This window comes from Abrus precatorius, unplaced genomic scaffold (assembly GCF_003935025.1).
Source record: "Abrus precatorius isolate BTA unplaced genomic scaffold, Abrus_2018 Scaffold1, whole genome shotgun sequence".
NCBI lineage: Eukaryota > Viridiplantae > Streptophyta > Magnoliopsida > Fabales > Fabaceae > Abrus > Abrus precatorius.
The window spans coordinates 1892589-2036767 of NW_020874291.1; the positions used below are offsets into that span (position 1 = coordinate 1892589).

At 31.6% G+C, this 144179-nt stretch overlaps 7 protein-coding genes, 3 non-coding genes and 1 pseudogene across 11 annotated transcripts; 5 read left to right on the forward strand and 6 right to left on the reverse strand.

Moving 5' to 3' along the window:
• The first annotated feature begins 19613 nt into the window (after positions 1-19613).
• On the forward strand, positions 19614-21937 carry LOC113857831 (annotated as a pseudogene).
• A 15940-nt stretch (positions 21938-37877) lies between these two features.
• LOC113857841 (nudix hydrolase 2-like) lies at positions 37878-41461 on the reverse strand. Its single transcript, XM_027490077.1, has 9 exons — positions 41332-41461; positions 40990-41201; positions 40512-40577; positions 40289-40426; positions 38915-38992; positions 38786-38836; positions 38671-38705; positions 38479-38587; positions 37878-38203 (listed from the first exon to the last, which is right to left on the reverse strand). The coding sequence occupies exons 1-9, from the start codon at positions 41459-41461 to the stop codon at positions 38000-38002; spliced, it is 1023 nt and encodes a 340-aa protein (XP_027345878.1). The 3' UTR covers positions 37878-37999.
• A 3692-nt stretch (positions 41462-45153) lies between these two features.
• LOC113858227 (mitochondrial import inner membrane translocase subunit Tim13) lies at positions 45154-46576 on the forward strand. Its single transcript, XM_027490756.1, has 2 exons — positions 45154-45316; positions 46193-46576. Exons 1-2 carry the CDS (start codon positions 45203-45205, stop codon positions 46340-46342), a joined length of 264 nt encoding a protein of 87 aa, XP_027346557.1. The 5' UTR covers positions 45154-45202; the 3' UTR covers positions 46343-46576.
• A 1312-nt stretch (positions 46577-47888) lies between these two features.
• LOC113857137 (50S ribosomal protein L11, chloroplastic) lies at positions 47889-50678 on the reverse strand. The gene is made up of 4 exons (XM_027488897.1): positions 50353-50678; positions 50096-50268; positions 49956-50019; positions 47889-48521 (listed from the first exon to the last, which is right to left on the reverse strand). The coding sequence occupies exons 1-4, from the start codon at positions 50579-50581 to the stop codon at positions 48310-48312; spliced, it is 678 nt and encodes a 225-aa protein (XP_027344698.1). The 5' UTR covers positions 50582-50678; the 3' UTR covers positions 47889-48309.
• An 8308-nt stretch (positions 50679-58986) lies between these two features.
• On the reverse strand, positions 58987-62334 carry LOC113857848 (endoglucanase 1-like). Its single transcript, XM_027490089.1, has 7 exons — positions 62104-62334; positions 61796-62005; positions 60693-60893; positions 60505-60597; positions 60262-60423; positions 60069-60180; positions 58987-59483 (listed from the first exon to the last, which is right to left on the reverse strand). The coding sequence occupies exons 1-7, from the start codon at positions 62332-62334 to the stop codon at positions 58987-58989; spliced, it is 1506 nt and encodes a 501-aa protein (XP_027345890.1).
• A 5444-nt stretch (positions 62335-67778) lies between these two features.
• Positions 67779-70707, reverse strand: LOC113854589 (protein GPR107). Its single transcript, XM_027485686.1, has one exon. The coding sequence runs from the start codon at positions 70576-70578 to the stop codon at positions 69259-69261; it is 1320 nt and encodes a 439-aa protein (XP_027341487.1). The 5' UTR covers positions 70579-70707; the 3' UTR covers positions 67779-69258.
• Positions 70708-76482: 5775 nt separating this feature from the next.
• Positions 76483-101232, reverse strand: LOC113856380 (beta-carotene isomerase D27, chloroplastic). 2 transcript variants are annotated; one of them, XM_027488180.1, is made up of 8 exons: positions 100820-101232; positions 100515-100607; positions 100021-100082; positions 99699-99805; positions 99436-99531; positions 99304-99364; positions 82887-82895; positions 76483-76493 (listed from the first exon to the last, which is right to left on the reverse strand). In XM_027488180.1, exons 1-6 carry the CDS (start codon positions 101207-101209, stop codon positions 99315-99317), a joined length of 798 nt encoding a protein of 265 aa, XP_027343981.1. In that variant the 5' UTR covers positions 101210-101232; the 3' UTR covers positions 76483-76493; positions 82887-82895; positions 99304-99314. The 2 variants fall into 2 exon arrangements, with proteins under 2 accessions (XP_027343981.1, XP_027343987.1); XM_027488186.1 differs by lacking the exons at positions 76483-76493; positions 82887-82895 and adding an exon at positions 90859-90874 and having other exon boundaries at positions 99297-99364.
• Positions 101233-112864: 11632 nt separating this feature from the next.
• LOC113861771 lies at positions 112865-112971 on the reverse strand. Its single transcript, XR_003504334.1, has one exon. It is a non-coding gene; the product is annotated as a small nucleolar RNA R71 (small nucleolar RNA).
• Positions 112972-113702: 731 nt separating this feature from the next.
• LOC113857855 lies at positions 113703-115366 on the forward strand. Its single transcript, XM_027490102.1, has 3 exons — positions 113703-113903; positions 114097-114705; positions 115199-115366. The coding sequence occupies exons 1-3, from the start codon at positions 113703-113705 to the stop codon at positions 115364-115366; spliced, it is 978 nt and encodes a 325-aa protein (XP_027345903.1).
• Positions 115367-116123: 757 nt separating this feature from the next.
• LOC113861813 lies at positions 116124-116227 on the forward strand. Its single transcript, XR_003504346.1, has one exon. It is a non-coding gene; the product is annotated as a small nucleolar RNA R71 (small nucleolar RNA).
• An 8529-nt stretch (positions 116228-124756) lies between these two features.
• LOC113861625 lies at positions 124757-124863 on the forward strand. Its single transcript, XR_003504276.1, has one exon. It is a non-coding gene; the product is annotated as a small nucleolar RNA R71 (small nucleolar RNA).
• The last annotated feature ends 19316 nt before the right edge of the window (positions 124864-144179 follow it).

The window sequence follows — 144179 nt, forward strand, 5'->3', positions numbered from 1 at the left end:
ACTATTTCAAAGACACCATATACCACCAAATAGTTAACAACATCCATCTTTTCACACCATCAAAATTAATTTTTTGTATAACACTATCAACCTTTTTCAAATTGATTATAGGCTCAAAGATAGCAATAAAATCAAAGTTATAAATGGTTATTAAATCATTAACTAATCTAGAGAAAGACCTACACCCTGCTCCCATACAATTTTAGAAAAAATAGTTTATTAAAAACATAAAAAGTAGGTTAAGGAGCATTTGAAGATGTTGAGAACTAACCAGGTCAAGAACTTGATCTTACCTTGATCTTGAACACCATTAATGACATCCTAAACAACTACATCAATATCTATAGGAGGACCAATGTCTAGTGTTCTAGCAATAAGGTAATTAACTTCAGAGGCTTGGGATTGCCAAGAGTTGGCAAGGTTCATTCCTAATAACTCTTAGATGGACTTACTATTAGTGGCTTATTATTTAACTCTTTTTGTGTAACACCCTAAATTTTTACTACTTCAAAATTAGTTATTAGTAATATTAATCTGATAAATTATAAATAAATAATACATAAAAATTTAGGAACTGAAATACACTAAGCAAAAGTTACCTGAAACATAACTGACTAAGAAAAAATCAAGTGATGTAAGTAGAGATTAATCACTAAAAAATTATTATTAATGATTTTAGACCATATAAATTAGAATTTCAAGAATAATATTAGGTTAGGAAGAACCAAAAATAGAAAATACTACATATTACAAAATTTGGCCAAAATGACCAAAATACATCTAGAAGGACCTAGAATGATGACCTATTTTGGACAAGCAAATAAAGGAAATAAAATCTAAAATTTTTATGGTAGTTAACCTATAAAGATACCATATTGGACATGCCAAATGAGAATCTGAAGAGCAAGCAAAAATAGTTCACAAAAATCTTGCCATGGAAACCAAAATTCACGTGAAATGAGGGCTAAATTTGTTAGAAACTTTGGCAACAAGTTGTGCAATTAATTGGAAGCCATGTGCACCTAATCATACTTAAGAAATAAGATTAGTACAAGATAATTATAGCCTTATCTCAGCTGAACAAAAGTATGCAATAAGCACCAATCATGTCATGGCAAGTCAAGATTGTAATTATTAGAACCTTGGCTAGTAATTAGGATTAGTTTCAATCCAATTGGGAGCATTGTGACCGTGACATTCCTCATCAAAAGGGAATTAGAATAATTTCATAAAGTAACTAATAAGATGGAGAAGCAACTAGGAGAATTGAAATGCAATTAGATAAGAAATTAAATGACAAAAGCCATTATAGAGGCATTTTTGGTCTTAACACAGTGGCACATTTGTAGCCTTAAGAAGGAAGCTTCAAATGGACCCAAATTGAAACTTAAACACTTAGCATAAAGGGAAAGAGTGGGTTGTCAGGTGCATGAGAGGAATGAGCCAAAAAAAAAAATTTAAATCTCATGCAAAAGAGAGAGGGGTTTTCACATAAAAGTGGAGGTTTCATGCAAGAGTGAGAATTTTCCAAACTTAACAAGATTTAGCAACCTTCATACACCCTAAAACCATGTCAAAATACACCACTTGAACCGCTATAAGTTGGACCACCCATCAACCTACCTTAAAGATCCTAAACAAAGTAAAAAAAATACCTAGCAAAACACAAGTTATCCCACAGAACCTTGCAAAGCAATAAACATTCTTGTTGGAAATCTTGAGCACATGGAAATAGTAGACTAAAGAGAGTGAAGATAAATTTCAAAGGAAGGAGAAAGATCAAGTGAAAGAGAGAAAGAAGATTTCACAAAGATCTAGTAAGGATCAACCCAAAAAAAAAGTAAGTGGGTATTCATAAATTAAGAGGATACTTTGCTAAAAAAAGTTGAGTCAAAGGAGAACTCTTAATCCTTTTGTGTGATAAAAATTGTGTGGATTTATTATATCTATGAAAATAAATTTGATTGAAATAAGAAAACTCAATAGAATCACTAAAACAACAAAAATAGGAAAATTTGCAGAAAAACTATAATGAACGTTAAAAGGATGTTTTGATGAGATTGTGTTGATGAATTTAATTAATATGTATTATATTATGTAATTACAGTGTATGCATGTGGATCTATACTTTGAAATTGATTAAATAATTTTAAAAAAATTTCTTGCAAACTTGGATATTTTCTATCTTAAAATAAGTGTTATTTCTGTAAATGTTACTTTAAAGGCACAATCTAAAATTTCAATCTTTGATTTGTGATTGTATGATTTGATTTCAATATTATCTAAGTGAAATCTATGGTTGTCTTTGGGTTAGGATTATTTTGAATTTAAAAGATATTTTAATGTATTTTTGAAGTTTTGGGAAAGAAACTTTATAAAAACATGAACCAAAAATGAAAACTGGTTATATAAAGGACCTTTGAAACCTTAGATATATTTAAAACTCCTGGATCATGTGAAAAATATAATGAAATAAGATCTAAGAACAAATTTGAAAAATTAAACTTTTGAAATGATAAAATACCATGAATTTAACTTAAAATGTACCTTAAAAGTTCAAGACAATTGACTACATGAGTGGTAGGACCAAAAGAATATTTTAGCCTTATAGAGAAATGAACCAGACCTTTTAAATCCATCAGAAATATGCTGGACAACCTAAAATTTACCAAGTTTGGTAAAAGGAACTTTTTGCAAATTAAAATTTAAGGACTAAAATGCAATCTTTGACAAAAATATAGGGACTTCTTTGAAAAAATTTACGTAGGTATTTTATTTACATATAGGAATGAATTATGAGAAAAATTTTCACTGATTTTACTCACATTAGTTTTGATATAAATTAATTATGATTTTTCAAATCTACTATTGTATGAAAAATTATCTTTTGAGAACAACAGGAGTAAAATAATTTTTATTTTAGAATCCATAAGTGGCATTAGTTTAATTATATTTTTGTACGACAATAATAAATACTTAAAGGAAAATATTCTCACTAGTTTTATGATTTTAGATTTGAAATAAAATAGGATTTTTCTACTAAACTGATACAGGAAAGTGAAGCTCTATGACCAATAGAGAGAAATTGTGCTTCATTTTGAAATCTGAGTGCTAAATTTTCAATTGTATTTTCTTTTGAAATAGATATTTAAAGGAAGAAAATTCTACTGATTTAATAACTTTTGTTATTGTATTGAATGAGTTGTGATTTTTCTAATAACTTCTGTTGAAATATGATAACCTATGACATACAACTAGAAATTAGAACTCAAAATAATATATGGTGTGTATTGTGAAAGGCTAACATTGGAGTTCCACCATGAACACAAATGAAAGCATTAATGACCAATAACAATCAGGTGTATGAACTACATGTGTAATAATAACATTCCATGTAAGCTGCCTCATGTCATGGTTGTGTTCATAATTGGTAAAACATAACAAATTCAATAGTTTAAAAATAGATATATTTAGACCAGGCATATCATTCATAGGGTGAACTTTGTCGGGGTTTCTAGATGCCTCAAAAGTGTTGTCATGGAGGTGCATAGTTTGGTGGGTGCCATATAGCTTAATTTGTGCAATACATTGTGATCATCGTCAATATCAACATTGTAATCATCATCTTGACCGTTATCATCCTCAGTATTATTGTCCCCATCACTTGGATACTGATTGTCTATTAGCACAAGTCCCAACACAAAGACAACAAGTTGCACCTTTTTTATTAGGGACATTAAGCAGATATTTGATCACCGAAGTTGCTATTGTTGTGCTTGGGATATTATCTAGCAATTCAACCAGTGCTTGATCATGATGGACACCTTGCAAAAACTTGTATGCGAATGTCAAGTACCACTACAGGGTACTCATGTGTAGACAAGTGTCTTGCGCTATAATAACCTTAATATGTTGATCAATGCATTACTCTTATAACTCATCATATAGTTGAAAGTGATAAGACCACCGTTGTGGTTGACATTGCACCCCACATCCATCACTTATCAATGTTAATTGGATAAGGTGGAATATGCTGGGCTCTGCCAAATATAGGTAGAACATGGTCTGCAATGTGTCATTCAATAATTACAAAACATATGAAAGGTAGGTGTGATCTATCTAACTATTGAGTGATTATATAGCCATCACCTAAACTATATTCATCAATACCACTTTATTAATATACTTTAAAGTCATTAAATTTATAGCTCTACCACGTAATCAAACATTTCTTACCCTTTTAACACCGATTGTGTCAAGTTGTATTCTAGTTGCCACCAATTGACTATTGTGTGAATCATTTGTACATTTGAAACTCTACCATCTATAATCAATTGTCAACAATTACAAAATTTACAATTAAAAATAACATAATAATACACCACATATATAAAATATTAATTATTTACAAAGATTTACTTTGCTGTTAGTGGAAACCTTAATAGAAATTCACCAAATGGTTGCAAACTACACACTCTATATCAACCCTATGACTGAAACAGGCATGACATAATGAGCAATATAGGAACACTAAAATTGCATATCCCTAACTAAGAGTACTACATTGGTGCAAATCACTCAAATGTAAGAGCCATTTAAGATAAACTCTAGCACTAAACTTGTCTGTAAACAAAAATCTGCCAATTACTTGCATATAATATGTTTGAGTATGACATAATATTGTCTCCAAAATAGCATTTTTTGGGTAGTTCTTAGAAATTTGCACTTAACTATGAAAGGTTCACACAATTTCCTTTCATTTTGTTTTATATCAAGACAACTCCAAACATATCATCACACACTGTCAAGATATCCTAGTTATAAAATCTCGTTCAATCATCTGTGAATTTATAAATAGCTTAGTCATCTACTCACAATCCTAATTGCAATGCAACATCTTTAAGTGTGATTGTACACTTTTGATAAGTGCCAATTGGTAGTAGTTTTTAGTATATAATTTGGTACTTATTTGAGTTCTTTCTAATTAGTTTATGCATAAATTTCCTTTTAATTCAATGTATTTACATCTCATACCAATTGAAGTTTAGTCACTTAAATTTAGTAATTATCTACCTTAAATATATGACTATATGAAGGTATTTGATCCTTTATTATTGTGCTAAATATTAAGGGGCAAGGCTTGGTGGAATAAAGATTGAAAAGAAGAGAAGTAAAGTCCTCAAAGCTAGCAAATCTCGCCTAAGCAAGGTTTGGGTTGCCTGAGCGAGGACATCAAGCTATAGGGCCTACATTCTGTCGCATTCTCGCTTGAGAGAGAAGCTTGCCTGAGCGAGAAGAGATCTCACCTGGGCGAGATCAGCTAGGATTGGAAGGCGTCTTTGTGTGGTTCTCGCTTGAGCGAGAAATCTCTCGCTCAAACGAAAATTCATTAAATACCCTAAATTAAAAGAGTCCAGGCACAAGAAGGAGAGGTATCCATGGATTTAATTAAGGAGTTGTTTGTACTGAAAAACAAGAGGGGAAGCATGGGAGAGTGACTACACTATTAGATAGCTAATGTCTATCCTCTTTCCATGTATTTTTTTGTTGTTTGGTATACTATGAGTGGCGAGAACTTCATAGGAGATTGGATGTAATCTTCACTTTCTGAGTATTTTAGTTCAGTAATATAATTGTTTATTTTTCATGTGTTGGGTGTGTTTATCTTGATATTAATGTTGTTTCTACCTCATAGGAAATAATTCATGATTTGAAAACTTGGGGTGAGTTGGGAAACCACCTTAAGACTTGGTTGGGATATACTTACACGATAGATTAAGATTCTAGGAATAGATGTCAATCTATTGTATGCTTGATAACTCTTGATATTAGTGCTGAGTTATTTGTTGTTTAGGTAAAGAATTATCATTCAATAAATATATCTTAGAATTTCGGATGAGAGAAATCCAACGAGTGAATAGAATGGCAGTGCATACCGTAGTATTTGTTCAAACTATATCATGACTAAAATACAAAGTTAGTGATAGATAAAATCCAATCCCTGCTTTTCATTATCATAGTAAATTTATATTTTATCATCTTGCTAAATTTTCATGAATCCAAGTAATCAAAATCAAATGAATTGTAGTTGTAAATTTGTGAATATTTATGATTATTACTTTTAATTGGAATAACTAAAATTACTACTTATGTATCACCACTCTATGTGGATACAATGATTTTTTATACTATATCGAAATTTAGTATACTTGTCAAATTCCTTAACAACTTCCTATATGCAAAACAAAATGTGTTTTTTTGTGCTCTAAAGCTCAATAAGGACACTAATAATTGCTCAACCATAGTCATACCACAAGTTGTGATAGATGTCAAAAATCAACAATTTTAAGGTAAGGTTGCAATCATAGAGTAGGTGGATTAATTGATGTCAATTTATGCGTGATACAAAGAATTTGGTGAGATTGTATTACATTATATAACTTATGTTAAACTACTAAAATAATTTTAAGTTTTGTGATAAAATTAAGACTTAGTTGTGTTTTTAGTCACCCTTTAAAATAAGTCTTTAAAATTTTTTTTATTAAAATTCAATACTTAACTTATTTAAAATTTCAGGATTTAATCCTTATTGTACTAGATAATAAAGATTTAACATGTCCCTGTTATGCTAGTATTATCTTTTAAAAAAATTATTATTTAAAATTTATATTTACAAAAATTTCTTTAAAATTTTATTATTTAAAAATTTATATTTACAAACAAACCCTCACCTTTCAGTCCCAATTTCTGAGCCAGAAAACCCTAATGTTGAAGGCACCTCGCTTGGTAACATCCTCCTCCACACACGGGGGCACTCACAACAGAACCTTCCACTACGACGAGGCCCTAGCGTGCTTCTTGCTAGTCTTTATGAACACTTCTCCAATGCTCATATAGTAAGAACGAGGGATCCGAATCTTCTAGAATCTCTCGATGCAATGGTCGACGTAGGAGGCATGTACGTCCCGCTACGACACCGTTTCGATCATCACCAAATGGACTTCCACCAACTCTTCGGTTTCGACTTCCACACTAAGCTTAGTAGTGCTGAGCTTGTCTACAAATGCTTGATAGTACTACTAACAAATGCTTATACTTCATTCTTCATGACATCAAGCAAAAATGCTAGTTCAGCAAAAATCAATTTTATACACTTTCAAGAACACTGCTGCATTGTAGCAAAGGAACACATTAAAAACAAAATTCAATTGCTGTAGGAACTCAGAATGGGAAAGAATCCCTTTTCCCCCGATGAAGAGACCATTAGAGCTATCAGGAAAGCTTTCCGTGGAGGGCCTAGGAAACAGTGGAAATTATGTAGTATAAAAATGACATATTTCAAGTTTTTTAGAAAACAAGACATTTATGAAAGTTTGTATTTATTTTATTTTATTTGTTTTAAAATCCTAATATTACCGTTACAACACGTAATAATATATTGATAATTTTTAGACTTTTTTATTTAAAGTAATAAAAAAATATCTTTAAAAATATCATCTTTTAAAAAAAAGTTAAAATGTCTTAACGATACCTAATACATAAATTATACTAATATGAAGCAAATTATATACTACTAGCACAATCATATTTACATTTATAACGAGCATAGTTGTATTAATTATTAAACTTAATATAAATTTATAATTAAGTTAACATAATTATGCTTAATTTAGTAGAGACGTGGTCAAGTTTGTTTTTTCTTTTATTATTTTTATGTTAAACTTTGAATGAACAAACTTTTTGTACAAAATGCCAATTTATGTAAATTATATGTTTATTTGATATTATTTTGTTTTTAAGATTTATTCATCAAATATGTAACGAGAATTTGATTTAAACGATTCTTTTTCAAAATTTCAATATTTTGTCCATTTTTTAATTTTGTTTTGTAAGTATATCACTTGATTGTATAATCATATGATATTTAAGGCAATGAATTCAATTAAAATTTAATTAATATATTTTTTCATTATTTAAAAATTAACTAGTGTTAGAAAGTTTTTAGAATTTTTTTTATTAATATGAATGTTAACCACTTTTAGATGATTTAAATTCTGGATTGCAAAATAATTTAAATAAATTTCAAAAAATTATATAAAATAAAAATATTATTTGCATAAATTATAATTATATTTAAAATATTGTAACTTTTAAAAGTTGATACGAAATTTAAGTATATTCATAATGTTCATCATAATTATAATGGTACTAAACTTAAATACATTCATATTATAAGTCATATTACTTTTAAACTACTTATCTTTTATTTTTAGATAATTGTATCTTGTTTTAACTTAAACAAATTTTATTATAAGTGGTATCACTGTTATAAATTTATATTATATTTTTTAATGTGTATATAGTAGAATTTAAGCAATCACATCAATATAAGTTTAAAAGTTTGTATATTTAATTTAAATTTTTTATTTAACTTATATTTTATAATTTATTATTTTATTGATAGTTAAATATAAATTAAATAAAAAGTTTAAATTGAGTATAAAAATATAAGTTAAATAAAAAATTTAAATTAAGTATAAAAATATTTAAATTTATACTAGTATAAAAAAATTATATTTCTTTATATTTATATATTGAAATTAAAAAAAAAGTATTTGAAATATTTTATTTTTATTTAATTTATATAAAAAAGGGCTACTTTTCTGCGTATGGCCATTTTTGTTTCAATTTCGGCGCCTCCTGATTGACCTCGATGAGAACAATTAAAAAAACAAAAGAGGAGCATAAAGCTATACAGTATAAAATGATTTCAGGATTTTCAATTCATTGACGCGTTCACGCATGCAAAAATTTTGATTTCTATAGAAAAGTTGTTAAAGCTGTTCCCATTTGCGGAGTTTCACAGACAAATACCATGACCCATGCGCTATCTATATATTTAAAGAAAAATTTTATATATTTTTAATAATATATTTATTATTTTATCAAATAAATAAATATATATTCATTAACTTAAAATATATAAATTTTTTAAATTTTTTAATTTAATGATTAAAAAGATGTAAACATGATTTAGACTTATTATTTAACATGCTATTTCATTTCACCGATTGCATGAATTAATTGATATAAGTTATTTTATCTTAATTAATATTTTCAAATTTGATTCTTCAAAATATAGCTATATTAAAAGTTTTGATAGACAATTTTATCATTTGCAACAGTTCTATTAGATTGTAACATGGTTATTTTCTAAAAAATACTTATAATTAAAATGAAAAATATATATATATATATATGCATATATACTAATTAAAACTTATTTTAGAGAGAAGAAAAAATATTTATACTAATGTCTTTTTGTCTATATAAAAATAATAATTATGATTAATAAAATATCTACACTAATTAAATAGTTATAAGTTTAAATAGAGATTCACTGATAAAGATAAAAGGTCTTACTAACTAGTATTTTAGAACACTACTTAAAAAACTTAAAAAATAATTTTTTTATTAAAAATATATTAAAATAGATTCAAAATTAGAGAATAAATGCATTATTAATTTTTTTAATAAATTTTGAAAATTATATTTTACTTTTCCACGTCCTGAAAGTATTCTTTTTTCTATATTTTTTTTCTAAAATTTTTCTGTCTCTACAATATTGATATTTAATGTCTACTCAAAATTTTAGGCTTGTTTATAGTTTGTTTATTTTTTTTGTATTTTCAATGAAATTTGAAAAAATATAAGAAAAATATATATTTGATTGGATTTTTGAAAATATTTTTCTTAAAAATATTATTAAAATTTAGCCTAAATTTAAAATTGAAAAAAACTTGTTTTTCACCTTTTCTTTAAAAATAGAAATACTTAAAAACTAGAAGAATGAAATATAATGATATCATTATAAATATTATCTAATTTTAATTAGACTAAGTTATATTTACAATCTCACATTTTGCTCTATTCTGTATATTTCTTTTTTTTCCTTTCTCATATAAGTATTTCTTGTGTGAGTAATTTTCTCTTTCTTTGCATGAGTTTTTCAAGGATCATACAATTTTGATGTTATTCTCTCCTTTGAACCAACACAATGACAAAGTTTCTTACTTTCACTATTCTTGCAAGGCTTGATATGTGGTTTTTTTGTCTTTATTCTTTTTTTAATTTTCTTATAATTTTTGTCATTAGAATTTTTATGGGCATTATTATTTTTAATATCTTTGCATATTAATTTTGTCAATTTTTATATAGTCTTCATGTCATTCTCTCCCTTAAATTAACACAATGATAAAGTTTCTTATTTTCACCAATTTTGCAAAGCTTGATGTGTGTTTTTTTTTTCTTTTATTCTTTGTCTTGTTTTTTCAATTTTCTTATAGTTTTTGTGATTAAAATTTTGATGGGCATTATTATTTTTAATATCTCTGCATATGAATTTTTCAATTTTTGTATAGTTTTGATGTCATTCTCTTTCTTAAACCAATGTTCAATTTTTGTATAATATGGATATCATTCTTCTCTCTGTATAAGTCATGTAAAAATAGTAATTATGTTAAATGATTTATATATAAAATGCATTTTAACAAAAATTGAAGGAAACAAAGAAAAATACTTTTAGTATTGGCAAAACTTTGTTTGAACAAAAACTAGAACATCTATTTATAGGTTATTTATTTATTTAGTACATTTGTTTCAAAATTAATTAATGATAATTATCATTTTTATATGCTTACTTGATATAAAATTTTTAGTTTAAGATGAGCAGAAAAAGTGAGAAGGGAGAGATCATGGAATGAACAACTCAAAATACAAAGTTTTCATTTACTTAAGTTATGAATGAGTAAAAAAAAAGCAATTACATAGATCTACATTTAAAATAAAAATTTAGAAAGATATAAATAATAAGTTGTTCAACAAAATTGGAATAAATTATGGTATAGACAAATTGAAGGGAGAGTCCAATTGTTTAAGTCTCAACATAGTAATTTTTCAACTTTACTTTTTTACGTATGTGAGAAAATAAACAGAGATAAAATTGACATTAGTAAGAATATATATTATAAAATTTTTATTATGAAAATTATTTATGAATAAGACATTAATAGTTAATTTTAAACTTTGACATGTAGTTCTTAAAAGAAACATTTTCAATGTTTTCTATTTTTAAAAATAAAAAATAAAAAATCAAACCAAACGCATTTTTAAAAATTTAAAAATTTAAACATAAAAACTATTTTCAAAAATAAAAATAGAAAATGAAAAGGAGAAATGTTTCCTGAAACATGCCATACCTCTCTAACTCAAGTGCTAAGCTTGTTGAGTTTTGCGTCGCTGTGGTCCACAGCAGCTGAAATGTGGTTCTGTTTACGTTTTCAATTTAAATCTTCAGCATTCCATTCTAAATTAACGTTGAGAACCGTAGAAAATGAATAAAACAAAATTGAATTTGCTGTGAACGGTTGAACATATTTTGTTGAAACAAAAGCTTTAAGCATGTTGTAAGCTTTCAAAACTTATTCCAATTTTTAAAATTCAAATCTTATTCACGATGGTCTTCGAAAATTAAAGACAAGATTAAGAAATAAAAGCACAAAAAGAAAGTTGAAAATGAAAATGTTTGCACTTCAGTAATGAATAAATTCATTACTGTTTTACCCTGAATATAAAACACACTAAATATAGCATTGGAGTTAGAGAGGAAGTGCCATGTGGTGAGCTCAGATATCTGCACATGGCTTCTCTTATTTCTAGCCTTTAAGCAATAATTAAATGCTGGGAAGCGAGGGTCTTGGATGGTTTTCTCAAGAGAATCAGTGACAGAGTGAGCCACTAAATCGTTGCCAGAATAAAGAAATTCACTCTCTTGTGTTTTTTATTCAATGCAGGACTTGGGAACTGTGAATCTCCCTATACGGAAGCCACTTGGTAGTAGTACCACTAGTACTAGGCTAGTAGCTCTTGCAAAAGAAACAAAAGCTAGTGTTCTAACTTCCTCTTCTTGCAAATCAATTCAATTTTTATTAAATTGATCTTTAAGATTAATTTTATGTATATAAAAATTACATATTTTATGTTAAACATTGATTTTTTTTGAAAAAATTATAATATTTTTATATTTCTAATATAGTAAACATTTTATAAAATTTTACCATCTATAAATATTTAAAATTTATTTCATTATTCATTATTTTATTTGCACTCTGTCTTGATTTCTGGTTGGTTTTTTCACATGGATGTAAAATGTCAACAGCATATTAACCTGCGAAGAGTAAAGAATAGACTTGCTCTTGAAAACCCTTTTAAGCCTCCATCAACCTCTACCTCTTCAATCTAAAGCAGATTTTCACTAATTCCCTCTGTGAATTTCTTAAGGTTCAATCTGAAGAGAAAGAAAGAAAAGAAGAAACTGCATCTCAAAGAGTTTTCTCCTTCATATACCCTGAACTGTCAGTGTTTTTAGCACATGCTGTCAAATGTTCCTTCCTATCTAATCCATTAGTAAAGAGTCCCTTTTATTATTTTACTAATTATTGTTTTGATCTGCTTTTTTCCTTTGATAACACTTTTGTGAGGGTCATAATAGCTAATAGGCTTTTTGAAATTGATGGGGTGGAAAGGCAAAGTAGTAGCATATGAAATGCTTTCATGTTTTTGCACATTCAGGAGTATTACACCCTCATGGATGGCTTCTCTTGCACTCCTGCTGCTTTTTTCCAGTTACCAACTGTTTGGATTTGGGTTTTCCTCTCTCCTCTTAACATCTCTAGCAGTGCTTTTGTCCACTGTTGTTCTCTACATGTGGAACCAACACAAGGCAGTGGCAGTGGATAAATTGAGAGAAGAAAATGCTTTGAGTGGTTCTGAGTCTGGGGAGAAGTGCTCACATGTTGCACCATCTTCAATGCACAAGACAGAAGAAGCAAAGAAAAGGCAAGAAGAACAAGTTAGTAGTGATGATGATAAGGTATCATCAGAGAGTGAATGCCAAGAAATGTTGTCTACTTCTGAGGATGACTTTGGAGTAGATCACACACCTGAGTGCTCAGATGGGTCAATTTCTGATGAGGACAGCCTCATAGAAATTGCACTTCCAAGTGGACACTTTGTGGGTCAGCAGCATAAGAAGAGAGAGCTACCAGCTGAGGCCCTTTTCAACCAACCAAGTTTGATGGAGTTACTGGCAGAGTTCAATGAAATGAATGAGGAAGAAAATCTAATAGAGATAGACATAGCCATGGGCTCAATCAAGTACTCAAGGTTTGATATAGAACCACAACAAACTGTGTTGAAAGTTTAGTGTTTGTTAGACCAGTTTTTCATCCACCTGATTGGATTTGGAATGTAATTACTTTGTGTTGTTAATGTTGTGTTACAAAGCTTTGTGCAGTGTGAAGCTTCTGTTCTCCTCACAAACTTTGGATACCCATTAAAGTGATTGTATTATGATGACCCTTCTTTTTGACTTCTTAATGCTCATAAAAGTAATATAAATTAAAGTTGAAGAAAGCTGGACCCAGTTGATGGAAATTCCACTTGCTAGCCACCGATTGCATTTTTCTTTTTAGGTCTCATTCTTCTTATTTTAGTTTTCATCTTTGGATTCTGCATTTTAAGGGCCAACTATCAACCTCTGTCAAAAGACAACTCGGAGTTGAGATTAAATTGAATATTAGTTTAATCATTTTCTTTGCTATTTTCTCTGTTTTTCTTTGTCACTTGTATGAATTATATTGCTGAGGATAGTTGATAAGACTCAATATATGTTAGTACTAAGATTAGTTCATTTTTTAATTTGCTTAATGGTTTAATGTTGCATGAATGATGACCTTCTCGGATGATCCCTCTTGTGTGTGATGGATCGAAGTTAATAAGGATGGTTCAATTCCTACGTCCTTCTAATAATAAAATATGATTGAATTTAGATAAACTTCTTATTTATAAAAATTAAAAGTTAAATAATAAAATGAATTAATTTTTTATAAATTAAAATTAACTGAATTTTTTAAAAATTTAAGAAAATATTTTTTTTAACTTATGAAAAATTATTATTTTTATACTATTTTCTTATAAATTCTTTTTAAAAGTTTATTTAAATTAAAGCTATATGTACTGCTTGATGGGATTACACAGAATGCATTTTGCACATGGAAGTTTGTTATATTTTTTTTAATCAGTTCTGTTAATCTTAAGTATTAGATTGAATTTAACCATCTTTAAATATTTAAATTTTATTAAAAATATAACATTTATTATTCTTTTATATTTTTAAGATATTAAATATTTTTTTAATAAATTTATTATGCATAAGTGTTTAAACGCATCGGTAATTTTCATTTTTTATATATCCTTCTAATATTTTTTTATTTTTTTGCAAAATAAATGTTGAATAAAAAATTATGTATTTATTATCTTAAAAATATAAAATCTATTTAATATTTTTATTTATAATTTAAAACATTTATAAGCATAAAGAATAAGAAAATTTGAAATGATTTTTTTATGCTTTTGCTTGTAATGTGGGAAGCTGCTTAATTACGATCACCCTGACGTCTGCCACTTTTCATGCTCTGAAAATTGCGTGGAGTGAAGGCTTTGGTGAAGTCAGAGTCAGGTGTGTCTGTTTCCTCTCTGAACTCTGTTGTACTTCCACACATTCAGCTTATTCCTCGGGGCGTGGAATCGAATTTCTTCATTTAATGAAATTGACTAAGTAAATATTTTTTTTATTTTTAAAATTTTAAACATAAATTATTTTAGACTTCATTGTCATAAAAAAATTATTTGTTTGATTTTTGACTTTGTAAAATTTAATTTATTTTAATTTATAAAATAAAATAATAATGCAAAAATAAGAATTAAAATAAAATTTCAAAAATTAATATTAATACAACTTATGTTTATAATTTTAAGAATTCAATATAAATTTACTTAATTATTAAGAAGTGAAGTAATGCCATGTTTGAAGGGAAGCTAGCTATTATGTTGTAGCCAATATGGGCCGCAAGCTTAGTTTTAGTTTTCATGAATTCTTTCATGTTACTTCATCTGGTAGTTATAAAACTTTGTGGTCTTTAAAAATAAAGTAGAAGTTCAGTATTGATTTAAGTCCATTTTTATATTTAAATACATCAGATTAGTTAAAGTACAAACTTTATTTCTTAATAGATTTAATAAAGACGGGTGGTTGAATATATTTTGTTAACTATAATTTTTCTTTTATTAAATTATATTAGCTGATTTTCTTTTGGCCTTAGGCTTTTTTGTTATTTTAAAAATACATGCGTGTAAAAATAAATTTAAATTTTCTTTACTTTGTGTGAGAATTTGATGTTTAATTTTTTTTTCTTTAAGAAATTTTAGATTTATTTAAGTAAATTTTGAAATAATCGCTTAAGTGAATAAATTTATCACTAAATTGAGATATAAATAGCTTAAGTAAGAATATGTTAGTATAAAAAACTCAAGGATTGAATTTTGTTTAAAGAATTGCACCTCACTTAAGTGAATGATTTTTTAGTGAGTATTAATAACTTTAAGAGAAAATGAGATAAAGAGCAAACATTGGGACATAGATTATTGCTTAAGTAGATACATATTTGCTTAAATGAAAGAGTAACAGCTTAAATGAATACCAATTACCTTAAGGCTATGTTTGAGAGTTAGGTTTAGGAGGGGAAGGGAAGGGAGGGGAGGGAGGGACTTAATCTTGTTTGGAAGTTGCTTAATTAGGAGGGGAAGGTTTTGAGGGTTTTTCTAAACCCTTCAAAACCCTCTAAAAGCTTATTTTTTGAGTTCTCCCATTTTAGAAGTTTTCTCTCTTCCACTCTTTCATATTATTTTACAAATAAGATTTTTTTTTTAACTTTTTTTTAAAATATTAGTTTTTCAAGTGATAATTTTTTTAAAAAAATTAAAATTAAAAATATTAATTTTAAAATTATTTATATAATTAAATCTCATATCACCCCTCCTTCTCAATATTAAACATTTAAATAAGGGAGGGGTTTAACCTCCTTCTCCCTCCCTTCCCTTCCCCTCCTTCTCCCTTCAAACTTTTCCCTTTCCTTCCCCTCTAAACTTCCAAACAAAGCCTAAGTAAAAATTAGTGAGAAAACTTTGTCAGTTGTTAGACTTAGTAAGTTGCTTAAGCTAATCATAATTCACTTAAATAAATTCTTTCTTCCTTAATCAAGGTTGAAATAAGTTAAGCAAACTATCGACAAAGATAAGTTTGAGCAAAGTATTTAACTTAAGTGAATCACACCTAAGTTAAACTAATTATGCAAAAAAAAAAAAAAACTATAAATTATGTAGAAAATGAGAATTGAAATGCAAGCTAAAAATATTATTTAAGTGAAACAGTTGCTAAGTCAAGACATTGTTAAAAAAATATTTTTAATATATTAAAAAAATATATAGAGTGAACTAAGGAAATAATTTAAACAAAAGAAATTAAATCATTGAGTTTATCTTGAGATCTTTAAAATAAATTACATTATTAAATAAAATAAAGCAAGAACTAATTTAAACAAAAGAAGTCTCCAAGTCCCTCCATTAAGTATATCTTCCATAATTTCCTCCTCCATTAGCTCTCTTCCGTCATCACCGTCATTATCTTGATCTAGTTGATTTTTTGGTATTTATTCTCTCTACCTTTCTTCATTTTAGTCCCCCAACTCACCATTATGCTCATCTTGCTTCATCTTCATTTTGGTTGTCCACATTTGGGAATGTAGTGTTGTCCTAATGCCATGAGACGTGTTGCAAATTCTTTTGATGTAGGCCATCTAAAAGTGGAAGACTCTCCTTGATGCTAGTGTAATGTGAAATCCATCATTATTCAACCATACTAGATGGATGTGGATGAACAAATCACAAATGTCTTTTGAACTTATACAAAAAATGGTGTTAGATTATGCATGTGTTTGGTAAATTGGTTTGGATATTACATATTGCACCAATTGAGCAAATAGGCCTCTTGCATTATTTGAGTTTTAACCATTATAGAGATGCTATCATATTTTGTGCAACCTTGTTGTATAATGAAATGACAAAATCTTTTTAAAGGTTGTCTGAGATATTTTTAGAAGCACACAATTAGAAAAAAAAAACCTTAAACTATATTTACTGACCAAGATCAAGCAATGACTAATGCACTTGTTAAAGTTATGCTTGATGAATCATATTATATTGACACTTTAATATCCTTAGCACTACCTCTTGATACTATTTCTATGATTACTTCACTATGATAGACTAGTATAATGGTTGAGCCTATTGGACCTTGATTAGTAATTCTATCTAATTATTGTATTTTAGTACTTTTGACCTCAGTTCACTATTGTGGTTATAACTTTTGATGTTGGTGGATTTTTCGGTGACTCTTATTGTATTGAACTTAAAGAGCTTTGATTTGACATCTCATCACTGGATTTGGAGTTCTAAGTTAAAAGTTACAAGCATTTAAAGTTAGCCCCTGATGTTGTTACAAGAATTAAGTCTCCATTAGTAATTTATTATTAGGATTTAGGGTTTATTAGGTTTTGTGACCCATTTTACTTTCTGAACCTATTAACTTAGGAAGTTTAAAATTAGCCTCTATATAAAAAAAAGGAATTAGAGGAATACAAACTTTTTTCTTAACTTTTTTCCTTTTTACATTTTTATGATTTTCGATCTGGAGTCAATTTGAGTTTTTTTTTTATTTCTTCTCTTTCTTCTTGTAAATTTATTTTAACTTTTTAATGATAATTTTCCTTAAACATGCATTTGTGTTTACAATTACAACGGAGGAATAGTTTCATAGATTGATCTATGAATTTGTTCCTGCAAGGCGATGAGGTAATATTTTTTATTTTAATCCAATTTGAAACCTTATTTCTTAGCTTATCAATTCTTTCACAAATACTTTCAATTACATCTTGGATTGCATCAGTACAATTCTAGATAATTCAAACTGTTGAATTTATTACTTATGTGATCTCGAAAAGTTTGTTCACGTAGTTTAAACTTTTGAGATCGAATTGAGAACCACATCAAATCAATCAGAGATGTGTGTTCCATGATCATTCATGGAATTCAGATTAAAGACAAGTGTTCATGAATTTAAATTTACAAATTGGATTGAGATTGATTTCAGAACTAAATTTGTTTTGCAAAGTAGAAATCGTATATTGATGACTTTTGATTTATTAAATTTCTTTGCATTTTAATTTCTTAATTGCATTATTACTTGCATTCAAAATTCCTTTCCCCCAACTTGACCTAGATTTGTCTCCTAGTTTACTGCATTTAAATCGCTTTCTATTTGACTGAGTAATATAGAGTTTTAAAATAAGTTTCCAAAATTATTGTTTCACAGATATTTCCTAATTACGAAGAATTTCTTTCTTTCAATGTTTGAACTTAGGAGATGCGAAATCAATTAAAGGAATTAAAAATTAAAATAAAAATCACTGAATCTCAAGACAAAAACAAACACAACACACGTCTTAGTTGAACTTATAGGAGAAGAACCTAAGGCATATGAGTTTATTCATTCAATTATTTATAGTATTTTTTTGTTTAATTCTAAGTTCTATTTCCTTTTGATTACTAATCATTCATATAATTACTATCAATATCCAATGCTCATGTAATATTAACATTTTTTTTTCTAAACTAACATCTACAATTATTATATAAGATATTAATTAAAGAAAGCATACAACACTTATGAACTTGTTAATTTAACAACGATTGAAGAAAAAGATTGGTTTGGTCCACCTAATCCTTTATCTCATTTTATCCTATAGATCCATTAACTAATTGAGGTACTATTGCTTAACAACATAATTAATTATGGGTATACAATTATACATAATAGGATAAACACTAATCAAAGATAGAAATCAAACATAGATTCAAACTTTAAAATTCCATAAATTTGTGAACATGAATTCTCATAGCTCTAGCTATAAATTTAGTTACTCGTGTTAAAGAAAAGAATTAAAGCAATAAATAACAAAGACATAATCAAAAGAAGTACCAAACTAGAGATAAGATGAGTTTCCATCTTCAAGTATAGTTGCTCGAAGTTCCAAGTCCCGCCAATAGTGGCGCATCTATATAGAGCTCAGGGGGAACAAATGCATCCCCTCAATTTTGATAATTACTTTTAATAATATGATTTTTTTTAATATTCTGCACCTCCTAATCTTATATTTTTGCACCCCTAATCAGATGGAATATGCTAAAGGTTCAAATCAATCAAAATAATAATTTTTTATTCTTACTTTTTTACTTTTCTTCCGCAACATGTTTGTAAAATTACCTTCCTTCTTCAACAAGTTTGCTAGCTTTTCGTAAACCTCCTGGCCTAGCTTACAAACAAGTGAAAATTTCCACACAAAATTGTCAAGACTTCTTCTTTGCATTGAATCAAACATTCTTCTTTACTTTGAACATCTGAAATAGAGGTTGCAGATTACGGCTCTTCAATCTTCATATTTTCTACTTCAAATTAAAGCCAAGGCAAGGTAAGTTAGATTGTTCTTCCTCTCCTCCGTCACTATTAAATAAAACCTTGCTTCTATATATTTTTTTAAATGCTTGCTCAATAGAATCTTTTCATTTAAACTCTGTTAAGCCCATATTTCAAATAGGTCATGGAAATTTTTTTTAAGAGAAAATTACCTTCAAATGAGCAACAATCTTCATCAAACCCTAAAGAATCAAGTTCTCAACCCCAACAAATTGAGCTCAATTTAGAAGACTTGCCATCGGATCCAGGAAAGTGCATAAAAATTTCAACCTATCATCCTAATGATCATGATAAGATTCGAAAAGCGTATTTGCAAAGAGGACCTTGCCAACCTACTAAACATAACTTTCCCCAAAGAAAATTTGGGTGTTCTTTAAGAAGATTTTCTCTGTCTTGGTTTAATGAATTTGGTAATTGGATGGAGTACAGTATTGAAAAAGATGCAAAATCAGGCCTGATTTTGGAAAGCAATCTAGTGGGGACACATTTGTCAAGGGGGTTTATAAGTTGGAACAAGAAAGAAGCACTCTCATCTCATATTGGAGGTCCTAATAGTGCTCATAACATTGCTTGGAAGAAGTGTCAGGATTTGATGAATCAAAATCAACATATGGAAGTTGCAATTTCTAAGCAATCTGAACAAGTTCGTGACTTATATCGAAGGCGTTTGACTGCAACAATTGATTGCATTCGGTTTCTATTAAAACAAGGATTAGCATTTCATGGTCATGATGAATCAATCAATTCTATTAATCAAGGTAATTTTCTTGAACTTCTCAAGTTTCTTGCGGATCACAATGAATCAATAAATCATGTTATCTTGGGAAATGCACCTAAAAATCATCAATTCATTGCTCCATTAATCCAAAATGATATAGTTAATGCTGCTGCATTGGAAACAACAAATGCTATTATTAATGATATTCGAGAAGAATTATTTGTTGTTATTGTTGATGAAGCTCGTGGTATATCAAATAAAGAACAAATGACTGTTGCTTTGCGGTATGTTAATAAAAGTGGAAGTATTGTTAAGTTCTTTATTGGCATGGTGCATGTTAAGGATACTACTGCCTTATCGTTGAAAATGGCAATTGATGAATTATTTTGCAAATATGGGCTTAGTGTGTCAAGAATTCGTGGACAAGGGTATGATGGTGCTAGAAACATGCAAGGTGAATTTTCTGGTCTTAAAAGTTTTGTCTTGAAGGAGAATCCATCTGCATTTTATGTACATTGTTTTGCTCATCAATTACAACTTACACTAGTTGTCATTGTAAAAAATCACATTCAAGTTGCTTCTCTTTTTAATTAAGTGTCCAATTTATTCAATGTTGTTAGGGAATCTTGCAAATGACATGACATGCTTCATGAAAAACAAATAGCCAAAGTTAGAGAGGCATTGAGAAAAGGAGAAATTCCCAATGGGCAAGGTTTGAATCAAGAAACTAGTGTCAAACGAGCTACTAATATTTGATGGGTTCACATTATGGAACTTTGATAAATTTGATTTTGATGTATTCTTCCATCATTGATGTTCTTGAAATTATAAAAGAAGATGGATCAAATGTAGATCAAAGAGCCGAAGCCAATGGTCTTTTATATTTGATAGAAGATTTTGATTTTGTATTCACATTACATATGCTGAAAAATGTCTTGGGTATTTCAAATGAACTATCACAAGCATTACAAAGAAAAGATCAAGACATAATTAATGCTATGAATTTGGTTAATATCACAAAGGAATGATTACAGATTATAAGGGATAGTGGATTTGATTCCTTATTGAAGGAAGTAATTTCATTTTGTAATGTGCATACCATTCATATTCCTAATACGAAAGATGCTTTTTTGTCCAAGGGAAGATCAAGACGCAAAGCTTAAGTTGTCACAACAGAGCATCACTATCGAGTTGAATTATTCTATACTATTGTAGACATGCAACTTTAAGAACTTAATGATCGTTTCACAGAGGTAAATACTCAATTGCTCCTTTGTATGGCGTGTTTAAATCTAGTTAATGGCTTCTCTGCTTTTGATAAAAGAAGACTAACTGACTTTGCCAAGTTTTATCCACGTGAATTTTCTTCAAGTGATTTAGTGATGCTTGATAATCAACTTGTGACTTTTATTATTGATATGTGTGGTAGTGTCTATTTTGCATCCTTGAAAGGAATTACCAATCTTTCAGAGAAGTTGGTTGAAACTGGAAGACATATTGTTTATCTTCTTTTGAAGTTAGCAATGATTCTACCGGTAGCCACAAGAACGGTAGAAAGGGCCTTTTCTGCTATGAAAATTATAAAAAACCGGTTGCGCAATCGAATGGGAGATGCTTGGATGAATGATTGTCTAATAACTTATATTGAGAGAGATGTATTCAATAGCATTGATAATGAGCTAATCATTCAACGATTCCAAAATATGAAATCACGCAGAGGACAATTGTAAGGTATGTAATTTTTCTTTTATTATCTATTATCAATATCAGAATTTTAATATTGATACAATTATCTTTATATGATGATGATATTATTAGTCTTTTAATTTTTTAAAATAAAAAATTTGCACCCCTTAACCTTAGGGTCCTAGATCCGTCACTGCCCGCCAAGATTATGCCAAATGATCGAGAGTAGGATAGAGAGATGAGAGGTGTATTACAGAGCAAGGAGAAGGTGTAGAACAGGATACTTAAGGTCCCTTTTTAATAGGGTTTAAAAACTTTAAAAGCTTTTCATTAATTGAGCTTGTCGTAAATGAGCAGAATTGTGCAAGGCTATAAGCACGGCCATGCATGGGCTCGAAGCACTCTCGTACTTGCTTCTAAGGTATGGGTGTGGTGACTACTGCTAAGCTCTATTTTGCAACCAATTTGGGCCCAAAACGTGCTTTAAACCCAATTATGACCTTATGTTAAACTGTACAATTAATATATAAATTAGTGCAAAACTCAAATAAAATATAGGTCAAATATAAATATATGGGTTATAAAAGTGAGATAAAATACGGACTTATCAACTCCCCATACTTAAGATTTGCTTTCTCTCAAGCAAAGTGTTGGCTAAAAGAATAATAAAATAACTTGAAACACATCACCATAACAAGGAACACGAGATAAATGAGATAAAAAGACCATAGAGTAATATCATTGAGAATAAATAATCAAAAAATTTCCCAATTAGAATCTTATATTACCAAACTCTTCACTCAAACATCAAACTAGGATAGAGACAAAGAGAGATATCAGTCAGTTCTTCCAAAGACAAATGTACTACCATAAGCTTGATCATAAACCGATTCTCCACTAATTAAATTGAATGCAAGTAAAATCATGAGGTCTTTTTAAGGTTGTGATGTGGCCAAAAGGTTATAATAATTGAGGTGAGATAAATGAAAGGAAGTAGTACAGGAAGGGTTAATAAATCATAAAAATTACAAATATCTCCTAAGTTTATAAATAAAGCTTTTGGAGTATTTTTTATATTTCACACTTAATCAATATCTTTACTCCTCTCTCCTTTCATTCATATGTAACCATTTTTCTTTTCTTTTTGCTATTTTTCATTTTCTTTTGCGTATTTTCATTCTTTTTGCACATGAGAGATATAGAGGAGAATTGATCATATAACTCAACAACTCAATTGCTCCATTTATAAACTCAAGGTTATCAAAATATTTTATAATTTTAATGCAAGGGACTAAGAAAAATTAATAAAGCTCAAAGTGGGCAACTAGTTATTTCTTTGTCTCAAACATGCTGAAGGCTAAGAAAAAATAATCCTAATATGCATCAATCATATTAAAATATGCAATCGAAAAGATTAGTTTTAAGTCGGTTACAAGTCAAGTTCTAGAGCATAAATCCTAAGGAGATAATTTCACAAAACAATGAGGAAAGGGTACAATTAATTAAATTAGGATAAAACTTCCCTTTAACATAGAGTAGAAAAGTACATAACATAGCTAATTATTAGTTTTCAAATGAAAATCTAGTACCAATAATAATCACTCAACATGTATTTTTATCTAGGAAAAATTGGGTTTTTTGAAGGAAGAAGTTTCAAATTATCGTGAAAAATGGCACTTGCTTAAGAACATGCAATAACAATCATATAATTGAGAACCACTCCCCCATACTTAAAAATATTGAGGAATGTTTTTGGAAAAATTAAATGCATACAAATAAGGCAATTAAAATAAAGAGGAAAGAAATTCCCTGATAAGTTTGACTGTAACAGCCTCTGGTGAGGAAGTGTGGCCATGGTAAAACCTTAAGCACGCTCATGCTTATAATGTAGAGCTCATCTCCTCAACTACGACTTCATACACAACCATGCATACTTATAGCATAGGCTTGCTTATGAATCAGAGCTTAAAGTGTGTGCATAGGAATGATCTACTTAGCTTCCTCGAGCTTCTCGTATGCTTATTCTGCATCCTAAATAAATAAATAAATAAGCAAGAACAAAATTAAAATAAACAAAAGAAAATAAAATAAAATAAAATAAAAATGAAAGACACAGGTTGCTTTCTAGAAGGGCTTGTTTAACGTCACAAGCCTGACTATCCAGTTTGATCATAATGGAAAGAAGGCATGAGTTCGAGGTGTAGTTGTCTTCCCAATAACTTCTCCTTCATAACTCCTGTTACCTCAAAAAAGTTAATTATAGTAGAAGAATTAAAAGAAAGATGAAAAATTAAGCTTTAAATTAGGGAGTTTGTTAGTGGATGGTTTGAGCTTTTATCTTTTCTTCTTCTTAGATTGCTTCATCCTTGGCCTTCTTCTTGGAGTTTCATGCTTCGCATAATTTTGAGAAAGAGAAGCAACATCCATAGTGCTCACAAAGTTGCAGGATTCTTGGCTAAAGGGGTACTTTAGAGAACTGAAAACTTGAAAAGCAATTTCCTTGTCCTCTAGCCTCAAGGTGAACTTCCCTTCTTGGATGTCTATGAGGGCTCTTGTAGTGGCTAAGAAGGGTTTGTCTACGATGATGGGAACATCGTCATCCTCCTCCATGTCATGCACCACAAAGTCTGAAAAAAATAGGAACTTTCTAACCATCACAAGCACATTTTCCACTAATGAAGAAAGTGGAAGAATTTAACTTAAAGAGTGAAGAATCAATTGATATATTCAAAAAGTTATCACTCTAGACGCATAAAGTGCCAACTCTGGAGAGTTTTAAGCAAGAATGGAGTGCAAGCGTACACTTTAAGTGTTCAAAGTGAACACTTCAGAGGTGAAAATTTAAGAAGATCTTGCACATTAACACTTTGAATGTTCGAAGTGAACACTCTAGTAGCAAAAATACATAGAAGGTTGTGCGAGAAAACTTCAAGTATTCAAAGTGAACACGCGCAGGCCTAATTTCCCAAAGGAGGTTGCACATGAACACTTCAAGCGTTCAAAGTTAACACGTGCATGCCTAATTTCTAGAGAAGGCTGTGTGTTAACACTTCAAACAGAGAAAGTTAACACGCGCAGGTTCAATTCATCAGAGAAGCTTGAGCGTTAACACTTCAAACGCTCAAAGTGTTAACACGTATAACCAAACTTTGCAGAACCACTTTCAAGTGTTCACCTTAAGCGTTTAAAGTGCTCACCTTTGTAACACGTTGATTTAAATTTTCAAATAAATAAATTTCATAAAATCGGAAATAATAAAAATTTTCATTCAAACAGTTTCCAATACATAGTTTAATAAAGTAATTCAAAATAAGGATGAATTACAATTTATATCAAATTATTGCTTCAGGACTAGTTCAATTACATCAGAGTTTTAAAGCAAATAACTTTCTAAGCCCTATAGTAATTCCATCCATCAGTTCACTGAGCCCGGTACTAATCATCTTGGTCACCTGAAAAATAAATATAAGGGTGAGTACTCTATACTATCACACACACATAAACAATTATAGAGTCTCACCTTGCCCATTCCACACATTTTCTAACATATTTTAAATCATACATCAACAAGTACAAGGTATTAATTTCATCATTTAATTCTCAATTACAAATAAGTGCGCTCATGCACCATCAAATATTCATCATACAACACCCATGTGCTCTCACTGTAGCACTGTGATCATAAATTCCTAATGCCCTCAACCTCAAGGACTTACTTAGTTCACACCATGGATGGTCATTGGATAGCCCCTGCCTCACAGATACAGCGTGTGCGATCACAAGCCCCTTGGCAAAAGTGTTACTTAGAGGCTGAGTCAGGAAGAGAGTGTGTGCCCTGTGGTGCACTCATGCTCACTGTTGATGTCACTACTACCCTCTCTTCTCCAAGATATTTCTACCGCCCCATCTTCTACAACCCTAGTGTTTCGTTGAATCATTCATAGTTTTCTAACATATTCAAATACACCCACATTCGTATTCAATATGCCATCCCACACTTGTCCAACCATTTCATATTATTCAACATCAATCAATAGCATGTTCACACATATCAACCACATTGTAACCAAACATTTCACTACGCATCATAATCAATATCAATCACATTGCATTCCACACAAAGTTTCTATCGTAATTCAATCATAATCAATCCATTCCATCATACACATCATCCAATCACTACCATATTATATTTCACACGAAATTTCCACTAAGGTACACACTTTCCTACATTCTATCTCAACAACATTTCATTATCTAGCTCTAACCATGAATTTCAAACCCAAAGAGATAGGGTAGAGTCTCCTTTTACCTCGAAATGAAGACCCATAACACAAATGTACGATGAAAGTGCTCTTCATACAAACTTTCATCCTAAATATAGGAAAAACCTATGAGAAACCAAGAAATCCAAGAAAGGGATGAAAAATCAAAACGCTAATCCATAGAACTTACCTCTAAGCATTCCAAACACAATTTCAATCTTCAATCTACCTTCCAAACAGCTTTGGAGGTAATTTAATCGGTGACATAGAATTTTGAGTTAAGAGAATCGAAGAAAGGATGAAGAAAAAGAGTGAGAAATGAATTTCTCAAACCTTAACTCCCTCAAATACCCCTTAGGTTGTGACACTCTCATTACAACACCTCGCTGCAGCGACACCCCCTCTCGTTATAGCAAAAATCTCAGAGAAAACTGCATTCTAGTTTCTGCAGAATCTCACTACAGCGAGACTGTAACCCAAAAATACACCCCTCTCCGTTGCCTCCTTGCTATAGCGAGAACACAACAGAATCACGCCGTTCTTCTAGGACCTCTCGCTACAGTAAGAACGCCACAGACTCATGCTCTACGCCTAGGGCCTTCTCGCTACAGCGAGAATGCCTCTACAACACACACTTAGCCTATTCTCTAATCAACAAAACCAATCACAGATCAAATATCCTCATCCAATCCACATATATTCCCACACATGTATTCGCATCATCACACAGTCAAACGTATATATATCCATATCATCATATATCTCAAACAACAAATATAGATAATTCACATACACTTACATTAATAAATCAAATTATTATTGTTACAAAAATTTGGAGCGTTACAACTTTCTCATCCTTTAGGGAATTTTGTCCTTGAAATTTAACCAAATTACACAAATAAATTCGGATACAACTCTCTCATTCTACTCTCTGTTTCCCATGTGACATCTCCCTCATCACTTGAGCTTCATATCACCTTCACCAATGAGATTTCCTTGCCCCTCAACTGCTTAACACGGTGGTCTGCAATCCTCACCGAGTACACATCATAGGACAATTCCTCCCTCACTTGAATTGGGTCAAGGTCGATTACGTGAGAATGATTCAGCACATACTTTCTAAGTTGTGACACATGAAACACCGAATATAGATTTGAGAGATTCGAAGGTAGTGCTATCCGGTACACTGCAGGACCAATTCTACTCAACACTTCGAATGGCCTAATAAACTTAGGAGATAGCTTCTGAGATTTCAAAGCTCTCCCAACTTTGGTCACATGTGAGACCTTAAAAAACACATGGTCATCCACCTAGAACTCTAAAGGCTTTCTCCTCTTATCATAGTAGCTCTTTTGCTTATCCTGTGCAGCCTTCATCTTCTCTCTGATCATCTTAATTTTGCTCGTTCTATTTCTAGATCATGTCTGATGCACACAAAGTCACCTCTTCAGTCTTATACCAACACAGAGGAGTCCTACACTTCCTTCTATATAGAGCCTCAAACAGTGCCATTCCAATGCTGGCATGATAACTGTTGTTGTATGTGAACTCCACCATCATCAGGCATTCTTTCCAAGTTCCCTGCTGTTCAATCACACAAGCCCTCAACAAGTCTTTCAGGGACTGAATAATTCTCTCAGTCTGACCGTTAGTTTGTAAATGATACACTGAACTAAACCTCAACTTAGTACCTAACGCCTCTGTAGGCTCTCCCAAAACCTTGAGGTAACCTTGAATTTTTGTTAGATACTACACTAGTCGGCGCTCCATGCAACCTAACTATCTCCCTCACATACAAGTCTGCGAGTCTCTCCAACTTATACTTCATGTTTGATAAGTCTGTAATTAGACTCTCTTTTACAGTCCATATATTCATATTTAACCTTTACTTTATTTGAGTTTTATACTAATTTATATATTAATTGTGCAGTTTGATATAAAGAAGTCATAAATGAATTTTGGGCCCAAATTGATGGAAGATTAGAGCTTCGCAGCAATCAACATGCTCAGACCCATTCAATAAGCACGGGGGTGCTTCGAGCCCATGCACGGTTATGCTTAAGGCCTTGCACAGTCGTGCTCATCTGCGAAAAGCCCAATTATGAAGAGTCTTTAGGGTTTTTAAACCCTATTAAAAGGGAAACCTCAGGCATCGTAGTGAAGACTATTTTTTTACCTTGGCTTTTGCTCTGGGATACATCTAATCTCATCTCTCTTGTACAAGATCTTTGGCACACTCTTGGCAGGACTTGGAGCTTCGAGCGATCGTACTTGAAGATCGGGAACACATATCACATTCTAGTTTGTTATTTCTTTTAATTATGGCTTTGTTTATGATTGTTTTAGTTATTTTCTTTAGCATGAGTAACTAAGTCCATAGCTAGGGCTATGAGAACTATTGTTCATGAATTTATGAAGTTTTGACGTTTGAATCTAAATTTGATTTTCATTTCGTGATTATATTTTATCCTATTGCACTTCTCTCTTAATCCTAATTAATTATATCGTCAGGCGACCGTACCTCGATTAATTAATAGATCTATAGGGTAAAATGAGACAAAGGATTAGGTGGACTAAACCTATCTTTTTCTTCTAATCGTTATTAAATTAACAAGTTCATAGGTTCCGTAAGCTTTCTCAAAATTGATGTCTTGCATGACTATTGGGGATGTTAATTTAGAGAAACGAATATTAATATTGCATGACCATTGTGTATTAATAGTATTCGTATGAATGATTGGTAATCACAAGGAAGTCAGATTTAGAGTTAAACAGAAAAATAACATAAATGATTGAATGAGAAAACCCATATGCCATAGGTTCCTCTCTGATAAGTTTGACCAAGACGTGCATTGTATTTATTGCTCTTAGTTTTATAATTGATTTCATAAATTTTTGTTTTAATTAATTTCATATCTTTGAAGTTTAAACAATTGAATTAGGAAATTCTTAGTAATTGAAAATCAATCCTTGTGAGACGATATTTCAGGAACTTAATTTAAAAATCCTTTATTACTTCTCGATGAGTACACTTGCCCTCTGAACAATGTTGATTAGGAGAAAATGTGTAGGCTTGGTTAACAGGTCCACGATCATCCAAATGGCATCATGGTTGTTCCTGGTCCTTGGCAAACCAGAAACAAAATCTATGGAAATGTTGTCTCACTTCCACTCAGGGATCTCTAACAGTTGCAACAACTCAGGTGGACATTGATGCTCCACATTTGCCTTCTAGTAGGTCAAACATCTCGACATATATTCAGCCACATCCTTCTTCATTCCATTCCACCAGAAGTTCTTGCAGAGATTTTTATACATCTTAGTTGCACTGGGGTGAAAACTCATCCTGCTTTTATGCACCTCCTCAAGTATCATTTGCTTCAACTCATCCACTTATGGAATGCACACACAGTTCTAAAACTTTATCACTCCGTTCTCATCACAATGAAACTCTAAGTTCTTCCCCTCACTCCTCTGCCTCATCATATCCTGCAGGAAAATATCTTCCTGCTGAGCTTCTCGGACGTATACGAAGAAATTGTTATCGATCGTTGTCATCCTAAGATACAGGCTCCCTGGCCTTACCTCCATAGCCAAGTTCATGTCCTGAAACTCCTCAATCAGCTTCATCTCTTTCACCATCATTGTTGCCACGTGCAATGATTTCTGACTCAAAGCATCGGCCACCACATTTGCCTTGCTAGGATGGTAAGACAATGTAAAGTCGTAGTCCTTGAGGAATTCCATCCATCTCCTCTGCCGCATATATTTAGATTAGTCTTGTAGCAATTACTTGATTCAAATTGTAATATATCCTTATTTTAAAATACTTTATTGAACTATATATTGGGAACTATTTGAATGAAATTTTATTATTCCTACTTGTTGCAAAAATTAATTTATTGTGGAAATTTAATTAAGGTATTACAATTTTTAAGGTGTTACAATTTTGATATCAGAGTAGGCCTCTTTCCTAGTACAGTGTGGTTCGAGGACGAACCAAGCGAAAGCTGGTAGGCATGCGACACTTAGGAGCTAGGCAAGGGCGGGGAGTGATTGCCAATGCAATGTGGCATGGATAAGGAGCGACTACCTAGTAGGCTTCTAACGGTAAAGGGAACATGAATGAATCGAACTTACACTGAAATGAGATGGATCCAGATGCTGTGTAGGTATGGGACTATACAATTGAGGACAGCTTAAAGAATTGATTAGGACTACCTATACCAACAAAATGCATTGACTTTTCAGTGGCCTATCACTTAAGAACTCCAAAGTTAAGCATGCTTAACTTGGGGAAATTATGAGATGGATGACCTTCTGAGAAGTTCTCGAAAAGTGTGAATGAAAGTGTGTGAGTGAGGATAAAGTATACTGAAAAGTCTTGTGTTAGTTTTTGGGGACAGTCGTTAGTCCCGAATAAGTTGCCGGACTGTTACATACTACATCAAAATTCACATAGTCATGCAACGCACAAAATGTCAAAATGAAGGTTTGCAGTTGAATGTAAAACAAGACCAAAATTCCTTAATTCTTAGTGCAAATGAACATTTATGTGCAGTTGTACTTGAGTGATATAGGGTCTAGATTTTGTGACACAAGCATGCAACCAACCATTCATATTCTACGTGGCTACAACATAAAATTGACATGGTACATATGAGGCAATTGAACCATGACTTCAACCTATTAAAAACTACATTAGAACATTTATAACATACAATACAATAGGTAACAAAAAGAAAATCCTTCCAATTGTCTTAGTGGTAGATTTAGTGCACGTGAGAGGTGCTCAAGTGTAAGCAAAAATGAAGGCTTACTTAGTGCATACCTAGTCCTCTAATATCTGTAACAATAGTGTATAGTTTTCCTATGCTATGTAAGGAATGCTGGAATCATTACATGTCAAAGGCTGAAGGAACACATCACATAACCAACAAACTCATTTCCTTCTCCATTCTCTCACAACTCTTGGTTTCTCCCAACAATTCTGCAAAATAGCACCTCAAACTCTACCTTTCCTATGCCCCTAAAATTTTTTTTCTCTATATGTCTCACTAAAATAAATCAACCATAAAAAATTCCTCCCCAAAGCTCGTGCTTGTTGCTTTTGAGCACCAAATATCGAGGCCAAGGACCACTAAGGTCCTATGTGAATTCTTATTTCCTTCAACCAAACTTGAACTTTTGTAGTGTGAGGAAACTAAAAGATCATCACACAAAACTCTGTACATGCAAACATCAAGGATCAAGCTCTAATAACCTTGAACATTAGCCACACCAATTACATTAAGGAAACTTTAAAAAAGTTTGTTAAATATCTAAAAAGGCATGGACTTTCACTACATGCATGCACTTGGTGCTACATGATCCAACTCTCCTAAAGTTTTTATGTTGACCCAACATGCATTCAATCTTATAAAGTATTCAAATATCTAGTCATTATTTTTCTAAACAAGATTTGGGCCAAGGGTTGGTAAGAAAAATAGGTTGTACCATGTTGTATTAGATTTTAAAATATTTTAAGAACAAAAAAAAGAATGCATTTTTAAACCCTTTCCACCCAACTTTATAAAGATGCACGTGCATTTCTAAAATCCTGGTAATAAGACCTTTCCATCAAGCTATCATATGCATAATTTGGAGCTCGTTTAACTATTTAATTGCACAAACAAAGTAAACCACTTGAATCTATCATGTATTATATGACAACAATTACAATTCAGCAAAACCTTTGTTTTATACTACACACATGAATGAAAAATTAATTTGAACATATTTCCACAACTCTAAGGATGTTAGCTTTCAAACCTTTTTTATGGAATTTGATTTGGACATCAATTTCTCCATTTTTGGCCCAAAACTAAAAAATTACTCAAGTTTAAATTATACAAAACTTATTTATGAAAAATTGGTCAAGACACCAATTTTCGCTTAAATTATGGATAAATATGTACATGCAATGACTTTTCTAACCTCACCTATGTATTCTAGGTAATCCTAATTTTCCAACAAGTTATCTTAACCCCATTTTGGGTTTTGTTTGCTAAGTTAAAAAGTTGGGACAAGTGAAAACTTCATTTCTAAAATCAGCATAGATTGTTTGCATAAATGTGCATGCTGGGACCAATCTGCATTCCCAAGGTTAAGAAGCACCAAGGTTCCACGTGAATTCTTATTTTCCTTCAACCAAACTTGAACTCTTGCATTGTGAGGAAGTTAAAGGACCATTACACAAAACTATGTGCGTGCAATCATCAAGGATTAATCTCTGAAAAAGTCATGGACTTTCACTACATGTATGCACTAAGTGTTCATGATCCGACATCCTTAAGGCTTTTATCTTGATCTAACATTTATTCAATCTTACATAGCATTCAAATAGCTTCTCATATCCTTTTTTTGAAATAAGATTTAGACCAAGGATTATTGAGAAAAATAAGTTATACCACGTTATATTAGATTTTGAATTTTTTTTTAGAATAGCAAAAAGAATGCATTTTTAAACCTCTTTCCACCCAACTTTATGAGCATGCATAAATATTTTTGAAATCTCAGTAATGAGATCTTTCTATCAAGCTATCATATGCACAATTTGGAGCTTGCTTGACCATTCAATTGCATACACGAAGTAAGCCACTTGAATCTATCATGTATTCAGTGATGAGTTATAACTCTGCAAAATTGCTATTTTGCACCACACATGTGCATGAAAAATTATTTTGAACATATTTTCATTAGGATGTTAGCTTTCAAACTCTTTTTTATGAAATTGGATTTAGACATCAATTTCTCCACTTTTGGCCCAAAACTAAAAGAATTGCTCAAGTTAAAATTCTACAGAACCTGTTCTAAAAAATTGGTCATGACATTAACTTTCTCTTAAATTCTAGACAAATATGCACATAGAGTGACTTTTCTTACCTCACCGATGTATTCTACATAATCTTAGCAAGAGTAAGAGAGAAAAAAGATTTCAGAAAGATCAACCCAAAAACCAAGTAAAGTATTATTCATAAATCAAAAGGGATACTTTGCTAAAATGATTTTTGAGTCAAAGGGAACCCTTAAACCTTTTTGTATGATAATAATTATGTGGATTTGGTAGATCCATGAAAATGGTTTTGATTGAAGTAAAAAAAATTCAAGAAAATCACTAAAACAACAAAATTTAAAGAAAAATAAAAATGAACCTTAAAAGAGATGTTTTTATGAGGATGTGTTGATAACTTTACTTGTTTTGTATTTTTTTCATGTGGATCTATACTTTAGAATTGGTTAAATGAGTTTTTGGAGATTTTCTGCGAACTTGGATGTTTTTTATCTTAAAATAAATGTTATTTTTTGTAAAAGTTTTTTTTAAACATATATACTAAATTTTTTTTATCTTTGATTTGTATTGTCTGACTTGATTTCAATGTATCTAAATAAGATATATGATTTTCTCTTTGGTTAGAATTACTTTGAATTTATAAGGTATTTTTGAAGTTTTTAATAAGAAACTTTAAAAGAAAATAAATTAAAAATGAAAAATGACTATGAAAAGGACCTTTGAAACTTTGGACATGAATAGAATCTTGCATCATATGAAAATTTGAAAGATTGAATTTTGAAATGATGAGGTGCCATGATCTTTTTGGACCCAAAATATGTCATAGAAGTGTAAGATACTTGACCACATTAGTGATAGGACTAAAAGAATGATTTAGACCTTGTGGAGATATGAACTAATATTATAAACTCATTAGAAACATGCTAGACAACCTAAAATTTGTCAAAAAGGATCCTTTTAAAAATAAGGTAAAGTTTGAAGACTAAATTGTAATATTTAAACAAAATAGAGATTTCTTTGCAAAAAAAAAATTATAGATATTTTATTTACATAGAGAAGAACTGAATTATGAGAAATTTTTCACTAGTTTTACTCAATTTGGATTTGAAATGAATTATTTATGATTTTCCAATATTTTGTTGTATGAAAATAATTTTCTAGAAATAACATGAGCAAAATTATCTTCATTTTAGAATCCATAAGTGTCGTTATTTTATTTATATTTTTGTATAAAAATGAACATTTTAAGAAAAATATTCCTATTGATTTAATGATTTTTGGACTTGAAATAAAATAGTTATGGTTTTTCCACTAGACTAATACATGAAAATAAACCTCTGTGACCAACAAAGAGGAATTGTGCTTTGTTTTGAAATCTGTGAGTGATAAATTTTGTGATATTTTATTATGAAATTAGATGTTTAAAAGGAAAGAATTCCACTAATTTTGAGGATTTTTGGTGTTGTATTGCATGACATGATTTTTCCAATATTCTATTGCTCAAATGTGATAATTTGTGACATATAGATATAAACTAGAACTTGAAATGATATATGTAAGTGTATGAATTATGAAAGTATTTTTACATGAAAATAGACATATTGAGAAGAATAACCTGACTAGTTTCATGAATTTTGAAGTTGAAATAATTTTGTTGTAAATTTTCTAATATGTTAGGTTTTGAAAAAGATAATATGTGTACAGTAGAGATAAAATGAGTTTTGTTTAGCTCTTTGGAAGTGTGTGAATTTTTTTTTTGTATTTTTATATGAAATTAGACATTTAAAGAAATAAAACCTCCACGATTTCATACTTTTAGACTTGTAATGATTTAGTTATGAATTTTACAAGTTGGTGAATAAAATCTGAAAAATTATGATTTTGACCATGTCTATGAGATTGATTGTTCTCTTAATGTAAAGATGTGATATTGTATATGTTGGACAAAATAATAGTCATAATGTTGTTTGTGTTTATGATTGTGAATATGAAAGAGGTTGAAAATGCCATGATACATGTGAAGAGCAAATAGTGTTGGTGTGACCACAGGATTTAGGAGAGTGCCCAAGAACTACAAGGGGCCAAACATGACTAACTTGTGTTGTAGTCAATGAGAGTTTTGCTAATCTATCCTGATAAGCACTAGAGCACACCATGATTGGTTTGACTGTAAGCTGCTAGTAATGACTATAAAATGAAAAATACACACTTATGTTCTGTCTCTGGAAAAGGGAGAAGATGTATCTATTACACTAACCAAATTGTAGACATAGAACTTTTAATCTCAACCCAAATTTGATAATGTTGGATAATTAATTAACTAATTAATTACTTCATAGGAAATTCATAAACAAAAAACATTGAAATGATTGATTGGTTTGTTGATGATTGTTTGGATGAGTTTTATTCATTTAAGTATAAGTATTGCCTTGTAATATTGTTTATGAATGTTTGTACTTATTCCTTTTTTTATGTTGTGTCCACTATATGTATATGGATGCAGAATGAGTGGAGATGCACCTATTACCCCTACACAAATCTTGACCTTTAGTATAGGAGTAGAAGAACAGAGTTCTAATTACTTTAATTAGACCTTTATTATTTTGACTATAATTGTTGTGAATAACCTCTATGTTAACTCAGTGGTCATAAAGGGTCAAGTAAGAGTTGAGAGGACCTTGGATTGGGCAATACATCATAACAACAATAGCATCTTTCATTCTAGAAAAATGTTTGAACCATATCAACCTCCACATGTGCAGCAACAATATGCACAATTTGTTGATGTGCTTTCCAGTTCTGAGCAAACTAATTTAAATAAATTGATAAGAAAAATAAATTTTAATAATTTGAACTTTCAACAAAGAATTGAAGCCAACATTAAGACATTGCAGAAATAGGATAGGCAATTAGCTAGCTTCTTAAATCAAATGTAGTCTCAAGGCTTTGATAAGTTACCTGCACAAATTGTTGACAATTTAAAAAATGTAAGTGCAATTACTTTAAAACTAAAGAAGATTGTCCAAGTATCAGAAAGTAGAAACCACATATGAAAATGATGATAATAATGTTGTTGTAAAGCAACATGAGCAGTTTGCAAATTCTACTATGCCTCTTCCAAATTCTGCAATTTCTTCTCCTAGTAGTGTAAAAATTCTTGGTGGTCGGTATAATCTTCTTTCATTCCCTTAAAAACAAAGAGTCATGCAGAGCAAGAAAATGGAAGAGGCAAACAAAGGGATCTTGACTACATTTTGGAAAGGAGTGAACATAACTTAGCTTGCTGAAAGTCATAAGCATATTTCAAGATATGTTAAAAAGGTAATGAGAGGATTAGTATGGACAAAAATAATACTATGATAAAATAATACTTTTCTTTATCTAAATTAATCTATATATAAAGTAGAAGATAATTTAAGTTTTTAATTACATTTAAGCTCAAGGTAAAAATAAGGCTAATCTAACAAGTTTGAACAATTAATTTCTTTATAATTAATCTTTGAATATTTGACCAAATCTTAATCCAATCAGATGACAAAATACGATTGATTGAAATTTGTTTTAAATGTTTAAACAATAAAAAATCTATAATGATTTTATGGATGTTAACCAAATCTAGGCTCGATTTGATTCTACTAGTTCAAAGTTTCAAGCTTATAACCGGTAGTTGTGAAGGTAGCTAAAAGGAAGTAGCTGTGTGTAGTTATGTAATTGAATTAGTGTTATTGATTTGCTAAAATTAATTTACAACTATTTGAAATGTGTTAAATAATAAAAGATATAATATTATATTAATATAATATTAAAATTAAATATCACTAATTTTATTTATTAATTAATTAAATATTTTTATTATTAATCAATTAATTAGATAATTAAAAATGATAAAGAGAATAGAAAAGAGATGAGAGGAAAAGGGAGGAGGTGACGGGTGTCACTAATACCAAGAGAGAGTGAGGGAGTTGTTTTTGCCAAGGTTGCAATTATTGAGTGATCAGTGTACATAGTTTAAAAAGTGAAGCATAAAAATATATTATTAATATATTTAGGTCAAATCTTGTGTTGAGTACCCAACACAAGTTAATTTATGTCTAACATTTTTTCTTAGCGTATGAAATGGGCAAAATATGGTTCCAAGTTTCTATTTTCAACCCATAATAATTCTTAAATCCGATTCTACTCCTAAAAGCCACAAACAAATTAAATATTAATTCATGCTTAAATTTTATTTATTTTAAAAAGTAATATCAAATATGTGCTTAAAACTGAGAATATTACAAGTATTACCATAACATTAGAATGAGTTTCAGCCAAAACATAAAACTAATTATCACAATATATTTAAATTCTGAATCATAATTTTAAAAAAAAAATTAAATCTTTGCTTAAAAAAGTGAAGATGTGCTTAATTATCATATTTAACATTTTAGTATTTCGTTAAATAAGAAAATTTTTAAATAAAAAATATTACACTAAGTAAAATCACAATGTAACTCAAAATTTTTAAAATAACGAATATATGAGTTTATTTTTTTATAAACTCTTAAATAAGTAAAATCACAATGCAACTCAAAACTTTTAAAATAATAAGTATATGAGTTTATTTTTATAAACTCCTAACTTGTTGGTATCAATTTTATATGTACATAAAACTAATCCATTCTTGACTTTTTCACTCAGTAAATCTTTTCTAAAGCACTGAAACTGCAGAGCATTGAATCTGAATATATTAAACATGCAGGCTATTACACAGCAATTTATTACAAAATGAAATTTGACAACTAAAGTTGACACCTGACTTTTGACTTATTGAAAACGCACTTAATGAAATGAACAAATTGTAAATTGACAACATTCATCCAACCCTCACGCGGTTTTGGAGGGGAAATAATATGAATTTTCAGGTCCCTGTGGAAGTAATTAAAGTATATATTGTTTATGTACAATGCTAATTAAGGACAATTAATTAAAGATTAAATTAAATGGTGGAGGCTAAGAAGTGAAGCTTGTCAAAGTTTGGAAGCTAACATGTGTCCAGCCTCCTTGTTGTTGAAGTAAAGGTAGGATTTCTTGCATGAGGAAGTGGTAGTGAGTAGGGTGGAAAAGCCATCGTAGTTGCCATGAAACTTTGATAAGCTTATTTTGGTGAGAAAGTGAAATAGCTTATTTTCTCGAACAAATGGTTGGGCTACGTAATCCTCAACTGGCATCCACTGAAATGAAATTAAAATAACATTAGGACTGAAGTAGCAATTTTTCTGGTGCTTCTGTTAGCAATTTAAAAACAATCTTAGAATAATGTGTTTTCTTGCCTAATTGTGATTATAATATGTATTTAATTATGTTACTACTTAATTGATATAAAATATTTTGATCTGATTTGTAACATGACATGTTTTGTCACTCAGATTCAAACTAAATCAAAGAGATTAAAAACATGTTTTTGTCTTAAGATTATCTTAACCTTATTTCTGAAACTTATATGTACCTGAGCTGCCTCAATTTCTGAAACCTGCCTCTGAATTTTAGAGGAACGAGGTTGCAACATGCATACAAAGAACAACTCAGATTTCTGGAAGAAAGATTTATGTCTTTCCCTGATACCAGAAAGAAAGATCATGAGATTTAGTGAACATAGCATATAAATTATAGTAAAATACTACATGAAATTATGTCTTACTTGAATGCTAACACCTCCACAAACTGTGTGTCTATCTGAAAGAAGAAAAAAAAAGCACTTTTAAAAGGGTTTGAAAAAATCATCAATGGTTAAACTATATGCAGTTTTTGCTTACCCCTGTTTCTTCTTTCACTTCTCTTACTGCTGCAGTACAAATATCCTCACCCTGAAAATGGAATTCAAATTAATAAAAAGAAATTAATAAAAATTAACTAACAATCAATGACCAATTTAACATATATACTTCATTAACAGCTCCAGTGGGCAACTTCCATACTCCTGTGCCACTGAATCTTCCGTTACTTTCCTGAACCACAAGCACCTGTCAAATGCAATACAAACAAAATTTTCACTATTAATATATTAAGGAATATTTATATAATACTACTGCTGTAAATGTTGGGGCTCTTTATTGTATATGGAAAAAATAAAAAAAAAAAGTTATCAAACTATAGTATTTTAAGAATTTTTTTTATTATTTTTAAAAAAATTCCATTTGAATTTTTACAATTTTTTTTAAAAATTCATTGACAAATTTTGAAATTTCATAATTTTTGTTGTTCTATCGATACATATACTAAAAAATCGCGTAGCTTTTTTAGAAACACAACATTTTGATATATATAATTTTTAAATTTCATATATAAGAAATAAACCAAATGTTTGACCATTCAATGTTTATTTTAATAACGTTGAAGGATAATTTCAATATACTTTTTTATAGACAGATAGATAAAGACAAAAAGTGAGTAGAAAATATTGAATATGATATATAATATTCATTTTCAAAATGCAAGACTATCTTATACATTTCCTATAGGTGGACATGACTCACCGTAGAAAATGCAAGACTTCAACACAGACAAGAGTAGAATGACCCAAAAAAAATCAAGGCAGAGATTGACTCAAGGTTGGTGAGCAAACAAAACAATTTGAACAATTAGAAGACAATTACAATATACAAGTCATCTTGGAAATGTGGCTCAGTCTACCCAAAAAGGTTAGAAAGTTGTTAAATAAATATTTTTTACTATTACTTATCATGTTCTGGTGAAAGCTGTTAGAGAAAATTATATATTGTATACACTTAACCAAACATTTTCATACGATTTTTTACCTTAAGAGAGCATGACCAATCACTTTGTTGCTTTCACCATACTTAAGTGACTCAGTAATAGTAATGTTTAGTACTTCCTGGTAGTCTTTTATTGAAAATGATCTTTAAATGTTAAAACAAGACAATAAAAATATTTTTTAAAAATTTTAAAATCCATTTTTAAAATAGTTTATATACAAATATTAAAAATAAATATATTATATGCAATATCATATATGAAATGAATTTTTAAAAATAACTGTAAATTTTCCAAAAAGCTGTACCATAATATTATTGGCATGTAGTCCAAAAGCTTATCTTGTTAAAGTTTCAGCACCTACAAAAGTAAAGTCAACCTTATGGAATTGTTTTCCCATTCTATTTTCTCGGAAGCAGAGCTTAAACTTCATAACCAGTTCCTCGGTGCTTGGGTTTATGAGGGCTAAAGAGATGGTTAAAAGGAAAAATCTTGAAAGTTTGAACCACTCAAACAATGGAAAACGTATAAAAAGAATGGATTACCTCTTTATTGTTGTTCATGACGAAAGCACCAATAGCAACGCGATGCGAAGCATTTGCAGGAAGGGTATCAGGAGTATTGGGAATCCAATGGACGAGCATCAAGTAATCTGGTTCAGCATGGTGGAATTTGAATCCAGCCTGCGAAATCATGATCACAAAATGGCTTCTAAGACTAACTTTTAAGCTATGTAGCAGAAAATTAAACCATGTTTTTTCTAGTTACCTTAACCGCAGGGTCCACAAGATTTGAATGCTCTCTGGCCAGCTTGATCCACACTCCCTTCTTTCCCTAAAATGCCATGCATATTTTTCACAATTGCAGTGGTGAGTCCAATTATTGAACATTAATTAGAGTTATCAACAATATTATTAAACCAATGTTAAAGCATCTTTAGTGGTGGAACTCAAATAGGTTCTTAAATTTACTTGAGTTTTTGAATTATTTTCTGGGGGTTTTATTAAAAATATTATAGCATTATTTTTGGGAATAGTGCAGTTTTTCTTAGTTACTGACCAAGTAGTGTGGAGCATTCTTGCCGGTAATTACCGAAGATTATTGTAAGAAACTAATTTTAGATTTAAGAACCATTCTCAAGATCAACAAGTAAAGGTGCTCTTAATAATTAAGAAAATATTTTAATGGACTATCAAAAGAAAAAGAAGCAAAGACCCATATTATTATATTACTTTGAAATTTCTACCTGCTGTCTCCATTGTGATATTGAAGCATCTAACAAAGAAGCAAAGACCAAGGAATCCATAGGCCCATCCATGGTTACAATAACTCCTCCATGTTGGTCTTCAACTGCTCCGAGTATTTCGTTGTCTTTACCTCGCACTTCCTCTTCCTTCACCAAAGAAGCTAAGGACGCTGACATGTATTGTCTCGGCAAAATAAGGCTCTTCTTCAGGCCTAAGAGGGTGTCAAACAATTTAATCCTTAGTTATTAACTAATATCAAAATATAAATTAACTAATGGTTGATAACTTAACGACTAATCATCAACAACCATGTTGAAGAATGGCTAAGAAATAAGAATTACCTTGAGCTTGAGGAAAGATAGAGCCAAGAAGAGCTCTAGCTTGAAGGTTGGGCAAAGCAGAAGATGTGAGGAGCAGTTTTGAAGTTGCCAAAAGGGAAGAAGAACAAAGCTTGCAGGCTCTAAAACTCATCATGAAAATATAAAATATGATCAACACAAGAGAGAAAAGAAAAACGCAATGATTATTGGTTTCTCTCTGAACCTTAAGAACTATATATATATATATATTAAGAGGCTGGGGTTATCATATGGTACGTACCCAAGGGAGAATTTCCGTGCAATCTGAGGCTGGGACTTTGAATGAGTCCATGCATGTTTTCATTCGTTGAGGAACAAACACTTAGAATATGAACCAAGAAACCAACAAGAAAAAGCTAAGCTAAAAGACAAAGCATGGATGAGCAAAAGGGTAGCCCAAGTTACCTTTTCAGACATTCAAACTAAACGTAGTATTTGCGTCCCTTTTTTCTTTGAAGCTACAGATGAAACGCGCTCCAGAATTCATCCGCCGAGGTCTAAGGACAACTACCTCCCTTTTTATATTATAAAAGTTGCTTCTTTTGCTTTAAATAATACTTAGCATTACGTTAATTATTAATAAATAAAAATTTCATTACAAAATATAATAAAAATGTATTAATAATATAAAAAGTTTAAATTTAAATATTTATACTATTTAATACTTATTTTTTGTAAAAAAATAAGATTAACTAATTTAACTATTAGTTTGATAATTATAATTAAGTGTATCAACCTTATAATGTTTTATAAAAAATAAAATTATTAAATATTTTGTAATATTACTTTATTTTAATGATTAATATATAATTTTAAAATATAAGTAAATATTAAATTTTAAATAATATATTATAAAATTTAATTTACATGATTAGAGAAATAATATAAAATATTTCAATTTAACATTTAATCTTATATATATATATATATATATATATAAATTTTTTTTATTTGTATAAGTCTAAAAATTTTTATATTTAATTTAAATTTTTAATTTACTAACAATTAAATGTAAATTTAATAAAAGACTCATGTAAGAGTTTTTAAACTTACATATAAATTTTTTTTTCTTATATATATGTATATAATATTTATTTATTATTATCATTAGCAAGGTAGGCAGAGACGCTAGTCAATATTTACTATATTTAAAAGTGCGTAGCTCAAATTTTTATTCCCACGGAGTTGTTGAACTTGTCAACTACATATACAAACAATAAAACATCTTCTCGATCGTGGACAGAAAGAGCAAAAAATCTCTCATCGTATTTCTTATTTGTGCAGTCGCATTAGTTTGCATAATCTAAACTTATAATGCGTTATTGATCAGAATTTTAAAATAATAACTTTGCAAAGATATACAAATAAATAATAAAATTTAATAAATTTGTTAAAAGTTGAAGAACAAAATTGTGTGCTTATTTAACAAAGATTTCGTGCAGAAAATGTTTCATTCAAGTGTGATAAATAAATAAAAGATATATAATTTAGTATTTGAATAAAGAGATGTAAATTTTGAGAATGATTTTTTTTTTAAATTGGTAGATGCAAGTAATATATAAAGTAGAAGAGAATGAAGTCTTTTCCCGATTTTTATTTATAAAGATTTATCTCGTGATCTTTTATTAATAATTAAAGAATAAAGGATAAGAAAAAAAATATTTCAAATTCATTATAAGTTTCTCAAAATTTCAAGATATCAATTTAAATTTAAAAAAGTGAATGAAGATTAGTATTTCTAGCCCTTCTTAACCGTGATAATTATGAATTCTAAAATCATTATAAAAAATTATTAATGCATGAAATATTTGTGTTAACATAAGATTAAGCGATGAATTTGTAATTCTCAATGAATGTTTATGTCCCCAAATTAGATGCATCAACACTAATTTTTAAGAATGAGCATCACGTAGGGACATGAGGGTAAAGATATAGTTTCCGGTGCAAAGATTGATTTTGCGAGTGTGATGTTGAATTAACTGTACTTAGAGAGTTCACGTACTTATCTACGCATTGCATGTTGAGTTGACAACAAATTAATGCCATTATGTTTGCGCGTTACTATCAGGCATTACATAATGATGGCGAATTGATCGTTAGATAATGCACTAGTTAAGTGCCACTAAACTCAATTAAATTTAATTTCTACCCTCAAAATTTTACTTTTTTTGAGATTTTAAATTTTTTATTTTTCTCTTTGAGAATCACTTTATTCTTTTAAACTACGCAGTATTGATATACAATGAAATGTGTTAAGTGAAATGATTATTATGAATGGTAAAAATAACGTTGTACATAATGTATTATATATTTTTTATTTTATTGTAATACTTAATGTTATTAGTGTTAGACATTTTGATCATAGAGTTTTTTAAAATTTTTGTCTACCTATTTTTTTTCCTTTTTTTTTAACGTTATCAGTTAGATTACTAATATTGTTCACTTTTGTTTTCTTCTTCATTTGACCAATTTAACACTAATAAACTTTTTAATATTGTAAAAAATTTTATCTTTTAGAATTTATTTATCATTTTCATTTTTTTTTAATCTTAACTCTCTCCTTATCAAAACACTCTCTTTTTCTGTTCTTTATTATTATGTCTCTAACCTTTACACCTCGTTGTCACTGTTGGAAGATTTTAATTTGTTACGGTTGCCTCGAATAAAGTGAAAAGAGAAAATCTTAGAAAAAAAGACTAGCAAGCCATAGAAAACAAAACAAGATTGTGGTCATAAAAGAGTTTCTTGACATTAGGCTTGGTTAGAGGGAAATAAAGGACAATCGTGATTTTTAAATTTTTAATAATGTAATTTCTAACAATGGTAGTGTTAAGAAATAATGGAAGAGAAGAAGGATTAATAGATTAAAAGTTTTATAAATTTTAAGATGAATTAATTTCACAAGTGATACGATGGGTTTTGATGATGATGATTTTTAATAATGATAGTTTCCAATATTAGTAGAAAAAGTGTGCAAGGACTAATTATAAAAGATAGAGATTCTTTCATACTAAAATTTTATGTATAGGCTAAAATTTTAATTAGTCATTGCACACCTTTTTTTAAGAATCAATCTTTACTCATTGAAAAAATAAGTATTTCACTAAGTTTGATAAGTTGTTTTATTTTCACACCAATACTAATACGCATGACTATGTTCTCAATGATCTAGAATGTCACTATGTTATTCTTAATCGATGTAAAGAAATTAATTTGGTGATACAATTTTAAAAACTAACATGATAAAAAAAATTAATCTACAAAATAATTTGTACTGCAATTTATTTTTAAAAACTATAAATTATTTTTAAAAAGTAAATCAATCATGCTGTAAGTATTTATTTTATATTAATGCAAAAGCTGTACTACATAGAAAATATTAAACACACAAATTTTACCGAAGAGATGCAGTTTCAAACACGCATTAAGTTGAATATTTTCTCCATAAAAGATCTATTAATTTCATTTCAAACTTTGACAATTATAAACTATTTCAATATAATTTTTGTAAATTAATAAATTTAATTCTTGAATTTTTGGTATGTTATTCGTTTGGTCTCTAATGTATGAAACGAATTTAATCGATGATTATAAAATTTAGAAGCTAAATTTATAATAATTGTCAAATAACCGAATAATTTTTTGGTAAAAATCAGAACCCTAATTTTGAGACGTAAAACTAAACCTGGGATGGGGAATGGGCTGGACCGTTGTCACTAGTCCAGGCCCAACATAATTAAGGTTTTAGGATAGCCGCAAGCAAAAAAAGGCATTGCATTGCATTGCTAGGGTTTTAGGATACACGGAGTACGATTCTAAATTACAGAGAAGAGGAGTTTAGAGTGGCGAAACAATGGATTCTTTCTCAAATTCCTCGAGTGGGTCATCGAACCATTTATCTGCGCAGGATCTCAAAAACCAATTGAAGAGTCAACTTGCCTTGGAGTATGCTCAACAATTTCTTGAGGTATATGCTTTCCCTCTTTAACTATTGCTGATTAGGATGCAATGCACTTGTTTTGTATTAGTTGAGTCCATACACTTCTTCTCAAAGAAAGTGGTGTGAGTGTAAATGTTTAAGCCATGGAAGGCAGAGTCTCTGTGTCAGCTCTATTTTATTTTCATTTTTTCTGTTCTAGTATCTGTTTCTGTTTGCTCCCTGAGGGGATTTATTCCTAAAGTTCTATCCTATTTTTCTTGAATTAATATTAGTTTCTATTAGCAAGTAGGTAATAGTACCACTTTAAACCAAATCAAATTATAGGTTTGCTCAGGTCAGTTTGGTTCATGTTAACACTTCAGTTCAGATAAATTCTTCAACCTTAATAAAGAAGACACTGACTAGGTATTCTGTAACGAGCAAATGGTCATAATGTCCCCAGGAGATGGGACATACTTATAATATGAGGGACTAGAATAATATATTGCTCCCTTTTTTTCCCTTTGGCTAATCAAATTATAATAGTTTACTTGTTGCTACTGTTAATGTATATTGTAAAAATTTACTTACGATAGGTTTATGTGAGATTGATGATTATTAATATACAATGATAGAATTAAACTTGGTCATTGATGTGTTTCTTGTTCATGAATCATTATTGATTATAAGCACTGGACGACTGATGCTATCAAATTTTGAGAAGTCTAAGATGAAATTGATTTTACTATCCGCTTAATGTTTTACTCCAGCCACTTGTATATTCTTGATCTTCTGGGGTGGCTCAACACTCTCTGGAGAATAAGAAAATATTGAGAAAGTGGGTGGATAATTGAGTCCTGATTTTGTTGATGTGGCTTTATCTGCTTCAATTCCACTTACCTTCAAATCGCCATTCTCTTGCAGACAGTGAGAGGAAAGTGTTTTGAAAGGTGTGTCACAAAACCAGGTTCAAGGCTCAGTGGGAGTGAAAGCAGTTGCATTTCTAGGTGCGTAGATCGATATATGGAAGCCACAGGCATAATTAGCAAAGCGTTATTTAGTGGTCAACAATGAAATGGACAACCACCTCGGTAAATCTTGTAGTTGCTCATCATTTTGAGAAACAATTTATAAACGTTGGAGATTATGGGTTTTCCGTGTATCTTTTTATCTTTCTTGTTTTTAGAGGACGATTACGCATTTTATTTTGTTATACAATTAGTTTATCCCTCGTGAGATTCTCACGGTTATTTTCAGCTCTGTCCTCTAATTTTTATTGTCAGAATTTATGTTCCAATAAGCCCTGAGGCGGGCGGGTTTAGGCCGTTTAATTGATATCCGTCTTTTAACTTCAATTTATAAATTAGTATGATTAAAGGTTAGTCATTTTAATTTCTATTGATAATTTAGGGATTAAAATGATATAGTTTTTTTTTTTTAATTTTATGGACAAAATTAACTTGTAATTGTATGAACTTGTCTGATTTTATTACTCAATTTATATTTTAATCTTGAGTTTTATTTTAATTCATTCGCAAAAGATAGGGAGCAAGCAGAAGGAAGCTTAAAGCGAGCGAGAGAAACTTAATAACTTGACAACTTGTTACATATTTACACATGTAACGGATTGCTTTCCATTGCTCTGTTTAGTTATAAAAAACAATACTAACTTCGAGTCAAAGTAAACATCTTTTTATTTTGATACATTAATTTGTGTTTAGTTATGGATCTGGTTCCTCTGTATTATTGATGATGATAATTAGTAGCGTAATGAGTTTAGTTATTGATGAATTGTTGGGTTTGATTCGTTAAATACTTGATTAAACATATTTATTTTCTTAAACAGGTTTAAATTTGACTTTACAGGCTACATAGCTTATGTTGTGCGCATCTAATTGCCTTTGGTGTTACTCCATAATCTATAACCGTCGGAGTTTTAAAACATTAATTGTGAAGAGCCAATAAAATATGTTCCGAAAGATTTAACTCAAGTTTGATCGAAGGGTTAATTATAAACTTGGTACTTCGAGTTTTGTAATTATTTTGTTATATCTCTTAATTTTTAATTGTACAATTTTGATTTTCATATTTAACATTTGTTTGGTTTTTATTTTCTAATCACACGATTCAAGCCCCTCGAATTTATAATTGACTGGATTTTGGTTTCTCAACTATTTTACGGTTTAAGCCTTCCTATTTTTTAAGCTTTGCATTTATTAACTTGTCATTTAAGTTTTAGCTAAGTGATAAGCCGATTATAAGTTATATTGATGTTTCCATGTTCATTGTGTTATTAATTATGTTGTTATATCTATGTAATTATGGTGTGTTTATATGTTCATATTCCAAAGAAAAATCTCATTGAGTTATTCATTTAAGAGACTGAAAGCAATACTGAAAAATGGAGAGCATATGAGGGTGAAAATTAGAAAGCAACATATCAACTCAACATAAGTGCACATTACGAAGGGAAAATATTTTCAGCAAGCTTAGCCAAATAAACAAAGACACATTAGCATAATTAATATTCAGCTCATAACTCTATTAAAATTTAGATAATAAGTTAATAGATGCAAAATTAAAAAAAAATTAAGGATCAAAATCGTGTAATTAAAAGTCAAGAAAACCAAAAAATTGAACATTAATCAAACTAGGAAGACCGAAATCTTACAAATGGAAGTTAAAAAGACCAAAATCAAACAAGTGTCTAACTAGAAGACCGTAACTGCGTGGCTAGAAATTGAGAAATCAAAATTGAACAGATGACAAACTACAAAAATAAAATCGTAATTAATGGTTGATTGAATTTACCCAATTTAACAACACTATTGTAACAATTCTCACCAATCAAGCGTCAACTTTATGATGCTATCCTAAACTGAAGGCCATGTATTTAAATATCATTCAAATAATACCAAATAATTAGAAACTGTTTCCCTTGTTTTAGAAGACAAAACAAATGTATTAAATAAGTCAGGCGTGATTTTGTACTGGCAAAACGTAGACCGCAGGGGACCGTCTTACGCGGCCAAAATGGAACTTCAAGATACAGTTTGCTTCTGTTTGGGTTCGAGAACAGGAGGATCAACCTCAATCCCCATATTTGCCGCAGTGCCCGCTATAATTCTCATAGCTGATTCCATACTCGAGCAATTCAAGTCTTGTAGCTTTTCCGCAGCAATTGCACGCAATTGGTCAATTGTGATCTTCCCTACTTTATTTGCCTTGGGGTCTTTTGAACCCTTTTCCACACCTAAATAGCATATCAACATAATTAGACGGTTCCAAACCTGGGAACACTGAATGCATTAGTGTAGAGTACTAAACACCTGATAGTCTATCAAATCAACAACCTTATATCTGTTGTGTTTTTTTACTTTAGACCATTTATGAGTGTGACGAAGCTAGACTATCCATTCAAAAACTGAATTTCAGTTAACAAAGTAAATCACATCTTATGCTAGGAATGCTATTACAATCGCGGACATCAATATCTAAACTTAAAACAACCATGAGCATGCTGTAAATAAAATTTCACACAATGGAAAACTTAGTTCCATACGGATAGATTTTAACTGCAATGCAGAGTTCTCCATTCATTAAAAGCACCTTGTGGCCAAGGCAAGTCAACACATCACAAGAGATTAGTCCATAAAACTCAAAGGGTGTAACAGTAAATAAAACCCTCACATAGAAGTACTCGTTAGTTTCTAGAGTAGGATAATGCATTGCACAATATTATTGGATTAATGTAAGACATTATAAAATTTATATCAGATCTCAACTGCTGAGATTATTAATCCTAGAATGTACATGTATTTTCCCCATAGTAGTTAATAGCGGAGTGGCTCCCTATATAAAATTTATATCAGATCTCAACGGTGCGAATTGCGGCCAAAATCACAGAAAATGTCAAATTTGCTCTTGATTTCTTAACATTAGAAGGCTTTTAAGGAGAGCAATTTTGGGATTTTGCTCCCCCTTTACATTGTTAATTTTCTGCATGCCATTGTATCATTCAAACTCAGTACTCTTGAATACTAAGTGCTCCCATTTTCCATATGTGTAGCATAATCTATAGGTGTATTTTAAATTTTCAGAATGGCAGTCATCATGTTATCAGCTATAGCAATTTTTGGGATTGGCCGCTCCACGCCGCTACCTGGGATTGACTATTATGATTTTCACTTGCTAAGATCCAGCTTAAAATCATTGAGAATTGAAATGCAAAGTAAATGGAAGCTAAAAACAATTCATGCTTTCGACCCTTTTATTTTACACAGTTTCAAAGATTAGTACGGACGTGTTGTCTATCAATTTCTCAAATCAGGTAATATATTCCAATCAATGGCATTAGAGCAAGAAACTGAATGGGTCAGTGAATCATTAATTTCCTAATGTGCTGGATCACTTAATCTCAAGCAGGTCATAAGTAAGTATTCTAAATGGGATCACTCACCGTGTAGCCAACTTAGATTATACATGGGACAGAATTCAAGATTCAATGATCCTTACTCAAGTTGAGCAATGATAAAGGGTTCAATCAAGAAATGAAGATAATTCCTCCCTCTCTGTCTTGGAAGGAGGCACCCCATAAACAAATAATTGGCATTGGCAATAACAAATTAAACCACTGACGAAACATAACATCAAACGGATTGTGGGCAACGAATGCTAGAGAACATACCAGCGGCTTTAAGAAGAAGAACAGAAGCAGGTGGAGTCTTCAGTACGAAAGTAAAGCTTTTATCCTACGGAAGGAAATAACATGTAAAACGACATTGAGGATGGGGAAAATAAGAAGAGAATAGAGAGCAAAGAACGCACGTCGTAGACAGTGATTTCCACGGGAATGACATAACCGGGCTTATCGGCGGTTCTGGCATTGTAATCCTTACAAAAAGCCATAATATTGACACCCTTAGAACCAAGAGCAGGCCCAACGGGAGGAGCAGGTGTAGCCTTCCCAGCTTCAAGAGCCAGCTTTATAACCCCAACCACTGCACCACCAAACAGAAAACAGAAAGAGTTACAATTTAGGTGAGAGTGAATAACGAGAGCGTAAACTCAATACAAACCCTTACCTTTCTTGGCCTTCCCACCGGGTTTAGGGGGAGCCATGGCAATGACACTGAAGCGCCTTCGAATTGGGACAGAAGGAGAAAGGGTCGGAAGAGGAAGAGGGTTTCTGTTTCTCTGGAACGGATGAGAAATGCTGTTCGGGTTTAAGGAGAATTTGACGGGTGTGGAAAATATAGAAGAAGAAGAAGAAGAAGAACACAACGACGGAGCAGTGAAGAGAGTTGACGCCATTGAACCTTTCGCACACCAAAGGTCGACTGTTGAGTTCAAGTTCCCAACACTGTAGTACTCTGTTCGGATAAAGTGTCTCCCAAGTGCTACAAAATCTATGATCAATATCTACTTCTTCTACAGCACTACTTATTTTTTCTCTATTTTATTTTATTTTATTTATTTATTTAAACAACGCCGCGTGCTCAGATCCTTTTAAATTCGGTGATTTTTCACCCTACTCATTTCGAACATTTATGTAACTATTTTGGTAATTAGTACTTAGATTTACTTGTGGTTGAAAGTTATTTTTGTATTATATGCTATATATATTTTGAAATAAATTTTCAGAATTGTATTTTTTATAATTTTACAAAAATGTGATTACACTCATTTTCATCTTATATTAATCAAATTAATTAATAATTTTAGTTAAGTATAATTTAAATATGGGTGTCATAACTTTACATCGTAACTATTGAGTAATAACTTCAATTTGTCTCCTTTTTTCTATACTTTTCAAGATATTGAGATGTTTACACATTGAATTGAATCAATTTTTAAATAAAAAGTTATATGATCTGATCATAAAAACATTTTATGGTTCGGTACAAAAAAAAAATTTAAATTCAATCGAAAGAGATTTTGAATGAATTGAAATTTTATATATTTTTTTAATTATATTTGAAATTTTGTTAGAAGGCAATAAATAAATTATTTTATTTTCTCTTCTACACTAGTTTTAATTAAAACTTATTCTTTATATGAAACATAAAATTTATAAAAGAAAAATCAGTAAAATTAGTTATTTGTGTCGGAGAGGGGAATAAAAAATCAGTAAAATAAGTGTATAATTTATTTCTTTACAAATTTCTAACTAATTTATGTCTTATTTTACGTAGAACTTAGTTCACACTTAATTCTAATAATTTAATCTTTTAACTTTATTTTTAGCTTTAAATATGTCTTGCAATTTTTTTTTTAATTTATGATTCTATTTATTCTTCTAACTTGTATTTTTATTTCTTCATTACAACACTTTTTAACTCTAGATAGAACTCTCTATAAAAGCTGAATTTTTTTCGATGTTGAAATTAATTAAAAGGTTCCTCTAAACACTATATTACGACTAATATATCAAAAAGTTGTGTTATTTTATTGGTTAAAATCATGAGAAGCTAAGGCATGGATACTAGTAATCAACTTTATTAAATCTTAAATTTGTTCTATGTTTTCTGTTAATGATTATTAAATTGGCTGAGAGGTTTTTTAGACATTGAGCTGCAACCAACGAATCAAATTTTTGCATGATTTTACTGACTAAAATGAAATATTAAATTTTCAAAAAAATTCTACTTCAATAGGAGAATCTCAACATTTTAACAATAATTGTCCAATTTATTTAGGTGTTTTATTCACTGTTACAATACTACCTTTGACCCATAAGTATTTTTTTAAGCCAAATAGTAATAATAAAAAAAGATGAATCAAGGCAATCAAGTTAAAAAATGCAATATCTAGTAAACTTTAACGGTGTTGTAATCAAAAGAACCAACTTGAGATGAAAATAAAATTTACAAATTGAATTTAAAAACATTAAGGTAAAAATTTAAAATAAAAAATGATGTTAGAGGTCCAAATCACTAATTTTGTCTTAAAAATATGATACACAAGAACAACTTTAAATTAATCTAAAGCAAATAGACTTGTAAACACATTAAAATAATGAAATGTATCCCTAAAAAATAACAATATGATATAACTTTAAAAGAAAATCATAAAAAAGTAATTAAATATTTCACAAATAAAATATTTTGTATTCATATAAGTTCAAATCGATTTAATCAATTTCTAAAATTAGATTGATCTAATATAATAAAAAAATAATTTCCACATATTTTGGTGTTTTCATTTTTTCAGTTAGTTCAGCCTTTTGTTTTTTAATTCAATTTTTATGATTTAGATTGATCAATCTACGAAACCTTTATCGTAGAGAAGGAAACTAGAAAAATTGGTTAAAAGAAATAATTTTAATAAAATTGACGGCAGGAATTGTTTATGAGATAAAAATTTTATGTTGTTTTTTTTTTCTATATATTTTTTTTACAGAATAAATATATTTTTAATTTTTATAAAATTAATTATTTATAATTTTAGTCTCTAATGCTAAATGACGACCTTGCCAGTCAGCTTACTCGTGTCTAGGGGTCCCACTGATCTGACCTTTCTTTGTTAGTATTAATTTTTAAAAAGTGGTACCTTTAGAGATTTTGAAGGTACGGTATATAAAAAATTTTAATTAATAATATTTAGACATGTATTTAAACAAAAAAATATTAAATAATAAATTATTATATTTATTATATTTAAATAAATTAAAAAGGAGTTAGTTAAATCCTTAAATAAAAAATATAATTAAAATTAAACAAATTAAAATTTAAAAATAAAATAATATTATTATATTAATATATTATGTTATAATTTTTTATTTATAAAAAATAATAAAAAATAAAAAATTTAATATAAAAAATATATATATATATATATATCTATTACAAATATATGTAAATAATATATATATATATATATATATATATATATATAATAGATCATATAATAAATAATATAGATAATATAATTTTAAATAAATTATATATAATAATATATATTTTTTATAATTTGTCATTTTGATATAAATTTTTTAATTCCATCAAACAAGATTTTAGGTACTCCGGCACACGCCAATGTAAAAATAGCACTGTTAAAACCTTGTCATATTTCTATCTCTGGTTCCTTACTTGGGAAAGAAGGAATCTAGGTCTCAGGGAAAAAAAAAAAAAAGGAATCAAGGAGAAAGAATGGGGTGAAATAACAAATAATAATAGAGAATTAATTGCAAATAACTTAATGTAAAAAATGAGAAGTGCTAGAAATTAATTAAGACTCTTAATAATTAGTTGATTCTATATATAGACTATATAAATCTTCTATTTTTTTTTTATAAAATTAACCTTTTCACTCATTCAGATTAATACAAATTTTTATTTTTTCATTTTAGTTCTATTATTTTTTCTGGACCATGTTTCTTGACATGTCATCAGATCTATAGTACTTAGGGATAGAAATAGGCGTCAGGCTTTACTCTAAATAAGTTTGGTATGTTATTTGTTAAAAGCTTTATTTTAGACCTGGTTTGCCCTATTTAAGTAATCTGACCTGGCCTAAAGTATGTTAACAAAGCTTGTTACAAAAAAAATATTTTAATATTAATAAAAATATAAATATTTTATTATCAAATTAGTTTACATATTTTTCTAATTTCTATCTATGTTATTAATAATTATTAAACAATTATAATAATATTTATATAATTTTATAAATAATTTTTAAAATATTATTTAAGCATTATTAATAAAATTTATATTTATATTTTTCTTGATTTATTTTTTAAAAATTATATAAATATTAAATATTTAAGTTTTATTTTAAAAACATATTTTGTTTGTTTAAAGACATCTTATATTCAACAAATAAAGTTATAGTAAATACATAAAATTGATCACAAAAAATAATATTCACACAATTTGTTGAATCAATTAAAAGAAAATTATGTTTTAAAAAATAAATAAATTTAAACTTAATGCAATATATATATATATATATAATGACAATAATAATAAATATTAAATTAAAAAAATAATTTAAAAATATTTAATTCTATTTGTTTCATTAATTTGTTATCTTAAATTAACAAATAAACATAAAATTAACCACACTATAACATTAATATAATATAGAAAATATTACTGATACAATAAATTAAAACACATACTTATATATTACATATAAATTGATAAAATAACTAATAATTTAATTAAAACATGTCTAAGTTACAAAAATATATATTATTATATAATTTATTTATAATTATATTATTTACTATATGTCTGATTATATATATATATATATATATATATATTATAATAAGTTTTTTATTTTATTTTTTTTTATCATTTTTTTAATAAATTTTTACTTTCAAATAAAATATAATTCATACTTAAGCAATTTTTATTTATTATAAATAAAAAATTATAATATAATATATTAATATAATAATTGAATATTAATAATAATAAAACTAACATATAAAAAATATATTAATAGAATATTAATATTTATTTTTAAATTTTAATTTATTTAGTTTTAACTGTGTCCTATTTTTATTCAAAGACTTAGACGTTCTTCAACTTATTTAAATGTAACAAGTGTAATAATTTATGATTAAATAAATTTATTTTTTAAACATGTATAATCGTGTATAAATATTTTATTTTTAAATATAATATAAAATAATTAAAATTTGACATATTTATATTTATGTGTGTGGTTGTGTGTCAGTGTTATGGACCTGGTATCTAAATTTTTTTTATAGATACTTTCATAAAAAAAAATTATACCAATAAAGGTAAAACACATAGTAAATTATAAAAAGTTTATATTATTATACATAATTTATTTAAAATTATATTATTTACTATATAGTCCTATTATATATTGTATATTAAATTTTTTATTTTATTTTTCTATATTTTTTAATAAAATTTTAGTTTTGAATAAAATATAATTCATATTTAAATAATTTCTATTTATTTTAAAGAAAAAGAATTAAACATAATATATTAATATAATAATTAAATTAATAATAATAAAATTAAGAGTATAAAAAATATATTAATATAATTTTATTATTTTATTTTTAAATTTTATTTCGTTTAGTTTTGATTGCATTTTATTTTTGTTCAAAGAGTTAACTATTATTTAACTTGTTTAAATATAACAAATATAATAATTTATTATTAAATAAATTTATTATTTAAAAAGTGTAATCGTGTATAAATATTTTTAATTTTTAATAGAATATAATTTCTGTTTATTATAATTATAAATAAAAATAATTATAACATAATATAAATTTAATAATAACAGAATTAAGAATATAAAAATATATTATTAAATAACTTTATTATTTAAATATATTTTGACAACTCTGTTTTTAAATTATAATATATATATATATATATATATATATATATATATATATATATAGGTCAGCCTGTCAGACTTAACAAGCTTTATAAATAGCTCAGACCTAATTTATTTATTTAAACAAACTATTAAAAAAGTATAAACCTTATTTATTTATTAAAAAGTTCAAGCCTGACCACAGACCAGTCATTTCCATCCCTAATATTACTTACCATAAGTTTCTAATTCTATTAGTTATTGGACAGATCTCTTTTTTATTATTATTATATAAACCCATCTCCCCTTCTCTTTTTCTTCCAACACCTCTGTCACCCCCTTCTCTTTCCCCCTTTCCTCTCTTATATGCACACAATAATGAATGACGAGTGTATGAGGATGGTCATGATGGATGACATCGTCATAGACCTTCTGTGTAACACCATAAATTTAATTTTCATAAATAAGAAATTTTACAAATTTTTGAGATAATAAAATTTTCATTTTTAATTCAAGTTTCATTAACCATTTCAAATAAATGAAAGGGTTACAAATTATATCAAACAGTTATAAGATTTATTCAAATACAACAGTTTTCCAAAATAATATCCTAAGTCCTATAGCAGTTTTATCCACCTCTTTACTGAGTCCGGTGCTAATCGTCTTGATTACCTAAAAAATGAATGTAAGGGTGAGTATTCTACACTATCCAAAAACACACAATCAACATAGAATCTCACCTTCAGCACATTTCCAATACATTAAACAAATACAATCACATGTAGTATTCCATATCCATAGGTACAGTACACAAAACTCGTGCATACACACACACATGCCAACCACACTCACTGTGGTACTGTGATAACAGATTTACACCATGAATGGTCACCGGTTACCCCCGCCTCACGGATACCACGTGAGCTGTCACGGGTCGCTCAGCAAAGATAGCGGTCAGAGGTTTATTTAGGAAGAGAGTGTGTGGCCTGTGGTGCACCCGTTCCGCAGTTGGTGTCACCACCACTCCCTTTTCCCCAAGGTATTTCTACCGTCCTCATCTCCCACATCCCCAGTGTATCACTGAACTATTCACAATACATTACAACGGCACTAACACGCCCATTCACACATATTTCATTCACGCATGCGGTAATCATGCTTACACACGGCACACAGCCCACAATTATCGTTAACATTACACGGCCCTTGGGCCTACATTTTTACAATATTCATTCAAATATACGGCACAAGTGCCTATACTCATTCTATCACACAACATTTACATACAATCCACATCTATCAATTTTGGATCAACACACATCATGTTCACATACCACGGGACATGGCCCACATTACATTTCTCAACAATTTCCTATCCACTAACTCAGCCACAACACAATATTCAGCAGAATATCAACAATTGATGCACAAAAGAGTAGGATAGAGTCTCCCCTTACCTCGGATTGAAGACCCACACGCTAAACCCACCAAGAGATGCTCCCCCTCACGGATTTCGTCCTAAACACATGGAGAAACTCCATGAGAACCCAGGAAAATCACGAAAATAGAGAAAGAGAACGAAAAATTGAAACCCTAACAAGTAAAACTCACCTCCAAGCATTCTCCACACAACTCCAATCTTCAATCAAGCTTCTGAACGGCTTTGGAGGCAATATAATTGGTGAAAAAGGGTTTGGAGACGAGAGAATCAAAGGGATTTCGAAGGGAGAGGGAGAAATAACTCTCCCCTAACCCTAACCCCTTTTAAATCCTTTTCTGGTCGCGACACTCTCGCTACAGCGAGGGGACCTCGCTGCAGCGACACGCTTTCTCGCTACAGCGAAAAAATCAGAGAAAACTGCACTCTGGTTTCTGCAGAATCTCGCTACAGCAAGACTGCACCTAGAAATGCACCCCAAACTGTCGCTTTGTCGCTACAGTGAGAAGGCGACAGTTCTGGTCCTTCCTCCCAGGGCCCTCTCGCTGCAGCGAGAATAGCCTAGTATTTTTCTCTGTACTTAGGCACTTAGCCCATTTTAACCCAACCAGTCATGCACACACACACACACACACACACACACACACACACACATATATACACACACACGCACACACACATACATATTCACAACATGCTTGAGAGATTTTTTACTCTTCTTGCTTTACATGCTTGAGAGATCCATGGTCACTGATTAGAAACGTTAGCTCCGATTGCGTTTCTGTAATTGCTACTTCAATGTGGACCCTTGTCTTGGGCTTTAGATTACTAAAGCCTCTCTGATTTAAATCATTTTTTTTCTTTGTCAATATGAAATTGATTCCATATATTTTAATGGATCAATTTTTTTTAACAAGATTTATCGTTCTTGACTTGCAATTTTTTGAAATTGTGAGTAATTAGTCTTACCTGTGTATACTCTTATACTCTATGGTGATTGATGCATCAAAGAAATTTGATGTATTGCCTACAAGTTTTTTTGCATTTGGTTATTGCCTCTTATTCTCTCTTGGTAGCTTCTGATGTTGTGCTTCTGGAATTTTTTTTGGTTTGGGGCTAGTTGCACACATAAGGTGCTTTTTCAGACATAGAGATATGTTACACATGGCTTCAAATCTGGGACTAAGTTTTGTAGCAGTTTTGCTTAGGCTAAAGACTTTTTTGTAGTTTCTTGATATGCTTTAGTGTCATAAAATGGGGCTCACAAGCTCTCTGGATCAAGTTCTTTTTTGAAGATTTCTCTTATATTCATGAAGATTGACATATGCAAGGGTTTGCTCCTATTATTTTGTTATTGTTTCAACCTTGTTTGACTTGATTTTTTTGGACTTCTTTCAAGTGGTTAAGTGTTGAGGTATCATTTCTGTTTGGTGGTTAAGTTTTGATAGTTTCAGCTTCTACCTTATGGTGGTTAAGCTTGGTTTTACTTCCTCATGGTTTCTGCTTCTGCCTTATGGTGGTTAAGCTTGATTTTGCTTCCTACCTTAGTGGTTAAGCCAATGATGATGAAGACTTCTTCTTTGGATGGTCAAGCATTGATTTTTGTTACTTTTGTTGGATAAACAAATGTTGAAGCTCATTTTTGTCTAGTATTCTAGTTTTGATTATATTAAATACTAATGCCTTTGTTATTTTGATAAATGTATTTCTATTTTTTCTTTTTACTTGTCTTATACATTTGTGTTGTTTATCCCAAACTTGAAGTAATTAGTTAAGTCTGCTAAGTAGTTAGTTAATTCTATACGTTATATAAACTTTTTATTTTTTCTTGTAAAACTAACCTTTTCACTCATTGAGATTAATACAAATTTTCATTTCTTTCATTTTAGTTCTACTATTTTTCCTGAATCATGTTTCTTGACAATAAGCACACCGTTGCCCTGACGGAAAATTGATATAAGAAAGATTACAAAGTTGTGGGAATGGCAGAGAAGAAGGCAACAGCACCGACGAAAGGTGCATTGATGTAGGTTGCAGGCTCTGACTGCTGATAGTTATTGCGATCATCAGAGAAATTGTCGTTGCTATCGGGACCACCGACGATGGCTCCAACGAGGAGGTTAGGATTGGGTGAGGCTGAATAGAGGAATTGAAAGCCATTGTTGCAGGAAATGCGTTGAGAGTGGGCATGAATGGAAGGTAGAGAGGAACCCCTGTGGTGGATATGCTTTGGATACCTCTCCCCAAAACCCACCATATAAGACATCTTTGCGGGATTGTTCCCCATAATGTAATCCACTTGTGTTTTGGCCAGTGCTACCACACTCTCATCCGTCACCGTTGAAGTCCCACACGACACAACTCCTCCATGTTCCTTCAGATACTTTCCGTATGTCAAGAGAAGGAACGTCGTCGATGTCACATACTGCAAATTGCTTTCGCTCCCTTTATACAGAAGCCCCCCTGCATACATGTATGTATATATATAAATTCATAATTAATTTATTAAATTAATATTCATATATTAATTTATATTTTATATGTTAAATACTATTAAAATATTTAATTTTATTAAGTATTGTTTTTGAAACTCACTTAAAGGCATCTAAATAAATCAAATGTATATTTAAATTGAATTAGTAATCTTTTCACATATTAATTTTGTTAGAGTTATAACGGTTAAATACTAGTAAAATATTTAATTTTATTAAATATTATTTTTTAAAGTAACTGATGAGCTTTTAACAAAACTAATTGTATATTTAAATTGAATTTATAATTTTTTTAATATGTATTATTAATTTTTTTAAATAGAGTTAATTTAAAAAAATTAACTATGTAAATTGGATTAATAATCTCTTTATATTGTTAATTATTTTAAAATTATAATGAATTAATTTAAAAAAATTAATTGTATTTATATATTGGATTAACTTTTTATACTTTTTTTAGAGTTATATAAGGTTATAACGGATTAGAATATCCGGTAATTTAAATTCTTTTTTAATAAAATATTAATATTTAAAAAATTTTTTTGCTAATGCTGACCTCGGGTGAACTGAGCCTGGAAACGAGGGGTTCCCGACATCAGCGAACATATGTAATTGTCTGCATGTGCCTTATATAATTGGAACTCTACAGAATTTTTCTCCAAAAATTCCTGCCATTATGTTAATGCAAAATCAAACTTATTATATGTAATGGAGTGAGTCAAAGTGAAGAGAGCTACCCAAAAGGGTACCTTGGAAAGCAGGACTTTTGTTCCAGGTCGCTTGTCGTCCCAACTGAAAGAGTAATCATCATCATCAGCGCCTAATACGTGCCCATTTGATCGTATGTATTGCATGTAGGAGCTAATTCCTGAGGCTTTATAAATCCATGATGCGCCCCATAGAAGCTCATCCTATTTACCACAACACGCATATTATGCCATTCATTTCAAAGATGGAAGCTGAATGCAAGCTTATGTATGTGTATGTCTTACATGGTAACCAGAGTAAGAGCAGTAGAATGGACAGACCACTGAATTGAGAGAGTCACTGTAAGAGCCCCTGTAACGATCTGCAAAATTGAATACCTGCAAAGTAAAACTCACCCCGATTAGAACTTGAACAGTGCACCGATCACCAAGCAAGCGAGAAATGAATTGAAAAGGAAGGAACAGTTTATTACTTTGATGGCTGCTTGGAGCAATATGGAGGAGTAGTTGGGATCCGAATCTCTGAAGACTAATGAAGAAGCTGCGAGCGCTGCTGCCGTCTCTGCCGCTACATCCGACCCTGGGTTTTGAGCTGATACCTTATACACGTTTCGTGGAGTGTCCATATCTTCAGGCCTTTCCCAACACCTGTGATCCATGTTCGGGTCTCCTACCTGCATAATCCGTTCCAGCGCACAACTTGTTAGGAGCCTGTTTGGAAAACCTTCTAAATAATTTATGCAAAACAATTCATGACCCTGTTAAGCCCTCAACAGTAATCGTGTGTGTATTTATATAAATGCATTGGAATCAAGTGTGTGAATTGAGTTCTATCAAGATATGAGCAAGTTAGGGAAAGATAAATCCATGTATTCATTACCTTAAGATTTTTGGATATTTGGATAGATAAATCCATGTATTCATTACCTTAAGATTTTTGGATTGCATTGTAGTATCTTACTCATTGTAAAATTCTTTATATTAAAAATTCTCCTACTCAAGTTAATATAGATGATTAGTTCATAGGTTTAGATGAGTTGGTAAAGAGAGCGTCTATAGTCAATAAAAAAGAGCTGTTCATGGTCAATATGAGAGTGCACCATAAAAAAAAAAGTAACACTAGATGAGTTCACTTGACATCTAAGTGTGGAGGATATAGAATCTAAAAATTGTTGTTGAGTAGATGGAGGAAGCTAATATAAATAAATAGATTCACACTTGAAGGATGTTCTATTTATTGTGAGATTTCCTACCTTAAAAACTTTTTTACCTAATAAATTGTCTTAACATGAGAGTTTTATATTTTTATTTAAAGGTTATTCAAGTGTTGTTAATGTTATTTTCTCATGTTATTGAGAAATAATGTTATTGGTGTCTTTAATAAATAAATAATATTTTTCTTCTATATAATACGAGTTTAATATTTCTCTAACTCTATTTTAATTATAAATATTAATTATATGTACTGTGGTATCTGACGTTAGGAAATCAGTCTTGCATTTTTTGGTTTGACTATGCTTCGAAGAGTATTCTAAGTATTAAAAAATTAGACTCGACACAGTTTCATTTGACTCACTTGGACATATAATGTATCAGGAGTGGTGGTGGCAGCCTTAAGAAGGTAGTCAGTGCTCCACCGAATAGCGGCTCTAGCATTATCAATCTGTTCCTGCATTGAGCTTCCAAACTCAATGACGCTCCATGCTAGTAATGTAGTGGTGAAGGCCATTGGTAGCCCAAACTTAACGTTGTCTCCAGCATCATAATAACCACCTACTAGGTCCACCTGAACAACATTAACCAACGCAGACATGGTTAGACAGTGAGCAAAGAACATGTTTTACTTACACATGATGCAGTTCAATCTTAGTTTAGACTTTCTACATGATAAAAAGAGCCATCGGACAATCCAGAATCTGCTCTCCATGTGAGGCGCTGGTTGGAAGGCAACTTTCCAGATCGCTGTCCCTCAAAGAAGAGAATGGATTTCTCAAGAGCCTCATGGTAGTCTTGCGAAGTGAATGCCAAGCTTAACTGGTTGAATGAACAAAATATTAATAACAGAAACTGTAACATTAGTGAAAATGTGGTGGCTGAAGCCATCCCTTTTGGCATGTACGGTTCTGGGTTCAGAGAATTAAGGGAGCGATGGTTCATAACGTGGAAATTGATTGCATTTATAGACGGGGAGAAGTTGGAAGTTAGGAACGTTAATGCTCGTTGGTCACGGGATCAACTGCACCAAACCGGGTTAGCAGAAAGTCCAAAGTGCTTTATTCTTATCATTGGATGCTTGGAGCAAGAAAAGGCCATTTTCAGAAGAATATATATGTCGATAACGAGATATAATAGATGCACGTTTTCTTGGCATGTAGATAGATGTTACTGTGGTTACAATTGGCGTAACTTACGCCAGAAAATTGGACTTAAAAACTTGTTTATATGGGGTGCCAAAATTTGAGGCGCAGAAAGGAGAATTGTCATTTGTCTGTAGCAACAAAGTCACGGACGCAAGATTAGAGTCACATGAGGAACCAATGAAGCAAAAGAAAGAGAACGGTGGAAGTGTGGATGTAGAAGGTTTGCATGAGAACCTTTTTAATGGATTTTAAAATGCCTCAGAAAAACATTATGTAAATCACGTGATGGGAATGATCACATGAATTGTCAAGGATTTCTGCATTTCTTTCGGTGGGAAGAAAAGAATTTTATCTTCTAAACTGCGACTCTCAGAAAGAAATGCAGTTTAGAAGTCATCTTAAATATGATTATTTAAAAATGGACTACTGTATTATATGATTATTTTTAAATTCATTAGTAATATCGATTTAAAAAGGTGAATATTTTATTGTCCTAAATAGGATTAAACTGAAGACAGATTTTTTAAAATAAAAAATTTAATTATAAAAAAATATGATTTAAATGAGATTGAGTTATAAAGAAAATAATTGTTATTTGAAAAGCATGGCTACCATGTTATTGAATCATATTTTCGTCAAATTTTAAAATGTAAAACTAAAAATATCATTGCAATTTATTCAAGATACAAAATCAGACTGTAATATTGACATAAATTGATGGTTATATAACAATTGTAGAGGGGATCCTCCTCAATTATAGGGATAAATGTTGGATACTTGTTTAGTACTTATTTCCCTTCATGTATATCTTTGTTTAACAATTTTATATGTTTTATTTTAGATTTTTTTTAAAATAATCATATATACTAGATAATTTGCTTTAAGGGCTGATCAAATATGATTAAAAATTGATAAGATACAGAGTTGGATAAAAATAAAATATGATAAAAAGTAATAATAAATTTTATCTTATTTTATATCTGACATATATTATAACAGTATAACAAATAACATTACCTTATTTTGTTTATTTTTAGATTAATAAAAACTAATAAAATAAGATATAAATTATATTTAAATAAAAATTATTCTTTTATCAAAGTTAATATGATTTTTTAAAATATTATTTATTTTTTTAAATTTTCAATAAAATAATATATATTAAAATTTTTTGTGTACATATAATTTTAAGATTTTAATAAATTATAATAATTTTCTTCAACTTTTCTATGGTCAAAATTTTATTTTGGAAAAATATAATTAAACAAAAATAAATTATAAAAATTTTAAAATTACATTTTTAAATGAGTAAAAATTGAAAAATATTTTACTAAATTATATTTTTTTAAGTAAACTTTTATTTAAAAAGTTCATATATTTATTTTTATAAATATATTAAAAAAATATAAAGTATGAGTAAGAAAATAATAGAAAAATTATCATATTCTAATGTTTCCTAACCTATCACCCTATTGAAAATTAGAATTTAAATTATAAAGATAGGATAGAGTAGGATAACTTATCATATTTTGTTATACGAATACAAAAAATAAATTACGATCAAATATTGTCTTTTTACTCTAACTGGTAAACATGGCTAAAAGAGAGTGAAAAAGATCAATTGATTATTAATTAGAGTTAACTATATTTTTAGTTCTTAAAAGAATTATTAATATTTAGTCTCTAACATTTTAAAAATATTTGAAATTAGTTTCTATTGTCAAATATCTTTTATCACATTATTGTTATTTTTAACATATTATTGAAAGTTAATATTTACAAAAAATATTCTTAAAAAGTAAATTATTGAGTAGAATTGGTCTAAGCCTTATCCCTTTTCTCAGGGAACTTTGGTGGCCCACCACTTTTCTTATGTTAGACATTTTCTTTATGATAATTTTTTACAAGAGTAAAATTTTATTTTTTTTATTTTGTTATGTGTAGCTAAACTATAGTTAGAATTATGATAGATCATTTGCACATTTTATATGATCTTTCTATTTAATTATAACTTCAATTTCTTTTTAAGATCGAGTTTTGCCTTAGCGTATGTAAGCTAAAAAAGAACCTAGTGAACTGAACTCCGTCATAATTCCTACCTAATTGTTCATTTTATTAAATTGATCGTCGTGGTCCTCGATGTTGTTAATAACGTGTTATTAGTATCATCTTCACCTTAAACAGTCTACAGTTCAAGTTCCAAATATTTTCACAAGCAGAACCATAATGTTTGGTTCGTGGGTAGAAGTGACAAACTTACGGACCACAAATTATTTGCACCTTCACATAAAAATACATGTACGTGTGAATACCTACGAGTTTAATTAAATGAGTTTTTCTATATTTGCTCGTTAACAGGCTGGATGTAGGTATTCAAGTACTCACAAGTGGTGATGTACATTAAATTGTATATATTTTATTATATTTAAGTGTTCTATTTATTCTTCCAATTATAATATTTTATATAAATTACTTTAAACTAGATTAATTTTAAAATTTTCTATTATTCATTTTTTAATAAATATTCATAAATCTGTTTAAAATTCATTTAATGTTACCATACAAGTATGGGATTGGTTTGAGATGGATTTTTACTCATGAGTTCGGAGAAAGAATACATACTATTTTTGCCTGCTCCATTTACATTCCAAGCCAAACCTAATACTTGGCTTTGCTCCATCTTTTAGTAGAAGCTCCAGCCTTATCAACTTCAATTTATGCAATGGCTAAAAATGTCACTAAGTTCGATTTGTGCCTTTGGAAGAGTCCTACTGATTAAGCCAAACAAAACAGACCAAGCTTTTGCTCTTCGTTGTAAGATTTGGGCAATTTGGAATGGGCTGAATCAGATAGTTTCGGAAGAAAAAGTTTAAATCCATTGTAAAATATTCAATAAAAGCGCAAGTTCTTAAAGAACAATTCTCTACGACTATGACACATCAGGAGCAAACGGTAGAATATAAGAAGCGAGTCGATCAGCAGCAATAAGACAGTACATAAGCCCTTCAAGTTAAACAAAAAAAAACTATTCCAAATCAAATCGTTGGACTCTTACATCAATACTGGGAATGCTAATTGTAAAAATAGTAGAGATTTTAGTAACGGAAAGAGAGAAATAAAAGACTATGAATAACGTTCTATTATGTATACTCGTGTGACACAAAATACAAAACACTAACCCTAATTACTTACACTCCCTAAATTCCTAATACTGGTCAAATATGAAAATAAATCAAGAAATATAGAAACCAGTTCTAAAAGATCATCTAAGATACTCTAAAATACAGATATAATCAACATGTTATGAGATATTTCTTACATATTCTAAGACTCCTCAAGCAACAGCTCACTCAGCTATAAACTAGTGACAACTAGACATGGTACAGGAGCAGAGCCAAACAGTATCTAGGACAAGGACCAGGCCGAGAAGAAAGATAGAGGCTATAGTGCTGGACTACATCTGGGACAAAGACAGGGCTGCATGGAATACCAATTATAATACCCAAAAAGAAAACAAGCAAAGCTGTAGATTTAACAAGTAACTCAGGAAGCTGGAAGAACAAATACCAAAAAAAATGGTCAAGGTAAAGGTAGTTCACACTCAAACATAGCATAAAAACCATTCAAACAAGTTAGGAGACAATTAGACCCCAAAATACAGCCAAACACCTTCTGGAAGGAAACAAACCAAGATAGAAGAAGCTGGGTGTCATCAGATTGGCCACATTGAAATGCGCAAAAGAGTCCGCAGGTGAAAAGAGAACTTCATATGTTTGGAGGTTAGATTCACAAGGGAAAAGTGATGGGAGGATGGAATAGAAGGTTGAGAAAGATAAAATAGACTATGAATAATATTATTTACATTATAGAATATTATTCTGACACATGAAGCACTGGCATAGTTTTTCCTTATAACAGAGTGTCAGACAGATTCTCCTTCAACACTTGTACAAATGTGTTGGACACTGCTCAACCAATATCCAAGTAAAAATAAAATAAAATAACTTTTGCCAACTTAGACATGTACTAGACACAGCTTAGCAACTCAACCTCCAATCAAATATGGCCAGAGCACTTTTTGTGGGACTATTATGAATGCAAACCTTAACAAGTCATTTTGGGAAAATGAAATTATAAATCCTATTTCTAAATTTAGATCTTTTATTATTTTGTTCATAATTAATTAAATTGGCTGGTATGTATGGTTTGGGGCGGCCTCATGTTCGTGTGTATTATATTATAGACACAAAGGCTATTTGGAAAAATGGTGCTTACTATGGTACCCATAAACTTGAGAGGGTATTCTATACCATCTTCAGATTAATGGTTGTGATTCCTTTAATATTTTAAAAATAAAAGGGTATTAACATCTTTTTTAATTAAACCACTAACTCCATTATCTATCAATCTAGAATTAACGGTCAGAATTGTTCTACGTGTAAGAGAGAATACCAAACTCTCTCAATTACAAAGAGTACTGTAGATTTTACCTGAAAGAATTTATGAACAACTTATGAAATCATAAGCTTTCTTTTAGCTTATTTCAATAAGCTTCTTAATATATAGCTTATCAAAATAATTTGTTTTCAACTTATCTCAATAAACTTTTTGGTTAAATTGATGGCATAAGCCATAAAAACAGTTTACTGAATCAGTGCTTAATTAAGCTATATAGCTAAATGCACCCATAGTGCATGTCAATGTGATGTTGTGTTTGCGTTTGTGTCTATGCTTCATAAATACTGAACAGCACTAATCTCAGTTTATACTTGTATTAGATTCCAAATCCAAATAAAATAAGGAAACATTTATGAAGTACAAAAGAAAGTGGAAACCACTCCTAAGCAATTATCTAATATATTCTAAAATACACTAAGGTATAATGATGAACGATGATATTAGGAGATGTATTTTCGATATTGTAACATTATTTTTGAAACCAAAACAACTAATATGTCCTTCATTTTCTCCTTCACAGTGATGTTAGATACAAAAATTAAACAAACTTTCACTTCATTAGACATGCCAATCACAATATTAACTGCAAACTGTTAAGCCAACAAAAGCCACAAATCTTTCTTGCTCATACACTCACACCACCACCAGTATATTGGAACATAAAAAAGCAAGGCAACCTACCAAATTTGCTCAGACACTCACACCACCACCAGTATATTGGAACATAAAAAAGTAAGGCAACCTACCAAATTTGCTCAAATTGCATAACACTTATTAAAAAATGAGAACAGACATTATAACAAATTCAACTAGACCAACAATAACTTATTTAGGTAACAAGGAAAGCAACATAATCATGTTCAGCCAAAGCCATTCAGTCACATCCAACAGGCTTTAAATGAAAGAAAATAAAAGTATCATAGGATTTAAAACAACAACCAAACTTATGTCACTAGGTGAAGTTGGCTATATGGATCACTTGACGCCATTGAACTTGGTCAAAAACCAAATCCTTAGAAATACTATTTATCATTAGATCTCTTTTAATAATTTCCTTCACCTATGATCTCATAGCCAATCCCAAGCTCGGGTAAAAGAAGAGGATTGTGTTAGGCTTTTAGAAACTAATGTAAAACTTGTCGAAACATTTACTCACAAGAATCACAAAAGAAGATGAAATTTAGATCAATGGTAATCCTGTGAAACTGAGAGGTAATGAAGGTGTTCTCTGATTATGAATCTTAAGCATAATCCTGTCAAATCTCATAGTAGATTCTCCCAACATTATAAGTCTCTTCTCTTCAATCTTGCTTGTCATTCTCTTCTGAAATAAACTGAATGGTAGGTTGTGGTAAATTACTGGTGGAACTGTGAGTGGAGATCAGCAGACAGAAGCTTGCTACAGTTTGGGATGAGGGACCCTAGAAGAGTTAAAAGACATTAAAAATAAAAAAAGTGGCAGTGAAAGGGCTCTGGTTTCTACTTCTCATTCTCTGGTTGCTCCAGTCCTCTATCTCTGCAACGGACTAAAAGTGTCACTGCACTCCTTGTCACTTCAGAACAAGGCTTTAAGTTTGGACGGAAAAGGGCTGTCGAAGAGATGCTGCTTACGCACAGTAAATCATTTCAGAAAACACTTAATGTAAAAGCTAGTTTACTAGAGATTTAATTTTCCATTATATTACCAGATTTGTGCAATGACTCCACCTTGTTTGATTCTTACATACAATGAACTCATGAGTGTAGGTTCCATGATATTTCTACATTTGCCACCAGAAATGCATATTCATAATTCCAGTCGTAATGGTTAGATTAATGTTTCCAACAAACTTAGAATTCTATGTTCTAGTGCTAAACTGCTAATGGTTGGACAAATTCCGACACAATTTGCAGTAATAGATGTTTGAAGCGGGAAATAAGTAGAATAAAACCAGTCATGACAAAAATGTTCGCACGATATGGTATCAAAGTATCAATACTTAGAAGTAATATACGGTTCACAGGACTACACAAAGGGTCTAGGATATTATGACACTAATTCATAGAACTGGCACGGGGCCAGAACACAGAAAATATAGCATGATGATGACTATACCCCCCACAAAATGTAACATAAAATTTCTACTGGTTGTTGAGATGAAACCTGAGGATTGCTGAGCACTGTCCCAACTTCTTCAACCATCTAAATTGACAAAACCTTAATTTTGTATTTTCAGAGAAATTACAATTCGAATTCATCTTCAAGCTTCAATGCCTCGGCGGCAGCCTCTTCCTCCTCATCATCGATGACAAAATAAGGATTGTGAGCCTCAGGTTTGAACTTGTAGCCAGTAAAGACATAGAAAGCAAGCGTGGCTAACTCTGCAGCAACCACACTGGTCCAAGAATAGCGATAGGAGGTTATAGTCTCCAAGGCATAAACGACAACCCTGGTGAAGTAAATGTAACAGATAACGACGACGTAGTAATGCCTGAAGAGAGTCAACTTCATCAAATTAACCGCGGCCTTGCCGTCAGTCCTGGCGGCCTCACGGAGGTTCTTGATGGACCAGACAATGGGGAAGAGCACAGCACAGCAACACACGACATCAACAAGGAGGAAGACCTGTTTCCAAGTAATCCAGTCATGGCCGTAGGGGCCACTCTCATCAATTACGACCTGAGCAATGTTGGCAACGACTTGAAGAGGGATAACAATCATGAGAACCTTCTTTTCCTTATCCTGAAGGAAGGGTTTGAGGAAGGACCAGCCAGTGCCAATCAAGACAATGAGAGTGAAGAGTGAAATTCCCTTGAGAAAGCTGAAAATGTAAAAGAGGATATCCCAACCGTGGGCGCTTCCGCTGCGCTTGATGTAGGATTTGTCCTCAGCCTCGCACAAGAGATTCAAAGCTTTCAGGATGAGAACGGCCAGCATGAAGTAGTGGATGCGGAAAGTGGTCAATCGCTTCTTGTAGAGGACGCTTATCCAAACAGCAGCGAGGGCGAAATAAACCAACGAGAAGAGAAAGTAAACCCTCGGAAGGATGGTTCTGCCGGCGGAGAGGTAATCGCGAACGCCGCTCTTTCCGTCGAGATTGTACATGGCAGACTCCACGTCCATGCTCACTTTAAGCTGCTGCCATTGGCAATTGGCGAAGACAAGGTTGTACTGATCGGCGTCGGTTTCATTGTAGGGAGCGTTGAATGAGTCTTGGCCGTTGAGAGTATTGAAGGTGTAAACGGACTTGACGAGATCGGACTGAAGGGCGCAGCGAATCTCACCATCTTCGAGTTGCTGAAGGACATGGAGCCACGAATCGAGGGTGCAAAGGAAGAACCCGACTTTGGAGAGGTCAAGATTAGAATTTGAGAGTGAGATTTTGGAAACTTTGAGCTCCAGGCGACCCTTGTGCGTGAATCCGAACTGGTCGAAGGGAATGATGGGGCGATCGTCGTCTCGGATCTCCGAGAAGCGGATCTCTGAGAGCGACGATGGCAACAAAGCGACTATGAGGAAGAGGAAGAGGACGAAGGAGGAAGCTGAAGACCCCATCTTCATCACAATTCACAACCGTCGTTTAACCCTTTCAGCTTCAGATCCGATCAGATCTTGTTAATAAGCTCTGTAGCGTAAACGCGTCGCCAATGTAATGTAAATCAACAACATACCAAACCAGTCAACTTCAAATTCTCACCACACCAGCAAACTTAGCCTTCCCTAATTACCAAAATTTATTAAAGAATTGCTCCCAAGTACTCTAGGATAAAAAAAATTATTGGAAAACATATCAATGTAATATTTCATATTATTTTTTTATTATATTTTAATAAAATTTTAACAAAAAAATATTTGTCATTTTTCTAATCGGTGTTTATCAATCTTTTTATTTGAGTTATTAAAAATTAACATCACATCTAATATTATATATTTTTACAATACATACATTTTTTTAAATTATTTCAAAAATAAAAAGTGACATTCTAAATATAAAAGAATTATCAAACTACATTTATATTTATATTTTTATTATTATTTGAAAATAATACACTTAAATGTTATATATTAGTCTAACCTCTTCTAATTCATATAATAATATAAAAACAATTAGAGTGTGTTTCTATAAAGACCTTAAAGTGGGAATTTAATTTTTGTGAGAGTTTTAAATTTTGCGTTAAAATACTTTATTTGGCTATTCAATTTTAATAATCTCTTTTGCACTTGAATTCTTTCTTTTGTTCTTCGTTTAATATGTACTGCAAAACACATAGAAAAATGTCTAAGACATTGGGGAAGTTTTCAAGAGTTCCACAAAGGTAGTCAAGTCAAATGTGGAAGTGTGAGGCAAGCTTTCTCGCAGATTCAATCTGTTGACAAGGTGCATGATGCCTACTTTAATATTGTTGAAATTCATATACAACATTGTATTAGTCAAGTGAAGCAATTTTTCATGTTCTCATTGATCACCCTTTGCCTTTCATATATTAGATGCAAGTTCTCCTTTGCCGGCTTGGCATGTTATTTCTTTTGTTGGAGGGTTGGTGTGATACCATACCTATACCCAATCCACAATATGTGGCCTAGTAATATGACTAAATTGTTAGTTGTTGTATAGTTACTTACGCTGTGTTATAAGAACTCTTCAACAACTTGGAGAGTGCTATAGGAGAAATTAGCGAGAAAGTCAAACAGTTCTTCAACATAGTCGTAGACAAAAAGTTAAAACATAAGCTGTAAGATTATTTTAATAATCTTATTATAGTAACTTATATAACTTATAATATGACTTTAATTAATGATTTAATGTTATGGTAGTTAAATATAAAATATAGAATCATTGAAGGTATAATTATAAATACAATTATAAGAAAATCCTCTCCTCTCCCTTTAAATAAATAAAAGAGCAGTTACTAAATAAAGGTTACAGGAATTCTCTATTGTGTTTATCATTTTCACGGTCTCTAAGTGTACTCATAGTAAACGCAATAAAGGAATTTTCTCTCAACCATCCGAGAAAAGCTAAAAGAGGAAGGAAGAATTGGAGAAAATACAAAGGGATCAACGACTTCAAAGAGAGAGAGGTAACATCAAAGAGCAATGGATTCAGGTTAGTGCTCTCTAAACTGTTAATTGAGTAAGAACCATATATTGTGTTGTGAGAACAACGTAATTCAAGATCCTAAGGAAAATGGTAATTTCATAATAGCTGAATCACAATGAAAATTACATAATGAAATAAGAAAATTCTAACAGTTGGTGTCAGAGTTAGGCTGTGAATTTCGTTGATACTCCATAAAAGATTGGTTCTCCATTAAAGTTTTTCCCAAATTACACGAACCCTAGGTATTTTATATGATGGATTGACATAATTTTGATGTTAAATAATTGTTTTGGATTCAATAATTGAAAATCCTAAGGTTTTGGAAGCTAGAAACGTTAGATTTTGAATATGTAGTATGAGTAGGGCCATGTATCAGTGAGCAGGGCTATATATCAGTGAGCAGCACCATGCATCAGGGAGCATGGCCACACATCAGGAACAAGCACGACCATGCATCAAATATAAGCACGACCATGCTTCAGGAAGTAGGGGCGTGCATCAGAAATAAGAATGGCCTTGCTTCATCGAAGCACGACCATGCATCAAATAAAAGCATGACCATGCACAGTGATTTCACGGCAAAATAAGGAATATAATTTATAAAATTTATAGATCATTTTAGAATTATATCAAAGTGGATTTTACTCACCAAAGTGATTAAATTCTTAAATTAATTAATTCTAAATTGTATGATTATAATGGAAATCTCATAATTTAGTGCTTAATTTTAAGGGTAGCTTGTTAGTCACCAAAGTGGCTTGACTTTAAAAGTTTGTTTAAGCATTCAATTGTGTACTGTAAATTGTTCAAAATTGTTTGATGCTATGTATGTGGTAACATAAATGGTGAACAATTTAGCTCATTAATTATAATGCTAGGAGATCACTCAAAGGTGGATCATTGCATACGATTAATGACATTAAGGAGACATGAATACACCTCATAATATGTTTGTATATCCAAAGATGACTTGCATATTGGTTTGAGTGACTGATTATCAATTAAAGTTATTTATTTAGCATCATTATAGATAAATTGTGTATTTACATATTACCCAAAGGCAAACTTAGATACATAATTGATGACGGTTGACTGTCTGAATCCATCAAGTTTATTCAAAGCATAAATGTTTAAGCATGTGTTAAATATTTCAATCCCTATGAATACGTAAGGCATGAGCAATGGTGTAGTCAACTTCAATAGGCTCAATTATGATGATTGGGCTGAATAAGTTCGATTTCAGCTAGGTGTTATGCACTTAGACCTAGTAATCATTATGGAACAAGAGCCTGCGACCATTACAGAGACCAGTACTAAAGAGGAAAAGCCTCTTCGTGAAGCTTGGGAAAGGTCAAACAGGCTGAGTTTGAGCCTACTGAAGATGACTATGGCTGAAAATGTGAAGCCATCAATGCCAAAGACTGAAAATGCTAGGGAATTTATAGCAAAGGTAAAAGAGTATGCACAATCGGACATTACTGACAAGTTTGTTTCAGGTACCCTGTTGACTGTGCTAACTATTAAGAAGTTTGATTGGTCACGACCTATTCATGACCATGTGACTGACATGATCAATCAAGCAACAAAGTTGAAATTAATAAGCATGGAGGTAAAGAAATTCTTTCTAGAACAGTTCATTTTGAACTCCCTCCCTCCTGAGTTTGGTCAGTTCCAAGTGAATTACAACACCATTAAGAATAAATGAAACATATAGGAAATTAAGGCCATGCTAGTCCAGGAGGAAAGGAGGCTGAAGAAGTTCAAAGAACACTCCGTCCATCTCACATTTCATGAAGGAGCTAGTAGTAGCAGGGCTAAACCAGGTAAAAAGGACAACAAGAACAAGAAGAATAAGGCCTTATTAAAGGTTTGTGAAGGCCGAATCCAGAAGGACCAGAGGTGCTTCTTCTACAAAAAGACTAGTCACTTCAAGAAAGATTGTCCGAAGAGAAAAGTTTGGTTCGAAAGGAAAGATATATTATGTTTCAGTATGCTTTGAATCAAATCTTATTGTGGTACCTAAAAACACTTGGTGGTTAGATTCTAGTGCAACTACTCATGTGTCACATGTAATGCAGGGATTTCTTTCGATCCAGCCCATAAGCGGAACTGAAAAGTTCTTGTACATGGTGAACAAAATGAAGGCATGGATAGAAAGAATAGGGACTTACAGATTGATCTTGCATACTAGTTGTTGCATAGATATAGAAAAATGTCTTTATGTTCTTGAATATGCTAGAAATTTGGTTTCTGTTGCAAAGTTGGATGAATTTGGTTTTAATTTTAAGATTGGAAACAATACTTTTTCTTTTTATAAACACTCGTACTATTTTGGATCTGGTACATTAATTGATGGTTTATATCATTTCAATCTTAATGTTAAATTTGTTGAATCTCTGTTTCATGTTGAGAATGTTGTTAGTAGTAATTTAAATGTGCATAATGAATGCTCTGCTTTTTTGTGGCATCAAATGTTAGGTCACATATCCAAAGAAAGAATGATGAGGTTAATGAAAAGTGAAATTTTACCTCAGTTAGATTTTGCTGACTGGGATGTATGTGTGGATTGTATTAAAGGAAAACAAATCAAACACATATTAAAGAATCCAGCCACAAGAAGCAGTGGTCCTTTTGACATCTAATCTTGGAGTGGTGAAAGATATTTCATTATCTTTATTGATGAATACTCACGTTATTGCTATCTGTATGTATTGTATGAAAAATCTCAATCAGTGGATGTCTTACTAGTGTTCATTGATGAAGTGGAAAGACAACTAGATAGAAAGGTAAAGGTTATGAGGTCAGATAGAGGTGGTGAATATTATGAAAAATCTGATGAAAGTGGACAATGTCCAGGTCTATTTGCGAAACTTCTAGAATGTCGAGGCATATGTGCACAATATACTATGTCTGGTACACCACAACAAAATGGTGTGGCTAAAAGGCAGAATGGTGCTATTATGGAAGTGGTTAGGAGTGTGTTGAGTTACAGTTTTGTACCTATGTCTTTGTGGATGTACGCATTAAAGACTGCTGCGTATCTACTTAATAGAGTTTCGAGTAAGGCAGTTCCAAAGACTCTTTATGAACTGTGTACAGGAAAGAAACCCAGTTTAAGACATCTTCATGTCTGGGGTTGTCTAGCAAAAGTAAGAGTGTATAATCCACATGAAAAGAAGCTTAATGCTAGAACCATTAGTGGTTATTTCATCGACTATCCTGAGAAATCAAAGGGGTGTAAATTCTACTGTCCTAACCATAGTATGAGAATAGTTGAGTCTGAAAATGTAAGGTTCATTGAAAATGGTCAGTTTAGTGGGAGTGATGAAATAGGAAAGGTGGAAATTAAAGAGACACATGCGAAAACTTCTGTAGTTGATGTCTTTTCTCAAGTTGTTGTTCCTCTTGTTGTATCACGGTCACACAACATAAAGAGACAACAAGAGGATAAACCAGCTGACAATGCGCAAGTCACAAACGAGTAAGAGAAAAGTGAACCACAAGAGATAACATTAAGGAGGTTTGTAAGGCAGAAAAGACATGCTATTTCAAATGATTATGTGATTTACTCACTTGAGCATGAATGTGACTTGAGTATTAGATGTAGCAATTCTGAAAAGTGGTTGAATGCCATGAAAGAAGAGTTAAAATTAATGAGTGACAACAAGGTATGGGATATAGTCGAGTTGCCTGAAGGTTCAAAATGAGTCAGTTGCAAGTGGGTCTTTAAGACTAAACGTGACTCAAAAGGCAACGTTGAGAGATACAAGACTAGACTTGTTGCTAATGAATACACTTAAAAGGATGGCATAGACTATAAATATACCTTCTCTCTCATTTCAAAGAATGATTTTTTAAGAATTGTTATGGCTTTGGTGGCTCATTATGACTATGAGCTCCACCAAATAGATTTAAAGACCGCTTTTCTGAATGGTGACTTAGAAGAGCAAGTTTATATTGATCAGCTGGATGGCTTCTTGATCATAGGTAAAGAAAGTCAAGTGTGTAAGTTAAAGAAATCAATATATGGGTTGAAACAGGCTTCCAGACAATGGTATCTTAAGTTCAATGATACCATCACGTCATATAATTTTGTAGAGAACACCTTTGACTGGTGTATCTATATAAAGGTCAGTGGGAGCAAGTTCATCATTTTAGTTTTGTATGTTGATGACATTCTTCTTGTTAATAATGATGTTAGGTTATTGCATGATGTAAAGGAGTTTCTCTCTAAAAACTTTGAGATGAAAGATATGGGTGAGGCTTCCTATGTGATTGGAATAGAAATATTTCATAATAGATCACAAGGATTACTGAGATTGTCTCAGAAAGGCTACATTAACAAAGTATTAGAGAGATTCAAAATGGAAAAGTGCTCATCAGGGGTAGTTCCAATTCAAAAGGGAGACAAGTTTAGTGAAATGCAATGTCTCAAGAATGAGTTAGAATGGAAAGCAATGAAATTTATTCCCTATGCATCAGTGGTTGGGAGTTTAATGTATGCTCAGACATGCACTCGACCTGATATCAGTTTTGGTGTTGGAATGTTAGGCCAATATCAAAGTAATCTCGGAATGGACCACTCGAAAGCTGCAAAGAAAGTCCTTAGGTATTTACAAGGCACCAAGGACTACATGCTTAATTATAGGAGATCTAGTCAACTGGAAATGGTTGGTTACTCACATTCAGACTATGCTGGATGTGTAGACTCAAGGAAATTGACCTTTGGCTACATCTTCTTGTTGGCTAGAGGTGCGATTTTATGGAAGAGTGGAAATGAGTCCATTATTGCTACGTCTACCATGGAAGCAGAATTTGTGGCGTGCTTTAAGGCCACTATTCATGTTTTGTGGCTGCAAAACTTTTTCTTAAGGCTTGGTATTGTTGATAGTATAGAAAAGTCGCTAAGAATGTACTGTGATAATTCTGCAGCCGTTTTCTTCTCTAAGAATGATAAGTATTCAAAGGGAGCAAAACATATAGACTTAAAATACTTATCAGTGAAAGAAGAAGTGTAGAAACAAAAAGTGTCTACTGAGCATATTGGTACAAATTTGATGATAGCGGATCTGCTAACTAAGGGATTGCGCTCTAAAATGTTTTCTGGCCATGTTGGTAGAATGGGCATTATAGACAAGTCCTTGTTAGCATGATTGTATGATTCACATATATGTGTATAGATTTTTTTGCTTATATTATTGTAGACATTTTTGGGAATCAATAAAAGTATTGTTTCTGCTTGTTTACTTGTTATTTGAATTGTGTTAATGTACATGTATGGTTTAAGTTTGATAACAGGTTAAGTGTTAAAAACACATAAGAGTTGCAGTCTGTATGACTGATTAAAGCTATCTTGATTTGAGTTGGTTCTGTGATAATTGGAAGGAATCATGTTGCCAAATGACTTGTGACCGCTATGATCCAATCAATTCAAATCATTGAAAGATGATGATTTGATATTATCAATGATATGCACACGTACAGTTCATTGAATCTTCAAGTCGTCACATAGGCCAAGTGAGAGATTGTTAGATTATTTTAGTAATCTTATTATAGTAGCCTATGTAACTTATAACATGACTCTAATTAATGATTTAATGTGATGGTGGTTAAATATAAAATATAGAGTCATTGAGGGTATAATTGTAAATACAATTATAAAGAAACCCTCCTCTCTCCCTTCAGATAAATAAAAGAGCTGTTACCAAATAGAGGTTACAGGAATTCTCTATTGTATTTATAACTTTCATGATTTCTAAGTGTGCTCATGGTAAACACAAGAAAAGAACTTTATCTCAATCATCTAAGAGGAGCTAGAAGAGGAAGGAAGAGTTGAGAAAAATATAAAGGGATCAACAGAGAAAGAAAGGTAACATCAAGGAATAATGGATTCAGGTTAGTTCTCTTTAAACCATTAATTGAATGAGAACCATGTACTGTGTTGTGAGAACAACGTAATTCAAGATCCTTTGGGAAATGGTAATTTCATAATAGCTGAATCATAATGGAAATTACATAATGGAATAGGAAAATTCTAACATAAGCACCATAAAAAGAGGCATAGTTCGAAAGGATTGACATCAATAGGCTCCAACATAGAATGTGAGAATTTTGAGTCTGGTTCATCTGAGTAGTAGGAAGACTGACGACAATGATGGTAGAAAGAAAAGAGTCAAAAACTCTCTAGCTTCATTCTAGTTCGAAGGGAATGATCCTCATGTATGGCTGGACCGGGCGCAACAATATTTTGTGGCACAAGACGTCTATGGATCAAGGAAGGTATCTCTAGCTTCATTCTATTTGGAAAAAACTAAATCAATGGTAGTATTGGTTTTCTTCTACAAATCGTAAGAAGAAGACCACTTGGAAAATGTTTGAGAAGGGACTTTTGCTGCGATGTGGATCCGCTGAATATGAGGAAGCAAATGAAGCAATCAGCAAGCTTCGGCAAGAGGGAACATTTAGTGAATTCTTGAGAGAATTTGAAAGACTAATGAGTTGTGTTCCAAGTTGGCGTGAGAGTGCATTGATGGAGGGGTTCATGGATGGATTGAAAGAAGAATTGTCAGGAGATATTCGATTGCTGAAGCCAAAAACCTTACTAGCAGCAATTGAACTGGCCAAGCGAAAGGATGAGCAACTTCAGCGTTCAAGAAGAACATCTACTGGGATTCTACGTGCTACTTGTAACGTGTAAGAAAAATGAGAGCCTAAGAAATGTTGAGTAGGATGTGGAGGGAAAGTTAGTTATATCACAAGGCAACGTGGCACGGGATCCGCAAGGAAAGGGGCGAAGGAAAAGCACAAGGCGTAAGAGAGAGAATGTTATTCTGAAGGACTACGTGCTCTAAGGAGGCATGATGAGTGTGGTATGCTTCTCCCTGAAAAAAATCCTCTGTATCTCTTCTTTCTGACCAATTCCTTCTGTATCTTCTCTTTTTGAATTCTTCTCTGTTATTAAATCGGGTTTTGAGCTTCAATAATGGTCTTCATGGTCATGGCTGATAGCTCTTGTTAATTTCTTGTTTTTGATTCTGTATTGAAACCTTAGTCCATTGGTTTCCATTAATACAATTACCATATTTGTATTCAGGCATATTATATTCTCGTAGCAAAATTATACATAATATTATGGTTGTTGCATTGTTTCCAAAAACACGTGTTGCATTGGTGCTTTCATTGACGCCATGGCTGAGAACACACGTTTGAAGGACTTACAGGCTGAAGTACGTGGCCATTCTGAGGAAATTTGCAAATTAGTGGATCTCTTGGAACTTTGTGATCGTGAACAATGGGTTCATATTCAACAAGTCCAGGCGGAGGCTCAAGCTCGTATGGAGCAGTTTCAACAATCCTTAGATTTATTGGTACAATCGCAATCTCAGTTCCATGGTGCCTTTTCGGGTGCAAAGTAGTGGCAGATTAAGGACATTTCGTTGGGATTTCCACATTTTGATGGACAATCTTCGCTGTTAGAGTGGATTTTTAAGGCAGAAAAATTCTTTGACTATCATCATACGCTTGATGATGCGAGATTGGAGATTGCTGCAATCCATTTCAAAAAAGAAGTCGTGCCTTGGTTCAAATGCTTCAACATCTTTCTGCTATTTGTTCCTAGACTGATTTGACGCATGCTTTGGAATCCCAGTTTGGTCTGTCTCCATTTGACTGTTCAATGTCCTAGCTGTTTAAATTACAGCAAACTGGTACAGTTTCTAATTATTATCTAAAATTTATGTTGTTAGCTAATAGATCAATTGGGTTACCTGATAAAGCTTTATTAAAGTGTTTTTTTATTGATCTACATGCTGAAATTAGACGAGATGTGGTCGTTCAGACTCCCACTTCTTTGATGAGAGCAGTAGCATTAGCAAAGTTATATGAGGAAAAGTATTCACCCACTGTTAAATCTGACCCAGCGGCTGTTTGACGTTACTCTCTTGTGTCTTCAATGAGTTTTAATACCTCTCAGCCACAGTCCAAACTTGTGATTAAATCATCTCTTCCACCATTATTACCAAAACCTACAATTCCACCCATGACCAATAGTAATGTCAAAAAGATAAGTCCAGTAGAAATGCAACTTCGTAGAGAAAAGGGATTGTGCTATTTTTGTGATGACAAATTTACTTTTAACCATTGGTGCCCAAACAGACAATATTTGTTTTTGAATTTAGAGGATGATTCATTGGATTCTACTTACCAACAGTCAATTGATACTGATTAGCCTGTCATTAATAAAGAAATTGGGATTGATGACCATCATTTATCACTAAATGCCCTCAAAGGTGGCATTGGTATGTGTACAATTCAATTTTTAGCTTATATTGACAAGTTTACTATAACTGTTTTAGTGGATAGAGGGAGTTCCGATAATTTTTTGCAATCGCGTCTTGCAAAATTTTTGAAGCTTCTGGTAGAACCAACACCCATGTTTAAAGTAATGGTGGGAAATGGGAATTACATGACAACAGAAGGTTTAATTTAGAAATTGATCCTTCAAGCTCAAGGGAATTTATTTCAACTACCTGTATATTTACTTCCAATTTCAAGTGCAGATCTTATATTGGGAGCTAGTTGGTTGAAAACTATCGGTCCTCATGTGGCTGATTATGAATCTCTGAATTTAAAATTCTTGCACAATGGTAAGTTTGTAACATTGCAAGGGGATGTTGATCATGTTCTGATACAAGCTCATTTACATCATATTCGTAGAATGGTCAACACTAATTCCATTGCAGAGGTCTATAGAATGAAAATGGTGGATTCCAACATGCAATCTTTTTCCTTGTTAGAATTACCAGTTGATATAGAACCGGAACTTGCCTTACTGCTGAATACATATGCTTCAGTTTTCTCTACACCTTCAGTTTTTCCGCCACCGTGTGCCTATGATCATTCTATTCCTTTAATGAACGGATCTTCTCCAGTGAAAATGAAGCCATATCGTTATCCTCATAGCCAAAAGGAGGAGATTGAGAAGCTTGTTGCTGATATGCTTCAGGAGGGAATTATTCAGCCTAGCAAGAGTCCTTTTTCTTCACCCATTATACTTGTGAAAAAGAAGGGTAGTTCTTGGAGAGTTTGTACTGACTATAGAGCCTTGAATGCTATTACTATTAAGGATAGCTTTCCAATACCAACTGTTAATGAGTTGATTGATGAGCTATTTGGTGCCACGATTTTTTCTAAGTTGGATTTATGATCCGGATATCATCAAATCCTATTGAATCTGGATGATCGTTATAAAATTGCTTTTCGCACGCATCATGGACATTTTGAATGGCCTGTCATGCCCTTTGGATTAACAAACGCCCCAGCCACTTTTCAAACTCTAATGAAGGATATTTTTCAAGGCATCTTGAGAAAATTTGTTCTTATTTTTTTTATGACATTTTAGTCTATAGTTCTTCTTTGAAGGATCATTTGTATCATTTAGAAGTGGTTTTGCAGATTTTACAGCGGCAACAATTGTATACAAAGTTCTCTAAATGTTCATTTGGAGTAAAAGAGATAGACTATCTTGGTCATACTCTTTCTAGATCAGGGGTTGCTATAGATTGTAACAATTAAGGGCTGTTAAGGAGTGGCCGAGACCAATTAACTTGAAACATTTACACAGTTTTCTTGGTCTTACAAGGTATTATCGGCGATTTGTCAAAAGGTATGCTCAAATAGCAGCTCCATTAACTGATTTGTTGAAGAAAGATTTTTTTCAATGGACTGCAGTAGCTACCAATGCTTTTCAACAACTGAAGGAAACACTTATGACAGCACCGGTTTTGGCAATACTAAATTTTTTAGCACTTTTTCTACTTGAAATAAATGCTTCTGGTTCGGGTGTGGGAGCAGTGTTAAGTAAAAGGAATCACCCTACAGCTTATTTCTCTAAGAAATTGTCATTGAGAATGCAGAACCAATCTGCATATACACGTGAGTTTTATGCTATTACTGAGGCGTTGGTAAAATTTAGACATTATCTTTTGGGCCACAAGTTTATTATTAAAGGAATTAGTTGACCAGCGTTTACAAACCTTGGAGTAGAAATAATGGTTGCCAAAGTTCTTGGGCTTTGATTTGACAATTCAATATAAGCCTGGAAAAGAAAACATCCCAGCTGATGCATTATCGAGGAGCCTTATGGTTGCATGGTCAGAACCAATCAATCAGTGGTTTAAAAAGGTGGTTGAACTAAGTAAAAAAGATGCTAGATTGAAGGACCTTTATGATAAATGTGTGGCAAATCTGTTACAGTCTCCAGAGTATTTGATTAAGGATGGGTTATTACTTTGGAAGGGTCGTATCATGCTACTCTCGGATGATGGCCTTATTAATCAGGTGCTGTTGGAATTTCACTCTTCAAAAGTAGGAGGTCATGCTGGAGTTACGAAGACCTTGGCTAGAATTTGCTCTCAATTCTTTTGGCCTGGAATGCACCAAAGGATTCAAACATTTATGCGTGAATGCCAAATTTGCCAGTAAGCTAAGGTACAATAAGCTTTACCTGCAGGGTTACTACAACCCTCACCAATTCCTTTACATGTTTGGGATGATGTAGCAATGGATTTCATAGTCAAGGTTGAATATACAAGTAAAATAGTTGCTGAAGCTTTTGTCAACAACATAGTCAAATTATATGGTGTACCTCGTTCCACTGTTTCAGATAGGGATAGAGTTTTCATTAGCTCATTTTGGCAACATCTTTTCAAGGCAAACAAAGATTTTGAATAAAACCTTAGAAATGTATCTTCGATGCTTTGTCTTTGACAATCCAAAAAGGTGGTATTCTATCCTTCCATGGGCCCAATTTTGGTACAACTCTTCCTTGCATCAGAGTATTAGGATGTCCTCTTTCAAGGCTTTATACGGGAGGGAACCTCCTACTATCATAAGGTATGAAACTGCTCCTACTGATCCCGTATCTGTTCAATATATGCTCCAAGCTCGTGATGCAATACTTCAACAATTAAAATTGCATTTGTTTAAGGCCCAGCAATACATGAAACAACAAGCTGATAAGCGACGGAGAGATTTGAAGTTTGCTGTAGGTGATTTGGTTTTAGTAAAATTACAACCATATAGACAACATTCTGTTGCCTTAAGGAAAAATAAGATGTGAAGTATGTGTTATTTTGGTCCCTTTGAAGTTTGATAAGAATTGGAGAAGTTTCTTATAAGCTTAAGCTTCCTGACACTGCAAGAATTCATTCAGTGTTCCATGTGTCTTTGCTTAAGGCATTTAAGGGAAGTGCTTTCCAACCTTATTTACCTTTTCCCCTTACTACTACAAAAGTTGGTCCTTCTATTCAACCTTTGCAAGTTTTGGACTCTCGTATTATTATGAGACATTCACAATCAGTTCCTCAAGTCCTAATTCAATGGGACTCTTTAGATGTGGCTGCTGCTACTTGGGAGGATGTGGATGAGATACAAGAGTCCTTTCCACAATTCAACCTTGAGGACAAGGTTGTTTACAATGAAGGGAGTATTGTAACGTGCATGAAAAATAAGAGCCTAAGAAATGCTAAGTGAGATGTGGAGGGAAAGTTAGTTATATCACAAGGCCACATGGCATGTGATCCGCAAGGAAAGGGACGAAGGAAAAACATGAAGCGTAAGAGAGAGAATGTATTTTTGAAGGACTACGTGCTCTAGGGAGGCATGATGTGTGTGATATGCTTCTCCCTAAACAAACTCTTCTGTATCTCTTCTTTCTGACCAATTCCTTTTGTATCTTCTCTTTCTGAATTCTTCTCTGTTATTGAATCAGGTTTTGAGCTTCAATAATGGTCTTCATGGTCATGGCTGATAGCTCTTGTTAATTTCTCATTTTTGATTCTGTATTGAAACCTTAGTCCATTGGTTTCCATTAATACGGTTACCATATTTGTATTCAGGCATATTATATTCTCACAGCAAAATTATACATAATATTCTGGCTGTTGCATTGTTTCCAGAAACACGTATTTCACTACCACACGACCAACATGAACAACAGGAGCAACAACAGCCCCAGGCTCTCATAGGCTGAGATGCAACAAAGGTGTGAGAAAAATCTCTGTTTTAACTGTGATGAGAAATTTGTTTCAGGTCACCACTGCAAAAATGCACCATCACTTCTTATTGAACTATGTGATAGGGATGAGAGGAGTTAGGAAGTGGTGGTAACGACCAGGAGCACTTAGTGTCACTAAATGCATTGGTGGAGGAAGCCAGTGGCAAGACATTGCAAGTAAATAGGTTTCTGCAGTAGTAAGCTATTGAAGATCAATACTTGGAGAAACTGGATCAAGGGAAGCCTAAAAGGAATAGGATGAAGCTAGGGTAGATGAAGGATTATGTTGAGCTCAAGTCCAAATGCAGGGGTAGATGAGTCGAGGCAAAAAAAGTATGGTTCACTAGTTGTTTTATAAATTATTTTTCTTTTATTTCTCCAAGTTAGTTACATCTAATAGACTATATATGTAAGGATTGCAATCTATTTAGATATTATAAATGATAAAAAAAAAAAGATTCTCTTTACCTTATGTTTTCTTTCCTTTCTGTCTCTTAGACCTCATCTTCCTTCTAAATACTTCCGATTCCTTTCCTATTTTTGCTATTCTTTCCTTTTGCTTTTGAATTCATATTATTTGGTGCTGTCATTGAAAGATGGCCGGATCTCCCATTGACCTGCCATGCTCGAAACACTGATCACATCTAGTAAGACCCTCACTATGAAAGTTGATGCCTTGGAGAAGCGAACTTTAGAACCCAAACTAGTAATAGATCTAGTGATTGATTCTTCAAACCAACCAATGTGATTACCCATCAGTATCAAACTAAAGGTACCGAAGTTCAACGGTAGCTACCCACTTTGGTGGATTTTCAAGGCTAATAAGTTTTTTGACTACCATAAGACAACAAATGATCAATGGCTCAGGATCTCATCGTTCTACATAGAAAGAGAAGCACTGGCATGGTACCAGTGGATGCACTCCAATGCATAACTTACATCGTGGACTACCTTCCTATGAGACTTGGAGCAGAGGTTCGCTCCTTCTGAGTTTGAGGACCCTCAAGGGGCTCTGTTCAAGCTTAATTAGGTAACTACGGTTAGAGTTTACTTGAGTTGCTTTATCTCTGGCCTCAATCTAGAGATTCATCAAGAGATAATTCCATTTTGTCTGGTTTCAATTTTTAAGACCATAAGTTAGGCAAAATTGCAAGAGGAGAAATTCGTTGCGGCTAAGTCAAAATTTGATTACGGAGGGAGTAGCACCTCTACTTCGTACAAGACAGTGATGACCACCACTTCTGCTGGAATTTTACCTATGCCTACAAATGTGAAGTCGTTGATGGCCTTGCCCGTGCCTAGCAACGTCACAACTTCCAAGATGGTGATGTCGACTATTCAGATAACACCGGTGGAACTCTAAGCATGTCCTGAAAAGGAGCTTTGTCATTATTGTGATGAGAGGTATGTGAGGGGTCACTGCTCCAGGTGTCAATTTAATTTGTTGATCGTTGCCCCAGAAGCACCACTTCAAGATGATGAGCTCGTGTTTTTGATGCAACAAAGGGATCAATCAATAGAGACAGGTCCGAATCTGACCCAGGATGACCACCTGCCCAATGCCTAGATTAGAATAGACATGCTAATAGGCCAAATTGCTCCACAAACCTTATGGCCCCACAATTTTGTCCAGGAACAGGTTGCAAGGTTTTTGGGCCTTCCTCTCCAAACGGCCCAACCATTCTCTATGTTAGTAGGAAATGGTGAAGAGTTGAAGTGTGAAACTGTTTGTCCAAAGGATGGGTTGAAGATTGACTCGCATCAATTTTGTGTGAACTTGTTTGTACTTCCATTAAGTGGTACAAATTTGGTGCTTGGTATTCACTGGTTGAAATCTTTAGGGCCTGTACTTAGGGATTATGCGACACTCACAATAAGGTTTATTAAGAATGGGCCCAACCAATTGAAGCAATAATAACCCAATTTGAGTGGCTAGCTTCCATGAAGGCCATAGCGGAGATCTTCCATGTCCAGGTTTTGCTCCTTTCTTCGCCGGAATCCAAATCCCAACCTTACCCAAAATCAGTGGCTAAGCTGCTTGAATGATTTAGCTCCCTGTTCGCATCTCTTATAAGCCTTCCCCCAAGTCGTTTGACGAACCACAGAATCCCCATCTTACACGATGCCAATTCAGTGAGTGTTAGGTCGTACCGTTATCCTTACTTTCAGAAGCTTGAGATGGAAAAACTTATTAAGGAGCTGATGGTGTCTGGGATTATTCAGTGAAGCAATAGTGCATATTCTTCCTCGGTGCTCTTGGTGTGAAAGAAAGACAGAAGTTGGCGGTTTTGTGTAGATTACCGTGCCCAAAATGCCATAACTAGCAAATATCGCTTTCTCATTCTATCAACTGATGAATTACTCGATGAGCTACACGGCACAAGTTTGTTTAGCAAGTTGGATCTGCACTCTGGGTATCACCAGATACACATAAAGGCTAAGGAGGTGAATAAAACGACTTTCTGAACTCACGAAGGCCACTATGAGTTCCTCGTGATGTCATTTAGTCTTTACAACGCACCGCCAATGTTTTAGGCCACCATAAATGAGCTTCTTCAACCGTACCTATGACAATTTATAATCGTATTCTTTGATGATACACTTATATATAGTAAATTGTTAGAGGAACATTTGCAACACTTATAAATCGTAATTGAGTGCTTACTAAGCCATCAATTTTTTCTTAAAGAGTCTAAATGCATTTTTGCTCAAGCTTTAATCGATTATTTGGGGCACATAGTTTCCAGAGATGGTGTTCAAGTTGATATAGAGAAATTGAAGGTAATGTTAGAGTGGCCACGTCCAAGCAATGTTAAACAACTTAGGGGATTCTTGGGATTAACAGGCTTCTATAGGAAATTTATTTGCAGGTATGCTTCAATAGCATTTCCTTTAACTGAATTGTTAAGGAAGGAAGCCTTCAAGTGGAGTGACTTTGCACTGCAAGCCTTTGACCAGCTGAAACAAGCCATGATAACAACTCCTATTCTAAGGTTGCCTAATTTTTAGAAGGAATTTATTGTGGAAATGGATGCATCTGGATTGGGAATGGGTGGAGTGTGACAATAGGAAGGGCACCCAATCAGTTTTTTCAGCAAGAAATTTTGTCCAAAGTGGCTTAATTTATCAACTTATGTGAGGGAACTGTACGCTATCACTGAGGCAGTCAAAAAGTGGCGAACATACCTCTTGGGGCACAAGTTTTACATTTATACTGATCAGAGAAGCTTGAGGGAATTAATGATGCAAATAATACAAACCCTAGAACAATAGTATTATTTATCCAAATTGATTAGCTACAATTATGAGATTAGGTACAAGTCGGGGGCATCAAATTGAGTATCTGAAGCGTTGTCACGTATTTCTAAGGTTGAAGGATAGTACTGGGGAATTACTGTTCCACATTATGAGGTTTTCAAGCAAATACAGGAGCTATATCACGACAATGAGGAATTTCAACAATTATTAGAAGTAGTGAAGGCAAGTCCAAGGGAATATCCTCACTACTGCATTGTTGATGGTGTGTTGTTTTATTGAGGTAGGATTCACCTTCCCTCTTAATCACAAATCAAAAATTTGTTGCTTGAAGAGTATCATGCCACGGCCATTGGAGGACATGCTAGAATTTTAAAAATGATGGGGCAATTATAAGAGAATTTTCATTGGAAGGGATTTAAAGCTGATGTAACTGATTATGTAAATAAGTGTTTAACCTGCCAACAAATTAAAACTCCAAAACACAGCCCTTATGGCTTAATACAACCATTGCCAATACCTTCCAGAATTTGGGAAGATGTTTCTACAAACTTTATTGTAGGACTCTCTTCATTCCAAAACTATTCCATCATATTAGTTGTTGTGGATCACTTGTTAAAGGAAGCTCACTTTAGGACCTTGCAAGCCTCTTTTACTATAGCTCAGGTTGCTCATCTATTTGTTGTTATGGTGTGTAAACTTTATGGTATGCCCAAGAGCATACTCACTAATCAAGATCCCATTTTTATGTGTCACTTTTGGCAAGAGTTATACAAACTAAGTGGTACCAAGCTATGAATGACAACGGCGTATCACCCTCAAGGTGATGGACAACAAAGGTTATAAATCAAGTTCTGCAGTAGTATCTAAAGGCCTTTGTGCATCAATAACCATCTCAATGAGGGCAACTTTTGCATTGAGCTGAATGACACTACAACTTTACTTATCAAACGCCGGCTAGTATGACTCCCTATCAAGCTGTATATGGAAAGCCACCACTATCCTTGCCTCAGTATATTGTTGGGACAAGCATCTTAAAGGCTGTGAACAATGAGTTAATGACTCAAGAACAGGTCTTAGGAAAGCTGAAGTCAAATATACTCAAGGCACAAGAGCATATGGGGATTTATGCAGATTCACAACGACAACCTCATCCATTTTGAGTGGGTGATCTGGTGTTGGTCAAGCTACGGCCTTATTACCAGGTTTTTGTTTCAAGATGCAGGAAGCAGAAGTTATCCAAGAGGTATTATGGGCCTTATTGCATTATCAAGGAAATCAATGAGGTAACTTTTCATTTAGAACTTCTTGAAGGGTCACAAATTCACCCTGTCTTTCATGTCTCGAAGCTGAAACCTTTCCATGGTGATGGAGAGCTTAAAGAACTGCCACTACCTCTAATTGTTGTAGAGAATCAACCTAAAATACTTCCCTTAGCTATCCTTGATTCTAAAATGGAAGGGGACCATCCCTATAAGTTTATTTTTCGGAGGATGCTAGCTGGGAATTGTTGGAAGACTTGTTGCATGAATTTCCTGATATACACCTTGAGGACAAGGTGTTTGTCCAACAAAAGGGGGATGATACAAGCCAAGAAATAGTAGAAGAGTAGAAAGAGGCTTTGGTGGAATTGGATCATGTTGCTAATGTTGAGGACCAATACTTGGAGAAGCTGGATCAAGGGAAGCCTAAAAGGAATAGGATGAAGTCAAACTGGATGAAGGATTATGTTGATCCCAAGTCCAAACACAGGGGTAGATGAGTTGAGGCAGAGAAAGTGTGGTTCATTAGTAATTTTACAAATTGTTTTTCTTTTATTTCTTCAAGTTAGTTACATCTAACAGACTATATATGTAAGGATTGCAATTTGTTGAGATATTATGAATGATAAAAAAAGGATTCTCTTTTCCTCATGTTTTCTTTCCTTTCTCTCTCAAACCTCATCTTCATTCTAATTTTTTTTTATTCCTTTCCTATTTTTACTCTTCTTTCCTTTTGCTTCTGAATTCATATTAGGGTCTAACTTGAACTTTATAAATCCACAAATGGCATGATGACTTCACCTAACAGTGACTTACACAACACTCTTTCTGATGAAAGTTGCATGTGATGAGAGACTAGAGTGCAAGGAGAAATATGAAGCAGTACCCTTTACTATCAAGGGTGCACATTTCAAGTCACACTTTATACTCTTCCAATAAGAAGGTTAGATATTGTTTTGGGTATTCATTGGCTAGAGAGCTTAGGACCAGTAACCACTTATTATAAGTGACTTATGATGACTTTTCAATTAGAAGGGAGGAAGTTTTGTTTGAAGGGACAAAATACGAAGAAAGTTAAAGTAGCAAGCCTTGACTTGGTAGTTAGAGAGTGGAACCAAGAAGCAGTGTTGTTTTGTTTAATGAGGTGCGAAGAGGATAAGGATGTGGCTACACCATCAAAAGAACAACATGACAATCTCAAAGAAACTTTTGACTGAATTTATTGACATGATGCAAGAACCAAAAGAACCACCACCCAGGCGAGAGCTTGATCATCAAATTCAACTAATTGATGAGTTTAAGGCTATCAATGTGGCGCCATACCATTATGCTCATTTCCAAAATATGATATTAAGAAATAGGTGAATGAGATGTTGAGTATCGACCTAATTCTCTCAAGTACTAGCACTCTGTTTGTCTACAAGAATTGTTGAGTATCTGTCGAAAAGTGATAAAGGATTTTAAAATAAGTTCTTAAAATATTGTCTACAAGAATTGTTTCTAATTATTAAGAATTTAATAATTTAATTGTTTGGACTTAAAGGATGTGAAAGTAAATAAAACAATGATTTAAATATAAAATTTAATTGAAAAAATTAAAATAGCACAACCTCTAACAATAAACTTAATCAAGAAGAACTTAGGGTGTATGGTTTCACCTTTACACTTCTCTATGTTCACTTTTAGATTAATTCCAATTTTGGTTTCTTTATGATTGTCAATCACTCATACTAAATCTATTAATACCAAATGATCATACAATGTTAACAGTATTTTCTCCAAATTATCACCCCAATGATCAAGCAAGGTAAAAGGAAGAGAAAACATAAAGAGCCAATGAACTGTTAATTTAATAATGATTGAAAGAGAAGAACTAAGCTGGACCCACCTAATCCTTTATCTTGTTTTACCTAATGGGTCTATTAACTATATATAGTGTGATTGTTTACAATATAATTAATAATGGTATATTTAAGAGTTGTGAATTCTGACATACAAATATAGCGTAATAGGATAAACACCAATAAAGAACGGAAACATAAAATTATTATAAATCATAAAAATCCTATAGAGTCATGCAAAGAATCCACCATAGCCCTAACTATGGATTTAGCTAGACATGATATAAAAGAAAACTAAAACAATACTAAAAAAATTCATAGTTATTTGAAAAGTAAATGCCAACTAAAAGAGTCTCCAATGGAGAAGAGAGCTCTTGATCCTAAGACGCACTTCCAAAGCTTTGATAGTCATCAGCAACTAGCTAACACCCAGATTGAAGATGTACAAAGTGATGTGAGGTAAAGAGATATCAAAAGGATGTGTAAAAGATGCTTAAGTTATTGCCCTTGAGGTCTTTTTAATAGGTTTGAAAATCCTAAAATTGCTTTATAATTGGACTTCTCGCAAGTAAACATGGCTGTGCAAGACCATAAGCACGATAATGCATATGGGTCGAAGCACACCCGTGCTGACTGTTGGGGAATGAGCATGCTGGCTATTGCGAAACTCAATTTTTCATCTAATTTGGGCACAAAATGCACCCAAAACCTAACTGTAGCCTTCTCATATTAATTTGCATAATAATCAAAGAAATTAGTGTAAAAACTTGATAAAATAATGGCTACAAATAAATATATAGGTTATAAAAACATGTCAAAATATAGACTTATCACCTTTCTCCTTACCGGTACTCTTGGTCAAGAAAAAAGATTGATAATGGATATTTTGCACAATCTATCAATCACTCAATGCAACAACAATAAAAGACTACTTTCCAATTTTTGCCATTAATGACATGTTTGATAAATTAGTTGGAGCAACTTATTTCAGCAAGTTAGACTTGTGATTCAGCTACCATCATTATGAATATTTGGTGATGCTATATGGATGTCAAGTGATGAATGCAAAATTTACTAGGTTTTTATGTAGCTTTCTAGATTATTTTTGATAGAAAATGTAATTTAAAATGTGAAAATTGCACAAAAATATATAAATGTTCAATAAAGTAAATTGTTGTCTTTAGTAATTCAAATCGTGTGAATTTAATAGAATTTTGATGTAATTTTGTTAGTTTTGCAGGAGATTCTAAGCTAAGAGTCTTGAGAATAAGGATTGAAGAAGAGAAAATAGAAGAAAGTGGATGAATTGAGCTTAAAAGATCAAGAATCAAGTAATATGTGCCGAGTGTAGCAACTTTGGGTACATAGATTAACACTTTGAAGAAGGAAATCCATGAAGATCAATTACGTAATAACTTTAAGTGCTGAAAGTTATCACTCCAACAATAGAATTCATAACACTTTACCTAGTGAAAGTATTAACTCCCAAGGCTAATTCACACAGAAAGCCTGCGCGTAGCAACTCTTAGAGCTGAAAGTAGCTACGCGCAAGGTTAAAACACATAACAGACTTGTGCGTAATAACTCTGGAAAGTGAAAGTACCAATGCACAGTTGCGCATAACCACTCTAGCTATTGAAAGTAGCTACGCGTAAGACAAATTCACACAGAACATATGCATGTAGTAACTCTTGCTACTGAAAGTGTCTACGTGTAATAATAGAATTTGGAAAACCACTTTTAAGTGTTAACTTTGGACGTTTAGAGTTCTTACTTCAGCCTTAGAAGCTTTTGGAAGGCCTTCCATATTACAACTCTTAGTGATTAAGGTGTTAACATGGAAGAAGGCGGGAAAATTATAAAAAGGCAGAAACTTAGATCTTTTGGATCTTTTCTCATTTTTTCATTTCTACACCTTAGGAGAGTTAGAAAAAGAGACTGAGGATGACTGACCCTGAGGAATCAAGCTAGGGATTGGATTTATGAAGAAATTTAGTAACTCCTTCTTCCACTCTTTCTTTCTTTTTTTCTTTTAGGAACATGTTCTGATTTCTTTTGTTTAAGGATTGATGAATCCGATTTTGATATTGTAAATTGATTGTGGATTTGGATTTTAAGATCTTGATTGTATTGAACGTTTAATTCTTTACTTAATGCAATTCTTGAATTAGCTATTCAATTGAATTGAACCTAGAGGATTTTCATCAATGGAAGTTAAGTTAAATGTCAAGGTTATGGATATCTTAGCGATAAGAATTCGTGATCTTGTGATCTCTTAATTTCTAATGCCTAATGCAATGTTTGATTGAATTACACCTAAGGAATTAGGGTAGTTTAGTTTGATATTAGGATTAATGAGGCAAAAAATTATCCTTTGATTAATCTACTGAAGTTGATCATCAATCAATTAAGGAACTTAGAGTTCAGATCTACTTTAGTTTTGCAATTGATAAAGAGGTGAAATCAATCTCAACTTCATTTACATATCATTCCATTACCAAAGTCGTCACCCTATTTTGCTGTAATTTTTTGATTTCTACATTTTATTAATTTTATTTGTTAAATGATTCAAAATCTCTCCAAATTTGTTTAGCTCAACTAGTTATTAATTTGTAAAGTGGTAATGATAGAATTAATCCCTAAAGACAATACTTGGGACTCAAATTGAATTCCAAATTTTATTACTTGCTACAACTATCTAGTACACTTGCTAGTTAGTGTTCTCTAAATTTTGTGACATCATGCTCATCTACTTTCCAAGCTACAGTGAATAATATCTTTCAACTACATCTTTGAAAGTTCATCTTAGTTTTCTTTGATGGCATCTTGGTCTATAACACCACATGGGAAGAACACTTGGAACACCTTAGTGCCAATTTGCAGATGTTCTATCTTAAACTGTCCAATGACTCTTTGGAAAAATAGAGGTAGAATATCTTAGTCATTTTATTTCAAAGGAAGGAGTACATGCAGATAAAAAAAAATTGAAGCTACGACAAATTGGTCAACACCAACAACTATAACATCCCTTAGATGATTTTTAGGCTTGAACGGGTGTTATCATAAGTTTGTGCAAGAATATGAAGAAACCATAAATCTTTCACCCAATTATTAAAAAAAAGAGGTTTTAGGTAGAGTGAGATGTAGAACGAGCTTTTTAGTGCCCTAAAAATAGCCATGACATCAACACTGGTCTTGGCATTACCAAATTTTTCTAAAGATTTTGTAATTGAGACTGATGCTTTTGGCATGGAATTGAAGTTGTGTTATCTCAAAACAAGCGTCTAATATCATATTAAGCAAGGCAACCAGTGAGAAAAAGAAGGCATGGTCCACATATGAAAAAGAAATGCTTACAATCTTAGCATCTTTAAAGACATTAAGACAATATCTTTTAGGACGCAAGTTTCAAATTTACACAGACCAAAAAAGTCTTTGGCACCTTTTAAAGCAAAGGATTACAACTCTTAAGCAACAAAAATGGTTAACCAAATTGATTGGGTTTGATTATAAAATTAGCTATAAAACTAGAAAGAGCAAACAATGCAGCTAATGCATTATCTTGATTCATACAAGTGACAAAAAAAATGACAAAACGATGGTAGAGTTGGTGGCTATATCCCAACTAGTTTAGGTCTTGTGGGAAGAAGTAACCTAGGCTACTACTACTGATCCAACATTGGCTACCATAATAAAGAAGGTACAAGAGAATACACATTTAGATGAGGGGTATCAACGTATGACTTGATGGAAAAATTATTGTACCAAAGAAATAATAGTTGCATAAGAAACTCTTTCAAAAGTTCCATTGTTCACCTCCAGCAGGACATTCAGGAATCCAAAGGACATATAAGTGACTTTCACAATCCTTCACTTGGTTAGGCATGAAAGTTAATGTTTGTCAATTTGTTCATCATTATGATATTTGTTAACGCAACAAGGATGACAATCGTGTACCTGTTGGCCTTCTAGCACCCTTGCCTATACCAAATTAGTGTAAACTAACATCTCTATGGATTTCATTGAAGGATTTCCAAAATTGAGTGGAAAGGATACGATCTTTGTGGTAGTAGATAGGTTGAGTAAATAAGCTCATTCAATCACCTTTGCTCATCAATTTTCAGCAAAAGATGTTGCGGATGCATTCATTAGAAGAGTGGTGAAGTTACATGGCATTTCTCCCCTCTGCCATCCTTTGTTGTCTCAACTCCTTTCTTTACTTTCACACAGTTCTTTCGATTTATGGATCAAATAAGTAAGTTGTAGAAGACTTAGAACCAATTAGCATATACTAGAGAATTTTTTTTATAAATTAATCAAAATAAAATAAAACAAAAATAAAATAAAAATGAAAATAGATAAAACAAATTTCAAATTAAAACAAATAAAACAAATAATTAAAATAAAATAAGAATTGCTCAAATCGATTAAATATTAGATTTTCTTAATATTGGAAAAATAATCCCCAGCAATGACACAAAAAACTTATTCAATGGGCAAATGTACTGTCGAAAAGTAATATAGGGTTAAAATAAGTTCCCGAAATTATCATCTTACAAGGATTGGTTCCAAATACTAAGAATTTCCTAATTCAATTGCTTAAGTCTAAAAGGATGCAAAATTAAATGAAAATAAGAATTCAATTATAAAATCAATTATGAATAAGAGCAAGTAACACAATGTGCATTTTGGTTGAACTTATAGTAGAGGAACTTAGGGCATATGAGTTTTCTCATTCAATCTTTTATGTTATTTTTTTGTTTAAATCTAAATCCAATTTTCTTGTGATTACCAATTAGTCATACAAATACTATCAATACTGAATGGTCATTGAATATTAACATTCTTTCCTCTAAACTAATATCTACAATGGTGATGCAAGATATTAATTCAAGAAATCATAAAGCACCTATGAATTTGTTAATTTAATAATGATTGAAAGAGAAAGATTAGTTTGGTTCACCTAATCCTTTGTCTCGTTTTATCCTATAGATCCATTAACTAATCAAAGTACGATAATCTGATGATATAATTAACTAGGGTTATGTTACGAGTGGTTAGTTCACAATATACAATTATGCGCAATAGGATAAACATTAATCACAGACAGAAACCAAACTTAGACTCAAATATCAAAATCCCATAAACTCATGAATATAATTCTCATAACACTAACTATGGACTTAGTTACTTATGCTAAAGAAAAGAACTAAAAAATCATAAATAAAGCCATAGTTAAAAAGAAATAGCAAACTAGAATGTCTCTAAGTATTAGGGATGAGATGAGTTCTCAATCTTTAAGTACGATCACTTGAAACTCTAAACTCTGCCAAGAATATGCCAAAGATCAAAGGATGTGAGAAGAATGAGATGAAAGGTGCATCAAAGTTCTAGGACAAGGTGTCTTTTAGGATGCCTCCGAGGTTCCTTTTAATAGGGTTTGAAAACCCTAGAATTGCTTCATAGTGTGATTAATGTAGGTGAGCACGACAGTACTTATGGGCTCAAAGCATTCGCACCCTTGCTTCTAAGGTCTATGCATGCTGATTGTTGCGAAGCATATATATATATATACATATATATATATATATATATCTATATATATAAAATAATGTATAACCTAAATAAAATAAAGGTCAAACATAAATATATAGGCTATAAAAGCGGGCCAAAATATAGACTTATCAGCCTACTCCAAGCTTTTGTTATTGGCTTTAAATCACTTATTACTAGCTCTTTTGGTTTTTGAGAAGCATATGTGATCCGCCACGCACTTAGTCTACATAATATGTTAATGATTTCTTTAGCATTTATTCTATGATGGCTCCTATGAAAACCAAGCATGGCAGGTTCTACATTGAAAATTTTTGTAAAACATGGTTAATAATGTTGCTATCCAAGGAATTTACTTCACCCTGACAAAAGACCTTAAAATTGGATTATCATAGATGAATTGTCTAGCATTAGCATAAAATTCATAGGTAACTAATCTAAGGCCTTTTCTTCCTAGGGCATAAAAAAATTCTCACTTTCTAGACTCTATTTGTAAAAGGTTATTGATATTTTCCCTTCTTTAATACAAATATCCCTTTAAGAAATCATTTTCCTTTAGTTATTCTATGCAAAGCGATTGACATGTTGAGTCTTAAATCTTTGGACAATCTTATATTCTTTTATTGAGGATTGGACTATGGGTGTTTGCATCTATAATGAGATATGATCCTTTATCTGCACACTTTACTAAGGGATTTGTTTCCTTGCAGTGGTTGATGGTGGTGTTTCTACAAATGCTACAATAGTAACAGGTGTAACTATGGGTTCCTCTCTAGCATATGAATATAGGTGGGGTTCTAGAGTTGAAGGTATGCTTATTTGAAAGCAAGGACCTTTTACTTGAGTAGCAGAAGTCCTTCTCCTTGCATATTAGAGCATGTTGTTGAGTCTTAAACTTTTGGACAATCTTATATTCTTTTGGTGAGGATTGGACTATAGGTGTTTATGCCCTTAATGGAATGTGGTCCTCTATCTACCCATCTGCTAGGTTTTATGTTCAAGTTTGGAATAATGTCTTCATTACCTAGACATAGGGATGAATTTCATTATGGTTGTGGTTGTTAACATATCTTGCCGCAAATACTTTTCTTAGTTAAAGAATACAAAGACATCTACTTTTTCTAACTAGGAATTATGATAGAACATAAAGACATCTAATTTTACTACACTAGTGAATTGGACCATGCAAATATGACTAAAGAATTGAGTTAAGCATGTTCTTTATATTTGGATATCACAGGAGAACTTTTATAATTCATTTCTAAAATTGATGCTTCCTTTTGGATGACAAAGAATGTAATTCACAATGGGCACATTGGCGTTATGCTAAAAATTGAAATGAGTTTCATTGTAGTTATGGTTACCTAGACATGGAGGTTAAGATTTTAGTATGATCAATATAATTCAAGGTCATGCAATGTTTTTGTGAATTTCAGAATGGAAATCTAATCTGCATGAAGTGAAATCTAGAAAAAAAAAAAAATCTTATGCATGTTTTTGTGCTATTTTATTTTGTGTTTGTTCTATATGTATTTCGTATTGTGTTGCATTCATGCATTTGTACTCATCATATCAATTTTGCATGAAATTCTTCAAAAAAAAAAATTCATATACTATTTTTTATGTATAATTTTTTAGTATTTAATTAGAGATTTTAAGAAGTATTATTGACTAATTGACCTAATCCTCGTGAAAACAATAACTTTTCTATACTCATTTAAAACGGTTAGTGCACTTTTAAGTTAAGTTATTTCATTTGTCTTACAAATGATGCTAACAAATTAACACCAACAAGCAAGTGTGGAGGAAAGATTCTAATTCATGGGACAAGGAGTCTATGAGTTATTATCGAAAAAGATTGTATTTTATAATCTTAGAATATAGTATAAAGTTGTAATGAAACAACTTTATGATAATAAATCTACCATTATCATTTCTTATAATGAAAGTCAACTTGATAGAAAGAAATAGACCAATACTTTAATAAAGAGAAATTAGATAGTCTCCTTATAAAAACAACATATGTTCCTTTTGAAGGAAAATTAGAAATTATTCTAACGAAAAAGCTACCCACAGAGCAGTTTTGAAATCTTGCTAAAAGGTGAGAATTATAGATATCCATTCACTATCTTGGGAGAAAGTGTTGTAACATGTTTATTTACCTTTTAAACATGTGCTTAACATGCTGTAGAAAATTTAATTAGATTTGTGCCTTTTTTTGTTTTCATAATTATTGTAATTAGGCTAAATTTATCACCTATAATTTTAGCATAAATTTAAAAGAAATGCTAACAACATAGTCTTTTTTTTAAAAGCACTCTTAATTTTTTATTAAAATTTATTAAAAATTACAAAAATTATATCAATATCACTTTTTCTTACTCATAATTTAATATTTTTCTCTCATATTTTTATAATTTTCAGTTAATTCTATTCAATAACAAGAAGTGTATTAAAAAGAGTGTTTTTAAGCTCTTCTCTAAATTTTATGACTACATTTATATAGATGGTTTATTCCATGCACTAATATAGAAAAATAAATTTTTTATTTCTCTTCTTTCAAGTTATATATAATTATTTCAATAAGACATTGGATAAACTTGCTAGATAACTAGATAAAATTCATAAAAAAATTTATAGTATTAATATTCCTTATTCTAATAATAATACAAATCAATATTTAATTATTAATTAATTTATACATTTAATAATAGTTGTGTAGCTTTACCGGTAACAATTGTGTAAATAAATAATTTTTTTAAGTATGTCACCTTAATTTCTCTTCAACACTTCGTGCAGTCATGAAACATTGACTGGGAGTTAGAAATGGGGTTTTGACATATAAATTTGGTAGTGCGTTTCGAAATAATCAACCAACCAAATATAGCTTTGGGTAAATTTGGTCTTAAGAACTAAATTCTTAAGTAATTATTTTGAAAATAATTTTTAAAAGAAAAGTGAAAATAAAACCAAATAGTCCATAACCAGTTTCTTCTCTCCTTATTCGTAGTTTTCTCTTAAATAATCCTAAATTTTAGTACAAAAGAAACATTTTGCAACATGGATGTTTAATTATAGGATCAGGTGCAATAGTGATATGGAACTAACATTTGACTATAATTACAAATGTACAATGCAGTCTTTGTGGACAAGGTCCTCTCATTTGTGGGAGTACAATGGCTATAGAAAAGAAGAAAAAGTAATAAGCTAACAAGGCTTGGATTCCCTGGTCATGCCTGTAGTTTAGGACACAAACTAGAGCTTGGATTCGACATAGAGCCTGCAAGTTATTACCATGTTAGAATATGAAAAGCTTTGGGTCCAATGAGCACCAGAGGGTGTCCTACTTACATATCTGAGCATAGCATGGTTGTTTGGAAACAGGGTCCTCTTCAAATGCAGGTGGGGATTGGCCATACACCATGTCACAACTCATGTCTTCAAAATCTGAAATTAAATTCAGATAGGTGTAAACAGAAGTTTAAGATGAGGTCTCTTAATTTTGAACGGGAAAAAATATCCAATAAGAATTTTGGTGAGTCATATATATATGTCATCATTTTAAAGAATGTGGAGCTTAACAATTTTTGGGCAGTAAAGGCAAGAAGACATACTAGGAGTCATTGTTAATGGAAGTCCAAATTCATTAGTGAAAAAATCTTGAGTAGGAATCTTGCACATATTGACACACATTCCAACACAGCCACTATTCTCCAGGTACCTTCGCAAGAGTAATTATAAAGAGTAAAAAGCAAGGCCAAACTTGTTATAAGGGCCTTATATAAAGCAATTTTTTTGTATTTTTCAAAAATAATAGCTGCTTATTGACCTTTTTCAGGCCTCCCAGCATTAATTGATTACTCCATTCATATAAGATGAATCCAATTCTCTAATATCTACTTGTTTGAATGGAATTTCAGATGACTTGAAATCTACCTGCACTTTTTTATATGCACGCCACTTTTTTGCTTCACTCCATTTACCTCTACTTCCACAACCTAGTGCATTTCAAGTTTCCAAATATCAATGACAGCACCAAATAACATAACAGATAATATAAAAGAACATAGAGGATAAATTCTAGATAACCCTTTTAATATTTCAGCCATTTTCGATTTCCATACATGAAGTTTATTTTATAACATATAATCCTATTTTGAGTAACAATGAAAAAGAAGGTTAAGTTGCTTAACATCCGGGCTTAATTCACTTCCAAAGCAATATAAGATGTTAGAACTTACAGAATTTAACAACTTTCATTTTAACCCAAACTTCAGGGGCTGTGCCACAAAATAACTTCATGTATGAGAGTTGAAAATGACTTAAATTTCCTTTGGTAATCCGAAGCCCATATGAGGAAAAAAACAACTTTAAATTGGGACATAACAAGGTAAATTAAACAGACGAATATGATGCAGTAACAAAATTACCTCGGATGGGCCAACTAGCCAGTGGAAGAAGGGCACTGTCAATGCAGCATTAAACTCTGCAGCCCATTTTGTAGGTGGAAATAATTTCCTGAACTGCAATAGAATATTTTAAAACAGATGAACACAGAGCCTAAAAGATTCAATTGCGTATAGACAGCAGGTACTCAAACATCCCCGTATTTCCCAGTCTCTCACTGTTATTCATCATCATAAAAAATTGTTCTATAATCAAGATTTCTATATTCTAATGACCAGAATGAAAGAGAGAGAGAGAGAGTATGTGAAAGAAAAAAAAAATGATCCACCTGTGCAGGCGCACCAGGAGGAAGCATGGAGAGGAGAACCTCTCGCACCACTTGCTGCTGCTGGATACGAGTCCTACGCTGCATTACCCTCTTTGATACATCAACGAAACTCTCATAGTCATACCCCAAATCCCACCAACCCTTCTTCTCGCTAGCTTTATTTTCTGATGGAACCGCAAACTTTTCCATCTTACGCGCGAAAAGTGTCATGAAGGCCTTCTCGAAAATGCCATCATTGTAACGCGTCTTTTGTCCCAAAGGAGCAGGTTCACCGGACGGCTCAGCTATGCCACAACGAATCCTAATCACACTCTTTGCTGCTCTTCCACCGCCGCGCAATGATAGGCGTTGGGGAGGACTTGGCTGCGCCACCAAGCTCAGACCCACCATCAATTCCCACTTTCAAGTTTCACTGTTCCAACACTAAATCAATAACTTATCCAAAATTCCACTCCTTTCCTCTTTCTCTTTGCCTTCAAGAATTCTGAAATTTAGCCTCCAAATATTCATACGGGTGTCAAGATGAATGGGTGGTAGGTTGGTTCGTTTCATCTTGTGTTTGTTGTAGTCTTGTAGACCACACGTTCCTTTTATTATCATAAATTAACTACTACTATTATTTTAAATTTATTTATTGCACTTTATTTCACTTTACAATAATATGCTTTATGATTTAGTTAACTCAATTCTTATACCTGATTTTTAAGCATAAAATTATTGTAATTTTTTTATTTAAAAAATAACAATTTTTATGTTTTTAATATTATAAATTTACAAAACCGGGAGTGATCATTCATTATTTCTAAAATGTATGTATAGTTTAGGCAAAAATAATATATATATATATATATATATATATATATATATCCACACTTATTTTTTATATAATTTATTTTCTTCCTACATTTTTCCTTCTCTTTACCTATTTCATACCAAAAATTAAGTGTAAAATAATATTTGTTTTCAAGTAAAAATGAAATGGATTCGTAAAATATGGGGTCATACTCATTTTTTTTTTTTATCATAATGGTTTTCAATGGTCTTGCCAACAATTAATTAAATTTCAAAAAATCCATTTGAATTAGACATAGGGAATTGAGTTATAGACCATAAAAATTGATAATATAAGTTTGCTTATCTAAATTCATAGATAAGTTAATTAGCCAATAAAATACATAGGAAATTGAGTTTTAGTCCATAAAAATGGGTAATATAACTTTTGCTTATCTAAATTCATAAATAAGTTAATTAGCCAATAAAGTAGAAAGACTTATATATATATATATATATATATATATATATATATATATATATATAAATGATGCAATATGAATTTAAAAGTTACATGTTCGGTGTCAATTTTAAATTATTTACACAATTAGTTTAAGGTGCATTCTTAAGTATGATTTATATGTAATATTTTTTTAAAAAATATTAGTAAGTTATATATGGCACATACAATTTACACATTTTAAAAAAATAAAAAAGAAAAGTTGTATGTGTCATATATGACTTATGTCTTTAATTTTTTTTAAAAAATAATTGTATGTAATATATATCACTTTTATATTTTAATTTTAAAATAAATGTATTATGTATTAAAGTTAAAAATTAAAAACACAAGTTATATTTATATTTTTGAATTTATTTTATTTTGTTGGCTTTTTCCATATTTGACACAAACTCCTAAGAGTGATGTCTAATATTAAGAACGACGTTAAAATATAATAATATATTAAAAAGTTTTGTGACATGATTCTTAAATAAAAGTAAAATTATTATTATATTTATGTTTAATTATGTTTTAAGTTTCTATAAAACTAGTATATTTTTTAGAATAAGTTCTTAAACAGATTTAATTAAACTTTAATATTTAACATTATCATAATATAAGAATTTAGTCCTTCTACCAACTGTATTCTATAAAAGAAAATAATATGTAATAAAATATCTTTTATATATGTATATAATTTTTAATTAAACTATATATATATATATAGTATTATATAACATATATTTCATTATAAAATAAAATAAAAAAAACTAAGAATAGAAAGAAAAAAAATCTTTTTTAAGAAATGTAATTTTTAAAATAGGAATAAACATAACAAACTAAGAATAGGATTATTTCACGAAGGATCTCCAATAATCATATTCTATTAATGTTTTGTGAAATATTTCTATTTCAAAACAAGAATCAAATTCTAGGGTAAAAAATATTTTTTAGAATTCTATTTTCTTCATTTTAATTTCTATTTTGCATGAAATTTTATGTCGTATGTATTAGGGAAGGAACTATGAGGTTATGCTCTGAATCTTCTTGTACTTGGTTTCTGCTAGTTTGGGCATACATTTTTTGCCTGAATCTTTTGCTTTTAAACTTTCTGATTATAATTGCTTTTATCATATCTTAGTTTATATAGAGTCAATTCATAACAAGTTAATTTTATATATATATATATATATATATATATATATATATATAATGTGATGTAAAAATAAAAAAAGGGAGAGAATTTTCTTCAGTTTAAGAGAAGGTTATTTCTTCTTTCACATTGCACAAGAGTTTGCAATTGCTTTAGTGGATGATCATCTTTGTATGCTCAATTTTTCATAGTGAAGATCTTGATACTGCTCATAGATGTAGCCTATCTTAGGTAAACCATGTAAATTTGTTTGAATTCTATCTTTCTATCTTTGATTTTACTTATCATTATTCTACATTTGTTTTTCATCTTATTTTCTGTGTTTTACTTTGTTTTAGGTGTTTCATATCTTCTACCATCGACAATTGATATCAAGAATTACCAAAATTTTGGGGCTTTTAGTGGGTTTTGATAAAGAATAAAGAAGAAGCAGAATTTTGAGGAGGTTAAGAAGTGCAAGAAGGTAATATTTGAGTATGGAAGATTATGTTGTGAACAACCTTTATTGTAACTTTTCTTTGAAAAATATCTCTTTGAATGTAAAGATCGAGAAATTCAATGACAAGAACAATTTTAGTCTATAGAGCCTCAAAATATGAGCTTTGTTGAAGAACCAAAGGTTATGGGCACTTCTCTTAGGTCAAACCAAGAATGGTGTAAATGATGAGCTTGCAGTATAAGAGAAGAGGTACGTTCATTGATATTACTATCTTTGTTAGATGAGGTGATGTATGAAGTGGTTGAAGAAGAAATTGAGACAAGTCTTTGGTTGAAGTTGGAAAACCTTTATATGACTAAACCAATATGCAACAAGTTGTTGTTGTAGGGAATATCGTTTGGGCTTCGCATGAAGGAAGAATTGTCTTTGAAAGATCATTTGGATGAGTTGAACTCTATCCTAATTGATATACATAACATTGAAATCAAGATTGATGATGAAGATGTTGCGATGAACTCTTGGTGTTGCTACTTACATCATATGAGAATTTTGTTGGTTCTCTAAGTGTTGGGAAGGATAACATCACTTTGGATAACTTGATATGTAATATATAATGATTACTATTAAGAGTTTTGGACCAAATATGAATTTTTTTTTAATAACATGAGTACCTAGGATTACTCAATCTGGTTTATGGATACCACTATTAGTAGTAAGATATTTGTTATTTACTACATACTTTAAGTGACACATGGTCACGACATGGAACGTGATTCTTCATGCATTTGATAGACAATAGTTTTTAAAGATACATTTCATTCTCCTATTAGTAATAATTACTCATGAAATTCCATTTTCTTCATTTACTCATTGCTGAAACCTTTAGAAAAACATGATATTAGTAAGTATCACTTAAATAATATAACCATACCATGTATTGGCGTAACCATGCAAGTGGACTTCAATATTTTTCACCTCTTCACGAGCCAATTACTAATAATATGAGATACAACATGTGATTTATCGCTTCAACTAGAACTCTCTCAGGAGTAGGGTACACTCAATGTGCAAGCACGAACCCAAAGAGTTCATATTCTTTTTCCGCGTGCATTGAAGAACTGATTTCCTATCTATTTAATTCCATCTAAATTAAAATCAGAAGATAACTGATAACATAAAGCTGGTCATATAAATAAATCTCATAATTGTTAAAAGTAATCACAAATTATCCAAGAGTCATAAATAAGAAATCCTTAACCATCAGAGTGCCTAAACAAAGTACATTATACTTAAGTTTCCAAAATAAAACTTTAAGTACCTAATTGTCCACCATACATCAAGTGGAGTCATTTAGTAGAGAACAATAAAAGAAACAACTAAATGACAGTCAGAACTCCTTAGAAGGGTCCTCCTCCATCTCATCAGTGTTTATATGGTTGTCTTCAAATTCTAGCTCAATGTGGAGAAAAAGACGGGGAAGGGTCATCCTCAAAGTCTACAACAACTAAAAGAAAATATCCAACACCACAATACATTGCAACTAGGAAAGAAGGAGTGAGATATATTTTGAAGTAGATAATTATTCAAAAAAGAAAAAAAACAAAGTAAGTACGAGCATACATCACATGAAAACAATGGTAACTATTACAATCTAATAAACACAAGTTTAATTACATGATGCATGATTCATGCAAATAATAACTCTTGGTTTGGCAAAAATTTCATTTATATGTTTATGTGACTTTGGATCCATAACAATCCTATTGTTCAGAAGTTGTTGGGAGTTTCAATAGTCAGTTACATGTATGGTGGGGACTTGAACCTCTACTGACCGATCTAGCTCGACTAACAATATAAGCTTTAGGAGAAGGTTAGGATAAAGGAGCATCAAATGGAGACTCCCAGCCAGAGTTCAAGGGCCTAGGGCACTCATAGGGCTATTGGTAAGTCACCCAATTCCATGAAATCCCCTAGACATCGAGGTCATCCCTATCTTTATCACCAGCAGTTATAAAATAACATTGTGATTTCCTTCACAGGGGAGTGAAATTTCACACACATTTGCCTTCTGAATAATCATGCACACTTTTAGAGTTTCACTTCCTTAATTACGCAAACAGGCACTAGCCAAATTTAAGATTTCACATGATTTCTTCAACTATTCAAAACCATATATATAGAGAGAGACTTGGTAAGTACTTATACACGTGCCTTAATGCACTTCCTCGAAGTGTTCCAAGCTCACTAGCTTCATCTCTTTCCTTGAGTTTCAACCATTACCCAGTGATAAGTATGTAATTAGACCCTATTTTATAGCCTATATATTCATATTTGACCTTTATTTTATTTGGGTTTACACTAATTTATATATTAATTGTGCAGTTTGGTATAAAGAGGCCACAAGTGAATGTTGGGTGTATTTTGGGTCCAAATTGATGGTAGATTAGAGCTTCGCAGCAGTCAACAAGCCTAGACCCTTTCAACAAGTACGAGGGTGCTTCGAGCCCATGCACGGTTGTGCTTAAGGCCTTGTACGACCATGCTCATCTGCGAGAAGCCCAATTATCAAGAGTCTTTAGGGTTTTCAAAACCTATTAAAAAGAGATCTTAGGCATCGTAAAGGGGACCTTTTTTTGACATCTAGTCTTTGGCTTTCGGATACACTTCTGATCTCATCTCTCTTGCACGGGATCCTTGGCACATGCTTGGCGAGACTTGGAGCTTCAAGCAATTGTACTTGAAGACCGGGAACACATCTCATACTCTAGTTTGCTATTTCTTTTGATTATGGCTTTGTTTATGATTGTTTTAGTTCTTTTCTTTAGCATGAGTAACTAAGTCCATAGCTAAGGCTATGAGAACTATTGTTCATGAATTTATGAAATTTTGATGTTTGAATCTAAATTTGATTTCTGTTTTGTGATTAGATTTTATCCTATTGCGCTTCATTCTTAATTCTAATTAATTATATTGTCAGGCGACCGTACCTCGGTTAATTAATAGATCTACAGGGTAAAACGAGACTAAAGATTAGGTGGACCAAACCAATATTTCTCTTCTAATTGTTATTAAATTAACAAGTTCGTAGGCTTCTAAAGCTTTCTTAAGTTAATGTCTTGCATGACCATTGGGGATGTTGATTTAGAGAAAAGAATATTAATATTGCATGACCATTCGGTATTAATAGTATTCGTATGAATGATTGGTAATCATAAGGAAATCAAATTTACAGTTAAATAGAAGAATAACATAAAAGATTGAATGAGAAAACCCATATGCCCTAGGTTCTTTTTCGATAAGTTTAACCAAGACGAGCATTGTATTTCTTGCCCTTAGTTTTATAATTAATTTTATAAATTCTTGTTTTAATTAATCTCGTATCTTTGAAGCTTAAACAATTGAATTAGGAAATTCTTGGTAATTAGAAAGCAATCCTTATGGGACGATATTTCGGGAACTTAATTTAAGAACCCTTTATTGTAACATCCCAAATTTTGTAATATTAATTATTGATAATTATATAAATCTAAATGTATATTTATGTGTGTATTTTTAAATATATGTTATGAATATGTATATATATGTAGATGGCTGTATGCATGACTGGTTGGGCTAAAATAGGCTAAGTGCCTAAGTACAGGGCAAGATACTGGGCTGTTCTCGCTGCAGTGAGAGGATTCTCACTGTAGCAAAAGGGCCCTGGGAGGAAGGACTGAAACTGTCACTTTTTCGCTATAGCGAGAGACGTCTCGCTGTAGCAAGAGAGTGACAGTTTGGGGTGCATTTCTGGATGCAGTCTCGCTGTAGCGAGATTCTGCAGAAACCAGAGTGTAGTTTTCTCTGATTTTTTCGCTGTAGCGAGTGGGTGTGTCGCTGCAGCGAGGTCCCCTCGCTGCAGCGAGAATATCTCGCTGTAGCGAGAGTGTCACGTCTAGAAAGGATTTAAAGGGGGTTAGGGTTTAGGGAGAGTTATTTCTCCCTCTCCCTTTGATTCTCTCATTCCCCAAAGCCTTTTTTCACCGATTAATTTGCCTTCAAAGTCGTTCGAGAGCAAGATTGGAGCTTGGATTTGTGTGGGGAACGCTTGGAGGTGAGTTTTAAACGATTAGGGTTTTCGTTTTCCTTCCCTTTCTCTGTTCTTGGTGATTCATGGGGTTCTCATGGAATTCTTCCATGTGTTTAGGCCGAAAACCGTGTGGGGAGCATTTCCGTGGTTGAGTTTGGACGTGGGTATTCAATTCAAGGTAAGGGGGGACTCTACCCTACTCCTTTATGTGTGATATTGTGATGTGGCTGAGTAGAGGGTAGGAAATTGTTGAGATATATGGTGTGGGCACTTGTGTCATTTATACATGTGTGTATATCTGAATGTATATTGTGAAAATGTGGACCTGAGGGCTGTGTAATATGAATGGAAATAGGCTAGGGGCTGTGTATCTTGAATGAATTATGGGCTATGTGTTGTGTGTGCTATGAAAATGAAATGTGGGCCTAGTGCCGTAACTGTTAAATGTGGGGGCTATGTGCCGTATACTGAAATATGTGTGACTGGGACATGTAATGCCGTTGTAATGTGCTGTGAATGGTTCAGCGACTGTGGAACGGGTGCACCACAGGCCACACACTCTCTTCCTGACTAGACCTCTGACCATTACCTTTGCTGAGCAACTCGTGACTGCCCACGTGGTATCCGTGAGGCGAGGGTAACCGGTGACCATTCATGGTGTAAATCTGTGATCACAGTGTCAATGTGAGTGTGGCTGGCGTGCGTATGCATGAGTTCATGAATTGTACTTATGGAAGTGATAATGTTGCCTGTACTTGTATTTGTTTAATGTATTGGAAATGTGCTTAAGGTGAGACTCTATGCTTAACTGTATGTTTTGGTAGTGTAGAGTACTCACCTTACACTCATTTTTTAGGTAATCAAGACGATCAGCACCAGACTCAGTGAAAGGGGCGGATGAAACTACTATAGGACTAGGATTTTAATTTGAAACTAATGTATTTGAATGGTCCTGTAGTAGTGACTTGATAGAGATTGTAACCCCTTTCCTTATTTTAAAATATTTGATGAAATTTGGATTAAAAATGGAAGTTTTATTATTTCAAAAATTTGCAAAATTCTTTATTTATTTAAAAATTAAATTTAAGGTGTTACATTTATTACTTCTCGATGGGTACACTTGCCATCCGAACATCCGGCTAGAGTTACACTACTCATTTATTTTCATAAAGAAAGAAAACAAAGTTTTCATAAAGTTTTAGTTTTAGTCATTAGATTCAATTATTGAACTCAAGGTCGAAGCTAGAATCATGGCTAAACTCCTTAAAGCGCATATACTTACAAATCAATTTTCTCTTAGCGTATCATCACGCATTTTCTCACCCTCAAAAGGCTCAAGTTCACAAATGGTGTCTACTCAGCCTACATATACCTATATACATATTCTTAGTGCTTTACACAATCAACACATATGCTAAACCATATATTTTTAAAGAGTACAACACACGAGATAACTTGTTCAAGTACACTAGGCATACGTACTCATGTTGGGCATTTCAATAAAGTATTCCATTTAATTGATCTTTGGTTTCCAACAAGCTTTGAGTAATTAGTTCACTTAAGATAATTCATAATTTTCATAAAATAATATTTATTCAAACATCAAGTGTAAAATAATTCCCAACTAAAGATTGAGAGTTGTCAAAATCAAAATATACTCATAAACACATTTTAAAATATCGAAAGTCTCAAGTAAAGATTCAAAAATGTCAATTATGTAATTTAAACACCATATGTCTCATTATACATGTGTTCTACACCTCAGGGTTAAGGGACAACCCTTTTCGACTTATTTCTTTTCTTACTGTTTACTTGAAATACCTACCTCCTCCCTCTTACCTTGGTGAGTGAGGTAGTCTGAAGGCTCTTTTTCCTGGACTTTCTAGTGTCAGAAATCAAGATTTCTTTGTTCGTTGCATTCCTAGTTCAGAGAAGAGTCTATCAAAATCATTTGAGCCAAAATGAACAAGAGCTAGTATTTTTAAAAATTTAGAAAAGCACCTATTGCAAAAAGTCAGAAAACTTCAAATTTGTGCAATGTTTGTAAAATTAAGTGCAACAAATTCAAACAAAGTCCAAATGATGATCCACAAATTTTGTTAGAAAGCTAAGATCCTAAGGATCAAAATCAACATTTAAAAGTCCACTTTTGGCTTACAGAAAGGTGAAGAAAATCAAAATACATTGTTGTTCATGCAAGTTTTTCGATTTTGCACCATTTTTGTAATTTATTTCATAAAGTATTCAAACAAAGTCCAAAATTAACAAAAAAAATATGCGTTGGAAAGTTGTTTTCATGTAGTTTATGAAAATTAATTTTGAAGTTGAAACTACTCAGTACAAAGGGCATAAAAATTATTCCTTTATACTATTTCTACAGAAAATGTAAAAATGAAGGTACTTGTGTATTATAGGTGATTGACTGGGCAAACGATATCGGATTTCAGCTCAGAATATCTCGTTGTAAAGATAATTAAATAGCCTTCTCTTTTGCTAGAACAACAAAAATGCAGAACAAGAAAGGGATTTCACCGTTTTCACTATAACTTGTGAATTCAATGTCTATTTTGAGCAAAGTAACTTACGTTTGATAGCTAATTCTGTAAGGATCACAAAAGAACAATTGCATGCAAGTTTCAAAGATAAAAAAAAATGAAAATTAGACTCTCTTGTTTTTACAACACAAAAAACATAGAATAAGAAGGGGTTTTACCGTTTTGCCTGTAACTTAATGATCTAATGTCTTTTTTGAGTGAAAAAAGATGGGTTGGAAAGCTTTTCCACTGCACAATCCGAATATGCAGATATTAGGATTAAAAAAAAACATTTAGATGATTAGACTTGACTCAAACAGTGGCTAGATGTAGAAAGTTCTAAACTTTTCCATGGACAAGGTGCACAAACATCATCACTTTGATTTGACTGGTGAGAATGCTAAGAAACAAGGATGAAAGAGTGCTTTTACCTTGCTTGGATGTTCAAAGAGCAAGGGTGAGTGGTGGGGAAGATGAGAGAAATTGTGAGAAAGATAGAAACCGTGAAAGAGAGTAAGAGAGAGCTTTACGAGAAGTAAAAATAATGAATTTGGTTTTGCCAACCTTTCAACATATGGCTGTACATATGTTATGCATGCAAGGGCTGGTCTTGTGATGAGTCACTAACTCATCTAGAAAATTAAAGGTTTTTAGGCATATTTCCTTGAATTTAAATTATAAGTTAATGCAATTAATTGAGAAATTCAGTGGAATATTGTATTTGCTGAAAAATTTATGAATCACTCATATTCTGATAGCTAGTAGTTTTATTTTGAAAGGATTAGAAAGAAATTTGCAAGTGGACATAAAGAGCTAAAAATGAGTGCTGCAGAACTGATTTGTGGGGACACAGATTCCTGATTGTAGGGACATGATGATGACTGATGCATATAAAAGCAAAAAAATTCTGAAAAGGTGGCATCTTTTATCTTTTTTTCTTTTACAATTCCAGAGCACAGAAACCTAGGTTTTCATACAGTGTACGTAGAATATGGTAGCTAGGGTATTTTCTTTACATCTTGGCTAAAAGATCTTCATGGGAACTTAGATTTCATCTCATTTTCTCTGGTTTATGTAATAGAACAGTAACCTCTCATTTCTTCTATTTGCTACAAACATTTTTGTGAATATGAACTCTATTTCTACAATATATTTTAGTTTTATATTACTTACTTTCCTATGTCCAGCTAAATATTTTGGGGTTGAGTGAGGATGAACTTATACCTTTACCCTTTGCAATGAACTAACATTGGACATAGCTCAAGATACAAACTTTATTCTAAAATTTTGATTCTGAACTTAATGCCTCACTGTTCTACGTGAATGGGGTTGATGAAAAGAAGTTCATTGCTGGAAAGTTATGAGCTTTGTTGGACTGGAACCAAAATGCTTATTATAAATTGTCTAGGAATAGAAGTTTATAATGATGTGGTCTATTGGATTTTAAATCTTAATGCTGAATGTAAGGAATTAGGACACTAATTTCATTTTAGAACCAATTATCAAGGAATTGGGATTAGGTATTTTAGAAAATCTGACCATTAGATGAAGTTATATTTTGAGTTATGCATATACTTGTAAGCAAAGGGAAAAGGATAAGGGATTCTGAACTCAACTTATTTTTAATTATGTGTACACCCATCTCTAGTAATTTAGACATTTACATTCTGCAATTACTTTAATTATTACTCCATTTTAGTCTTGTAGTTTTTGTTCATTTATAAATATTAATCCCAGCACTTTTATTTCTGTTTTTACAATTCTGCACTTAGTAATCTTACATTTTGTTCATAAACTGTTTTTGGGTAACCTAACTAGTGTTATTCTTGTGATTTGGTACTTAGAATTAATCCCTGTAGATGATAGTCTTTTGTTACTTCAACGATTTGGTACACTTGCCAAAATGTTTATCAAGTTTCTGGCGCCACTGTCGGGGATTAATTGTTAATATCAATTGTAATGAGAATTTACTAGCTTGGTTTAATAATTTCTGCTATGTTTTAAGTGTTCACAGAAAAATCTAAGTGCAACAGCTAAATTGGTTGATGCGAGGCAAGGAGAAGATAAAAAAGAGTGATTCATCTCCAGAACTTAATCAGCCAATTATTAATTTCAAGAAAAAGAACAAAAAGAAAGGACAAACTTCAGAAAAAGAAAAAGAAGAAGACCCACAAGAATAGAATTCTGCAGAAATGGCAGGAAATCCCAATGAAGAACGAAGGACTTTCGATGACTATGCACGTGCAAGACCGAGAGGAAACCCCATCTCTATTGTTCGACCTCTCGTTCAAGCAAACAACTTTGAGATCAGACCTGACCATATGAGAGTGGTCCAGCAAGAGCAATTTGTTGGGCATCCTTCTGAAGATACCCACTTGCACATTCAGAATTTCTTGACCATATGTGGAATGATTAGAATGAATGGTGTGAGTGATGAGGCTATCCGGTTGTCTCTTTTTCCATTTTCTTTAAGGGATAAGGCAAAGAGCTGGTTGTTATCTCAACTAAAAGGAAGTATCACTACTTGGGATGATTTAGAGAGCAAGTTTCTAACAATATTTTTCAGCCTCTAGAACAACCATGTTGAGGCAAGAAATGTTGGTTTTTTCTCAAAGGGAAGATGAAACACTTTAAGAAGCATGGGACAGGTTCAAAGAACTCTTGAGAAGCTACCTTTATCATGAGTTACCCGAATGGCTTCAATTGAGAACCTTTGATGATGGGTTGAATGTAGCAACAAAAACAATGGTGGATGCAGCGGCTGGAGGCTCATTTGCTCAAAAGACCTTGGAAGAGGCATGACAACTTATTGAAGTTATGGCATCCAACAATTACAATCATAGGGAAAGGAACTCTTCAAAAAGAGGTGTGTTGGAGCTGAATACCTTGGATGCACTGCTGGCTCAGAACAAATTAATGTCACAGTAGTTGAATTCCCTCAATGCCAAGCTCGAAAACATAAAAATTGAAGGGAGTAAACCAGTGCACTGTGTAGCTCCTACAAGCCAAGAGGAATACCATGAGGGAACAAGTGAAGACAGAGTTAATTATATGTAGCAACAAGGGGCTGAATAGGTGAACTTTATGAATAACATGTCAAGGCAGCAGAATTTTAATTCAAAACCGTAGTGGGAGCAACAAAATTTTCAGCAAAAACCTGTTTACCCACCTCAACAGCAGCAGTTCAGACCAAATTCTAGCTTAAATACCAGGCCACTGAATCAAACATACTATACTCCACCTGCACAAAGACAGAACCAGTAAGGAGGACAGTGGCAACAACATAATTTTCAGAATTCTGGTCATATGCAACAACAGCCCCAACAATCTCAAGTTCCAAAACAAACATCTAGCCTTGAGAAGGCACTCTTGCAACTAACAAACCACCAACCTATTTATGCAGGATTCGAGCCCAAGGATGGCTAATCAAGAAGCCTCCATCAATAATTTAGAGAATCAAATGGGCCAGATTTTGAAGAAAATAAATGAACCAACTCAAGGCTCTTTTTTTGGGAATACAGTGGAAAATCCAAAAGAATTCTGCCAAGCAATTATTACAAGGAGTGGAAAGGTGATAGAGCCACAACCTAAGAAGAAACCACTTGAAAAAGAAGATGATGTAATTGCTGAATAAGAAGAAGAGGGAGTAGAACAACAACCAGAACCAAAATTGGAGATTGCAAAAGAGGAAGAGGAGGAGAAAATTTCACCAAAACAGAAGTTGGTGGTGGATGAGGCATATTGGAACAGATCTAAGAAATAGATTTTGGAAAATTCATGCAATCCTCAAATCCCTCCCCCCTTATGTAAAGCTGCTATATCCACACATTCCCAAGAACAAAGGAAAGGAAGAGCAATTTTCCAAATTCCTGGATATTTTCAGAAAGTTGCACATAAATATACCATTTGCAGAAGCGCTGGAACAAATACCTTTGTATGCTAAGTTCATGACGGAATTACTTTCAAAGAAGAGGAAATTAAAAAAGGATGTTATGATAGCTTTAACCGAGGAATGCAGCGCAATATTGCAGCAAAAGTTGCCTCCTAAGTTGACTTATCCAGGAAGCTTCACAATCCCCTGCATTATAGGGAATGTGACCATTGGGAAGGCCTTATGCGACTTGGGGGCCAGCACTAACTTGATGCCGCTCTCCATTCTGAAGAAATTGGGAGTGGGAGAAGTTAAAAGTACAAGAATGGCTCTCCAACTAGCTGACCGGTCCATCAAGTACCTATATGGTGTAATGGAGGATGTGTTGGTGAAGGTGGACAAAATGATTTTTCTAGCAAATTTTGTTATCTTGGATATGGATGAAGATTCTGAGGTGCCTATGATCCTAGGAAGGCCATTTCTAGCCACTAGAAGGGCTTTGATTGATGTTCAACAAGGAAAATTAATGTTAAGGATGCATGATGAGAAGGTGACGGCTTCGAGTGAGGGAACACGACCATGTTGAAATCTTAAGCACGCCCATGCTTATGATGTAAAGCTTCTCTCACAACTGCGACTGAATACACTGCTGTGTATAGGATGAGCATGGGCGTGCTTTCAGATCAGAGCTCAAAAGTATGTGCAAGAACAATCAACTCTGTTCTTGCAATCTTTTAATATGCTTATTCTTTATTCTAAAAATTAAATAATATAGTTGAGCACTCTTGGGTGAGCTTCACAGTTTCATGTGCTCTCAACTTTCTTTTATTGGTCAAAATCTCCTTTAAAAATTTAGCATATTTGGGGATTTTGGAGATAACATCAATGAAAGGCATATTGATGTGCATTTTGCCCAATAAGTCTAAGAACTTGTGGAACTGTTCGTCATAAGGAGGGTGACCTTGTAGCCGCTGTGGGAAAGGTATCTTAGCCTCATAGGGCCTTGGTTGAACAAGAGGCTCTTCCTTTTTTTTCTTTTTCAGGCTCCTCACTTGAAGCACAGTCTTGCTCATAGTGATGCACGGCCATGCATAAGCACGACTGTGCTTTTATCACTGTCATGGGCATGCTTGTATAAGCACGGTCGTGCTTCTATTGTAGCAGGGGCGTGCTTATCAGTAAGCACGGGTGTGCATGTAGAATCAGCATAGGCGTGCTTCTCAACAAGAATGGGCATGCATGTGCCTCTATTCTACGATTCTTGTAATTTCTTTCCACTTCTAAGGGTGATGGCGTTGCATTACTCCCTTGGATTAGGTTCAGGCTAAGATGGCAATGTTCCCATCACTCTTTGACTTAAAAGGTTCGTAATTTGCTCCAATTGTGCACTCATCTTAGAAGAGTTGACTTGTATTTCAGATTTGACCTCTGCAAACTTCTTATCGGTTCTCTTAATATATTGGTCCAATTTGGATCTTGGATTGAGATCAAGGAGATTCTTTTCCTTCTGGTCTTGCTCCCTGACTTTGCATATGAGGAGGGCGATAAACACTTGAATTTTGACTTCCAAAGCCATTCCTCCAAGAGTTAGGAGGATTACTCCTCCACCCTGAACTATGATTGCCCATGAAATTTGCCTCCTCTTGCTTAGATTCTGGGCATGCAAGAGCTCTTACAGGTTGGTCTTGAGCCTTCATTAAAGATTCTAGTTGCTTTGCAAAGGCTGCCATTTGGTTCATTAGTGGGCTGCTGCTCTCTGCTTGGTAGATTGGAGCGGTCTCTTTCCTCTTAATGTTGTAAGAGTCAGTAGTGTGCCACTGAAAGCTAGAAGACGCCATCTCATCTATTAGCTTGTATGCATCATCTGGATCTTTTCTTATGAGGGACCCTCCTGCTGCGGCATCAATTGTAGCCCTGGTGGTGATTGATAGGCCACTGTAAAAGATTTACACTTGTCTCCATGTTGGAAAATCATAATGAGGATATCTCCTCAAAAGCTCTCCAAATCGCTCCCATGCCTCGAATAAGGATTTTGCTTATTATTAGAAACAACATATCTCCGTCATAAGCTTAGAGGACCTTGATAGGGAAAAGTACTTTCCCAAGAATTTTTGAGTGAGATCCTCCTAAGTTGTGATTGAATTGGCTGAGAGTAAGGAAAAGCATGCATTCACCCTTTTAGATACTAAGAAGGGGAAAAAACGAAGTCGAATAGCATCGTTGGAGACTCCATTATACTTTAGAGTGTTTGTCAATCGTAGGAACTTTGTCAGATGAAGATTGGGGTCTTCGTTAGTCATGCCCCCAAACTATATAGAATTTTGAACCATGGTTATGAGTGTTGGTTTCAATTCAAAATTATTTGCCTCCACATTAGGTGCTGCGATTGGTAAAATTGGTTTTTCATCAAGGCTTATAATGAGGGAAAATCAAGAAAGGGATATTAAGCTCAAATGGGTGAACTAAGATATTCAAGCACCAAGGCAGGTTTATTTAGGCTAACTAGGCATAATTAAACAAGGCCTCCATCATATGTGTGAAAATTGTAAAAATTGCACATTCAATCAAGAAACAAGGCAAGTTCTAAAAGGTGCAGCAAAATTATGATTAATCACACATGAAAGAAAAGTATGCAGTTCAAGTCTCACTACAGAATTGTAAGTGAACATGTTAATCAAGGAACTCACAAGTCACTTTTTCATAATTATATGCACATAGTGGCAAGACTGCCTCATTTGAAAATACAAGTGTGATTTCATTTTGAGAATGGGAAAAACAACTTAAAAAGAAAATTCAAACAAAATTCACAGAATTATCATTTAGACTTCATTTGATTCACAAAAAGCAGTTAAATATCTGTACTAATATTGTTGTGTTTTTCTGAAAATTTTCAGTGTATTGTGAAGCTAACACATGAATAAGAGGTAGAGAATTAACCACTCTTTCATGGCAGCTTGTGCATGTGTTAGTATCCATTGTGTGTGTACTGTGTGATTGTGATATTTTCTGCATAAAACACCAAAAATTTCATCAATTATCAGAAAAGTAAGGTAATTAAAATTGCAGAATTCTAAAACTAAAAGAAATTGAACTTCATTACAACTGAAAAATATTAGAATTGTTCTGAACAACTACTGCATTTACAGAAACAAAAACTCCTAATTGTTAAAATTTACGTAGACTAAAATTATAAACAAATAGAATTAAAAGTCCTAATCTCTGCTTCATTTTCTTCATATGAGGTTACTTCTTCCTTTGATTCTTCTTCCTCATCCTCTTCTTTTTCTTCCACCACTTCTTCAGCTGGTTGTGGGAAGTGAGTTTTGTAGATTGGCAGATCCTTAAAAATTGAGGAGTGAAGGCACTAGGCATTCTCTGCCAAATCAGGAGTATGGTACATTTCCTGCTTGGTTATTCCCATTTTCTGACCAATGTTCAGCATGCACACTCCAGCAGCATGATTCCAGCTTTGACACTGGTATGGAGTTCAGTCTGCCTCTCAGCTAACTAGTTTTGCCTCTCAGCCATTAGATGCAAGATGTCCTTCATCATCATGGGTTTTTCCTTTCTGAACTAAGAGGGAATGGGGTTGCTGAGGTGCAGGAGATGGTGGCATAGATTTCCTTCACCATGGAGATAGAGATAGGGGGAACAGATCTAATCCACTCTTGGTATTCTCCAACTTCAACTCCTGCATCCTCACAAAGTAAGGTTATTAATGAAGGAAAGGCAAGTGAATCTCTCTTGGTTTTCAGAATATTTAGAATGCATTCACTGATGACCTCTCTTACATCAATATACATATCACTAACTATTGCAAAAAGGAGTTCTGCCCTCTTCACAGCCAATGTTGAACTGTGCTTAACTGGCATAAAGGAGTTCAGAATGAAAGTGCTCCACACTTTAGCAAATGGCAACAGTTGTTTGGTGACAATGAATTTGGGCTTCTTGGACTGGTTTAGCTTCCAAGTTGTTCCTGGCCGCCCAATCCTTTGTAGAATTTCCACATAGTCCTTTTCAGGGCTATTCTTAAAAGCATTGAATCTCATAGCATTGGCATAAAATTCTTGAGCTATCTCCCTCCAACCCACGTCAGCTAATAAGCAGAAGGATTCCCAATCTCTCTTCTGGATCTCCTCCTTGTATTCAGGATAGTTGTCTCCAGCTATTTCAAAAACTCTATATGGGAAAATCTTTCTCCTCAGAATATTTGCCCTGAAGAAGTTCTCATGAGCAATACTTCTAAATTTGGGGTCACATACTTCAATTGGCCTAGAGGCTGAAGCTCTATCCATTCTAGCCCTCTTTGATCTTGGAGTGTTTCTTGAAGTTCTAAGTGGAGTGTTGTTTGAAGTTCTTACCATTTTTAGAGTGCTGCAATGAGAAATCAATTTAACAAAGTAAGATTGCAATGCATAAAGGCAGAAATACAGATTACTATTCTAAAAATGAATTCAAGTCTGCTGTCAGAGTATGTAATATGTAGATGCAACAGTACAGATGCACAACATTAAGCAATCACATTTAGAGGAATTTTAATATTCCGAATTTGGAAGTTCAGGGTGCATTCACTATCAGAAAGAAACAAGGTAGCGCAGAGCAATATTTTCAGGTTTCAACCAATTTTCAAACATAGTTTTGCAACCCCAATCATTTTCAGTAAAAAGCTATTTTATCAAAGTAATGCAGAGTTGATTGTCCTAGTATTTTTCAAGCATTCAATTGTATTGCAAGTAGCATGTAGTTGTAGTTAATCTCATTCAACAATTTTAGTTCAAAAATTTTCACTGAAGTCTTTTTAGGTCAACCTAATTTCTGCAGAAATTTTGTTCAAATAATGTGCAATGCAGATTCGAATCCTCTTAAAAAGAAATTTAAATGATAGGGAAAACTTATTCAGTGTATTGTCCATAACATCAGAATAGTGCCCCATTACCCCATTCAACATTTTCCCCAAACTTTAAACACTAAAAAAACCCTAACCACAGTTTCAAAGGGATGAGGGTAAGAGTACCTTGCAGGAAGATGCATAAATGTATAGGAAAAAAATGCTTGCTGCTGCCAGGTCGACGCACACAGGGAGTGAAATTTACAGCAAATGCTCAGAGAGAAATGGAATTTTTAGCTAGAAGAGAGTGTGCGTGTTCACTTTAGGCAGTATTTATAAATACGCTTGGCACGTGACTACTTTTAAAATCAAAAGTGAACGTTGCATCATTAAAAGCATCCAACAAGGTTACTATTTTTACACAAAGTGAGCATTCCAGAGAGTTTTATTTTTCTGAGTGGAGAGCGCGTTATCACTATTGCTAGGCAAAGTGATAATGCATAGAGGGATAACTTTTACTTACCTGTGCATAGCCACTTTTTCCAGGGAAAGTGAATGTTCCAGAGAGGTTGTTTTCCCATCTGCCTCTGCGTAATCACTCTCATTAGTGAGAGTGAGCGTTCCAGAGGAGTGTGTCAACCTTCCTGCCTTTGGATGATCACTTTTATCAGCAAAAGTGATTGTTCTAGAGGGGAACATCAAATTGCTTCTCTGCGTAGCTCCTTTCCTCTAAAATAGTGACTCCTCTCATTAGTTAATTGGCTCTCAACCCTCAAATAGCTCACTTATCACACTTTAATCCTTTCAATACACACTCTAAACATTAACTCTCAAATCAAGTCCCAAATTCACCTCAGCAGAGATATGCAGCAAAATCAAATTGCAGAAATTTCAAAAAATGAAGAACATGAGTAATGAAAATTCTCAAACAATACATAAATCTTAAAATGAGTTATAATTGTGAGTTGTCTCTCACAAGCACTCTTTTAACGTTACTAGCTTGACGTTAAATGTTCCTCACTCAAGAGGAACCAGTTGAACACAAGAGATATTCCTTGCAAATTCTTCTCCATGATAAACCTTCAATCTTTGGCCATTGACCTTGAATTCTCTCCCTGTCTTTTGATCTTCAATCAGAATTGCTCCAAAGGGAGATGTTTCTTTGATCCTCAAAGGTCCAGACCATCTTGACTTTAGTTTTCCTGGAAATAGTTTCAGCCTAGAATTAAACAACAATACTTTTTGTCCAGGTTGGAATTCTCTCTGCAGAATGAACTTGTCATGAATTCTCTTGGTTCTTTCTTTGTACAGCTTTGCATTCTCATAAACTTGCTGTCTGAACTCCTCTCATTCATGTAGCTGCAAAATTCTCTTCTTTCTAGCACTTCGTAGATCAAAATTTAGCCACTTAGTAGTCCAGTAAGCTTTATGCTCCAACTCCAAAGGCAAGTGGCATGCTTTTCCAAAGACTAATTGGTAGGGTGACATACCAATTGGTGTCTTAAAGGAACCCCTATATGCCTATAGAGAGTCATCTAGCTTTTTTGACCAATCTTTCCTTGCACTATTCACTACTTTCTCCAAAATCTGCTTGATTTCTCTGTTGGACACTTCTACTTGTCCACTTGTTTGTGGATGATATGGAGTAGCAACCTTGTGCTTCACATCATACTTCATTAGTACTGCTTCAAGGTGTTTGTTGCAGAAATGAGCACTTCCATCACTGATAAAAAATCTTGGTACTCCAAACCTTGCAAAAATATTTCTTCTTATGAAAGAGATCACCACCTTGGCATCATTTGTTCTTGTGGGAATGGCTTCTACCTATTTAGAAACATAATCCACTGCCACTAAGATGTATTCATGAGAAAATGATGTGGGAAAAGGTCCCATGAAGTCAATTCCCCACACATCAAACAATTCCACTTCTAGAATATTTGTCAATGACAGCTTATGCCTCCTAGATATGTTGTCTGTCCTTTGACACTTATCACAACTTTCAATATATTTCTTGGCATCCTTGAAGAGTGTAGGCCAAAAGAAACCTGCCTGCAAGAATTTTGCAGCAGTCCTTGAACTTGCATGGTGGCCTCCATATTCTGAATTGTGGCAATGTCATAGTATCTTAGCTTGCTCACTTTGTGGGATACATCTCCTAATTAGACCATCCACCCCAATTTTGAACAAGTATGGATCTTCCCACACAGAATTTGCTGTCATGTAAGAACTTCTTCTTTTGCTGCTAAGTTAGTCTCTTTGGAATGAGTTGAGTAGCATTAAAATTTGCAATATTAGCAAACCAAGGCATGTCTTCCACTGCAAGAAGCCTTTCATCTGGAAATTCTTCATTGATTTCTAAGGAGTTAGGGGTTAGACTTCCCAATGGAAGTCTGGACAGGTGGTCAGCTACCCCATTTTCCTTTCCCTTTTTATCTCTAATTTCCAATTTAAATTCCTACAGCAATAGATTCCATCTCAATAGTCTTGGCTTAGCATCCTGCTTGGACAACAAATATTTAAGTGCAGAATGGTCAGTATACACTATGACTTTTGATCCCATCAAATATGATCTAAATTTGTCAAAAGAAAACACAATAGCTAGGAGTTCTTTTTCAGTAGTTGTGCAATTTACTTGTGTAGGATTTAAAACCTTGCTGGAATAGTAAATTACATGCAATTTCCTATCCTTTTTCTGTCCTAGAACAGCACCTACTGCACTATCACTTGCATCACACATCAATTCAGAAGGCAAATTCCAATCAAGTTTTACAAGAATAGATGCAAAAATGAGTTTCTCTTTCAAAACAGAAAATGCATGCAAACAAGCATCATCAAATACAAAATCAGCATCTTTCACAAGTAAATCACTAAGAGGTTTTGTAATTTTTGAAAAGTCTTTGATAAACCTCCTATAAAAGTCTGCATGACCTAGAAAACTCCTAACTCCCTTAACATTAATTGGTGGAGGCAGTTTACTAATGACTTTTATTTTTGCTTGGTTCACCTCTATTCCCTTTTCTGAAATTTTATGGCCAAGGACAATGTCATCTTGGACCATGAAATGACACTTCTCCCAATTCAACACAAGGTTAGTATCTTGACATCTCTGCAAAATAGTGGATAGATTAGCTAAGCAATCATCAAATGAATTACCAAAAATAGAGAAGTCATCCATAAGCACTTCAATGATGTTTTCTACCAAATCAGAAAAAATGGAAAGCATGCACATTTGGAATGTAGCAGGCGCATTGCACAATCCAAATGGCATTCTTCTATATGCAAAAACTCCAAATGGACATGTCAATGCAGTCTTCTCTTGATCCATAGGGTCCACTGCTATTTGGTTGTATCCTGAATATCCATCAAGGAAACAAAAGAATGCATGTCCAGCAAGTCTTTCCAATATTTGGTCAGCAAATAGAAGTGGGAAATTATCCTTTCTAGTTATATCATTCAACTTCCTATAATCAATACACATATGCCAACCAGTGACAGTCCTAGTAGGTATAAGTTCATTCTTCTTATTAGGCACAACTGTCATCCCTCCTTTCTTAGGGACAACTTGGACTGGACTCACCCATTACCTGTCAGAAATTGGATAAATAATCCCTACATCTAGCAACTTCATGACTTCTTTCTTGACTACTTCTTTCATGGCTGAGTTCAACCTTCTTTGTGGCTGCATAACTAGGTTAAATTTCTCTTCAAATAGAATTCTATGTTTACAAAAAGAAGGATTTATACCTTTCAAGTCTGAAATACTCCAGCCTATTGTTGATTTGTGCTTTCTTAAAATTCTTAGCAACTTTTCCTCTTCTTCCTCCTTGAGCTCATTGTTGATGATGACTGGATTCTCATCCAAGAAAGCATATCTCAAGTGAGAGGGTAGTTGCTTGAGCTCTAGCTTCTGATTTTTATCTTCTTTCACTTCTTTCTTAAGCTCTTCTTTGACTGAATTTTCTGCAGGTGTTAGAATTGGTAGAGCTTCCAATTGTTGCTCAATTTCCATCATTTGTTCTGCTCTACAAATCTCAGAATTGGTATTTCCTGCAACTATATTTTCTCTCAACATAGAATTTTCATCAAGTTCATTAATCGGATAATATGTAATAAGCAAATCCAATATATCTACTCTCATACATGAATTATCTTCAGCTGGATATTTCAATGCTTCAAAAACATTAAACACTACCTTTTCATCTTGAACTCTAAGCATGAGTTCTCCTTTTTTCACGTCAATAAGAGCTCTTCCTGTTGCAAGGAATGGCCTGCCTAAGATCAAAGGTATGTTTGCATCCACCTCCATGTCCAGAATTACAAAATTTGCAGGAAAAATGAACTTATCAACTTTAACCAATAAATCTTCAACAACTTCATATGGATAAGTGTATGATCTATCAGCTAGTTGCAGTGTGATGTTGGTGGGTTTCAATTCTTCTATGCCCAATTTCTTCATGATAGCTAATGGTATCAAGTTAATGCTTGCTCCCAAATCACACAATGCTCTTCCTACAGTACACTGTCCTATTTCGCATGGAATGCTGAATGATCTTAGATCTTTGAGTTTTTGAGGAAACTTTCTCTTGAGAATGGCACTGCATTCCTCCGTCAAGGGTACTGTCTTGTCATGCTCTAGCTTCCCTTTTCTGGAGAGTAGTTCTTTCATAAACTTTGCATATGAAGACATCTGCTCCAAAGCTTCTGCAAAAGGAATGTTAATTTGTAATTTCTTAAAAACATTCAAAAATCTTTCAAATTGTTCTTCCTGTTTAGGATTCTGAACTCTTTGAGGATAAGGCAGCCTCTTGTATTTTTCTGGATCTATTGGCTTGCAATCTTTAATAATTTGAAATTTCCTTGTTGCAGATCTTGTTCAATTCTTCTTTCTTCTGCTGCATCATTTGCTTTCTTCTCTGCAGGTTTAGGACTTGCAACCACAGCTCCACTCCTTGTAGTTGTGGCTTGACATTGCTCTTTAAGATTTATTATTGTGTTGCTTGGAATTCTTCCTTCATCTCTGTTGGACAGTTGTTCAGCTAACTGTCCAATTTGTGTTTCCAACTTCTTCATGGAAGCTTCTTGGTTCTTGAAGCTTGTTTGAGTTATTTTAATGAATTGCAGCATAGTTTCCTCTATCTCAGTTAACCTTTCATTCATAGGTTTGGCAAATTTCTGATTTCCTTGAGGTTGAGTGGATGGATTCCTTTGAAAGTAAGGTTGTTGTGCTGCTGGACCTGCATTAGAAAAAGGTAAATTAGAGTTAGAATTCTTAGCAATAGAATATTGATTATTCCAATTAGAATATTGCTAATTTCTATTATTTAAAAATTGAAATCCAAGTGGGAAGGAGGGTTGTTGTCTCTGAAAATTGCTCATATAATTCACTTGTTCCTGTGGTTCACTTGTAGATGCATCACATGCACCATTGGCATGATTTCCTCCATAAAAATCATAGCTTAGTTGACTAGTTTGCACACTTCCTGCTTGAAGGTTGCTAATCTGTTGAGTCAAGGCAGCTATTTGTTCTGAAAACATCTGGTTTTGCAGCTAATTCTATGCAAGAAAAGTTTCCAAAAATTTAGCTTCATATCCAGTGTTTCTTCCTTGATTCCTTGAATTTGAATTATGGTACATTGATGATGCCATCATCTTAATGATTCTTTGAACTTCTAAAGATTTCATGTTTAAAGAACCTCATGTAGCTGCATTAACCATAGTTCTTGTTGTTGCATTCATCCTATTGTAAAAAGTCTCCAATTGCATCCAATCTGGAATACAATGATGTGGACACCTTCTCAGCAATTCCTTGTATCTTTCCCAAGCTTCATACAATGACTCTCCTTCTTGCTGCACAAAGGATGTAATTTCTCCTCTCAGCTTGGCAACTTTGGATGGAGGAAAGTACTTGGTTAGAAATTTGTTCACAAGCTCTATCCAAGTTGTGATGCTTCCTTGTGGTTGAGCTTGTAACTAGCATTTGGCTCTTATGGCATCTTCACTTACTCCATTCATTCTAATAGTATCACATAACTGCAAAAGATTTGAAATATGTAGATTAGAATCATCATAAATTCCACCAGAAAACTGGTCTTGTTGCACTAAATGTAGCAAGGTTGGTTTTATTTCAAAGTGATTAGCTTGAATAGTTGGCCTCACTATGGAAGAGTTATATCCCTGCATGTTTGGAATTGCATAGTCTCCTAATATTCTCATCCTAGGTTATTCTGCCATCTCTAAAATTGACTGTTCTAGAGATGTAGGTGTTCCTTTTTGGATAGGAGTATTCTGAACTTCTGGAGAATGGACAACTTCTAATTCACTATCACTTCCTATGAATTTTTCTGCTCTATCTTCTTTTCTTAATCTTCTTAAGGTTATGTCTATGTCAAGATCAAATACCAAAGTGGATTTGTTTTTGTTTTTCTCTCGCATATACAAATCGAAATTAACTAGTTAAACTAAAAATCAATATTAGGAGATGTAAAAACAAAGATTATGCAGAAAAATATCAGCAAAAACATATAAAAGTCAAGTCTAAATAATTACAGAATTATGCAGAAATCTCCATTATTATTCTATACTTATCTAATTAAAGGTAAAACAGAGTAATTTCTATGTAACACTAAACTGAAGAGAAAAATTCAGAAAACAAAACTCAATCTAGCAATTTTCTATTACTAATGATATTGAAACACAAATTCTCTGGCAACGGCGCCAAAAACTTGTTGTACAATATCTAAATACTAGCAAGTGAATTAGGAATTGCAACAAGTAATGAGTAAAATTAAGATCCAAGTATCGTCTCCACAGGGAATTAGGAAATCAACTACCACTTCTCAGATCAAGAACTAGTTGAGTCATACAAATTTGGAAAGGTTCTAACATATAAAAGCAATAAACCAAAACAATACAAAGAATTAAACTTGCAGTAAAATAGAGTATGAAAGTTGTGTTGAGATGAGATACGAATGAAGGATAGTTAGGAATTTATTTCACAAGAATATCAATATTAATTCAATTAAACCTTTGAACATTCAAGCAATTGGTTAATTGACAATCAGTTTCACATATAACTAGTGAAAGGTTAATTCCTTAACTCATTGACCCTAACGATAAACTAAACCCCCCTAATCCCTTATGTGAGATTCAATTTCAAGTTGCATTAAGAATTAAAACCATAAGATTATAGAATTAAGTTCCCTTATCCCTAAGAAATCCCTAATTTTGGTTGCTAATTCAGATCAGAGAAGCAAATCCAATTCCCATTGGTAAAGGTTCCTCTTTGATTAATCAATTGAATTCCTATTCAAAGATTATGATAACAACAGAATTAACAACTCAATTAATCCAAGAACTCAAATTTCAGAAGCAAGAATCGAATCAATACATTAATTCAAGCTCCATAAACTCCTAACTATGAAGAAGTAAGCAAACATTGTAACAAAGAAAAAGAAAGAAGGAGTAGAAGAGCAAGAACGATGAAGAGCCATCTTCAATGATCCCCAATCCAATTCCTCTTCTTGGAGCTCGATGTTCTTCCCCAATACTCTCCCTAACTCTTTCTAAACGAAGAAAAGAAGTAAAAATGAAAAATGAGCAAAAGATCCTGAGATCTGAGCTTGCTTTAGTATTTATAAGAATTCTCGCCTCTGCGCGTCATCACTTTGCTCTACAAGAGTGGCCACGCAGAGGCTCATATAGTTTCTAGAAGACTGGAACATTCACTTTTGCTGATAATGGTAGCAACGCAAGAGGTCGAGGAGTGCGTGTGTTCACTTTCATGAGTAAAAGTGGCCACGCGCAACTTGCCTTGATACACTTCTCTCTGGAACATCCACTTTCGCCAGCAAGAGTAACCACGCATAACCTTGCTGATTTTGAAGTCCTCTAGAATGCTCACTTTCGCCAGCATGAGTGATAACGCCTGGTATGTTCTTCTAAGAGACTCTCTGGAACACTCACTTTCGTTGGTAAGAGTGACCACGCCAAGACTATATTCCTCATTTATGCTCTAAAACTATCACTTTCACTAACAATAGTGATCACGCCCAGCCTTCATTCTATTATTCTTGTTCTTTGAGTCTAGAATTGCCACTTTTCCTCTATCATTCCATTGATCTTCCATCTTTATGCACTTGGCTCAGATTTTCCTACAAAAACATGATAAAATTCTTAAATTCTACACAGAAAATTCACAATTTCTAAAACAACTATGTATTTAAAGAAAATCTTCAATCATTATCTTTTTATGAGTTTTTCTTCTTTTTTTAACATATTTTCCTTATCAAATGGGTTAAAACTATATTAAAATACTAGTAAAAATATAGATTCATCAGCGATGCTTCCAGGAGTGCCTCTAGTAGTGAGTGTCATGTAATCTTGAATTGATCTCCTTCCCTCTGCTATTCTTTGCTCTCTCACTTCTTTTCTTTGTCTATGAACTGTTCTTTCAATCTCTAGATCAAATAAACAAGTTGTAAAACACTTAGAACTAGTGAGCATACATTAAAAGAAATTGTGAAATAAAAAAAATTAAAATAAAATAAAAACAAAAATTATAAAATATAAAAGAGAAATTTAACAATAAACAAAACAGAATTAAAATAAAATAAAACACAAATTGCTCAAATCAATTAAATTTGAGATTTTCTTAATATTGAAAAAGCAATCCCTGCAACGGCACCAAAAACTTGTTCGGAGGGCAAGTGTACCCATCGAGAAGTAATAAAGGATTCTTAAATTAAGTTCTGAAATATTGTCCCACAAGGATTGATTTCCAATTACTAAGAATTTCCTAATTCAATTGTTTAAGCTTCAAAGATACAAGATTAATTAAAAACAAGAATTTATAAAATCAATTATAAAACTAAAAGCAAGGAATACAATGCACGTCTTGGTTAAACTTATCGGAGAGGAACCTAGGACATATGAGTTTTCTCATTCAATTCTTTATGTTATTTTTATGTTTAACTCTAAATCCAATTTCCTTGTGATTACTAATCATTTATATGAATACTATTAATACCCAATGGTCATGCAATATTAATATTCTTTTCTCTAAATTAACATCCTCAATGGTCATGCAAGACATCAATTTGAGAAAGCTTGAGGAACCTATGAACTTGTTAATTTAATAACGATTAGAAGAGAAAAATTGGTTTGGTCTACCTAATCCTTTGTCTCATTTTACCCTATAGATATATTTATTAACCGAGGTACAGTCGCCTAACGATATAATTAATTAGAATTAAGAAAGAAGCGTAATAGGATAAAATATAATCACAGAATGGATTCAAATTTAGATTCAAACGTCAAAACCCTATAAATTCATGAACAATAGTTCCTATAGCCCTAGCTATGGACTTAGTTATTCATGCTAAAGAAAAGAACTAAAACAATCATAAATAAAGCCATAAAGAAAAGCAAACTAGAATGAGATGACTTTCCGGTCTTCAGGTATGATCACTCAAAGCTCCAAGTCCCGCCAATAGGGATAGAAACAGGCCAGGCTAGGCCAGATTTTACTCTAAACAGGCCTGACCTACAATATAATTATTAGGCCTGAGTCTGGCCTGTTACCTGTTAAAGGCTTTATTTTAGGCTTGACCTCGCCTGTTTAAGTGGTCTGGCCTAGCCTGGCCTGAAACCTGTTAACAAAGCCTGTTAAAAAAAAAAATATTAATAAAAATATAAATATTTTATTATTAAATTAGTTTATACATTTTTCTAATTTCTATCTATGTTCTTAATAATTATTAAATAATTACACTAATATTTATATAATTTTATAAATAATTTTTAAAATATTATTTAAGTATTAATTATAAATATTTTATATTAATAAAATTTATATTTATATATATATATATATTTTTTAAATTATATAAATAGTAAATATTTTAGTTTTATTTTAGAAACATATTTTGTTTATTTAAAGACATCTTAAATTCAACAAATAAAGTTATAGTAAATACATAAAATTGATAAAAAAATAATAATATTCACATAGTTTGTTGAATCAATTAAAAGAAAATTATATATTTTAAAAAAATAAATTTAAACTTACTGCAATATATATATATATATATATATATAAATATATATAATGACAATAATAATAACTATTAAATTAAAAAAATAATTACAAAAAATAACACTTATAAAATTTATTGAATCAGCTAAAAAAATTATTATATTTTAAAAAGTAAATAAATATCGTCATTATAAAAATTGTAGATGATAAATACTTATATTATAAAATTCATAGATGCAGAAAAATAACATATGAGCATAGGAAGAATTATTAAAATTTATATTTAAATTAAAATAACTTATATTTCTAAATTTTTATCTTAATTTAAAAAAATGTGATTAAACTTAATATAAAAATTTAAACTTAATGTACTATATATATATATATATATATAATGAAAACAATAATAACTATTAAATTAAAAAATAATTACAAAATATTTAATTTTATTTGTCTCATTAATTTGTTATTTTAAATTAATAAATAAATATAAAATTAACTACACTATAATATTAATGTAATATAGAAAATATTACTGATACAATAAATTAAAATACATACTTATAAATTATATATAAATTGATAAATTGACTAATAATTTAATTAAAACATGTGCAAGTTATAAAAATATATATTATTATATAATTTATTTATAATTATATTATTTATATTATTTGCTACATGGTCTAATTATACATATATATATATATATATATTAATATATATTATAATAAGTTTTTTATTTTATTTTGTTATCATTTTTTTGATAAATTTTTACTTTCAAATAAAATATAATTCAGATTTAAGCAATCTCTATTTATTATAAATAAAAAGAATTATAACATAATATATTAATATAATAATTAAATAATTAAATTAATAATAATAAAATTAAGAGTATAAAAAATATGTTAATATAATTTTATTATTTTATTTTTAAATTTTATTTCGTTTAGTTTTGATTACGTCTTATTCCTGTTCAAAGGCTTAACTATTTTTTAAATTGTTTAAATATTATAATTTATTATTAAATAAATTTATTATTTAAAAAGTGTAATCATAGATAAATATTTTTAATTTTTAATATAATATAATTTCTGTTTATTATAATTATAAATAAATAAAATTATAACATAATATATTAATTTAATAATAACAAAATTAAGAATATAAAAATATATTATTAAATAACTTTATTATTTAAATATATTTTGATAGCTCTATGTGGCTTTGAGTTCTCCATTGCACCTGGAGATATATAGGAGCGGGAACCATACCCGTCAAGTCAAAATAATTTTCAAAATAACTCAAATAATATTTCAATAAATAATATTTTTCTTTTAAAATAAAAATAATTAATATTTACGGGTTAATAACTATTTTTTAAGATTAAAATGAATTTAAATAATTAATTTAAAGTAACTGTTTTTAAACGGACGTTGTAGGTGTTAATATCTTCCCTACACGTAAATGACTCTCGAACTCATTTTTTGTTTCAAAGATCATATTATTTAAAAAGTTTTTTCAAGATTTTTTTAAAATAAATTTTAGTAGCGACTCCTCTAATATTTTTGTAAACGTTTTTTTTACCGTATCGTTGTGATTGCCTAGTTACAACATTGGAGATTAAAATTGTTGTTTGACTTCTCTTATTACCTTTTTATGGAAATAAAAATAAAAAAATACAACATAGAGACTTTTCCAGAAATCATCAATTACAGTACTACTCTCGTCCAAATTCACTTAATTATGAAATTTTCATGCGATGTGATGTGTTAGTGTCAACGAGATCACATCTTTTATATATAAATTTTATATTTTATATAAATTTTTATTTTTATATTTATAAAAATTATCTTAATTTTTTTATCTATCTACTTTTATATTATTTGCATTTAATTAAAAAATTTGACACCACACAATAAAAGTATTATCTTAAAATTATTTTTTATTAATTCTTTATTATTTTGATGCATACTATTCATATTTATAAACTTAAAATAAAATAAAATAATTTTTAAAAAATATTATTTAAAACAATTTTATTATTATATAATTATTTATAAAATATAAAATATTATTTTTCTAATAATTAAATTATGTGTATATTTATTCTAAAATAAAATATAAGTGTATTGCATGAATTTAACAATACACTAAGTTCTATTAAAACTATTTGCAAGATAAATACTTTAGCATCAGTGTTGTTGCATCAATACTATTTCCTATAAATTATTTTTGTTACTATTATTCTTAATCATACATAAATAGAATATATGTTTTTATTTTTAATGTAAATATGTAACAATTATATTAAATATAAACGTGACTTAAATTGAATGTGTAAAAGCTTATACAATAATAAAGACATAAAACAAAAATAAAAAATAATTTAAAAGATGCTAAATCAAAAAAACATGAAGGTGAAATTAAGTACTACTAATAATAAAATTCTTTTAAAAAATATATAAAAATATTAGCCACAATTATTTTTTAAATTCTATAAAACTTAAAAAAAAACTTTGTCATTTTATATGCAACTTGTTTAATTTATTTTAATCATTATAATATTACATTATAAATGCATAAGGTAAATCAATAATATAGAAGTATTTTATAAATTTTCATTGAAATTATATTTAATATAATAAATTTTATTCTAATTTAATAAGTAATAAATTTAAGAATGTTTTAAAATATATATTTTTATAATTAAAATAAAACTTTTGATTAATTTTATATAACATATTTTATGAAATTATAAATAAACATGAGCAACGTAGATCATAATTATTAGTTTCTAAGTAACTTTATTTTCAACTAATTGATTATTCGTTTTAATCATTATTTACTACACTAATCTTGTTACACAGTAAATGCAAAAGAAAGAGCCACGGAAATCCTGGGTCTAGGAATAATTGCAAGTACTCTGAAATGGCGTGAAAAGTGAAAAAAGACGAACAACAATCTAAATGGGATGATTAGACGTCGAAGTAGCAAGAAGATGAGCATCCAAATCACAGCCGCCCATGTATTTCATGTGTTTTTGTTCGAATAGTGATCTGTCTGGGGACTTTTTTCAATCAGTATTTTTCCAAAGACGGTAAATACGGAAAGCTCGTTCGCACTATGAATATTATAACAACCAATAAATATTTATATAATATCATACAACACTGAACTAGTTTAAAAGTTTTTATATTTGATTTAAATTTTTTATTATTTTACTAGTAGATATAAATTAAATAAAAAATTTATATAAAGTCTAAAGATTTTAGACTTATCCATAATATATAAATATTAAATATTATATTAAATATGAATTTATTCTTTCTTTCTTTTTTATAATGGTAGCTAAGGCTTAATAAAATAACGTTACTGAGAGTGAAAGCGAGCGTTTGGTCAGCTGAAGATCTCTTCTAATGGGTGTGAGTGTTAAGGGCAATCCTGGGTCGGAGATTACCTTGGTCTCTGCCACCACCACCATTCTATCTGCCCTTATCTTAAGGATTGTGCACCACTAAGGACATGCATGGAAGAGAAGGATCCATAGGAGAATCTTTAGGACACTGCATGCACACCCTACTTTTGTTTATGTATTGACATGTATCTGTTGGAATGGCTGACTAATGTATAGGTAGACTAGTGTTTATAGTAACATAGTTTGGTCATTTTTGTGATGCTGTTCTCACTGCATATCTATAGCGATTTGATAATATACAGTGTTCTTTAGAAGGAGTCTTTTAACAAGTTACAATTAATTATGATTTTCTTTCATAATCATGGCTGCTAACATGCACTTACTTTATCTTTTAGAAGTAAATTAGCCGGTTATGACTTTGATTTTCTTCAAATACACCTAAGGTGTAGGTTGTCAAAGTACTTCTAAGAAATAAGTTGGTGTATGCATGTTGTCAAACCTCATATGTCTTTGTTGTGTGTTGTTTTGTAGAAAAATATTTCGTCAATTAACAATTTAAGTTTTCTCAATTACAATTTGAGTTGATGTATTTGAAAAAGAATATTTTCCATGTTCGTATTTCTGTAACTATTTTCATAAAATTATGATGAATTTTCGTTTGGAAAAGTGATCTATAATAAGCTCTTTTCTTCATTACGCATGTTTAAAATTAATTTACATAAAAAAATGATAAAAAAGTTACGTAGTCATAAAAATAGTTATAATATTTTTTAAAAATTTATTTTTTTATTATTGAATTGATCTATTCATATTTATTTTATTATAATTTTAAATATGAAGTGATACCATAATCAATATGTATTTATTTTTCTACTCTGTCTACTTCTAATTGGATTATTATGTATTTCGTCTTCTTTTAGAATTTCATCTTTATTCAAATATTATAATTTTTTTAGTTACTTAGAATACTATTTAATGTATGTAATATCCTTCTTAGAAGTCTTACTATAAATTTGCATAATCTTTGTTTTGCAAGAGAGAAAAAAAAAAGTTTAACCAAAATTATTTAATACATGATTTAACTTTTATATGTAAGCTCTTGCATGTGTTTTCAAAAGTAAACAAAAAGTAGTTAAGTTTTAAAGTTTATTTATTTATTTGCTACTTAGAAGGGCAAAATAATCCAACTACAAAGAGGTTCTAAGACACCTAATGCCAAGAGCATCAAGGCTAGGAAAGAAAGCAAGGGGAAGGAGGCCTCATCAAAGTAATACAAATATAGAGACTTGTCAATGCTTACTTTTATTAAGTTATTTGTATATTAGTTAGCCTCTCTACAAACTTGTATAATCTTAATGAATTTAACACATTTTAACAATTTTTTAATATTTTTAAGCACCTTAAAAGGAGGGTGATAATGAGACTAAACATTTAAAATTAAAAGGACAGCCTTATTGCAATCACTCTTAATCCAAATTGATTGGTACCCCTTCTATATCACAAGTTAAACTCCATAGAAGATGCCCTAAAGCATAATCATGCTGCAAAATCCTTCTGGGAATTAGACTTTGTTATCATGGACTACGCCTCAACAAGCAGTTGCACCTTGACACTTGGAAATAATACCATCAACATTCAGTTTTACATAACCAAGCCTATGATCAGAAAACATGTACTAAAAATCACACAAAAGAATCTTATGTATAAGGGAATTAGGCTGAGCAGACAAGTTATGAAAGATAAACTTGTTTCATTCTTTTCATAATTCTTTGCCAAAAAAAGATACTCATTAACGAGGGAAGATAAAGTTTTTCAAAATAAAATTAGCATAAAAACAGTCTCTAAGAACATGCATAATGGTCTCAAAAGCCTCCCACACTTAGGATAGGTAAGAGAGTCAACCATACTTCTATTATACTTTTCTTTATTAGTGAGAAGCCTCTCATGTTCCACCTTCCAAAGGAAAAAATATATTTTAAGAGGGATTTTTCAAATCCAAATTAATTTTAAAACTTCATAATTACAATTAGGCTCTGGATAGACCTATACAAAAGCTAGTATGCTAACTTAATAGAAAAAATTTCATTCTTTGTCAAATTCTAAAAAACTAAATAAGGATCCCTATGCCTAAAAGAGGGATTATATAAATCAATATCATTACAAGCCTGGTCAAGGAGAAAATTTAGCTATTTTAGCCCAATCCCAAGTACCATTAGAATAAAATAAAATCATAGAAAGGTCTAGATCATTTTTAGGCACATGCGACAGAGAGTAATCACATAGCTTAGGAAATTTAGGGTTTTAGTTATCAAACTAGAACTTGATGGACATTCCATCCCCAATGGTCTAGCTTAGGCCTTTATTGAATAAAGGCCGAACAAAGACTAAGCTTCTCCAAAATAAGGCATTAACCAAGGGCAAAATTATATATTTTTTTGCTAAGAACTTGAGCCTACAGAGTATTTGGGGAAGTTATCAGCCTCCAACAAAGCTTCATAAGATAGACTCTGTTAAACCTTTTGAAATCTCTAAAGCCAAGACCTACTTCTAATTTAGATTTACAAATTTTCTTCCAACTAATTAAGTGACATTTTCTACTTCCTAAGAAACTCCAGATGAAATGTTTACAAATGCTAATAATTTCATTACAGACAGAGTTAGGTATAATATTAGCTTGCATAACATAGGAAGGAATGCTTATAAGGTAAGATTAAGTAAGAGTAACCCTACTAATTAAGGACAGAAAGTTCATTCTTCCCAAAGACAATTTTTTCCTAATTTTATATATGAGAAAGGAGAATTGTTTTTTAATAGGACTATGATGCCGAATACAGGTGCCAAAGTATCTGTCCAACTGATTAGTAAGGTTAATACCTAAGGATTCATTGATAGTTTGAGCAAGGCTAGATTTGGTGTTTTTAGGAAAAAAAAAATAGATGATTTATTAAGATTAATTTTAAGAATAGAAGCATTGTAGAAATTATTTAAGATATTTTTAATGATTAATTATTTTTAGCTAGTAAGAAATTAGTTATAACCATTGGCCAATTTGCTATAAATTTCTTCAATTCTTTTAATAATTCTCTTTTTTCAAATAAAAATATTACAAAAAATATTCCTATTCCAATATGAAATGTTGTTCCTAAACCTATCATTGTTCTCATTCCAAGAACAAGAGTGAATTCAAGAGTTTGTAACTTGGTTATGAAAATAAGAATCACTGATTGAAGGGGCTCGGATTTAATCACCCATATAGGTTGGTAGGATAATTTTAATTTCTCTCCATATGTGTTTTCTTTCTACCCCTTCAAAATTTGTAGAAATGATGTTCAAAGACTAAAAGTGAGAAGTGAGATGGAGGAAATAGACATCTTAAAACATAAACACTAGTTTTATAGATTAAAATGGAATTAATTCCCTTATCCCATGTATTGTCTAATACTTGTATGGTGTGGTTAACTCTAATTCCCAATAAATTTCATTTTCCAATTTGTACTTTCTATCATTCCAAATTCCTTAACCCTCCTCTACATTGCACAAGTGTATATGCATCTATTTTATTTTCGACTAATTTAACTACAAGTTATTATTGAAAGGCTTATTCTTAATAAAATAAAAGCATGCTCTTTAAGATATGTCATGAGTCTTCATGGCTTAAATGCTACCCCATTTGGATGAATTCTTTTCAAAGATACTATCACTAACTTTAAATTCTGGGACCAAAAAAACTATGCAGATATATGCAGTAAGTATGGTGATCTTGTTTAGTTAATTTAGATTTATTTTCTTACTTCTTAATATTTTAAAAGTGAATAGGAACCTTATATTGTCAATTAATATGGGATGGTGGCATCCAACTAAGAATCCATTAATCACTTAGCATATAATACATATGAAATATGCTTCTAAACCTAAAAGAGAAAATCATAGTATCAAGACATAAAATTTTCCAATGCTACACACTTAATGTCCTTTATTACTCCATTTAAATTTCATTTTAATAAGCTTAAAAATTCTATTTAAATCTACATATATCAAAGATAAAATCGGTAGCATACTTAATACCAATATTACAACAGATAAAAAAGCACAAAGTCTAATATGGGATAAGATAGATAATCAAACATTATATATATCATCCTTTCCACATTATATCTATCAATTAGAACTTCAACTTGGCTAAGATGATGAGTTAATCAAAAAAACACATTTTCATCACTTATAGTATTAGTACATGACAGCTTAAGAACAACGATGTGCACATGCAAATAAATCAACGTGGTGTGACTTCATAATAGCTAATAAACAAGTTTAGAAACTTGTTCTTTTAACAAATGGATCTCATCAATATCTACAACTTCAAAATTAGTGAATTGACACACCTTTATTAGCTAACATATAGCTATTAACCATTACTATACTTAACTAGTTATTATTATTTTTTAAGTTAGCAATCAATACAAACCAATTGATCATGTACAAAAAAGGCATAAAATGAAATTTATTTTATTTGTGATGTGATGTGATACTAAGTAGTTAGCTAGTTATTATGGTCCCTCATAACAAGTCAAGTATAATGCAAATGAACAAAATACAAATATATGGTGATGTATATTTTATATGTACCTATCATTATTTCCTGATGTTGGAGATGATGACAAACACCACTTCAACATTATAGAGAATGGACAACTCATAAGTATTCATCAATCCATTGTGCTTTTTTGAGAATGTTACATGGTGAGTGTTTTTCATTTTTTTTTTATAGTCTTCATAACACTTTTATGTGGATGCTACACATCTTGGCCGAAGGTCCAGTACACTTTGCATTGTGCCCTGTCAGAGGTAAGTAGCTTTGAGCTTGAGTTTACTATCACTATTTTTTTATATAGATTCTTGCATTAAGGCACACTAACCATAAGGTTCCTTTCAAAATCCTATTGCAAAGTCTCTTTTTCTGCATTGTTAGGAAATGTTTGTCATGTCAACAATGCTTTCTTCGTTACAACTTGATTATTAGGAAGGTGTCTTTTATGTACTTGAAGGAACATTGGCTTTGTCAACCCCACTAAGGTGGTGGTCTCTTCAAAGATAGGGATATTTGGGATTCACCTTCTTAACATTCTTTCTACATTTTTACACTAGGTCTATTTTTGGTAACATCTCTGAACCGCATGACCTTCTCCCTGTATGTTTTGACAAAAACTAGCAAACTTTCATTACTATTTTGCTTGACACAACTTAAGTCTGTTATATTGAGTGATCCTTCCTCTCCGATGAACTTCCCATAGAACTCTTTGGCTATCTCCTCCCATGTCACCATGGAGTTTGACTTAACTTAGCGTTCCATGTGAATATACTCTCTTCACTACATTCTGGTTGTACAGTGGCTCTATCTCCACATTATTCTCCTTTTCTCTTTGTTTCTCCATGAGCCAGTGACACAACACTCAACGTGTCATTAGGTAATTTATTTCTAAATGTATTTGTTCACCTTGTGTCATGAAAGAGAGCCAATGCTCCCAACCAAACACTTGCTTTTACAGCCTCACTATTGCCTTCCTCAGGCTCTAATGCTCATGAGAAGAGAGTTGAGGATGATCATGAGGAAGTTTATCTTAAAAAGGCACAAAATATTGAATTAGTCACCTTAAAAAGTCATTTGACTTATTTAAAAATTTATATAATTTTTTTATTTTTATTTTAATAATTTAAAAAAATCTCAATCATATAAAAAACTTCCTTTATCATTAGGATAAATAGATATGGATAACATGATGGTTGTACTCATTGAGTGAATAATTTCCTTATTCATTGTTAATACTTTTTGTAGGTACCCATCAGATTAAATATTTATTATCAATCTAAATTTGATATTTCAGTAAATGTTAGTCATATCTATATTTTATTTTATTTTATTTTGTGTTTTTTCCACTACTAGAAACATACGAATTACAGACAAATTTTTTTTATTTGTATTACAAATCATAAATAAAAAATTAGAATTTTTTTTAATTTTTGGGTAAATCTATCTCTAATACACATAAAAAATTTGTCTATAAAATATGTATGTAAACACCTTGTCATTTGGCGTGTAATATCATATATTGAAATTATAGATAGATTTTTCGTCTATAATTTGAAACTAAGATGAGAAATATTAGGCAAAAATTACAGAAAAATTTGTTTGTACAGATCAAAATCGCGTTGTCTTCTTCTTCTTCTACACTTCTCAATTTTTTTCTATCTCTGTCTCATCTCCCACTCTTTCTACCATCATCAGTTCTTTGCCCATTGCCGTTGTTGGAGCATCCATTTTGAAAACAAATTACATTATTGTGATCCTGATATGATACTCTAACTTTTAATTGGTTTAGTTTTTCAATTTTTGATGTAGAATAGAGAGTTATGATTTTTAAGATAGAATTATAGCTATGACTAAAGATTGTATGATTGAGGGATGGTTGTTGAGGTCCTTCCCCAGATTATTTATATTAGGTGTTATGAGATTGTTTGTGTATACTAAAATTGTAAAATATACATGTTGTAGAATTATTAGGGGATGTGTTTTATAGCAATTTTAGGGTTTAAATGTGTATGTTTATGAATTTTTTATCAATATATTTTTATATAATATCTATATTATATGTGAAGGAATGTTTATTTTTGTATTAGGTGTTAATATACTTAAAAAAAATTCATACATTAAGGGAATTATGCCAAAATTTACATTAAAAATTTGTGTAATGGAAACTAAAAGATGTTCATACAGTATTGTGTACTTGTATTATGTTTGTATAGTTCTTGATTGAGATGTTCCTTGAAAATTGTTTGTAGATGTACGATAGTTTGCACCTAGGTCAGGGGGAATAAAATTTGATTTATATAAGGGTGTTGAGGAGTTCATACATGTTTGTTGTAATTCGCAACAATTTATTACTAACCAGAAAGTTAGGTGTCCATGTTCTAAATGCAAGTGTAAAAAGTTTTTAGATATTGATTCAATTAGGTATGATCTATACAAATTTGAATTTAAATTCGATTATTTGATATAGATTGAACATAGTGAAGTAGTTAATGTGGAAAATTAGTTTGGAAGGCAATGATCATTATCAAATTATCAAATTGGTTTAAAAGAAGTCAAAATTAATTGTTCTTTGAAAGAATGCATGCTCTATTACAAAGACGATGTTGTATTGACCCATTGCATATTCTCTAAAGAGCCTAGGTTTAAATTAAGAAGAGGTGGTAGAAGTGGTAAACACAAGGACATGGTGTCACTAGAGATGTCCTTTCTCGTGTCTGAGGAGGTAGAGGACCTAGTCTGCACTCAAGTCTATGCCCTAAATGAAGAGCTCTAGAAGCAAAATAAGGAGATGTGGAAGACTAAGGAGAGTGCATGAAAGAAAAAGTGGTCAAGAAAATGAAGAATAATATAAAGGAAAAATGTGATATCGAGGATGCAAAAGGAGGTGCAATAGCAACATATGCAAATGTAGTAGATGCATGCATACTTCAAGCTCATGAGAGCAAACATTTAAACACCTTTTCCTCCTTCTCCACAAACAGCACCACTAGTATTTGCGCTGATGCAACATTCATCATTCTCTTCCTCTACTAATGATGATTTTACTATCAATGATAATCATGCCAAGTACTTATGATAGACATTGTTATTTTATTTTTTACATTATTACTTTGAATATTTACTTATATTATAATATTTTAATTTAACATTTTTAAATAATTTTTTAAATTTTAAATTTTGATTTTATAATTTTTGTTATAATTATAAATTATCGTAATAATTAAGAACAATGAAGAATAATTGCAACACCTTAATTTCATTTTTAAATAAATAAATTTCACAAAAATGGGAATAATAAAAATTTTCATTCAAACGATTCCCAATACATAGTTCAATAAAGTATTTCAAAATAAGGATGGATTACAAGTTTATATCAAATGATTGCTAGAGGACTAATTTAAATACATCAGAATTTTCAAAATAACTTTTTAAGTCCTATAGCAGTTTCATCCATCCCTTCACTAAGCTCAGTGCTGATCGTCTTGGCTACCTGAAAAATAAATATAAGGGTAAGTACTCTACACTATCTCACACAAGCATATAAACTCACCTCACACATTTCACAACAATCACTAATATAATAAAATTACATTTAAACAAGCATATCAATCCATTCTTTCAACAATGTTCACACCTATTTGCACATCCATTCACACATAGGTGCGCTCACTGCACATTAGCCATGCTCACTGTGGCACCGTGATTACAGATTCTTAATGCCCTCAACCTCAGTAACTTACTCAATTTCACACTATGGATGGTCGCTAGATAGCTCCCGCTCCACGAATACAACATGTGCAGTATCGCAGTATGTGACCTATGGTGCAATATCGCTGAACCATTCATAGTTTTCCAAGCATTCCAAACATCATCACAATCGCAATTCATCATGCCTTACACACACACATTTCATTTATCTCATATTATTCATTCTCAATCGGAGGCAAGTACGCCCATATTCCACCACATAATATCCAATCACATATTATACTCAAACATCAGTCACACTACATTTCACACAAAATTTCTATCACAACACAATTACTATCAAGTCATTCTCATTACATATACATCTTCCTACGTCCTATCTTAACCACATTGCATTATCTATCAATATAAACAGATTCAAGGCACAGAGAGATAGGGTAGAGTCCTCCCTTACCTCGGAATAAAGACATAAACACAATCTAACAGTGGAAAACGTTCCCAACACGGTGTTTCGTCCTAAATGCATGAAAAATTGACAACTGCCTTCAGTAAGTGCACTAAATCGTACAAGTAGTATAGTGAAAATAAAGTATCGTTCCCACAGAGATTGATGCAAACACATTGATTCACTAAATTAAACTAATTGAATGCGATTAAGATTGAAGGGTGCTCTAAAATATAAATTGATTTAATTCAATTTGCAAGTAGATAAACCACAAAATCTAAAATAAGATAAGAAAATTCAATGACAAGATAGTTAGGATTAAATTTCACCCATTTTTCATGTGATAAACTAAACTCTCTTACTAGTTCAAGCTCTTCTGAAGATGTTAAGAAAAGTTTCTACTAAATTAATTTATATCCAATTCCTTGGTATACAAATTCTCTTGAACCCATACACAAAGATTAATTCCTTAATTCCAAATGTATGAGTCTAAGGTTTTAGAGCACAAGGAAACCAAAAGATTACACACCAAATAATTTCTATTCCTAGAAAATTAAATGATGAGGCAAGTAAATCAAGAATCACAACCACTCATTTCATTTTCTAGTGTCAAGAAATTTCATCAAAACAAAGCATAAGTAGCTAGTTCATACCAAGCATTAAAAATAAATTTACAAGCTAACATCAAAAGAAGCTTAAACTAGAGTCAAGAATCTAATTACATCAGAATCTCAAAGGGATCCATCAACCCTAACTACAAAATGTTTAGCAATCCATCATAGACATGAAAATCGCAAGAGAAGAAAGAGAGATTCCCTTAGCCATATTCTTGAGAAGAAAATGAGTTTGGAAATTTTCTCTAATCTTTCTCTTCAAAGACACAAGTGTGGGTCTGGTCTTCCTGCCCTAAAAGAGTTACTCCTTGGTTCTCTATCACAAAAATCATACTCTTCTTTTTTACAACGTGTCTCCAATCCCTTTTATCTTATACAATATGTATTCTTGTCCACGTCAGTAAGTTTGTGCCTTGGTGCATAAACGTCTGCGCTTTGGTGCTGAAAATCTTGCAACTTCATTAGCTAATCATGATAAGCGCCTTAGCGCACGCAAGCTTGCGCCTTGGCATATGATGACTTGAGAGCAAATTATCACACTTGGGTGGTGCCTTGGCACACATAGGTCTGTGCCTTGGCTCTAAATAATCTGGAATAAATATCCAAACTTTAGCATTTTTCACCAAAAAATTATTAAGGTAAGAAAATTTTAAAAACTAGAATTCTAATAAATTTGGAAGAAAAAAATGAAAAATAAGAAGTTAAAGAAGAAGAAAAGAAGATTAAAATTAACTAAATACTACATACTACTAAATTCTTAACAAAAATCTCCATAAGAAACCAAGAAAACGAAGAAAGGGATGAAAGACCAAAACCCTAGTTCATAAAACTTACCACCAAACATCCCAAACACAACCTCAATCTTCAATCTTGCTCACAAACAACTTTGGAGGCAATTTAATAGATGAAATAGGGCTGGAAATTGAGAGAATCAAAAGAGAGTTAAAGAGAAAAGAGTGGTAATGCGTTTTCCAAACCTTAAACTCCTCAAATACCCTTCTGGTCGCGATATTCTCACTACAACGAGACATATCTCGCTGTAGCAAAAATATTAGAGGAAACTGCACTTTGGTTATGACAGAATCTCGGTACAGCGAGACTGCATCTAAAATTGTACCCTTCTTTTTTGCCCTCTTACTACAGCGAAAAGACTCTATTTGCAACGAGAACGTAATAGTTTCATACTTTACGCCCAGGACCTTTTTGCTACAGTGAGAATGCCCCTGCATTACACATTTCTAACCTATTTTTCAATCAATTTCAAACACGCCCAGCCATCAATCCACAATCAATATTCATAATTATGCTTATATATCCATCTACGCATATTTATATTCATATATTCATACATGTCCACATCATCACATATATACACATACATTCACATCATCAAATACACACTCAAATAGCAACCCACATACTTATATTAATAATTAAAATAATATTACAAAATTTAGGACGTTACAATAATTATATAAATAAATAAAAGAAAAAATAAATTAAATGTTATAAATAAAAAATTCTCTATATAAATTATAGATAAAAAAATTCACCTGTAAATTACAAATAGAAAAAAAAATATTTATAATTTTTAAATAGATTTACAAACAAATAAATAAATCACGAGTCTAACTTATCTATAAATTCATATTAAATAATGAAATTCGTCACTTACCTTTCAATTTTTTTTTTTGTAATTCACATTTTTTCTAAGTGCTATTAAGCATATTTCAAGCATTAAAAATATTAAATATACATTTTCTTAACACTATAAATAGCTTAAAAACAAAAACTAAATAAAATTTGTTTTAAACATAATAATTTTGTTTTGAAATAAATAAGTTTATAAAAAATATGATGTTCAGGAAGAATAAAATAAGTATTGAAGTACATGAGCATGATAAAGTTTAAACTAAATATTACTAAAAATGGAAAGAATGAAATTTAAGAAGAAAAAATAAAAGTAAATTTTGTGGTACCTATAAAATTTTTTTGAGGGCACCGTACATGAAATATTTTAACCAATAATATTTAATTTAAATAATAAATTTATTTAATAATAAATTATTATATTTGTTACATTTAAATAAATTAAAAAATATTTAAATTTTTGAATAGGATAAAGACGTAATTAAAATTAAAAAAATTAAAATTTAAAAATAAAATAATATTATTATATTAATATATTTTTTATATTCTTAATTCTGTTATTATTAATATTTAATTATTAAATTAACATATTATTTATATTTATATTTATTTTTATTTATAATAAATAGAAATTACTTAAATAGAAATTATCTTTTATTTAAAATTAAAAATTTATAAAAAATAATAAAAAATAAAATAAAAATTTTAATATACAATATATATATATATATATATAT

Bases quoted from the DNA above. Each gene is read 5' to 3' on its own strand.
- LOC113857855 (XM_027490102.1), top strand. From the start codon at position 113,703: ATGGCTAATCAAGAAGCCTCCATCAATAATTTAGAGAATCAAATGGGC. The intron at 113,904-114,096 runs GTAATTGCTGAA...CCTTATGTAAAG, and splicing joins CACTTGAAAAAGAAGATGAT to CTGCTATATCCACACATTCC. The intron at 114,706-115,198 runs GTGACGGCTTCG...TTTCTTTTTCAG, and splicing joins TAAGGATGCATGATGAGAAG to GCTCCTCACTTGAAGCACAG.
- LOC113857137 (XM_027488897.1), bottom strand. From the start codon at position 50,581: ATGGCGTCAACTCTCTTCACTGCTCCGTCGTTGTGTTCTTCTTCTTCT. The intron at 50,269-50,352 runs GTAAGGGTTTGT...TTGGTGGTGCAG, and splicing joins CGGTGGGAAGGCCAAGAAAG to TGGTTGGGGTTATAAAGCTG. The intron at 50,020-50,095 runs GTGCGTTCTTTG...TTCCTTCCGTAG, and splicing joins TGGAAATCACTGTCTACGAC to GATAAAAGCTTTACTTTCGT.
- LOC113857841 (XM_027490077.1), bottom strand. From the start codon at position 41,461: ATGAGTTTTAGAGCCTGCAAGCTTTGTTCTTCTTCCCTTTTGGCAACT. The intron at 41,202-41,331 runs GTAATTCTTATT...ACACCCTCTTAG, and splicing joins TATCTTTCCTCAAGCTCAAG to GCCTGAAGAAGAGCCTTATT. The intron at 40,427-40,511 runs GTAACTAGAAAA...ATGATTTCGCAG, and splicing joins TTGTGGACCCTGCGGTTAAG to GCTGGATTCAAATTCCACCA.
- LOC113857848 (XM_027490089.1), bottom strand. From the start codon at position 62,334: ATGCCAAAAGGGATGGCTTCAGCCACCACATTTTCACTAATGTTACAG. The intron at 60,894-61,795 runs GTGAGTCAAATG...CGGATTATGCAG, and splicing joins CTGATACATTATATGTCCAA to GTAGGAGACCCGAACATGGA. The intron at 60,598-60,692 runs GTAATAAACTGT...TTTACTTTGCAG, and splicing joins TGCTCCAAGCAGCCATCAAA to GTATTCAATTTTGCAGATCG.
- LOC113858227 (XM_027490756.1), top strand. From the start codon at position 45,203: ATGGATTCTTTCTCAAATTCCTCGAGTGGGTCATCGAACCATTTATCT. The intron at 45,317-46,192 runs GTATATGCTTTC...ATTCTCTTGCAG, and splicing joins ATGCTCAACAATTTCTTGAG to ACAGTGAGAGGAAAGTGTTT.
- LOC113854589 (XM_027485686.1), bottom strand. From the start codon at position 70,578: ATGAAGATGGGGTCTTCAGCTTCCTCCTTCGTCCTCTTCCTCTTCCTC.
- LOC113856380 (XM_027488180.1), bottom strand. From the start codon at position 101,209: ATGGTGGGTCTGAGCTTGGTGGCGCAGCCAAGTCCTCCCCAACGCCTA. The intron at 100,083-100,514 runs GTAATTTTGTTA...GAAATGCACTAG, and splicing joins GGCTAGTTGGCCCATCCGAG to GTTGTGGAAGTAGAGGTAAA. The intron at 99,365-99,435 runs GTAAGTAGGACA...AATAACTTGCAG, and splicing joins ACCATGCTATGCTCAGATAT to GCTCTATGTCGAATCCAAGC.